This window comes from Nelumbo lutea, chromosome 2 (assembly GCF_056320005.1).
Source record: "Nelumbo lutea isolate HS-2025 chromosome 2, American lotus-T2T, whole genome shotgun sequence".
NCBI classification, from domain to species: Eukaryota; Viridiplantae; Streptophyta; class Magnoliopsida; order Proteales; family Nelumbonaceae; genus Nelumbo; species Nelumbo lutea.
In genome coordinates this window covers 88,360,705-88,504,883 of record NC_142685.1, presented here as the reverse complement: position 1 = coordinate 88,504,883, position 144,179 = coordinate 88,360,705, and the positions used below count along the sequence as shown (strand labels likewise).

At 38.0% G+C, this 144,179-nt stretch overlaps 2 protein-coding genes, 1 long non-coding RNA gene and 2 pseudogenes across 4 annotated transcripts; 3 read left to right on the top strand and 2 right to left on the bottom strand.

The window, feature by feature from the left end:
• Positions 1 to 23,118: 23,118 nt before the first annotated feature.
• Positions 23,119 to 24,840, bottom strand: LOC148871751 (uncharacterized). The gene has a single exon (XM_088970062.1). The coding sequence runs from the start codon at positions 24,727 to 24,729 to the stop codon at positions 23,119 to 23,121; it is 1,611 nt and encodes a 536-aa protein (XP_088826188.1). The 5' UTR covers positions 24,730 to 24,840.
• Positions 24,841 to 55,744: 30,904 nt separating this feature from the next.
• On the top strand, positions 55,745 to 56,575 carry LOC148871750 (uncharacterized). The gene is made up of 2 exons (XR_016107580.1): positions 55,745 to 56,066; positions 56,146 to 56,575. It is a non-coding gene; the product is annotated as an uncharacterized LOC148871750 (long non-coding RNA).
• Positions 56,576 to 72,047: 15,472 nt separating this feature from the next.
• Positions 72,048 to 73,708, top strand: LOC148871749 (F-box protein At5g46170 pseudogene; annotated as a pseudogene). Its single transcript, XR_016106991.1, has one exon. The product of XR_016106991.1 is annotated as an F-box protein At5g46170 pseudogene (transcript).
• Positions 73,709 to 76,126: 2,418 nt separating this feature from the next.
• Positions 76,127 to 125,964, bottom strand: RECQ4A (DNA helicase (RECQl4A)). The gene is made up of 26 exons (XM_088967965.1): positions 125,805 to 125,964; positions 116,895 to 116,978; positions 116,625 to 116,798; positions 114,442 to 114,499; positions 113,594 to 114,058; positions 113,340 to 113,507; positions 113,124 to 113,254; positions 112,602 to 112,974; positions 112,392 to 112,523; positions 108,573 to 108,659; positions 108,334 to 108,461; positions 99,538 to 99,658; positions 99,295 to 99,446; positions 99,095 to 99,230; positions 98,156 to 98,279; positions 98,012 to 98,082; positions 89,681 to 89,749; positions 89,474 to 89,602; positions 89,227 to 89,385; positions 89,039 to 89,119; positions 88,791 to 88,952; positions 88,592 to 88,647; positions 77,206 to 77,335; positions 77,030 to 77,124; positions 76,854 to 76,931; positions 76,127 to 76,777 (listed from the first exon to the last, which is right to left on the bottom strand). Exons 2-26 carry the CDS (start codon positions 116,915 to 116,917, stop codon positions 76,378 to 76,380), a joined length of 3,702 nt encoding a protein of 1,233 aa, XP_088824091.1. The 5' UTR covers positions 116,918 to 116,978; positions 125,805 to 125,964; the 3' UTR covers positions 76,127 to 76,377.
• A 1,051-nt stretch (positions 125,965 to 127,015) lies between these two features.
• On the top strand, positions 127,016 to 131,198 carry LOC148871747 (SNF1-related protein kinase regulatory subunit gamma-like PV42b; annotated as a pseudogene).
• The last annotated feature ends 12,981 nt before the right edge of the window (positions 131,199 to 144,179 follow it).

Here is a 144,179-nt window from a genome sequence, read left to right as displayed (position 1 = left end):
ATTGTTGAATTATAGTGACGGACAATTGAGTCATCATCACTAAATGTTGAATTATAGTGACGATCTATTGAATCATCGTCACTAAATGGTTAGCTATAATCTTACCCTTGACACTAGAAGCTATAATCCACTTTAATTCCACCTTGGTCACAAAATGGTTAATGCTAAGGTGTGGCTAGGTCACAAGTTAGAACCGGTCCTCAAGCAAACCCAATTCCTAATTAATGATAAGGTGGTTTAAGTTTATTCTTTAAAGCAAGATTTCTATATCTATATTAATTGTTGTTAATATTGCATCAGGTTTTAGACCAAGTGTATACCATTTTTAAACCATAGGGTGTTACCCGAATATTACTTTTATTACTCTTGATAAACCATAGGGTATCACCAACATTACTCTAAGTTCAGTTGATAGCAGAAATATAGTCTTGAATCTGAGCTCAGATCTGCTACCTACAAAGACACTATCCACAAGCTAAATAGCTAATTGACTGCTTGAACCACTAAACTAGTGGTCTTTCCAACCTTGCTTTCGGAAGTCCAAGGTTGGTTTTGTCTACTTTTTTTTTTTCGGATGGGGATTGGAGTTGGGAGGTGGCTACTGAAAATGAAGACAGAGATCTGATATATTTACTTTATAGGGTAAAAGACTTAAACCTCCCTTGAATAGTAACATAAATATTGAAACCTCCCATGTTAGGTGATGTCATCAAACAAAGACCTCCCTTTTGTTAGTAATGTGTTTAGATTTGATTATATGTGATGTTAAAATTTTTCAAAAACTCATTTTTGAAGAAAAAATATCAAAACAAATATGAAGCGTTTATTTTCTAATATTTTTTACCACTCTTATATTTCTCAAGGAAGTGACATAGCTAAACTTACCTTGCAATCACTATTTGAAATGTGAAAAACAAATAAATGAAAAATACTTTTATTGAAGGCATTACAAAGTGAAGATAGTTTTTTGGGTTAAAATGATGAGCATCTTTAGTCCATCTTCATTGATGGTAAAATCCACAATGTCTTAAACTAATCTCAAATCTGCTATCCACAAAGACAATACCCATAAGCTACCCACCAATGTCTTCAGCCGAGCTCATATCTGCTACCCACAGAGACACTCTCCATAAGCTAAATAGCTAATTGAGTGCTTGAACCACTAAACCGGTGATCTTTCTAACCTTGATGCTTGATGTCCAAGGTTGGTTTTAGAAACATTACTTAAATGTAATCCTCTCATCTTTAATAGCTTCAGACCTGTACCACACACCATAAATTTAGCTACACTTCCAAGAAGGTGTTGGTATTTGGTTCTATAGATGCTTAATGAATGTATGGGTTTTTTTCTCTTCTCAAATGGCTTTTAAATGTTTTAATACATGATTGCATTGCTTGCTTTTGTTGTGAAAGTTAAACCAAAGGCTGACAAATTTGTCACATTGTTGAAACAGGAAAAATCCAATTTAAATTTTTTTTGTATTCTTCAAAGTAGACATTTGAACTATCCTCCTACTTGCCACATTGTAGGTATGATTCTCTCTTTCTATATTACTACTTTGAATGGTTTTTCTAAGGCTTCTAACTCCAACATAAGTGCAGAGCTATCATGAGCCTGCCCCTTTGCACCCAAAATTGAAAATAGTTTTAGGTAACATGAGTGCAAACCTAACAAGACCTAAAATGAGCATGCCCCTTTACAATTGAAATCCTCATGAGTGCAGACCTTGCACTGCTTGTCTTCTATTCTAAAGAGGAAGAGTGATGACTTTGTCTTCTCAATCGCTTGGAACCATTCACTAGTCAAACAGAATTTAGCATACTCTGTCAAAACTACAGAGTTAGACATCTACATGTTCTAGCTCTGTTTCTTCCAAAGAATCTAGGAGTTCTAGCTCTATACAAAGTGTACAACTCCAATATGCACTAGATTCAGTCTAGCCAATGACAGCATATATCCACCCCAGAGATTAGGTGGTGTCGAAAATCAATTGACAGTTAGTGAGATCTGAAATTGAACAAACCCAAATTGGTTGTAATATATGAAAGAATATGGAGATTGGGTTTCTATTAGTGCAACTTTTAAATTTCAGGGTTTCTTTCTATTTGATTTTCTTGTTCATTTTTTCTTTTGTTTTTCCTTTGGATGGGAGTTGGAGTTGGGAGGTGGCTACTGGAAATGAAGACAAAGACCTGATATATGTACTTTATATTGTTTACTTACTTTTAAAGGATTAGTATATAACTTCTTTTTCTTTTATGTGATCAGATTTTCAGAGATCAGTTTATGGTATTAATATTGTGCTTAATTGTTTGAGGAAGATTGAACTTTAGTTTGCTTTCAACAATCACAATTAGAGTAAGATGTAAGAAATTACAAGTAAATGTATTTTCAATTTTTTATTTTCACTAATATTCTTTTACTTTAATGGTTATGCATTGGTTAGTTCAGGGTTATGAGAAAGAAAAGTAAGCGTCTACTTTTTACTGAGGCACAACCATAAAGAGTAAGTGTGCAAGAGAATTAGAATGCCAATGATCCTCCAAAAATTTTCCAAACCCAAGCACAAACACCAGTAAAAACAAGCATAATCCAGCCCCAAGTGCAAGCTTTGCAATTGCAAATTCAACCAAATTCATCAACTTCTCAACTAAATGAAGAAGACATTGAATCTGACCATCAACCCTATTCACCAAAACACAAAAAATGTCGTAGACCCACAACATATAATCGCACATACAATATGAAGGAGGGTGAACACAAGGTTATTGAATTGAACAAATATGTTCAACTGGTAATATAATCAAGAAAGGAAAACTCTCAGTTTTTGGGAACCATTGAAAAAACTTCTACATATTTTCTTATTGATATAAAGAATTGGCATGGCATTCCTGAATCACAAAAAGAAGCTGCATGGAGATTTATTTTGGTAATATACATGTTCTTTTGTTTTTTCTTATATTCTTTCCAATTATTTATATTGATATATGTGTTTGTTGTGTGCTTATTAGTCTAAATTTGATATTGATGATAAGGGAAAGATTGGACATTAAAAAATTTAAATATGAAATGTAAGCATTGGAAACATAAATTAAAGGTAAAATATTATAATCCTAAAATTCCAATTATTGAACAAATGGATTGCCTTGATAAAAGAGTTTCAAAAGAACAATGGGTTAATTTCTTACAACTAAAGGATTCTGAAAAGTCAAAGGTTAATTTATATATACCTTGCTCTATATTAATATATATTTTTTATTAAATTCTTGTATTAAATGAGTTTAGAGTGAAAAATTTTAGAGAAAAAGAGAGATTAATAAGGCCAATCGTGTAAAGAGAAATGGGACATTGCACAGGCACAAAAAGCTTTTCTAGGATTTGGCATGACGAGCTAAAAGCTTGCATTTTTGTTTCTTTTATTGTCATATGTATTATATTTAATTGGTATTATGTTATGACTCAATTTCTATTTTCTTTATTATATTTAAATCAAAGGAAAAAAAAATCAGGATCTCAAATAGACAGGGTCCAATTTTTTGTAAAGACACATACAAAGAAAGATGGAACTGTTGTTGATTCAGCTTCTATAGAAGTGATAGTATAGTATTGTTGCAATAATTGTTTTACTATTATTTATTTATTTATGCTTTCATTTAACGATTCATTATTTTGGTTAATATTATAGAATAAGTTGAAAGAATTAGCTTCACAACAATCAACAAATGGATCTGAAAGTAGTACATTTTTTAAGAATGATTTCTTCTCACAAGTGATGGATGAAGAAAGGCATGAGCATGTGCTTTTATTGGGGTTAGGTGCAACCCCAACAAATATTTGGGGACCCTCACCAGGCGTGCTTTTAATAGCAAATTAATTGAAGAAAAAATAATAAATTGTCTAAGAAAGTCAATGATATGGATGGTAAATATGCTGAAATACAAAATAAATACTCTCATCTTGAGGAATAATTTGCACAAATGAAAGAATTGCTATTGAAGAGACAGGTACAAGTTAAGACACATTCTTATTTTTTTAGATTATTTTAAGGTATTTTTTATTGTCTTATATTTTTTTAATGGTGTTTATTTTTATTTTTGCAAAGTTTTAAATGATATGGGTAGTCTCATCCTTTCCCCACACTTAATGCATTTTTCTGCTGCAAACCACATACTTGAAAATTCTTAAAGTGTAAAAAATTATAATTTTTACTTTGTCAAATTTTATTTTTCATAATTTTTATATATTATTAAGTTTTTTTTATTTAACGTGTATGCTTACAAGTTTCTTAATAATTAATAGAACCAATTACCAAGTTCGTATGGCTAGTCCTCCAACTATGTTTGCCCGTACATCTTATGTGAATGAAACAATACAATAAAAAAAGTATATTAAATAATCAAACTTAAATTTACAAGTTTTCTTATTCTTTACACATTGTTTATCTATTTTAATTTATTTTAATCAACTTTTGTACTTAGGGGTAGATTCAAGCAGATTTTGTTGGCTAGTCTAAAAATAAAACTTAAAGTTGGCTAGTCCTCCAACTTTGTTTCTATTTTAACTTATTTTAATCAACTTTTGTACTTCGGTATGGCTCGAGCTCAATTTTGAGAAAAAAATGTTTTATAAAAAAAATTATATATAAAAATATTTTTTATTTGATATTTAAAAAATTAAGAATTATAATATTTTTATTATATATATAATTTTCTATAATTATATATATATACATATATATATATATATATATATATATTCAAGCCAACTCGCGAGCCTCACAAGCCGAGCTCGAATAGCTCGTAAAGAGTTCAGCTCGCTGCCACCCCTATTTGTACTTACTATTTTAAAGTCATTTGTTTTTTTAGAAACAAGTTAAGTTGAAGTTTCCAATAGTTAATAGAATTGTAGCTTATGGTGTTTTATCAAGTGATGATCCTACTAAAATTGTATGTGGAGAGCCATTAGGAACTGGATGGGTAGAAGTGTAAATTAAATCTATACTTAACCCTTTAACATTATTAATGAAATCATATGGACACATTACAACCCTACAAGATGTTGTATAATTGAAAGTTTCTTGGGTAAAAAATTATGTAAGTATTTTTATTGCTATTCAAACACTTATATCTATTTATATGTTTTTTAGCTAATGCATATTATCTTTTTTTGTAAAGTTTGATTGTTATTAATTTTTATAATATATTTATCATTATGTTTTGTGAAATTAAATCATAAAGTTGTTGACTAATGAGGTGAATAATATTGTGATTATTATCAATTCATATAGGTCTTATTTATAAGTCAATGTGCAATAACATTGTTAATATTTAGGTGGATTATTATAGTGACAGTATTGTTTCCCACTATAGGTATCCTATTGATAGTGTTTTATTTAGAAAATCACAAATTGGGAAGAAAGCTGAAAGGAGCTTGCAGCATAGTCCCAGCACGATTTCAGCATGCAAGAAGTGGGCCCCATCAATCATAGTAGGATTCGGCTGAGTTGGAGGCATGAGTCACCAAGAGTTTTAATAGAGTCTATTTCTTGTTGTACTTCTAAAAAGAAAGAAAGTTAAAGTCCATCTTAGTTAAGAATTTCTATTTAGAGATAATGATAAGATTAGATATGAATTAAGCATTTTCCCATTAGGAAATTGGACTCTTATTTGAGAAAGAACTCCTAAGAGGTGTTGGAAACAGCCCCTCCCCCTAAGGCTATATAAAGGGAGGGTAGACTAGCAGTCGAAATCACTCAATCAAGGAGAAAAAAAGTGAAGGAAGGAAGTAGAATTCGTCCTCTCCATTTAAAAGTTACAATCTCTCCATGAAGTTTGATTAGCTTTTATTTTCTGGTTAAAGGTTAAGGAAGCTTTGGTTCTACAAAATTGTGAGATCTAATTGATTTTATTTCAGTTCAATGTTAATGAGTATTTATATATTTTTTGTGATTTCCTATTTAAGATTATTTTATTGATTGAGCAACAGGATCCATTGTTCAATCAATAAAATAACCTATTATTGATTAGATCATCAAATTCGTATATGTTTGTTAGATTTAATCTTTGTGGCAAATAACATAAACCAATTATGGACAAGTTTTCAGTTCATGTTATGAAAATATATAACCTGGTTTGAACGAATCGAGCTTGTGTGTTCGTTGACCAGAATTGGGTCTCTCAATTTCTTAATGTTGTTAATAGATTAAACTCTAAGAGCTTGTTTAGGGCTGTCTATTAATAAGAGAAGCAATCAAAGAGCTTGTTTTGATTGCCAAAATTACAAGTAGAGATTGACTATTAAAGCTTGTTAGTAGCTATAACCAATTTACTCATAAGCACTTGAATTCATCATTGTATCGATGATCAATTATAAAAATCAAGGCTGACTTACCCCTTCAACCGGATGCTGCCTTCTATCGAATTTACCTTTACTTTATTTTATTTTATTTTATTTTATTTTCCTTATCTTTATAACAATCCTCTATTTCGTTTTCTTGGAAATAAATCAATCCAATCCCTGTAGAGACGACATTGCTCATCACTATATACAAAAGTATTTAATTCGAGCAGGATTTTTATTTTTGGTTGGATTCAACACCCACCACCTATAATGATGAACAACACCATCAATATATTTACAAGTTGATTATATAGTGACAGAAATAATTGTCACTATATTATTTAATAGTGACAAATTTTAAAAATTTCATCACTATAAATAAAATTTATAGTGATGAAATATCTGTCATGATTTTCTTTTTATATGATAATAGTGACAAAAGTTTCTATTAATATAGGGTATCTATAGTAATGAACAACACTATCACTATATTATTTAATAGTGATAAATTTTAAAAATATCGTCATTATAAATTTATTTATAGTGATGGACAATCCATCAAAATTTTGTATTGTTATATGATAACAGTGACAAATGTGACCGTCACTATAGTATGTAATAGTGATAGATATTAAAAATTTCATTACCAAACATTTATTTATATTGATGACATATTTGTTACTATTTCATATTTTAGTAACGACAAAAAAAATGTTCGTCACTAAAAATATTACAATAGTGACAGACATATCTGTCATTATATATAAGTTTTAGTGATACACACAAAATATGTCACTAAAATTAATCATAATAATGACGAACTAAACTGTCACTATAAGATATTCGTTAGTGACAGATTTTTAAATATGTCACCATATGTTATAGTGATGCTTCCTATACTGATGGACACAATTCCGTTGATTGTTTGCAAATTTCAGAGCTACATTAAGAAAATCCGGTCAGAAATTATAAATCTTTTTAAAATGTTCTTTTACATAACTTTGTTTTTTAACCAAACAATTTTATTATAACTTACATATTACATATAAAAAAAGTAAAGATAATGGATAAACCCAATACAAGGATTAATTCCCCAATATTGCAATTAATCATTTTTGCTTCTTAGCTCCTACTAAGATTCCAACTGCATACTATAAAGAAAATAAAGAAAATAAGAAAATAAAAACCATGATACTAGCCTTCTTTTGTAATTCCTTCATTTCATGCTTTCTCTTAGCCTTCTTTTCTTTTGTGTTTCCTTCTCAGTCCATTTCTTTTCAACTTTCTTCGATACTTCCTTCTCAGCCTTCTCCTTTTTGTGTTCAGCCAAATCCCTAATAGTTTTAAACTTATTTTTATAGTTCTTACAACCATGAATGTAAAATGCATGCAAATTATAATAATGTTGCAATAAAGCACTTTCATATACAAATTCCCTAGTACATTAATGAATGCACTTGAACCTATTTGCAGGATTTGTATTTCCATGATATGAAAATCTGTTATAAATCTACAATAATAGTAAAGACTTTTCTATTAATATAATTAGAGTAAATTTATATAAATAGAGAAAGTGAGAAATAAGAGAAATCATATAATTGAGCGATGCATAAATGTAAATGTTGTGAATTCTTAGCATTAAGTGAATCATAATGATGCTACTTTTAAATTGATTCTATTACAAATTTTGTGTGATTGATTACTTGTCTCGCATGAAAATTTGAGAGGTAAATCATTTCTATAGGCGACGCCACTATAATTTATGGTGACGAATTTAAAAATCTGTCACCAATGAATATCTTATAGTGACGATTTAGTTCATCATTATTATGATTAATTTTAGTGACGGATATTTTGTGTACGCTATTAAAACTTATATATAATGATAGATATGTCCGTCATTATTGTAATATGTTTTAGTGACAATTACTTTTTTTGTCATTACTAAAATATGAAATAGTGATGACATATTTAATATCCGCCACTATTACATACTGTAGTGATTGTCACGTTTGTCACTATTATAATATAACAAACAAAATTATGGCAGATTGTCCATCACTATAAATAAATATATAGTGACAAAATTTTTAAAATTTGTCACTATTAAATAATATAGTGACAATTATTTCTATCACTATATAATCGACTTGTAGATATAGTGATAGTGTTATTCGTCACTATAGATATCCTACAGTGACAAATACTTTTGTCACTATTATCATATGAAAAGAAAATCATGATAGATAATCCGTCACTATAAATAAATGTATAGTAAAGAAATTTTTAAAATTTGTCACTATTAAATAATATAGTGACAATCATTTCTATCACTATATAATCAACTTGTAAATATAGTGACAGTGTTGTTCTTCATATAGTGAGAAAAACTATACCATCACTATAATAATCCACCTAAATATTAACAATGTTATTGCACGTTGACTTATAAATAAGACCTATATGAATTGATAATAATAATAATATTATTATTATTATTCGCCTCATTGATCTCCAACAATTTTATGATTTAATTTCACAAAACAAAATGATAAATATATTATAAAAAGTAATAACAATCAAATTTTTTTAAATATTCTTCACATGTCAATTCTGTAATAATTTATGAATTTTACAAAAATAAAGAATAATAAACTTTGATCTCCAACAACTTTATCAATAATCGATTTCTACACAATTCCAACCTGCATTTTACAAAAAAAGACAATAGGCATTTGTTAGACAGTTATGCCCTTAGCTCCAATCAGATTAATGTACCTTTTGATGTTTATTGTAAAAAAATAAAGTACATAATTGATTCATGTCATTGTGGTATGTTTCTGTGTAATACCCTTAAACTGGACACTTATGAGATTTGTGTTAATTTAAAATCTTCACAGTCGTTGGATAGATCTGAGGAGATTTATCTTAACAAGGCGGACACTGATGTACTGCCAAGTTGGTTGGGATGGCTTGTCTCAACTGCTAGGGTGAGACCTGAGGTACATGCAGTGTGGGTTTTCTTGAAACCCTGAACCGAACCAAAATTCCAGTATTGCCCGGGAATGTTACACCTGACCCCTAAACTCGATTATGGTACTGCACAAGGTGTTGGATTTGGCTGTCTTTGATATGCCAATCAGTGAGATCCATAGAGGGGTCAAAACCTGGTTATGTTGGGACGGTCTGAGAATTCATCTATGTGGGTGATCATAGTGATAGGATCACCCCCTTTGTTGATCAAAGTGAATGATCGGACATGCACTTTCTCTGATGGAAACCTAAACTGCTAGTAGTTGATTTCAATCGTTGAAATTCATTTTGCAAAATATATTTATATAAAGATATACATATATACATATATATATATATATATATATATATATATATATATTGTATTATGGTTTCAAAATGTTTGCAAAATGTTTTAATTCCCGAGATCCATGTGAGTAGAGAGTGCGGTACTGCACCTTGCAGCCAAGGGAGAGGTCCTCTCTTGTTGGGCAGTGTTTGATCATTATGGGCTGAGAGGTTAAGTGTAAGACCATTGAGGGTAATACCTGATGGGCTAATCTTGCATCTGCCCACAGTCCTTGGGTTTTCACAAGGTGGTTGGACCCAAGGACCATTTAGTATAAATGTTGGGCCAATTAAGAGCCCATGGTGATAGACTCAGGGGTTCACTATCTCCTATAGTGAATTCGGCCAGACCTTGTAATAAAGGCTAACTAAACTCATGTGGCTGATGTGTAGATCATTGTTTGGGTCCCACGCCATACAAGAATAGCCAACTGGGCAGCAAATTAAGAGGTTAAGTGAGCACATAGACTTAATGGGCCTAAAGCCCAATTCGAATTGGATTAATAAGATTAATTAAATAGGGGTGGTTCTGGGATTTGGATCAGCAGATAGGATAAGGGACTATCCCTATCCACTTAAAGAGTCCAAATCCAAATAAAGATTTGGATCAGGAAACTCCTAATTTAATTAGGAAGGCTGATCTTTATCTGCAGATAAGATAAATGATTATCCTTATCTCTTAAAGAGAGTCCAGATCCAAATAAAAGAGTTGGATTAGGAAACTCCTAATGGGATTAGGAGATCATCTCTTTAAGGCTATAAATAGGATAGCAGGGCGGACCTCCAACACACACTCACAGTCAACTGAATTAAGAGAGAAGACAACTAACAGTTTGATTGCTCCTGTCTTCTGCTTTTTTTTCTTCCTGTTCTTGCCGCCCCTACCCAGTTCGATCTCCACCTGTGAGAGTGATCAAGAATTGTTCTTGATATTGCTTCTTGGTAGAAGAGGCAATCTAAAGTCGTGCTCATCAGCCCTCTACTACATTCTTGCTAAAGAATTCAGTTTTTACTGAAGAGCCATCCTGCTGATTCTACTTCACCTCACACTGTGTCATCTTCAGTGGGAGCAGATTTTGCTCTTCTCCTTGGGTGTGAACACCTTCATTCGGAGTTACTATTATTCTGTATCAGGTATATCCCTCTTCTCCCTTTTGGTTTCAGATCTGGTTCAGTTTGTTTCAATATTGATCCTTAAAAATGCAGTTTTCTAAAATAGGGAATGCGATTCCCAGATGAGAGAGAGAAATTTTTGAAATTTTGCCCAACCTTCCTACAGGATTCAGCCATCCATATGATGGATATCTCATCCCTTCAGTGGTATTAGAGCCAGGTTCAAATCTTGAACATAATTAAACCAAATCCGGATCTATGTAAATGGGTAGAAGGCGTTCTACCCGATTTGTGCAGTTAAAGTTTTTCTAGGAAATTGGTTCCCAGTTTTGGGCGATTGATCTGAAATTAAATCTTTATTAATCTAATTAATATTTAGAACTATTCTATATATTTTTCTTGGCTTTTGGGTTGTTCGTATGGTGGAGATCGAATTCTTTAATGGCGCAAGAAATCTGCGCACCTATTGTTCTATTCATTCTTGGTCTGTAATTAATTATTTCTTTTTTTAATTTTAGACGGAATGTATAGGAATTTAAATCTGATGTAATATTAATAGAAAATAGGTTTTCTATTTTATTTCATTCGAAGATGAAGCAGAAAGCACAAAGGAGAATTTTTCACAAATTTGGGTTCAGCCATCTATGATTTGCAGTTTTGGAAACTACATACTGAGTGACGGAGAAGTGGCGCTCTACTTGGGGACTTCTACAACAATTGTAGCTACATCCATAGGAATTGTAGAATTAATTTTCAGAGAATGAACTATTGTACTTAAAGATTATCTTTTTGTACCCAATTTAAGAAGAAATTTGATTTCTGTCGCAAAATTGTGCATGGATGGTTATTCTATCCTATTCAATAATGTGATTGCTATTAGACAGAACAACAAATTCCTCGCATATGGAGAACTTGAGAATGGTCTCTATGTTCTCCATTTTTCTCTAGAAACAAACCTTACCAAAACTACTTCAGAAATAATCCCCAAGAAGAGGACTCGTGATACAGTTAATCCCATGTGCCTGTGGCATTACCGACTTGGACACATTAATGTAGATCGTATCACAAGGTTGGTAAATGACGGTCCTTTGGATTTTCTAACTGTAGAAGATCTTCCAACCTGTGAACCTTGCCTTCAAGGTAAGATAACAAAACGGTGGTTTACTGGTAAGCCTGAAAGATCTACAAGCACACTTGACCTTATACATACTGATGTATGTGGTCCCCTGAATCTTAGGACATGTAACCAGCATGTTTATTTCATAACCTTTACCGATGATTACTCACGATATGGTTACATGTACCTAATGAGACATAAGTCTGAATCTTTTGAAATGTTCAAAGAATTCAAACAAGAAGTCGAGAAACAGTTAGGAAGAGAAATTAAGACCCTTTGATCAGATTGAGGCAGCGAGTATCTCTCTGACAAATTCAGGGACTACTTAAAGGACAACAGGGTAGTATCACAACTAGCTCCTCCTATTACACAAAAATTAAATGGTGTGTCAGAAAGGGGGAACTGGACTTTATTGGATATGGTCTGATCACTTCTTGTACACTCGGAACTACCCACATCCTTTTGAGGTTATGCATTAGAGACTACGATATACATGCTGAACCGGGTTCCAACCAAATCCATTCTGAAGACTCCCTATGAGCTTTGGACCAGTAAGAAACCAAGTGTGAGACACTTAAAGATTTGGGGTTGTCTGGCACATGTTAAAAGAAATAGTGCTGACAAATTGGAATCCAATACCAGTCATTGCCTATTCATAAGCTACCCCAAAGGCTCTGTAGGTTACTTATTCTATGATCCAAAAGAGCAAAAGGTGTTTTGCAGTCGAAATGGCCACTTCTTAGATGAAGATTACATCCTAAATAATCGTCATCAGGAAGTTGTTCTTGATGAGGAGTGCCCAGGGGTAGTGGGAGGTGTCCCACCAACTCCAAAAAATAACCAACCTAGAAGATCTACCCGGGTTTCCAGGCCTCCAGTTTGTTATGGCTATGACCAAGAAAGTTACTTGGTGGAAGCCACGACCAGTGAGAAGGATCCCGTAACTTATTCGGAAGCTATGTTGGACATAGATTCCTTGAAGTTGATAGATTTTATGAGAGCTGAAATGGACTCAATGGAGACTAATGGAGTTTAGACTCTAGTAGAACCACCCCCTAGGGTAAAGGCAATTGGTTGCAAATGGATCTATAAGAGGAAGAAAGGCCCTGATGGTAAAGTTGAGACCTACAAGGCTCGTCTTGTGGTAAAAGGGTACACTCAGAAAGAGGGAATCGATTATGAGAAAACCTTCTCGCCTGTGGCTGTGTTTAAATCCATTAGGATCCTGCTAGCTATAGCAACATACCATGACTACGAGATTTGGCAAATGGATGCCAAAAATGTGTTCCTGAATGGAGATCTTACTGAAGATATCTATATGCAGCAACTGCAAGGTTTCATAACTGTAGGTCAGGAACACATGGTATGTAAACTTAGTCGAGAGTTAAGCAAGCTTCTAGGAGTTGGAACATCCGGTTTGACTCTACCGTCAAACAATTTGACTTTGAGCAAAATCCGGATGAGCCCTGTATTTATAGGAAGACCAGTGGCGATAAGGTTACGTTCTTGGTTCTGTATGTAGATGACATTCTACTCATTAGGAATGATGTAGGAATGTTAACTACGATGAAAGTTTGGCTTTCACAGTAATTCTCCATGAAAGATCTTCGGAGAAGCCTTCTACTTACTAGGTCTTTGACTCTATAGAGATAGATCGAAGAGGATAATAGGATTATCCCAGTCTGCTTACAATGATAAAATAGTCAAGAGATACAATATGGAGAACTCCAAGAAAGGAAATGTTCCTTTCAGGCATGAAGTCATTCTCTCCAAGGGTATGTCTCCCAAGACTCCCGAAGAGATTGAGGGCATGAAAGAGGTTCCCTATGCCTCAGTCATAGGAAGCATCATGTATGCCATGCTGTGCACTCGTCCTAACATTTCTCAGGTAGTGAGTGTGGTAAGCAGATACCAATCTAACCTAGTGTAGGAGCATTGGACCATTGTGAAAAACATACTAAAATACCTTTGAATGACAAAAGAGTTTTGTCTAGTATTCGATGGTATTTCACTACAGATCCAAGGGTATACTGATGCCGATTTCCAGTCAGGTCCAGATGGTAGAAAGTCTACATCTGGTTATATCTTCATGATAGAATCGTGTGTTGTTTGCTGGAAAAGAAGCAAACAGGGGTCCACCGCAGATTCCACAACTGAAGCCGAATACATTGCCGCAAGTGAAGCTGCCAAAGAAGTTGTTTGGATGAATAAGTTCATTCAAGAATTAGGAGTAGTTCCATCCAATAAGTAGAAACCACTATCTGCTAATTCGGTCAAGCTTCTTGTGAAAGGAAGAGGGGAAAGTTGTAGATTTCAGCAATAGGAAGAGAAAGAGGAAGAAAAGAAGAAGAAGGTCAACTAGGATTGTGTATCATAACCCTAGCCGCCAGCCCCTCATTCTATTTATATTTAACTTAAATATGATATATTACAGAGATGCCCTTAGTTGGGTGGCAACTCAAACTAAATAGTTACAACTCTTTTAAAAATAAAAACTAATGGGCCCAAGGCCTAACAACTTCTTAATTTAAAAGAAAAAAAAATAAACACAAATCGGCCCATTCAACACTCTCCCTCAAGTTGGGAGTAGATGTCATACATTCCCAACTTGCGTAGATCATGCTCCAGCTTATTCTTTGCAATGCCTTTAGTGAGAACATCAGCAAGTTACAGATCAGAAGAAATGTATGGAAGACAAACTTCTCCAGAAGTTACCCTTTCTCTTATAAAATGTCTATCTACTTCAATGTGCTTAGTTCGGTCATACTGGACTAGATTATAGGCAATATTAATTGTTGCCTGGTTATCACAGTATAGCATCATAGGTTCTTCTGCCTGTACACCGATTTCTTCTAACAGAGAACGGGTCCAGAGAAGTTCTGAAACTCCATGTGCCATGGCCCTATATTCGACTTCTGCACTTGATCTTGCCACAACTATTTTTTTTTTACTCTTCCATTAGACTATGTTACCCACAACTAGGGTGTACACTCCTGAAGTTGATCTTCTGTCATCAAGGCATCCTACCCAATCTGCATTTGTATAAGCCTCTAGCTTCAACTGTCCATGATCAACAAACAATATGCCTCTGCTGGGATGTCCCTTCAAATAAGCAAGGATCCAGTCAAGTGCCTTCCAGTGCTGGTTTCGTAGAGCATGCATGTATTGACTCACTACACTTGCTATATAGGAGATGTCTGGTCTTGTCATACACAAGTATAGTAGCCGACCCACAAGTTTTTGGTATCTCCCAAGGTCCTTTACTGGTTCACCTTCTAATGCACTGATTCTATGGTTATGATCAATGGGGGTGCTAGCTACCTTTGTTCCAAGCTTCCCTGTCTCTTGGAGAAGGTCCAAGACATACTTCCTTTGAGAGATAAAAATTTCATGTTTCGATCTCGCAACTTCGATGCCTAAGAAGTATCTCAGTTCTCCAAGATCCTTAATCTCAAATTCCTTATGCAGGTTCCTCTTCAGACTATCAATCTCACTCAGATCATTCTCAGTGACAACAATATCATCCACATAAACAATCAGGGTTAACACCAAAGATCCCCTACACTTCACAAACAAGGTGTGATCAGATTGAGTTTGAGTGTAGCCAAAAACAATCAGGGCCTTTCTGAATCTGTCAAACCATGCTTTGGGAGATTGTTTCAAGCCATATAGTGACTTCTTCAGCTTGCATACCTTTCCCTTTTCAGCGTTATCATAAAAACCAGGTGGAAGATCCATATACACCTCTTCTTGCAGATCCCCATTTAGGAAAGCATTCTTCACGTCCAATTGAAACAAGGAACAAGAGTATGAGGCAACAAGAGAAAGGAGTATCCGAACATAGGTCATCTTTGCAACTAGTGCAAATGTCTCTAGATAATTAATTCCATAGGTTTGTATGTACCCTTTGCAACAAGTCTTGCCTTGTACCTCTCTATACTTCCATCTGCCTTATACTTTACTATGTAAATCCATCTGCATCCAACTGTCTCCTTGCCTTCTGGTAGGTTCACAATCCCCCATGTTTTATTCTTAATCAAAACCTCCATCTCTTCCTGCATAGTTGTCTTCCACTTAGGTTTGGAGAGATCCTCACTAACACCCTTGGGTATAGACACTGAATCAAGAGAAGAGAGAAAAGCACGGTAGGAAGGAGAAAGTCCACTGTAGGATAAGTACTGTGAAATACAATGAGCAATGCACTTTCTCTTCCCTTTTCTAAGAGCAATAGGGAGATCAAGGTTATCTATAACAGCGTTAGTAGGACCAGTGGGAACTAAAGTAGTAGTGGGATCAAGAGGAATACCTGAATCCGTATCAGCCGAATCTGGAGTCTCCAAGGGATCGACAGGAAGTGGTGTGGGTTCTGTTGTAGTGGAATCAACCGCCTTATGAAGTCTCTATCGTGAGTAATGCTATGAGACGGAATGCAAAGGAGGTGGCAAGGTAGGTGATATCAGGTGGTGGTCAAGCACATGAGTAGACATAGGGACTGGAACTGGGAGAGGGATAGACTGATAACTTACTTCCCCAAAACACTCCCCTTGAGAAGGATTCCTTGAGAAGAAATACGTAGATTCAAAAAAGGTAATGTCCATAGTAACATACCGGTTCCTAGAGACAGGATCATAGCAGCGGTACCCTTTTTTATTCTCTACATATCCAAGGAAGATACATTTCTTTGCCTTGGGATCAAGCTTCGAACGGTAAGGACCAAGGATATGCGCAAAGCAGACACACCCAAACACACCCAAATACCCTTAGAGGAATATGAAATATCTCCCCCTGAGGAAAAAGAAGGCTGAATGGAGTGTTGAATCCAAGTATACAAGAAGGCACCCTGTTAATCAGATATACTGCCGTGGGAACTACATCACCCCAAAAACAAATTGGAACTGTAGCTGTGATCATCATGCTTCTTGTCGTCTCAACAATGTATCTATTCTTCCCCTCTACAACACCATTTTGCTGTGGACTGTAGGAGCATCTACTCTGATGGACAACACCATACTCCAACAGATATGAGGCAATGTCTCTCAAAATATTCCCTAGCATTGTCAGATCTGAACATCTTTATTCTCGTTCCAAACTGTGTTAGTACCATTTGGTGGAATTGTCTCACGAATGATGTTACTTCATCATGAGATTTCATCAAGTAAATCCAGGAATATCGAGAGAAATCATCCACAAATAGGAGAAAATAGCAATAGCCGCCCATAGAGGGAACATGATAAGGGCCCTATACATCTGAATGAATAACATCAAAAGGAGAAGAACATCTTTTATTACTAGATTTAAAAGAGTGTCTACAATGCTTTCCAAGTTCACAACCTTCACACTTCAAACTTGACAGACTCACAGACTAAAACAGTTTTGGAAACAAAGAACTCAAAGAAGAAAAAGACAAATGACCTAGACGATTATGCCAAAGCATAATCTGATTCACAGATTTTGACTCATTGTCCCTACAAACATGATTACTTTGGTGGAGAGAGAGCATCCAGGAGGTAGATTCCATTCATTTCACAACCACTCCCAATCGTCCTCCTTGAATCCAGATCCTACAAAATACAGCGTCCAAGATAAAAAATTACTAAGCAGTTCAAATTCTTAGTCAGACTACTAACAAATAATAAATTGGTGCTCAATCTAGGAACATGGAGGATAGATGGTAAACAAATGGAATCATTAATCTTACAGATCCCTTCCCAGCAATAGGAACATGGGATCCATCAGTTGTGTAGATCCTATCTCTGCCAAAATAGAACTGGTAAGAGGAGAAAATAGTGGAGCAATGGGTCATGTGCTCTGTGGCTCCAGAGTCTATAATCCAAGGAGATCTCTCCTTACCTAAAGCAGAAACATAGTTTATAGTGACATGTGAACTACCTGTATGGGCAAAGGAGGTAGAGTGAGCTCGACCTGTGCTACATGTACCTTGTTGTCCACTTGCGGCTGAACTGGAACTAGTTGTATCCCTCTGATTCAGAAGTAACCCAAACCTCTCAAGCTCGGCCCTTATTGCAGCAGCTGTAACGGCCTCCAAAGCAGCTGTAGTAGGGGGCCGGAGTGTCACCATTAACTGCCATGTGTGCATTTCCTTTCTTATTCTTCAATCTGGTCGACACAATATGTGGGTGAAGCTTCCAACAAGTATCTCTTATATGCTTAGGCTTCTTATAGTAGTTACAGACCAAGTCCCTTTTGTCTTCCTTCTTGTTTTCATTGCCATTCTGTTTAGATTTCACAGCACTTACCATAGTGGACTGATAAAAAATGAGATTCTTTATCATTACATCCCTCTTGCACTCCTCTCCTGACACAAAAGGCATATGCTTGGGAGAGAGTGACATTGTCCCTGGAAAGAAGATGTTGTCGTACAATGTCATACTCAGGGTTATGTTCAGCAAGAAATTCGAACACCCTATACTTCTCTATGTGTCTTTGATAGGTAGCTCCATCCTTGGTGGTTTCCCAAGAAAAAGTCTCAAGATGGTCGATCTCCCGCCACAGGGTCTTAAGGACTGAAAAATAGGCTGCAACAGATCTATCTCCCTGCCTTGTAGCAATAATCTGATTCCTTAGTTGATAAGCCCTAGCAACATTCTCCCTTTGTGAATATGTTTCTGCAACCCCATCCCATATCTCCTTAGCAGTATTTGCCCATAAAAAGTTTTTACTTATATGTGGCAACATGGAATTACACAACCATGTCATTACCATATAATTTTCCTACAGCCACCGAGAGTTGCCAGTTTTAGGTTTCACCTCTTCACCAGTAATATACCCCAATTTTCCACAAGCCCCAATGGCCATCTTTGCACATTGGGACCATTCCAAGTAGTTTGTACCATCCAACCTAACTGTAGTAATGATCCTAGATCTAAAGGGGTCTCTAGCACCTCCTTCCACAGGTCTTATTTCATTCTCGGGCTTATATTCAACTCTGTATCCCTCCATGCTTCTTCAAAAGTGTATAGAAACAAATAAAAAATGCAGCAAGAACAAACAAAATACCTTCTAGAACCAACGACACTCCTTTGGTGTCCTGGACTTTCTTTCCATGAAAGATTCCTTTTCTGCGGGATGGGAGAAGAGAGAGAAAAAGTAGTTGCCCTCACTAGGAGCCATCAAACCATGTGGGACTTGAATCACCCCTTATAAAAAACTCCAAGGAACCCTAAAAAAATAGAGCGCCACTACCTAGGTCAAAATTGAAGAGTCCAACAAAAACAAGACTCTTCCCCTTTCTCCATTTTTTCCTAATTATGATGAGAAACCCTAGACCAGTTACAGGGCATACAGATCCATCAAGAAAATCCAAAAACTAGGCTTACTTGAGAGCTTCGATCAGCCTCTTAAATCTCCATGCAGTCGGCCGATCTAGGGTTGCATGAGAGAATCACTTCTAGAACCTTCAACCTACTCTGATACCAAGTAGAAACCACTATCTGTTGATACGGTCAAGCTTCTTGTGAAAGGAAGAGGGGAAAGTTGTAGATTTCAGCAATAGGAAGAGAAAGAGGAAGAAAATGAGAAGAAGGTCAACTAGGATTGCATATCATAACCCTAGCCGCCAGCCCCTCATTCTATTTAGATTTAACTTAAATATGAGATATTAGAAAGATGCCCTTAGAAGGGCGGCAACTCAAACTAAATAGTTACAATTTTTTTTAAAAAATAAAAACTAATGGGCCCAAGGCCCAACAACTTCTTAATTTAAAAGAAAATAAACTAAACACAAATCGGCCCATTCAACACAGCACATCACCCATTCCATTGTTGTGTGACAACACTTGAGCCATTGCTCAGGCTAAGGAGCCACGAGCCCACTCGAAGTTGAAGCACATCGAGAGGAAGTACCATGTACTACAGGAGATAGTTGGAAGAGGGGACGACCTGATTCAGAAGGTAGCATCAGCGGAAAATGTAGCAGACCCATTAACTAAGCCATTAACACAAAAAGTGTTTCAAAAATACATGGAAAGTATGGGACTCCGGCTTGTACCCGATTGGACCTAAGTGCAAGTGGCAGCTATTAGGTAGTTATGCCCTTAGCTCCAATCAGATTGATGTACCTTTTGATAATTATTGTAAATGAATAAAGTACATAATTGATTAATGTCATTGTGGTATGTTTCTGTGTAATACCCTTAAACGGGACACTTATCAGACTCGTGTTAGTTTAGAATCTTCACAGCGGTTGCATAGATCTAGGGAGATTTATCCTGACACGGCTGACACTGATTTACTGCCAAGTTGGCTGGGGTGGCTTGTCTCAGTTGCTAGGGAGAGACATAAGGTACATGTACTGTGGGTTTTCTTGAAACCCTAAACCGGACCAAAATTTCAGTATTTCCCTGAACCTTGGAGATAGATGGGCAAAACTGGAATGTTACACCTGACCCCTAGACTCGATTATGGTACTACACTAGGTGTTGGATTGGGTTGTCTTTGATATGCCAATCAGTGAGATTCTTAGAGGGGGTCAAAACCTAGGTATGTTGGGACAGTCCAAGAATTCATCTGAGTGGGTGATCATAGTGACGGGATCAGCCCCTTTGTTGGACAAAGTGAATGATCGGGGATGCACTCTCTCGGATGGAAACCTAAACTGCTAATAGTTGATTTCAACCGTTGAAATTTGTTTTGCAATATATATATATATATATATATATATATATATATATATATATATTATGGTTTCAAAATGTTTGCAAAAGGTTTTAATTCCCAGGATCCATGTAAGTAGAGAGTGCGGCACTACACCTTACAGCCGAGGGAGAGGTCCTCTCTTGTCGGGCAGTTTTTGATCATTATGGGCTGAGAGGTTAAGTGTAAGACCATTGAGGGTAATACCTGATGGGCTAATCTTGCATCTGCCCACAGTCCTTGGGTTTTCATAAGGTGGCTGGACCCAAGGACCATTTAGTGTAAATGTTGGGCTCATTAAGAGCCCATGGTGATGGACTCAGGGGTTCACTATCTCCTACAGTAAATTTGACCAAGCCTTGTAACAAAGGTTGGGTTGAACCTATGTAACTGATGTGTAGATCAATGTTTGGGTCTTACGCCATACAAGAATGACCAACTGGGCAACAGATTAAGAGGTTAAGTGAGTACATTGACTTAATGGGCCTAAAGCCATATTCGAACCGGCTTAATAAGATTAATTAATAGGGGGTGGTTCTGGGATTTGGATCAGCCAATAGGATAAGGGATTATCCCTATCCACTTAAAGAGTCCAGATCCAAATAAAGATTTGGATCAGAAAACTCCTAATTTGATTAGGAAGGCCGATCTTTATCTACAAATAACATAAGGGATTATCCTTATATCTTAAAGAGAGTCCTGATCCAAATAAAAGATTTTGATTAGGAAACTCCTAAAGGGATTATGAGATCATCTCTTTAAGGCTATAAATAGGAGAGCAGGGTGGACCTCCAACAAACACTCATAGTCTACTGAATTAAGAGAGAAGACAACTCACAGTTTGACTGATCCTGTCTTCTGCTTTTTTTCTTCTTGTTCTTGCCGCCCCTACCCAGTTTGTCTCCACCTATGGGAGTGATCAAGAATCATTATTGATATTGCTTCTTGGTAGAAGAGGCAATCTAAAGTCGTGCTCACCAGCCCTCTACTACATTCTTGCTGAAGATTTCGATTTTTGCTGAAGAGCCATCCTATTGATCTTGCTTCACCTCACACTGTGTCATCTTCAATGGGAGCAGATTTTGGTCTTCTCCTTGGGCGTGAACACCTTCATTGGGAGTTACTATTACTCTATATCAGGTATATTCCTCTCCTTCCTTTTGGTTTCAGATCTAATCTGATTTGTTTCAAGATTGATCCTCGAAAATGCAGTTTTCTAAAATGGGGAATGCGATTCCCAGATGGGGGAGAGGGAAATTTTTGAAATTTCGCCCAACCTTCTTGCAGAATTCAGGCATCCATATGATGGATCTCTCATCCCTTCAGCATTAGTTAAAAATCATATAAATAGATATAAATGTTTGTATAGCTATAAAAATACTTACATATTCTTTTACCCAAAAAACCTCCAATTGTACGACATCTTGTAGAGTTGTAATGTGTCCATATGGTTCCATTAGTGAAGTTAAAGGGCTAAGTATAGATTTAATGTACACTTCTATCCATCCAATTTCTAATGGTTCTCTATATACAATTTTAGTAGAATCATCACTTGATAAAACACCATAAGCTACATTAACTCCTGAAAATTTCAACTTAACTTGTTTTTAGAAAAACAAGTGACTTTAAAATAGTAAGTACAAAAGTTGATTAAAATAAGTTAAAATAGATAAACAAAGTGTAAAATAATAAGAAAACTTGTAAATTTAAGTTTTATTATTTAATATACTTTTTTATTATATTGTTTTATTCACATAAGATGTACTAGAAAACAAGTTGGAAGACTAGCCATATGAACTTGGTTCTGTTAATTATTAAGAAACTTGTAAGTATATGCATTAAATAAACAAACTTAATAATATATAAAAATTATCAAAAAAATAAAATTTGACTAAGTAAAAATTCTAATTTCTTACACTTAAAGAATTTCAAGTATGTGCCTCCCAACAGAAAAAGGCATTAAGTGTGGGAAAAGGATGAGACTGCCTATATTATTTAAAACCTTGCAAAAATAAAAATAAATACTATTAGAAAAATATAAGTCAATAACAAAATACTTTAAAATAATCTAAAAAAATAAGAATGTGTTTTAACTTGTACCCATTTGTTCAATAGCAACTCTTTCATTTGTGCAAATTGTTCTTCAAGATGAGATTATTTATTTTGTATTTCAACATATTTACGATTCATATCATTAACTTTCTCAGACAATTTTTTTATTTTTCTTCAATTAATTTGCTATTGAAAGCACGCCAGGTGAGGGTCCCTAAATAATTGTTGGGGTTTGACCAAACCCTAATAAGCGCACACGCCCATGCCCTTCTTCACCCATCACTTATGAAAAGAGATCATTCTTAAGGGATGTACTACTTCTGGATTCATATAATGATTGTTGTAAAGCTACTTCCCTCAACTTATCCTATAATATTAACCCAAAAAATGAATCATTAAATGAAAGCATAAATAATAGTAAAAGAAATGATTGAAACAATACTATTCCATCACTTCTGTAGAAGCTGAATCAATAGCAATTCCATCAAAGAGAGGAAGGAATCAAACCAGACAACTTATTGTGAGAGAGATTTAGTTTTTCCAAAGATGTCAGGTGGCCAAGTTGTGAAGGTATTTCTCCTGTGATATTGTTTTCACTAAGATCCAATAAAATTTGGAGATGAACAAGATTACCAATTTGGAAAGGAATATTTTCACTGAATCTATTTCTCTTGAGATTCAGATATTCTAGTTCGACGCAGTTCCCTATTCGTTCAGGTATTGGACCACTCAAAAGGTTGTTTGATAGGTCAAGAAGTTGTAGGTTGAACAACATTCCAATTTGCACAGGTAACCTACCAGAGAGTTGATTATTTTCCAAACTCAAGTTGTTCAGAGATACCATCTTTCCTATTTCTTTTGGGATCTCTCCCTCTAGATGATTTGATGAAAGGTCAAGAATGCCCAAATGAGTTAACCTCCCAAACCCAGATGGTATCCTGCCAGTGATCTTATTTGCAGACATTCGTAGATCTGTTAAACTTGAGCAATCTCCCCAGTTTTGTGAGAGCTCACCATACAATTTGTTATGGTTTACGTCAATGTAGTCCAAATTTGGGTACACGCCAAAAGCCTCTGAAACATTTGAACTGAATTGGTTGTTTTCAAGTCGAACTCTGACCAAGCTTGTGCAATTTCTCAAGCTTTCTGGAATGGGTCCTCTAAAATGATTGGTATGTACTATAAATCTGCGAAGTAATCCACCCTTGCATATATGTGGCGGAAACTGACCAGAGAAATTGTTTAAATACAGATGTACTGAAACCAACTTTGTGAGATTGCCTAATTCATGAGGAACGGAACCTGATAGATGGTTATTTGACAGTTTTAGCCTAACAAGATTTTTCAAATTTCCTATTTGTTGAGGAATGGGACCAGATAGTTCATTTCTATTAAGGAATAGTTTCGTCAGGTTGCTTAAGCTACACATAAATGCTGGAATGGAACCTGATAATGAATTATTAGACAGATCCAAGCTGGTGAGCATGGTCAAGTTTTCCAAAGCTGAAGGAATGGACCCTGTTAGATGGTTAGTAGACAAATTGAGATCAGGAAGATTTGTCAAGTTTCCTATTTCTGGAGGAATAGGACCAGACAACTGATTTTGATACAGGTAAAGAACAGTCATATTACTCAAATTGCCCACTGATGCTGGGATGGAACCATTCAAGTGATTTTGGTGGAGATACAAAATTTGGAGAGTTTCAAGGAAGCTGATTTCTTGTGGGATACCTCCGGAAAACTGGTTCATAGACAAATCAAGGTAGGCGAGTTTGGGAAGCTCACTGATGTGGGAAGGAATAGTACCAAAGAGGCTATTATTGGAGAGATTAAGATGGGAAAGACCCAGGAAGGAAGAGAAGCTGAAGTTGAGTAGTGTACCTTTCAAACCCATGTTTGGTAGGCTTATTTTAGTGATGCTTCCATCCATGTTGCAAGCAATTCTTGTCCAATTGCATGGATTGAATAGAAAAGAAGAAATTGTGACATTGTAGTTACTAGGAACAGATTGTCCCCAAGAAGGGAGAATAGACTTGGCTTGGTTGGAGAGACTGGATTTCCATTCAAGGAGAGCTTTTGCTTGTTCTACCATCATACTAGTAGCAGAAGTGGTAGGAGAGGCATAAGAATGGAAAGAAGAAACGTTTAGCAATAGAAACACTAAGATAACTGCAAATGATTTCACAAAATGATTATGGGATTCAAGTTTTAGGAAGGACACACAAGGAGGGCTAGCCATGATCTTGCTTGTAATTGAGAAAAACAAAGAAAGTGTTTGTGCTGTATGCCAAAGGGAAGTGAGAGTTTTATAATGGTACATTTGGTTGTCGTGGCTGAGATTTTTAACAGGGTGGTAAATTATATCAAACTAACACGTACAAACATTAATAAATATCATGCACAAGTAGGTAAATTAACAGGGTGCATGGCAACGCATAACGGGCCCAACATAATATTTTCCACTCCTATCTTTTCTCTATGTCCTTGTGTAATACTTTTAACTATTAGATTACAAATGGCAATGCATAACAGGCCCAACACAAAGTAGATCCCGTGCATGAATTCTAATTAATGCACTCAACTACTTAGGAGGGGTTTTCTTTTTCAAATAAAACTATAAATTAAATGGGACTGATACACACTACTAGAACTGGATGGCAACATCTGAGCAAGCAGAACATCTGATACGAAATCAAGAAAGACGAATGGAGAAGAAGATAATTTCTCTTGATATATCCAATTCAATAGGCTACAGCTCTATTATAAATAGAGCTAATTATAATAGGGATACAATAGGGAGACAAGGTCAAGTAGGATATAATAAGGAAAGAAATAAAAGAAAAGAAGATAACATATGTACAGCTATATCTCTTATAAGGAAGGAGATAATGATACTAATTTTGATAGAATATGCTAACATCCCCCTCAAACTCAAGATGGTCATGTATCAGTCATCTGGAGTTTGCCAATGACAGCACGGAAGCGAAGAGGAGAGTGAGCTTTGGTGAATATATCTACAGACCGATCCTGGGAAGGGACAGGAATAAGGCAAACAATATCCTCGAGCACATGATGACGAATAAAGTGACAATCAGTCTCAATATGCTTAGTGCGCTCATGAAATACATCATTGTAGGAAATTTGTATGGCGCTACGATTGTCACAGTGAAGAGGGGTTGCAGATGAATAAGTGATTCCCATGTCACGGAGCAATTATTGTAACCATAATAGCTCGGAGGTAGAATCAGCAAGAGCTCGATATTCAACTTCAGTACTGGAACGAGAGACAACCGTTTGCTTCTTACTGAAAGTGATGGTATGATCCATCATATGGACGCCAAAACTGTTGCGGAATGGGTGGGCAAATTTCAAAAATTTCCTACCTTCCTTCCAACTGGGAATCGCATTCCCTGGTTTTAGAATCAAGATTCAAGGATCCTACTTGAACCAGAACCGAACCAGATCTGAACCAAAACAGAAGGGAGTGATTATACCTGATCCAGAGAAATAATATCTCCCAAAGTTGGTGTTCACACCCAAAGAAAACACCAAAATCTGCTCCTGCTGAAAATGACACAGCAACTGTGGAACAGAACCAGCAGAGTGCGTCCTACACACTGAATCCTTCACAAGAATCCTTTGGAAACAATGAGCACTGAACTGAATCAGCATTTCAGCAAAGACTGATATCAAGAACTCTTTCTTGATCTTTCCCTCACAGAGAAATCGAACTGCAGTAGATGGCGGCGGTTGCTGAAGGAGAAGGCTAGAGAAGAAGATGGCAAATTACTTTTTCTTCTCTAGGGTTTCTGAGATCCTATCTCAAAGCTGTAGAGTGTTCTATGAAATCCCTAGGATTCGAATTCTTGTAATCCGAATTAGGGTTTCCTCCACTTGCTTAATGATTAAGAAAACCTCCTAATCATAACAGGAGTTGCCCCTAATCCAAATCTGTAAGCTTTTGGGCTCATCCTAATCTCAGATCCGCCCCCTGTTAGTGACTGATCAAATCAGCCCAGTTTGAAATGGGCTTTAGGCCCAATAAGAATCAAGTGCTCAATAGTCTTCCAAACTGTTGCACAGTTGGGCTTCTTTGTATGGCGTTGGATCCAAGCATTGATCTACACATCAACCACATGGCTTCGGTCCAGCCTCTATTACAAAGCCTAGCCGAATTCACTAGAAAGCCCAGTGAACCCCTTGAGCCCATCACATGGACCCTATGGGCCCAACACTTACATTAAGTGGTCCTTGGGCCAAGCCATCTTATAAAAACCCAGGGACTATGTAAAGATGCAAGATTAGCCCATCAGGTATTACCTTAAATGGCCTTACACTTAACCTCTCAGCCCATAATGATCAAGCACTGTCCGACAAGAGAGGACCTCTCCCTCGGCTGCAAGGAACAGTGTTGCACTCTCTACTTACATGGATCCCAAGAATTAAAACCATTTGCAAATATTTTGAAACCATACTTAGGTATATATCATATATATAAATTTTGCAAAACAAAATTCCAATGATTGAAATCAACTGCCAGCAGTTTGGTTTCCATCAATGAGAGTGCATCCCCGGTCATTACCTTTGTCCAACAAAGGGGCTGATCCCGTCACTATGATCACTCACTCAGATGAATTCTCAGACTGTCCCAACATACCCAAGTTTTGACCTTCGCTAAGGATCTCACTGATTGGCATATCAAAGACAGCCCAATCCGACACCTAGTGCAGTACCATAATCGGGTCTAGGGGTTAGGTGTAACTTTCTAGTTTTGCCCATCAATCTCCAAGGTCCAAGGCAGTACTGGAAATCTGGTTCGGTTCAAGGGTTCAAGTAATCCTATACTGCGTGTGCCTTGGGTGTCACCCTGGCGGCTGAGACAAGCCACCCCAACAGTTGGCAGCACACCAGTGTCAGCCTTGGCAGGATAAATCTCCCTAGACTTATCCAACAACTGTGAACATTTAAAACCAACACAAGTCTCATTAAGTGTCCAGTTTTAGGGTCTTACATAGAAGTATACCACACAACATGAATCAAACATGTACTTCATTTATTTACATTAAATAACAAAAGTACATCAGAACTGATTGAAGCTAAGGGCATACAAAAACTGTCCAATAGCTCCCACTTAAATTTAGGTCCAATCTGGTACAAGCTGGAGTCCCATACTTTCCACGTGTTTCTCAAACTCCTTTTGTGTGAGTGGCTTAGTTAATGGGTCTGCCACATTATCCGCTGAAGCTACCTTCTGAATCAGGATGTCCCCTCTACCAACGATCTCCCGTAGTACATGGTACTTCCTCTCGATGTGCTTTGACTTCAACTGGGCCCGAGGCTCCTTAGCCTGGGCGATCGCTCCATTGTTGTCACACAACAACGGGATGGGTGATGTGCTAGACGGAACCACTCCTAATTCGTGAATGAACTTCTTCATCCACATAGCTTCCTTGGCAGCTTCACTTGCGGCAATGTACTCAGCTTCGGTTGTGTAGTCTATCGTAGACCCCTGTTTGCTGCTTTTCCAACAAACAGCACACGATCCTATCGTGAAAACATACCTAGATGTAGACTTTTTGTCATTTGGATCCGACTGGAAATCGGCATCAGTATGCCCCAGAATTTGCAGTGAACTACCATCGAATACCAGACAAAAATCTTTTGTCCTTCGAAGGTATTTGAGTATGTTCTTCACAGTTGTCCAATGCTCCTGCCCTAGGTTGGCCTGGAACCTACTTACGACACTCACTATTGAAGCAATGTCAGGGCGAGTGCACAGCATGGCATACATGATGCTCCCTACGGCTAAGGCATAGGGAACGTCTTTAATGCCCTCAATCTCCTCAGAAATCTTGGGAGACATCTTCTTGGAGAGAGTAACTCTGTGCCTGAAAGGAACGTTTCCTTTCTTGGAGTTCTCTATGTTGTACCTTTTGTCAATTTTGTCAATGTAAGCAGCCTGGGATAATCCAATTATCCGCTTCGACCTATCTCTATAGAGTCGAAGACCCAGTATATAGGAAGCTTCTCCAAGATCTTTCATGGAGAACTGCTACGAAAGCCACACCTTGACCGAAATCAACATTCCTACATCATTCCTAATGAATAGGATATCGTCCACATACAACACCAAGAAGGTGACCTTATCCCCACTAGACTTTCTGTAAACACAGGGCTCATCCGGATTCTGCTCAAAGTCAATCGATTTGATGGCAGAGTCAAAATGGATGTTCAAACTCCTAGAAGCTTGCTTAACTCCATATATGGATCTATTAAGTTTACATACCATGTGTTCCTGACCAGCAGCAATGAAGCCTTGCGGCTGCTGCATATAGATGTCTTCACTAAGATCTCCATTCAGGAATGCGGTTTTGACAACCATTTGCCAAATCCCGTAGTCATGGTATGCTGCTACAGCTAACAGGATCCTAATGGATTTAAGCATGGCCACGGGCGAAAAGGTTTCCTCATAGTCGATGCCTTCTTTCTGAGTATACCCTTTTGCCACCAAAAGAGTTTTGTAGGTCTCAATCTTGCCATTGGGGCCCTTCTTCCTCTTATAGATCCATTTGTAACCAATTGCTTTTATCTCGAAGGGCAGATCTACTAGAGTCTAGACCCCATTGCCCTCCATCGAGTCCATCTTAGCTCTCATGGCCTCCACCCACTTCTGGGAATCTATGTCCAACATAGCTTCCGCATAAGTCATGGGATCCTCCTCACTAGTCAAGGCTTCCACCAAGTAACTATCCTGGTCATAACCATTACGGACTGGTGGCCTAGATACCCGGGTGGATCTTCTAGGTTGGTCACTACCTAGAACTTGCGGGGCATCTCCCACTGCTCTTGAGCTCTCCTCATCAAGAACTATTTCCTGACGATGAGTGTCCAAGATATAATCCGTCTCTAAGAATATGGCATTTCGACTGCAGAACGCTTTCTGCTCACTTGGGTCATAGAAAAGATAACCCACCGAATCCTTTGGGTATCCTACAAATAGGCAACGGCTGGTCTTGAATTCCAACTTGTCCGCAATCGTTCTTTTAACGTGTGCAGGACAACCCCAAATCTTCAAGTGTCTGACACTTAGTTTCTTTTTGGTCCACAGTTCGTATGGAGTTTTTGGAATTGATTTGGTTGGAACCTGATTCAGCACGTAAATTGCGGTCTCTAACTTATATCCCTAAAAGGATGTGGGCAATTCCAAGCATGTGAGAAGTGACCAGACCATGTCTAGCAATGTCCTATTCCTCCTTTCTGAAACACCGTTAAGCTAGGGTGTTACAGGAGGATCCAACTGTGAGATAATCCTATTGACCTTCAAGTAGTCCCTGAATTCGTCAAAGAGATACTCACCACCTCGATCTTATCGAAGGACCTTAATTTCTCTCCCTAACTGTTTCTCGACCTCTTGTCTGAACTCTTTGAACTTTTCAAAGGATTCAGATTTATGTCTCATTAGGTACATGTAACCATATCGTGAGAAATCATCAGTAAAGGTGATGAAAATACACGTGTTGGTTGCGGGTTCTAACACTCAGGGGACCACATACATTAGTATGTATAAGGTCAAGTGTGCCTATACATCTTTCAGGCTTACCGTTAAATGACCTCTTTGTCATCTTGCCTCTGAGGCAAGGCTCACAAGTGGAAAGGTTTTCTATGGCTAGAAAACCTAAAGGACCATCCTTTACCAATCTTGTGATTCGGTCAATACCGATGTGGCCAAGTCGGTAATGCCACAGGCACGTGGGACTGACTATGTCACGAGTCCATTTCTTGGGGATTTCGACCGACGTAGTTTTGGTTAAGTTAGTTTATAGAGAAGGATGTAGAACATAGAGACCATTCTCCAGTTCCCCGCATGCGATGAATTTGTTGTTCCTTTTGATAGTAATCACATTACTAAAAGAGACAGTATATCCATCCACACACAGTTTAGAAACAGAAATCAAATTTTTTCTTAGATTTTGTACATAAAGACAGTCTTTCAATACAAGAATCCCTTCTCTAAAATTTAATTCTATGGTTCCTATCGCCATAGTTGCAACACTTGCAGAAGTCCACAAGTAAAGTGTCACCTCTCCTTCACCCAGCCTTCTGCTTACTTTGAACCCCTGTAGTGAGTTACATGCATGAGTTGAAGCCCCGGAGTCAATACACCAGGACATAGAAGTTACTAATAAATTAGTTTCCATGACACAAGTTTCGAAAGTACCTTTCTTAGATTCTAGGTAGGCAGGATAACTCCTCTTCCAGTGGTCGGCCGGCTTACAAAAGTGACAGGCATTGGATGCCTTGTCTTTCTTTTGTTTCTTAGATTTGGTGGTCTTCTTCTGAGGCTTTCTCTTTGCCTTCCTCTTCTTACCAGATTTTTCAGCTTCAATAAGCATGGATATTGCCTCATCCTTTCTTATTAATTCCTTAACTCTTTGCAACATATTGTTGAGCTCTTGGACGCTGACATTTAGCTTGTTCATATTATAATTCATAATGAACAGGTTGAAGGACGGAGGTAGAGAGTTGAGAATAGCATCGATCTGTGTGACCAGATCTAGCCCGGAACTAAAGGCCTCCAGCTTGTTTATGTAGCCCATCATCCGAAGACAATGGTCATGCACTCGCTGCCCCTTAGTCATCTGTGCAGTTATGAACTGTTTCAGGACCTTTTGTCGAGTAAAACGATTCTACTCTTCGTATATAGTCTTCAGACTATCCAATATGTCTTTAGCGAGTTCGATCTGATCGAACTACCTCTATATTGGATTGTCCAAAGAGGCTATGATATAGCAGCGGGCCAGGGAGTTTACATCCTCCCATTCTTGGTATTCTCTCCTTCGGGCCTCAGAAGCTCTATCCCTCGAACGATCCGGAGCAGGATTTTTAGCCACCTTATCCAGTTTTTCTGAAGCCAGGACCAGCATAAGGTTTCTGTACCAGTCGGCATAATTGGGTCCCTTAAGCTTGTTGTCATCAAGCAACTTAGCAAATTGTTCGTTTGCCATTTTATGGTAAAACAGCAAAACGTTAGTCCACAACCTTGGTTTGATTCATGTTACCCACATAGATATGGCTTTTAATCTATGTTCCATTTCCATTTGTTCATCTCTGAGATTTCCATCCTATCTCAGTGACGGAGATGACGAAATGTCTCTAGAAATGTGGAAAATCACATAGGGTGTATGGAGCCAACTATTTCAATTGCATAACCCCACCACCTTTCTACGACGGATCACATCCACTCATCATATGAGTTTCCCTTTGGCCTCTGTCAGACAAGGCTCTGAGCCATTTTTAGGTAAGCCTTTCTATCCAGTGAGTGCTCACCCATCATATTCAGGTTATGCTAAGCTACCGTGAGAGAGTTCCCATTTTTGGGTGAAGCCCCTCCCACATCGGTCTATGACAACCCTATCATCTTATGAAACACTCTGATAGACCCAACAACAAATTGATAGCCCAATTTTATGGTGTGTTTCATCATTACTGAAAGACCAATCATCGTGCTAATGATGGAAGGCCTTTAGAGAGTCCATCATATGGATCTCCCTATCACATGCACTCATATTACCGGAGGGAACAAAATTATGCCCTAGTTCTAATTTAGGTCAAACCAAAGTGGCTCCCATTGACTTTCATAAAGTCAGATTTTTGGTGGGCCTAAATCGGCTAGGGTTTCTGCACACGTCCCTTTTCAGGGTTGTAGGGCCCACCATGCAAGGAGGGGTCATCCAATGACCTTAGGGGACACCATGGCAATGATGTGCATTCAGCCATGGTGTGCGCAAGAGCCACTAACGAAACATCATGGGCCAAGTGCTTATGGCCCATGGTCGCAGCACATTAAACATCCACACATCACATGATATGGAAGAATTGATCCAATCAATCACTAGCTATAAAGCCTATTAATCAGCCCAACAAAAACACAATATTAACAATTAATATCATCTAGGTATATGGGCTGAATAGAAGTTAGCAGTTCAGCTCATATAGTTATTCTCACAAAAGTGGGCTTTTGTAGTTTTAACTCTTTAAAACTGGGCTTTACAGGTTAGGCCGAATTAATCCCTACAATTGAACATCAGATTTGGGCCTAAAAGTGTGAGAAATCTGGACTAAAAACAATCCATTTATGAACTCTAGATTCGGTTCAAACAGATTTGATCCAATCTTGTTCGAGATGGTCTGAAACTGATTTTCAATTCAAGAATTAACTCAGGAAAGATCTGAAATTAATATTTCTGATTTTAGACAATCATAAATCAGACATGGACTGTTTGCACCACCTGCAAAGCAGTGGTTAGTCACTAGGGTTGCAGTTTCATAAACTGCAAAACCTAGAATGCGATCCCTCCATCTGCAAATCTCCAGCGCTTCCGTCTTCTTCAATCAAGAAAATAAAATAAAATAGAAATCCTATTTCTATTAATTAATTACATCCTTGATTGAATCCTATACATTCAGTCCAGAAAAATAAAAAAAAATATTTTACAGACTAAATTGAATAGAAATTACAAAAAGAGAATGCGTAGACAATCTACGCCAAATCTGCACTTCGATCTCCAGGTACGAACAGTCCATTAAATTAAGAAATAAATAAAGAATAGTTCTAAATAAATTTCAGATTTAACAAAATTAATTTCAGATCAATTGCCCTCAACAAGAAACAGTTTCTTGAAACAAAACAGCAATCTACGCAATGCCCGGATAGAACAGCTTCTACCGAATTGCATAGGTTCAGATCCGATCTTTTGGTTCAAGATTTGAACCTGTGGCTCTAATACCACTAAAAGTGATGGTAGGATCCACCATATGGATGCCAAAACTGTAGCGGAATGGGTGGGTGAATTTTAAAAATTTCTTACCTTCCAACCGGGAATCACATTCCCTGATTTTAGAATCGAGATTCAAGGATCCTACTTGAACTAGAACCGAACCAGATCTGAACCAAAAGAGAAGGGAGTGATTATACCTGATCCAGAGAAATAATATCTCCCAAAGTTGGTGTTCACGCTGAAAGAAGATACCAAGATCTGCTCCTGCTGAAGATGACACAACAACTGTGGAACAGAACCAACAGAGTGCGTCATACATACTGAATCCTTCACAAGAATCCTTTGGAAACAATGAGCACCAAACTAAATCAGCCTTTCAGCAAAGACTGATATCAAGAACACTTTCTTGATCTTAACATCACAGAAAAATCGATCTTCAGTAGATGGCGGCAGCTGCTAAAGGAGAAGACTAGAGAAGAAGATGGCGAACTGCTTTTTCTTCTCTAGGGTTTCTGAGATCCTATCTCAAAGCTGTAGAGTGTTCTGCGAAATCCCTAGGATTCAAATTCTTGTAATTCGAATTAGGGTTTCCTTTACTTGCTTAATGATTAAGAAAACCTCCTAATCATATCAAGAGTTGCCCCTTATCCAAATCTGTAAGCTTTTGGGATCATCCTAATCTCAGATCAGCCCCCTGTTAATGACTGATCAAATCAGCCCAGTCCGAAATGGGCTTTAGGCCCAATAAGAATCAAGTGCTCAATAGTCTTCCAAACCGCTGCCCAGTTGGGCTTCTTTGTATGGCGTGGGACCCAAGCATTGATCTACACACCAGCCACATGGCTTCGGCCCAACCACTGTTACAAAGCCTAGCCGAATTCACTGAAAATTCCATTGAATCCCTTGAGCCCATCACATGGACCCTATGGGCCCAACACTTACACTAAGTGGTCCTTGAGCCAAGCCATCTTATAAAAATCTAGGGACTGTGTGCAGATGCAAGATTAGCCCATCAGGTATTATCCTAAATGTTCTTACACTTAACCTCTCAGCCCATAATGATCAAGCACTGCCCGACAAGAGAGGACCTCTCCCTTGGCTGCAAGGAACAGTGATGCACTCTCTACTTACATGGATCCCAGGAATTAAAACCATTTGCAAATATTTTGAAACCATACTTAGGTATATATCATATATATAAATTTTGCAAAACAAAATTCCAACGATTGAAATCAACTGCCAGCAGTTTGGTTTCCATCAAAGAGAGTGCATCCCCGATCATTACCTTTGTCCGACAAAGGGTCTGATCCCGTCACTATGATCACCCACTCAGATGAATTCTTAGACTGTCCCAACATACCCAAGTTTTGACCCCCACTAAGGATCTCACTAATTGTCATATCAAAGATAGCCCAATCCGACACCTAGTGCAATACCATAATCGGGTCTAGGGGTCAGGTGTAACTTTCCAGTTTTGCCCATCAATATCCAAGGTCTAGGGCAATACTGGAAAATCTGGTCTGGTTCAAGGGTTCAGGTAATCCTACACTGCATGTGCCTTGGGTCTCACCCTGGCGGCTGAGATAAGCCACCCCAACAGTTGGCAGCACACCAGTGTTAGCCTTGGCAGGATAAATCTCCCCAGACTTATCCAACGGCTGTGAACATTTAAAACCAACACAAGTCTCATTAAGTGTCCAGTTTTAGGGTCTTACATAGAAGTATACCACACAACATGAATCAAACATGTACTTCATTTATTTACATTAAATAACAAATGTACATCAGAACTGATTGAAGCTAAGGGCATACAAAAACTGTCCAACACTTACTATGCCACAACCCTGAGAGGCCTTTCGGATGAACAAGGCATGATCATAAGTGCTAGATTGAAAACCAAACTGACAAACAGTAGAGCTGAATTTGGAGAACCATGCTCGAGGCACCTGCTTAAGTCCATATAGAGCCTTACGGAGACGACAAACCTGATTAGGGAGATGATCATAACCATGAGGGGGCTGCATATAAATCTCTTCAGAAAGATCACCATTGAGAAAAGCATTCTTTACATCCATCAGAAATAACTACCAGTGCTTAGCTGCAGCAATCGCAATAAGACTGCGAACAGAAGTGAGATGGGCTACTGGGGCAAAAGTCTCATCATAATCAATGCCATACTCTTGTGTGAACCCTTTAGCTACCAATCTAGCTTTATACCTTTCAACTAAACCATCTGCCCAAGTCTTGATTTTGTAGACCCATTTGCAACCAATCACGGATTTATCTGGAGGCATGTAAACTAAATCCCAAGTATGAGTGCTTGTAAGAGCTTGAATTTTTTCTGCCATTGCTTTCTGCCATAGAGGGTCAGTACTAGCCTCGCGATAAGTACAAGGCTCATATAAAGATACAATGGTAGAATAACAATGAAAATCACGAAGAAGAATGGAAGGTTTAGTGACCCTACCAGAGTGACAGAGTGAAACATCAGAATGAGTAGGGTCGAATTCATCAGAAGGAATCAAGGGCTCAGAAGAAGGCAGAGCTGGAGGGTCCATAGCCAAGGTAGATGCATCAGGAGAGGTTGTAGGTTGTGCAGTACTGTTAGAGCTATCAGAGGAAGAAGTAGTCGGACCTGCAGGTAAATCATCAGAAAAAAATGAGATAGTAGGATCAGTAAAAAAATGTGAAGATGTCGTGGTAACTTGAAATGGGGAGAGACTGGAGAACATTTTGTGTTCCCAAAAGGTAACATGACAAGATATGCGAAGTCGTTGGGAAAGAGAATCCCAAAACCAATATCCTTTATGTTCAATATCATACCCAAGAAAACAACATAGACGTGCTTTTGGTTCCAATTTAGTATGTTCATGAGGTTGTAATAGAACAAAACAAGCACAACCAAATACACGAAGAGACTGGTAATCAGAGCAATGGCTATACAATCGTTCATAAGGAGAAATGTTACCAATAATAGGAAAAGGAATGTGATTATGGTATAAACAGCAGTGAGGACTGCTTTCCCCCAAAAATGTTCTGGACAAGAGGAAGAGATTAAAAGAGCTCGAACAATATCAAGAATATGCCTATGTTTTCATTCTGCACGCCCATTTTGTTGAGAGGTACCGGGACAAGATCTATGAATGATAGTTCCATTTTGTGAAAGGAATTGGATAAGGATAGAATCTCTATATTCTATGGCATTATCAGTGCAAAAAATCTTGATGATAGAGGAAAATTGAGTTTTGATCATGGTGGCAAATTGAATATAAATTGCAGGTAATTCAGATTTATTACGCCTGAGATAAATCCATGTATATTGAGAGAAATCATCAACGAATATCACAAAATAGCATGAACCACCTATGGTATTATGAGGCGAAGGGCCCCAAATATCAGAATGAATAAGATCAAAAGGTGCAAAAGAAACAAAATCACTTATATCAAAAGGCAAAGCATGATGTTTTGAAAGAGGACATGAAACACAATCAAAGTGTGTTGGTTTAACAGGACCCAAACATCCATTAGAAATTAAAGATCCTAATTTAGAGGTAGAAATGTGACCAAGGCGAGAATGCCAGACACTAGAGGTAACAGCAGCAGCAAGAGATGGTAATTGAAGAGATGATAGCTCAAATAGTCTCCCAACCTTATGGCCTATCCCAATGATCTTCCCTGTCCATGGATCCTGTACAGTACAACCACGACTTGAGAAATGTATTTCAAAACCAAATTCACATAATTGCCCAACAGATATAAGATTTAGAGATAATTGAGGTACCAAAAAGGTGTTAAGAAGTAACAAATGAGATGTTGAAATAGTGCCTATGCTTTTGATAGTTAAGGTGGAACTATCGGTAGTATGAACATTTGGTGCAATAGAAGGATGTGACTTGGAAGTGAACAGTGATGAATTGGATGTCATATGATTGCAACAGGAAGAATCAAAATACCATGATGAGGTAGTACCTGGAATGATAGACAAGACAGAATTAGAAGGCATACCAGAATCAAGTTGGAGCTGGTGAAGAAGAGCTTGAAGTTCTCTAAGAGAAAAATTTTGGAGAGGTGTTATCAGAAGAATTCTCTGTGGCAGCAGCTGCAGTAAAACTAGAAGCCTAAGAACCCATGGATGAGGACTTCTGTCCAGATGCCTTTTTGGCTTGCAAGCGGCAGCACTCAGAAATAGTGTGACTAGTCATCTTGCAGTAATTGCAAAAAGTCCATTTTGAAGATTTAGTTGAAGAAGTAGCAAACGTACCCGGAGTAGCAAGAATAACATCAGTAGATAATAAGGATCGCTCTTCTTGAAGTGTTTTTAGATGAGTTTCTTTAGAAAGCAAATCTTTGATCGCAACTTCAAGAGAAGGCAATGGGCTACGATGAAGTAGAGTACCACTAATAGGTTCATACTCATCCCTGAGAGTCATTAGAAGATGCCAAACACGTTGACGACCACAAAGCTTGGAATAAGTAGTAGCTGCAAAAGTACTATCCTACTCAGGTTCACACTGTGCTAACTGATCCCAAAGAACTTGTAATTTAGAGACATAACTGTGAATGGTCTATCCAGGTTGCCGCTTCATATGGTGAAGATGCCTATAAAGCTGAAATTGATGCACATCATCAGAAATAGAATAATGGGCTTGTAAGAAATCCCATACCTCTTTAGGAGAGTCATATATGCGGAATTCCAACTTGATGCTTGTATTACAAGTATTGCGAAACTAGGTCAATATTTGATGATTTTTCCCATCTCATTTTTCTATTCGTTCAGCAAATTTATCTTCTGTTTCATCAGCAATTTTAGTAGGTTTGGGAATCTCACCAGTCACATATCGCCATAGAAGGCATCCCTTGAAAAAACTGCACATCTCTTGGGACCATAAATCATAGTTTGAGCCATCGAAGGTAACAGTGATGGGATGAGAGATATGCTGAGCAGCTTCAGATGAATCCATGAGGAGAAACACAAATCTTTGGAGCAACATGAATCATGGGAAAATACTGACCTTAAAAAAAACTTCGCAGAATCCCTAATGTCTTCTTCGTTGGGGTAGCCTCAGTTCTGGTACACGCAGATGCTGACAAAGGTTCTGCACCTACGTAACCTTCCTTTCTAATTCGCAGACCACAAGATGTGAACCGTTGGTTTAAGCAGGGCTTGTCTGGCTTAAGCAGAAAAAAGGAACGCAGCACACCTAACGCAACACACCTACAAGCACATCGGGAAGTAGGTCTCATGCGCGAATGAGATCACCGGTTTGGTACTTCTTGAGGAAGCTCAAGAAGTTCTGACGAAGAGGAAATTCGACTACGTCAATCAACGAAATGACCGGATTTCTTCCAAGAGGAAATTTGACAACTATGGTTCTTTTGACGAAGATTTATGTGACTTAGTCTCCATAAGAATGAAGAGAGACGAAGCTGATGTCATCAATTCCTCCGGAGTAGAAAACGAGACTCGATTATCACCTAGTGGCAAAGTCGATGATGAATCTTCCAGTCTTACACGCCAACTCCGGGGATTCTATTGAATCTGTTCATGAACAAATTCGAAGGATAATCGGGATTTCGATCATCGAGCAGCGTTTGATTTACCGAGGGTAGCAGCTCCAGTGGGAGCAAACGCTCACCGAGTGCTCGATCCAGAACGACGTGGGGCTCCAGTTGGTTGGGCGAACAAAGGATAAACCTTAGGCCTCAACCATCGATTGACAGAGGAAGACATTGGACACTGCTGCAGGATGGAAGAAACGAGAGCGGACGGACGACAGTGAAAGTAGTGGATGACTTGTAACCAGGGGCCCTGTTGCGAACAAACTTCCTAAGAGTGTGCTCAGCATATTTCTCTCCTTCTGCAAAGTTCTCCAACACTCCTGCAGTTCTGGTTTCCTTGCTAACCCTGATTTCAGGGTTGATGCAGATATTGCACACCAACTGAAATCCGCAAATTCCTACAGCAACTCCAACTGTGATGAACAAAGGAGCAAAGGCCCTGATACCATGATACGAAACCAAGAAAGACGAATGGAGAAGAAAATAATTTCTCTTGATATATCCAATTCAATAGGCTACAGCTCTATTTATAATAGAGCTAATTATAATAGGGATACAAGGAGACAAGGTCGGCGACCTAAAGTAGTATACAATAAGAAAAGAAATAAGAGATAAGAAGATAAGATATGTATAGCTACATCTCCTAGAAGGAAGGAGATAATGATACTAATTTTGATAGAATACGCTAACAACATGCAAGTAAGAAAAAGTATAAAACAAAAGTCTATTTTTATTTAATGAAGTATCGTCGGTATGGGAGTCCAGGATCGATCTACTAAGGTATATCCTTGTGAGGCACTCAATAAATATTTTTACAGCTGTGTTATAAATTTGTTTGAATCATTTCAAGGGTCAATCAGAGGCTTTTATGAGATAAGTGTCAAGAAATTTATCCATCTACTTATTTAGTGTGTTCATAGAGTGTTCCTACTAAGATCTAAAGACTACCATAATGTATTGCTGTTTTTGAAGTTATGTAACTTACATTGACGAAAATGTTGGAATTGTACTATTTTTCAATCTCTTCTTTAGGTTGTTAAGGTGAGTTTTACATATAAAAGGTTTTCTTTGTACGTAAGGTTTAAAGGTGAGAAAGAAAATTTGTATTTTTTTTCTTGTAGAGGAATAAAAAAAGTTGAGAGAAAGTGGGTGCTCTTAGAGTGTATTCTTTTTTTTTTTATTTCTTGTTTTGTTATGAGTACTTAAGAGAAGAAAAAGCGAACAAGTGTACTAAGGGTTGTTTTTAGTTGCAAATCACAAAGTACTTACACTATTTCTCATCTTTCTTGCATAATGAAGAACAATTTTCGTCTCTCCCATGGATATATGACTGAATCACATAAGTCCTTTATATTCTTGGTAGTAGGGCCTTCATGAATCGGCAAACTTTCAAGGAAATTTTAGGACGAGTGATAGTCAACCCTAACCCTCAGGCCTCAACCTCAACTTTTCTCAGATGTTCAAATAGCAATCGATCGACCCACCTTGAGGTCCAGACTGCCACATCTATTTATAGCTCAATCTTGAATCTCAAATACACCCAGGGATATCAATGGACCAATTTTGGATTGGAGCCTATCCAAATCAAAATCAATTTGGAAGAATGGATGGAGCAATAAGACATATTGATTTGGACCAGTCCAGACTTAATGGATTTATATTGGATTGGGTCAGATTGAACAAATATCCTCTAGTCCATTGATAGAAAATAAGAAGACAGGTGTCAAATGTCATCATGCCCAACACCACAAAGCCCAACAAATATCCTCTAGTCCATTCTCAAACCTGCACGAAGCTAACCTTTACTATACCTTCTTCTGTAAACCCTTTTAAAACTTCTACAGAGCCCAACAGCACAAAGTTGAAATTGCAATCATGTTACTGGAGAAACAGAGGTTTGTGGTCATTTGAGGAAGCATGAATTGTTTGTTATCCTATAATTCTGAAGGATTGTTTCTCATAGAAGCTAGAGAAACAAAGGTTTTCCTGTGGAGAACTCTAAGGCTTGTTTGAGATATCTGCTTAGGTTCAGAACATGCAGACCTGGATCAGATTCAGATTTAATCCAAGTCTACTTTATATTTCTTTAAAACAACTAAAAAACTAAAATATGAAAAAAAAAGTTAATTGCTTTTTAACTTATACAAACATACATACATGTCTGCATGGCAATTACTTGGGTCATTCCAGTCCTATCAGTTTGACTAATCAGAACACCCCCAAGTGAATTTTGATGAATACTAGTTACTAATAAAAAAAAATGATGAATACCACATCTATAAGACCATTAGAAAGAGCAGTGCTAGTATCTGCTATTATACTGAGCTGTAAATGGTGTTTCACCTACATCATCCTCAAATTTCTTTTACTACAAAGAAACAGGTGACCGCCGGCACAAACTTCACAAACTTTACCGATTCAAGTGATTATGTATTTTGTTAGGTAATTTTTGAGTCCTGAATAGTTTAGTAAATAGATGTTGGTCTTGTTCAAGTAAAGCATGATTTCATATTTGGTTATGACCTAGATATAGATGAAATAAGTACTGTTTGGGAGGTAAGCAATAAGCTTCTCCTTGTTCCCTTTCTTTTCCCTTGTCATTTATCTGGTTATAAATTTCTATTTTGAAGGAGTTAAAAATTCATGAGGTGAAACTTCTTGTCAGGTCTTGGAGAAGCTTGACCGCCCTATCTTGTATTCTCTCTCTCCTAGAATTAGTGTAACACCTACCATGGCGAAGGATATAAGCGGTCTTGTGAACATGTACAGAATAACAGGGGATGATTGGGATTCATGGGGCAATGTGGCAGCTCACTTTAACATATCAAGGCAAACTTCTGTTCTTTAATTTAGTTTGATTATTATTTTTTTTTAAATTTGGGTTGAAATTTCCAACTTAAGCTCCATGTTTCAATGTTCCATCTCTCTCTCTATCAGCATCTTATATTTACTGTTTTAACAGGGACTTTGCTGCCACCAATATGGTAGGAGCAAATGGCTTGAAAGGGAAGTCTTGGCCAGACTTAGACATGCTACCACTAAGGTGGCTTATAGATCCATAGCTAGGAATGGTCAAAAAACCCGTAGCTAAAACATGGGATATAACCATGGACAATTTGATGTCCGTGGCAAAAAGTTGAACTTTAGCTACGGACAATTTTTCCGTGGTTAAAAGCTATTTTGTCCGTAGCTAAAAAATATTTGTAGCCACGGTTATAATGCATCTGTGGCTATAAGTTCCAAAAGTAGAAGTTGACTTTTAGCTATGGACAATTTGTTTGTGGTTAAAAGTTGAGCTTTAGCTACTGTTAATTTGTCCGTGGTTAAAAGTTAATATGTTTGTGGCTAAAAGATATTTATAACCACGGTTCTATTTATTTGTGGCTATAAGTTAAAAAAGCAGAAGTTGAGCTTTAACTATGGACAATTTGCCTGTGGTTAAAAGTTATTCTGCTCGTGGCTAAAAAATATTTATAACCACGGTTATAATGTATCTGTGGTTAAATTACAAAAGCAGAAGTTAAGCTTTAGCTACGGACAATTTGTCTTGGATTAAAAGTTATTTTGTCTGTGGCTAAAGAGCTATTTATCATTCTAGCCACGGATAACTAAAATTCCGTGGCTATAATTACAAAGTTAATCATCTTTAGATATAATCATTTGTTCTTAGCTCATAAATAATAATCATATAATATTCATTTAAAAATTTTATTATTTATTAATTACTTTCTATAGTAAATTAATAATTAAGAATTTATTAAAGTAAATGAATATAATTAATTAACAAATATTAGCTCACTACTATTGCATAACAATAATAACTAATGATTTTTATTTAATAATAATTAAACTAGAAAATAAATTATTAATAATTTCATAAGTACATTAATAAAAATAAAATAATTTCTAAAATAGAAATAAATAAGTATTAATTATTATTTGATTAATTAAAAACAATCATCAAAAATTAATTTAATTATTTAACTAAATTATTTGATTAATAGAAAATAATAAATTAAATATGAAAAGCACTAATAGTAAATTAATTAATTATCTATGAATGAAAATAATATTGACAATTAAGCCAAACTATTTAAATTCATAAATAAATTATTAATAAAGTAATAGCTATACAATATAGATAAATAATTATTAATTATTATTTTATAATTAAATAATAATAATAATTTATTTAATAAATTATTCCAATATAGATAAATAATTATTAATTATTATTTTATAATTAAATAATAATAATAATTTATTCATAAATAAATTATTAATAAAGTAATAGCTATACAATATAGATAAATAATTATTAATTATTATTTTATAATTAAATAATAATAATAATTTATTTAATAAATTATTCCAACCGCTTTACCATATTTCAAAAAAACATTGTTTATTCTATATACAATAAAACATATAACACTAACCAATGTTTAGAAAGTTGGACGAGAGTAGCGAGTCAGATTATTGTTAAACCACGACCCAACCCTTAACCAATTCGATCATACACCTAATGCTATTTACTCCCAAAAAAAAATAACAACCCAAAACCATCCACCAAACCGGTCCAACCCAAGAACTAATGAATTGGTCTTGGGTAACTTTTTTTGCTACCTATTTGTTTTAAAGTATTGAAGGCACCTTACCCTGCTATTTTTGCCATAAAACAAGGGTGATCATTTTAGCGAGTTGGAAAATTTCGCTCTTGGACCTAGATTTTGTATTTAAGCCCTAACCGAGGCCTGGGCCCTCATTAGAGTCCCGAATTTTAGGGTTGGGCATAGCCCTAATACTTTAAATCTGCCTTGGGCTTAACTTGACCCATATATATTTAACTATATGTATATTTTAGATAATATATGTTATTTTATATTACATAGAAATAGGGCATTCAATGGGTTAGGTTCGACCCGACGTGTTAGACAGTGTATGCCCTTAGCTCCAATTAAATGTACTTATGACATTTATTGTAAATGAATAAAGTACATATTTGATTATTGTTCTTGTTGTGTGTTTCTATGTAATACCCTTAAACTGGACACTTAATGAGACTCGTGTTAGTTTAGAATGTTCACAGCCATTGGATAAGTCTGGGGAGATTTATCCTACTAAGGCTGACACTAGTGTGCTGCCAAGTGTTGGGGTGGCCTGTCTCAACTACCAGGGTGAGAACCAAAGCACATGCAGTGTAGGATTACTCGAAACCTTGAACCAGACCAGATTTCCAGTATTGCCCTGGACCTTGGAGATTAGTAGGCAAAACTGGAAAGTTACACCTGACCCCTAGACTCGATTATGATACTGCACTAGGTGTCGGATTGGGCTGTCTTTGATATGCCAATCAGTGAGATCCTTACAAGGGGTCAAAACCTGGGTATGTTGGGACAGTCTGAGAATTCATCTGAGTGGGTGATCATATTGACAGGATCAGCCCCTTTGTCAAACAAAGGTAATGATCAGGGATGCACTCTTTCTGATGGAAACCAAGACTACTGGCAGCCGATTTCAATTGTTGAGATTTGTTTTGAAAAATATATTTTATATGAGATATAAAAGTATATATATGTTACGGTTTCAAATTGTTTTAATTCATGTGATCCATGTGAGCAGAGAGTGCAATACTTTTCCTTGTAGCCGAGGGAGAGGTCCTCTCTTGTCGGGCAGTGTATGATCATTATGGGCTGAGAGGTTAAGTGTAAAACCATTGAGGGTAATGCCTGATGGGCTAATCTTGCATCTGCCCACAGTCCCTGGGTGTTACAAGGTGGCTTGGCCCAGGGACCACTTACTGTAAGTGTTGGGCCCATGGAGTCCATGTGATGGGCTCAAGGGGTTCACTGGGCTTTCTAGTGAATTCGGCTAGGCCTTGTAACAAAGACTGAGTCAAACCCTTGTGGCTGATGTGTAGATCAATGCTTGGGTCCCACGCCATACAATGAAGCCCAACTGGGCAGCAATTTGGAAGGCTAAGTGAGCACATACTATTAATGAGCCTAAAGCCCATTTCAAACTGGGCTGATTTAATCAGTTAAAGAAGGGGCGAATCTGAGATTAGATTAGCAGATAGGATAGGGTCTTACCCTATCCACTCAGAGAGTCTAAATATAAATACAAATTCAGATCTGGAAACTTCCTAATCATATTAGGAGAGGGCTGATCTAATCTGCAGATAAGATAAGGATCTATCCTTATCTCTTAAAGGAAATTCAGATCCAAATATGATTTGGATCATCAACTCCTAATGGCATTAGGAGCTGATCCCTTTAAGGTTATAAATAAAGAAGGGAGTGGCAGCTATAGAAGAACAATCACATTCAAAATTCAGAGAGAGAACACAACACCCAGTGAGACTGAGCTGATTTCTCCTTGCCACAGCCATTACTGCCAGTTCGATTTCCTGTTTCTAGCAGGAGTGATCAAGATTGAAACTTGATATTAGTCTTTGGAGAAAGGCTGATTTGAAGGTGTACTCACTGCCTCCAATGAACTCTTGGGAAGGGTTCGGTTCTTTTGGAAGAACATTGCTGATTCTGCTCCATCCTACACTGCGTCATCTTCAATGGGAGCAGTCTTTGGTTCTACCTTGGACATAAACACCTCCATTGAGAGATACTGCTTCTCTGTATCAGGTATATCCCTCTCCTACTTCTGATTTCAAATCTAGTTTGGTTTATGGTTCAAGATTGATCATTGAAAATGCAAATTTTCTAAAGCAGGGAATGTGATTCCCAGATGAGGGGAGAGGAATTTTTTTTTTTTAAACTTCACCCAACCTTCCTGCAGGATTTGGCCATCCATATCATGAATCTCTAATCCCTTCACGATGAACCCAATGTTCATGAACTAATTAGGTTGGTTATGGTTCTAGGAATCAGAACCAATGAGTTGACTCTAGTTACGGATATATTGTCCCGATTATTAATGATTTGGAATTGGTTCCACCTAGTCATGAACCAATTCAACGCGACCCAATAGTCAAATTTCTTCTCTTCTCCCCTCTTAGTGAAACATTTTTGTGTTACAACATTATTTTATTCAGGTCATAGTGACCAAAATCTAATGTTCAATCTATAACACAGATGACCAACCATCCCCATTAACCTTTATTTACTAATGACAGAGAGACAACAAACACACTACAACCAAAGGCATGGGTCGTGGCATATTTGGTTTTTCATTTTTCATCTCAAAATGCAAATGTCATGCCACAAGCAATGAAAGCTAGGGGAAAGGTTCAAAATATCGATACGCTTGATACGCTGGTAGGAGCATATTGGGCAAATTGATACACATTTTTATTACTTTTTTTTATTTTTTTTGCAACTAGTTCAAGGGGGCCGGTTTAGGTATCTTCTACCCCCTGAACCGGCAAACCTGGGGTCCCGGAACTATACGTATTGGCTAATATGGGCCAATACGTGTTGATACTTTGAACCTTGGCTAGGGGTACTCAAATTTGGTTACTAAAATGAAAACCAAATCAAACCAAAGTAATAAGCAAATTTAGTTTGATTTATTTGATTCTTGGTTTGATGGTGGCTTAGTTGGTATGATCTCTAGTCGTTGTAGCAAAGACTTAGGATCAAATTCCATTGCTACCAGGGCTGGGGGATATGGTACCTCCCGTTGTGCAGCCTCTTGAAGCATATATATATGTCTTACAAGTTTATAAATAGCAATATATATTATTATATGTATTAATAATAATATACTATTCACGAGTTTATAAATACTAATATAAGTGAGTCCAAACCGAACCAAAAACTTAACCAAACTATATTAAATTCAGTTTGGTTATGAAATCTACTTTGGTTCAATCTGGTTCATAAGAATGGATAAATTGAAATACTAGTTAGGTTCTTAGTTTCTTTTTTTTTTTTTTTTTTTGAAGATGTTAGGTTCTTAGTTCTAACTGAATTGAATCGAACCAACTAAATGAAAACCACTAGAAATTTGTAGTTAAAAAAGTTTTTTTAAATAACTAGTAAAAATCATTAAATAATTAAAATTTTTAAAAATATATTTAAATAATTAATAAAATAATAAAAATAAAATGTTCAATGAAATTGTTAAATAAGTAAATAATAGAATGATCAAATAATTAAATAATTTACAAAAACTATTAATTATTGCTGAAATAATATAATAACCATGATAAATAATTAAGCAACTAATAAGACATTAATATAATTAAATGATTAAAACATTAGTGGCTTAGTGCAATTATATTAAATAAATTTAACTTTTTTTATAAATGGTTGAGATTGAATGAAAGTAAAAAATTTGAAAGACCACTCTCTCCAACGCACATGAAACCCTTTCTCTCTCTATTCAGCTTTTCTCATTTGCACCAAAAACCTTCTTTTCCCTCTTATTCCCTATCTACTATTGAGATCACCCTTCCAATCGAACAATTGAACAAAGAATAGGTATGGTTCTTCTCTTCTTCTTCTTCTTCTTCTTCTTCTTCTTCTTCTTCTTCTTCTTCTTCTTTTATAAAAGAAAAGGACAGGTATGCAACCGAGTTTTTCTCCCTCCCAATGAGAACCTTTCTCAGCAAGCCTCCTCATCTCTTAGCTTTTTTATTACCCCTCTGATGTAACCGTTTCTAGTTACGTACCAATTTTTTTTTTATTTTTTGCTAAGTACCTCGTCATTTGACCTGCTCCCAGGAGAGGATGGTGGAGCTCCCTGGTGGCGAACTGCATGGGGGAGAGCTATCCCGAGCTCCCTGATGGCAAACTGCCTGGGGGAGAGCTATGTTGAGCTCCCTAGTGGCAAACTGCCTGGGGGAGAGCTATGCCGAGCTCCCTGATGGCAAACTGCCATGGGGGAGAGCTATGCCAAGGTCTCTGATGGCAAACTGCCTGGGGGAAAGCTATGCCGATCTCCCTGGTGGTGAGCTACCTTGGTGGACTCGTCATTTGACCTACTCCTAGGCGGCCTGTGACTCAGAGAATGGTGGAGCTCCCTGGTGTAGCGCAACCCGACTGCCCTCTGCATGAGGTGATCTTCTCTCCTTTGTAGGCAGTGAGAGCTGAGGGACCTACGAGAACTCCATCTTTTCCTCCTCTTTGTAGGCGGCGGGAGCTGAGGGACCTGCGAGAACTGAACCAGGGAACCCGGGGGTATTTACCCGGCGGGGACTCTCCGATGCTTAAGTTAGCACTCTGATTGTAGAGAGCTTGAAGATGATATTAGAGAAATGAGAGAGCTAGAGAGCAGGGATTACCTCCATTTTTTCTTCTCCTCTTGTCTTTGGGGGTCAGAGTCCTTATATAGTGGTGTCCTATCAAATCAGACGTAACCGCCTCTGTCAAGTCAGGCATAACCGCCTCTGTCTATCTGCCACAGTCGTTACTGCCAGAGCTGAGGTGGCAGGTGCAGGTAGCTGTTGTAGAGTACGGCTCTGCTAGGCAAGGGACAACTCTTAGGGCTGGCAGGAACGGCACCGCCTGGTGAGAGACATGGGCGCAGGTCTCTGGATCTTTCAAGTACGGTTGTCAGGCAAATCTTCCTGCGATATGCTGACCTGCTCTTCTGCGAGATACCCTGTACCGAGCTACCCTGCAAGTGGCGAGCTGCCTATGGCGAGTTGCCTGGGGGAAAGCTATACCGAGCTGCTTGTGGTGAGCTCTGTCGAGCTGCCTATGGTGAACTCTGCCGAGCTGTTTGTGGAGTTGTGGCAAGCTCTGTCGAGCTGCCTGTGGCGAGCTATGCTGAGCTGTCTATAAGTGGCAAGCTGCCTGTGGTGAGCTATGGCAAACTCTGTAGAGCTGCCTGTGGTGAGCTATGCCGAGCTGTCTGTAAGTGGCAAGATCTGTTGGGCTGCCCAGTTGTCAAGAGGCTACACTTGGTTGGCATGAGGTGCCAGGTGTCACAATTCCACTAGAGGGCCAAATCCGCCCTCATCACCCTCCTTTGGTTTCCACAGGTGGTGGACACGGTGGCAATCCCAGGCTTTGGTTGGGTTCTCTAAAGCTTTACCCCTCCTTTCTCCCTCTCATGTTTTTGGCGGTTCGAGTTGACTCTACCTCCCTCTCCATCTACTTAGTTAGGGTTAGGAAGTACGGGCAGAGCTTCTGAGCTGCAATTATCAATGCATATGCTAGCTTTTCCATCTCTGGGTATCTCGTTTTTGCTCCCTACAATACTTTACTAACATAATAGATGGGTCATTGGACCCGATCTACTTCCTTTATTAGTACCGAACTGACCACCTCGTCGCTCGCCAAGCGGTAGAGTTATAAAACATCACCCTCATCGGGCCGGGTTAAGGTCAGCACGCTAGTAAGGTATTCTTTGAGCTCGTCGAAGGCGAGTTGGCAATCTTGGGTCCATTCAAACCCTTTGCTCTTTATTGCCTTAAAGAATGGCAGACAGTGGTCCACCAATTTAGACATGAAACGGCTTAGGGTGGCTATGCGGCCATTCAACCTCTGAACTTCCTTCAGCTTTCGGGGTGGTTTCATGTCCAAGATGGCCTTAACCTTATCCGGGTTGGCTTCAATGCCGCGCTGGTTAACGATGTATCCTAGGAACTTACCCGAGGTTACACCGAACACAAACTTGTTTGGATTCAATTTCATATTAAACTTACACAAAATTTCAAAAATAGAACACAAGTATTGTATTAATTCATGTGAGAATTGAGTTTTGATGACCATGTCATCCGCATAGCATTCTACTTTTCTGTCGATTAACGGTGCAAATAATTTATTTACAAGCCTCTGAAAGGTTGCCTCTGCGTTTTTCAACCTGAAGGGCATAACCTTGTAACAGTATAGGCCGAACTCCGTGATGAAGGCAGTCTTTTCTTTGTCTGTCGGGTCCATCTTGATCTAGTTATTGCCTAAATAGGCATCCAAGAAACTTAGCAACTCATGCCCTGAGGTCGCATCCACCAGACGGTCGATTTGGGGGAGCGAGAAGCAGTCTTTCGGGCAAGCCCAGTTCAGGTCGGTGTAGTCGACGCACATGCACCACTTGCCGTTAGCCTTCTTTACTAGGATGGGGTTGGCTACCCAGCTCGGGTATTGGACTTCTCTTATGAAGTCCACTACGAGGAGCTTCTCGACTTCCTCATCGACCGATTTCCACTATTCCAGGGCTAGGATGTGTTTCTTCTATCTAACGGGCCTAACTACAAGATCAGTGTTCAGCTTGTGAGTTATGAGTCCTAGGTCTATACCGAGTATTTTTGCCGCGGACCATGCAAAGATATCTAAATTTTGAAGTAAAAAACTTACCAGTTTGGATCGTAGGGGCTCCTAGACGGAAGCGCCGATCTAGAGCGTTCGAGCTAGGTCTGCTGTCGAGGTCTGGACCGCAAATGTTTCTTCCGTGGGTGCGGCTTGCTCTTTGCCTTGCTCCGTGGGTCGCTCCAGTTCAAGGTCATCGGCTACCTTGGTTTTCCCCTTTAGAGCGGCAACGTAGCACTTGTGGGACTCAAGTTGGTCGCCCCGCGCTACTCCCACCCCGAAGTCTGTTGGGAATTTCATAGCCAAATGGTAAGTGGAGACCACCACCCGTAGGACATGGGTGATCGGTCAACCTACTATGGCATTGTAGGGCGAGGGGATCGCTACCACTAGGAAGTTGTGCTCGAATCTGACCACACAAGGCCACGTGCCGACCACTACAGGTACTGTTATTTTCCCAAGGGGCCGAACTTCTTCTCCGCTGAAGCCTACCAAAGGAGTGTCCGCGGGCTTCAAGTCGCTTTTCTACAACTAGAGCTGGTCAAACGCAGCTTTGAAAAGTATGTTGGCCGAGCTACCTGAGTCAACGAGTACGCGCCTGACCTCGAAGTCGTTGATTCTCAACATTATCACGAGTGCGTCGTCGTAGGGGTAATGGACCCCTCGCGCATCGTCTTCTATGAAGAAAATTGACTCTTTTGTTCTTGGCCGCTTTGGGGGGTTCTGCTCCTCTCAGGTGACCTCATGAACCGATGTTCGAGCTGTCGCTGAAGTGCAACCCGCAACGATTGAACCTCCCACTATCATGTGGATGGTCCCCCGAACTGGCCTCTCCTCTAGAGGCTGCCTCTGTGATTGTTCAGCCGGCCAGCTACTAGACTTGGGAATGTCTTTACCGTGCTCCCCTTGCTGACCTGTTCTACTACTATTATTATTATTATTATTTTGTACAAAGTTTCTCAAATATCCGCGACGGATGAGCTCCTCTATCTCGTCGCGGAGGTTTTTACAACTCCCGGTACTGTGATCGTGGTCTTTGTGAAAGTTGCAATACAGATTCTTATTTCTATCATTGGGATCCACCCTCAGACGGGGTGGCCACTTCACGTACGGGGCGTCCTTGATCGCCATCAGAATTTTGGCCCGCTTCGCGTTCAGTGGAGTGTAATCAGCTCGGTCCGGAGCAGGAGCTCGGAACAACTGACCCGGCTTCACTTGCTTCCCTGTGGATACGACCCATTCTCACCCATTACTATGTTAGTAGTTGTTTGAGAAACGATAAAAATTATAAATGTTTAAACTGGTGTTCCGGAGTGATAAACAACGCGCTTCCGGACACACCACTTAATTCTTTACATATTTGACAGATTGGGAGCTGAATATGAATCTGTTTTGACTACAATTACTAATAGGTCCGATATAAAGGACCTTGATGTTGATGATGTTTTAGGCATTCTTCTTGGCCATGAGAGCTGGTTAGAACAAAATGCCACTCCTATCGATTCCAACCCCCCTCGCGGCTAATATTGCTAATTTCAAAAAATAAGAATTTGAGTAATAACATTCAATATATTGCTTCCAGGAACAACTGTGGCAGAGGCAGGAGCGTGGTTCTTTAGACAACCATACAAACAATGGAAGGAGGGGTGCGACAATTCCATTGTTTGTCAACTATGCAATAAACTAGGACATAGGGCTATAAAATGTCACCGGCAATATGACCCAAATTTTAATAATGAAGAGAAGGAACCAGTCACCTACAACAACAATACCACTTCCACCCCTTTTTTGTTCGACCCAACCTGGTATCTAGATATTAGTGCCATGCATCACATGATACCTGATATTGATAATTTGCAGATTTAGTCTAAGTATGGAGGAACCGATTAGGTTAAAGTGGGAAATGGTTCAAGTTTGGCAAAACATCATATTGGTTCATCAGTTATTAACATTGTTACTCATCAATTTGCTTTAAACAAAATTTTTCATGTGTCGGATTTGTCTAAAAATTTGTTATTTGTTCATAAATTTGCTCATGACAACAACTTATATTTTGAGTTTCATGGTGACTGTTTTCTTGTGAGGGATTATATGGGGAAAACATTGCTATGAGGACCCATTAGAGACAGTCTCTATCAATTTCCACGAAGCATGACTAGTATGAATAAGTCTTTAGCCTTAGTCGGTGAATGAGTTTCCATCAGTGGTTGGCACAAGTGACTTGGACATCTAGCTATGTGTATTGTGAGGCAAGTTATGTCACAGTTTGGGTTACCATATGAAGTTCAACTTAATTTCAGCTCCAATATAGTTTGTGAGTCTTGTCAAGTAAGCAAAAGTCATAGGTTATCAACCCTCTTTATCTATAGTTATTTCCGGTCCATTAGATTTGGTATTTTCCAACATATGGGGACCAACCCCAATTTTATCTAATGCAGTGTTTCGTTATTATGTAATTTTCATTTATGCTTATAGAAAATTTTCTTGATTGTTTCTATTACAAAGGAAGTCCGATGTTTTTGATGTATTTTTGTCATTTAAGCATTATGTTGAAGTTTTATTCAATACTAAAATCAAAGACTTGCAATCTAATTGGGGTGGAGAATGTTGGTAACTCACTTAATATTTGGACTATATTGGCATCACTCACTGGCTCGCTTTCCCTCACACACACGAACAAAACAAAAATTCTGAATGGAAACATCACCACATAATCGGAGCTACTTTATCTCTACTAGCCTCCTCGCCGCTCCCCTTTTCCTTATGGGTGGATGCTGCCCTTACAACAGTATATTTAATCAACCAACTTCTGACCAGCACTCTCTATAACAATTCTCCTATTGAGGTTCTTTTTGGGTCTCCTCCGAACTATCGGTTCCTTAAAATTTTTGGGTGTGCATGCTACCCGTTGCTTCGACCATACAACCAGCACAAGTTTGACTATCATTCGAAGCAATGCATCTTCCTCGGCTACAGTGACAAACATAAAGGATATCAGTGCGCTAGCATCCTTCTACTAGACGAGAATTAATTTCACACCATGTTGTTTTTGATGAACATAAATTCCCGAGCATACCTGTGGTTTCTACTTCAGATCCGGTTCATCTAACCGGAATTTATTTATAGTCTCCCATCTCATCCAGTGTTGCTCCCATCACACCTCCATCTTTGGTTCCATCATCACCACCATTGATTGGATCTACTTCAAATTCCGTGACTCCTGACAGCCCTATCAATACATCGGCACCTTCAAATGAGTCCATCTCCCCCGATGTTGGACCTCGTGGAACACATCCTCTTCAAGATATCCTTGATAATACCATTGTTATAGCTCCTCAGAACTCTACAACTTCTACTCACCAACACACTATGATTACTTGGTTTATGGACGGCTCTCTGCCTCTTCGCTCTCATCTAACTACCAAGTATCATTTACCTCAGTCGTTGCTGGCTCAATTACATGATGAGAATGTTGAACTATCCCTCTATTCCAAAGCTATAAAATCTGCTCATTGGCGTGAGGCTATGACAAAAGAGTTCAACGCTCTCGTCAATAACCGTACTTGGAGTCTTGTTCCATAGTCCTCCCACATGCAAGTGGTGGGCACCAAATGGATTTATAAAGTTAATGGAGGGCCGATGGCACCATTGACCGTTACAACGCCCGTTTAGTTGCATAAGGATTTACTCAAATTCCCAGTGTTGATTTCACTGCTACATTTAGCCCAATTATGAAACCGGTAACCATTTGTATCATTCTCTCTCTTGCAGTCTCTCAACACTGGTGCATTCATCAAATTGATTTTAATAACCCAAGGGTTTCGAAGATCCTCCAAACTAAATCGTGTATGCAAGTTACACAAAGCTTTATATGGTCTTCGATAAGCACCTCGGGCGTAGTACTCTCGTCTCACTTGTCAACTGATCAAGTTGGGTTTTCAGGCTTCTATGGCTGATACTTCCTTGATCAGTCGTGGATGATGTGCCACTTTTAGGAAACTCTAAGAATGCCATCAACAGCTGCATTATGGAAATCTTTCGTCATTTCTCTCTCAAGGATCTAGGGCCTGCAAATTTCTTCCTTAGCATTGAGTTCATTCAGCACCCTCATGGGATTATTCTTAGTCAGTGTCGATTATATCTTTGACTTACTTCAGCGTGCTCATATTGATTCTGCTAAACCCATGTCTTCTCCTATGGCGGTCAATACAAAACTCTCTCAATATAGTGGCCATCATCTCGATGATCCTACTGAGTATAGGAGCATCATAGGTGCCTTACAATATGTGGCCATCACTCGTCCAGACATCTCCTTTGTAGTAAGCAAAGCATCCCAGTTTCTTTAGTCTCCAATAGACGAACATTGGATATCAGTTAAGCTGATCTTACATTATCTTAAACACATTATCATGCATGGACTAAACTCGTCTCAAGATTCTTCTTCTTCTCTCTCTCTCTTCATGCATACTCTGGTGCAGATTGGGTTAGTTCAGGTCGATGCATTCATCATCCATCCTAAATATTCTATTCAATCTGTTATTCTTAACTATGGTGGATGTTTACTCTATGGCGCTCTTGCTATGAGAAGCATTTGGCACGCTCGCAATGCAAAACTTTTTGAAGCCACCCCATTGTGCAATTATTTGTAAAGCAAATAAATTACTCCTCACAACGGAACACTTTTCCTTTGCCGTCATTTGCATTACAGACACACCAGCATTTGTGGTGCAAACCAGACATATCTATGCTAAAGCTCAATATAGATGCGGCTTATAAAGACGTGCGGTGTGGGATCAGCAGGTTTGATTGATACTCAATGGTTTTATTTGGGCAAGAACAATTCTTGTTGAATGTGATAGAAATAGCTGAGGCTATCGTTACTTGAAGAAGGTCTTTCTATGCTCTCCGAGTTGAAATTGTCTCTATTGCGATAAGTGATATAATAGTGGAGTAGATCCCAATTCATACTTTGTATGAGAGGTGAGAGGAAAATCGCTGTTTCGCTTTCGGATGATCATGGCCGAGTTAGGTTTTTACAGGGTGTTACTGGCAGTAGGCCTGCTTGGGCCCAGCCCAGCGCTCATCCTGGGCCTTATAAATATGTCCAGGGTTGGTATCAGGCCCGGACATCTTGACTGCACCTAAGAACTGATAATATTTGTAACTTACAAAATTTAAATTTTAACTTAATTAATCATATAACAAAAATTACAGAAAATATATAAATTTATTGTCTGTATGATAAAAATTTAGTAAATATTGTATGTAGGATATTGTACCAAATATACAAGATATTATGCTATATATTCTATATATAATTTTTGGGCTGGGGCCGCTGGGCCTAGCCCACATAATGAGTGGCCTTGATGTGGTCCAGCCCAGAGAAAAATAGGCTAGCCTTGTTCGGAAATTTGCAGGCTGGGTCATAAATGATCGTCCTAGTGTTTTCCCGTTGACTTGCTTTTTTTCGTGCTTTGTTGCATTTTTTTTTTTTTTCCAAAGAACAAATTATTGTTAAAGGAAAACCACTTTTTTGAAGCAACTTTCTCGGCATAGATCCGGACACACCGGACTCATCCCCCTCACCATGATAAAGGCGGGATTTCATGGAATCGCATCTGCTCCCCCAAAAACGTCCCACAAAATCGGAACGCAACGCGTGTCATTACACATGTGTATTAAGCGAGTGTGCGGAACCCATTTTACGCCGTGAAATGCACCTCCGTTAATTTTTCTCTTGCCCAAAAGCGTTTTTTCTCCCATAATCCTCTATTCTACTTCGAACAGAAATTCTTGGCGTTGGCCCCTTTTCGTAACCCACTCACCGAACATTAACCCGGTCCAGTTCCACCGGTCGACGCTAACGGCCATGCCGGCAGGAGGTAAGTACTCTGTAAGTTTATCTCATTTGTTATATATATATATATATATATATTCTCATTCGTTTTCTAACATTCACAGATCTGAACCCGCCGGAGTGGGAGCCTCCTAACGCCGTTTCAAACCCTTGACACCCCCGGAATTCGAAAGCCCTCCAAAATTCGAAACTCTCCGGAATTTGAGTTTTGACTTGAGGCGCTTGGCCATGGCTGGGAGGAGTGGGAGTTGTGCAATGACGACGGCTTCGTTTACAAGAGAAAGAAAAGAAGACAAGATTATATTGCTGTTGTTGCATCATCAGTACCGGCTTCTGATCCAATGGTGGAGCAGAGGCAACGGAGGGAGCGGAAGAAGAGGACGCTGCTGAAGCTGAGAGATCAGTTGCGCCAAATGTAATGATTGTCATGTCTTCTCTCATGAAATATTAAAGGTTCTTTGTCAATATTTTGTCTCTCTTTATTAGTATCTACACTATAATACAAGACCTGGGATATTAAAGGTTTTTTGTCAATATTCGATCCCTCTCTCTCTCGGAAGAGGTAGTTGGTTTCAGCAATGGTAAAAATTTTTAAGTCTTAGGCTTCATTTGCCTTTCCTTATTTCAAGGACTTACCTCTTTTTTGGCGTTAGGGGCATTTTAAGTTTTAACCACAAAAAGGAGTCCTTAAAACAAAGAATGCCAAATGCAGCCTTAGACCAGGAAGCCATATCTGCAGAGATCAAGCAACAGCAATGGAAAGCATAGATTTAAAGGAGCATCAGTGGTGATGAGAGTATATATCTACTGAGTACTTGCTACACAACACTATGACTCCTGCTACTACAGATATACAGATAAATATACATTGCCTTGCTACAACAGAAGAAATGCTGCTGGTCTTTGGTTATTACCAAAATCCCTCTTCCAAACATAGCAGCTACCTAAATGCATACATGAGCAATAAACAAGGTGTTTCGAAGATATCACTGGATTTCTTTGGTACTTTTTCTGATAACCCGCTCAAGTTGCAGAGGGTTTTAGAAAATGGTTGAAAGGACCAATTGTTGAAAGAACTCAGACCTCTGGCTTCTCTCTTTATAATCCTGCTCCCGAACTTCATCTGACATAGATTGTTCCATGCTGCATCAACACAAATTGTCAGCCATATCCTCTTACAGTCAGTGTTGAAACACACCAACACTTCCTGGCATGGTAGTTATGTTTCCTTCAAAACTACTGTTTACCATTATGAATTTTAATTGCTTATGACCGGAGATATGAGATCTGCATTTGTTGCTGTTAAATTTTAATCTCATAAGAGATTAAATCCAATGGGTTTGATTGGTCAATTACATGAGAAATTGCACCTGTACACTTGTTTGAAAAAATCAATTTTTCTCTTACAAAAACCCAGTTTTGAACTTGTCCCACATTGGAAAATTATAAGTTTTGTTTTCAATATTTCAATAGGAGCTGATTTACACTCCTTAGAATTAGTAGAGGAGAGTATGGGGATTCAATACCGTGCAACGCACATTCACGCGTGTGAGTGGCGCAATGAGGCGCTTTAGAGGCGCACTTTGCTCGCACTTCGTGTGGCTTGCGATGGGCGGCTCTGGTTTTGGTACGTTGATGACCGCTTATCACCATTGATGAGATAAACGGCCACGATTCGATCGGGTGTGATCAAGAGGCACAATTCAAAGTTAACAGTCACTAACTGTTAACAACTTTTTAAACAGTCACAATGGTTGAAATTGTGACTGTTCAAGGTGCCTTCTCTAAACCAGCACCTACATTTTCCTCATACCTCTTCACAAGTTACTTAAGGAGCATGAATCAGACTCCAAAAACACAATTTCAAAATTCACTATCTCTCTCTCTCTCAGTCTGGTCTGCTACAGTCTCACAGAATGTTTCTTTGGAGACTCTTCAGCTTTGCTGGTTGTAGATTATCGCCCAAGGCTCTGTTGTATCCTGGGAACGAATTTTCCTGTAACCCAACAGCAAACTCAGTAAAACTGAGTGGGGGCAAATAACGTTCTAAAGACAGTGTCTTCAGATGTGCTTCAGAGCTTCTCCTCCTAAGTTATAGTGACCCCATTCTTCCCCAACAATTTTAGAAAGATATTCTGCAATGGAGACGGAAGCAAGCATGACTTCGATCAAGATGATGAACCAAGATCTTGTTCGACTAGACCAGTTCGATGGAGCAAATTTCAGCCGATGGCAAGACAAGATGATCTTCTTTCTAACCACACTGAAGCTATACTATCTGTTGGACCCGAATCTGCAATCACTTCCTGAACCCACTAACAAAGACTCTGAGAAAATAAAGAAGGAAAGAGCAAAACAGGAAGAAGACTCACTTCTGTGCCAAGGACACATACTGAATGCCTTATCAGACCAGCTCTACAACTTCTACAAGGAACTTACATCTCCAAAAGAAATCTGAAAGGCCCTGGAATTCAAATATAAGGTGCAAGAATCAGGTACGAATAACTATATTATTGCATAATACTTTGACTTCACCATGAACGACCATAAACCTATACTGGAGCAAGTTCATGAACTACAGGTGATAGTCAATAAAATTTGTTCCCTTAACATCATCCTTCCTGAATCTTCCCAAGTAGGAGCAATCATTGTCAAACTTCCACCCTCTTAGAAGGATTACAGGAAGAAGCTTCTACACAATGCTAAAAAACTTACTTTGGAGCAAATTTAGCAACACTTTCGTATTGAAGAAGAGTCTCGAATTAGAGATAGTAGGGATAAGACTCTGACCGGTATGCTGAACTCTAAGGTAAATTTTGTGAAAAACGGATCGAAGAAGACTAACCCTACATTACAAGTAAAGAAGAATGATGGAAACTTCAAAAAGAGCAACAATAAGAAAGGATCTTGTTATGTTTGTGGAAAGAAGGGGCATTATGCTCGAGCCTTCCAATATCGGAAAGGCGGAACCAAGTCTGCAAACATGGTAGAAGACAATCTCGTGGCCATGATTACTGAAGTCAACATGGCAGAATCATCTTCTGGATGGTGGATTGATTCAAGCACCACAGTCCATGTTTGTAAGGACAAGTCCTTATTCAAGACATATGAAAAAGTGACTGATGGCCAGGAGGTACAGATGGGAAACCAAACATGTGCCAAAGTTGCTGGAAGAGGCAACGTAGAGTTGAACTTCACCTCCAGAAAGACATTGACTCTCCTGAATGTTCTCCATGTTCCTGACATTAGAAAGAACTTGGTCTCAGTAAATCTTGTTTGTAAGAGGGGATTCAAAGTTGTCTTTGAATCCGACAAACTAATCATATCTAAGAATGGGATATTTGTTGGAAAGGGATATGGTTGTAATGGTATGTTCAAATTAAGTATCAATGAAGGAAAAGTTTCTGCTTATATTGTTGATTCTTTCTCTTTATGGCATGATAGATTAGCACACTTGAATTTTAAATCCATAAAGAACATGAGCAAACTAGGTATAATTGCTTACAGTAATGAATCAACTGGAAAATGTGAAATATGTGTAAAATCTAAAATGGCTAAAAACATTTCCCTAGTGTTGAGGGAAATTCTCAACTTCTAGAACTAATCCATTCTGACATCTGTGAACTCAATGGTGTATTAACAAGAGGAAGCAAGAGATACTTCATAACATTTATAGATGATTTTTCTAGGTACACCTATGTCTACCTTATGAGAACTAAGGATGAAGCCTTTGACATGTTTAAACTATATAAGACTGAAGTTGAAAATCAACTAGAAAAGAAAATTAAAATCCTCAGAAGTGATAGGGGTGCTGAATACTTTAAAAATGAGTTTAATTCTTTCTGTGAAGAATTTGGAATAATACGTCAGTGTTCTGCTCCCTACATCTCTCAGCAGAATGGCCTGACTGAAAGGAAAAATAGAACACTTACAGAAATGATAAACTGCATGTTATTAAAAGATAATGCACCCTTAAACCTGTGGAGGGGAAGCACTCCTAACAGCTTGTCATTTACATAACAGAATTGTTTTTATAGTTAATAACAAATGCCCATATGAATTATGGATAGGAAGAAAACCTAATTTAGCATATCTAAAACTGTGGGGGTGCTTAGCATATTATAGAGTTTCAGATCCTAAAAGAACCAAATTAGGACTCAGAGCTAAGAAAAGTATGTTTGCTGGATATGCAGAACATAGCAAGGCCTATAGGCGTCTAGACTTAGAGTCCAACATAATAATTGAAACTAGAGATGTTGAATTCTTTAAAAATAAACTGTGTTCTGAACCTGTAGAAAATGAATCCACGGGAAATGACAGAGAAACTCAAATCTCAATACCTATTGATAATAATGAGACTAAAAGAAGAAATGACACAATTATAACACCTACAATAGGACTTAGAAGAAGTCAAAGACAAAGAACAGAGAAACACTTAGGTTCAGATTTTATCTCTACTCAGTCAATTGTATTTTTGGTTGAAGCTGATAGATAGAAAATTTTAAATAAAATACCCATTGTCCTAAACATTGAGTGTTTAGAATAAAATACAACACTGATGGAATTATGCAAACTTTTAAGGCTGGATTGGTAACCAAAGGATTCAGTCAAAAGGAAGGGATTGATTACTTTGACACCTATGCATCAGTGGCTAAAACAACTTCTATTAGAACACTTATAGAATTAGCATCCATTTATCACTTATTTGTTCACCAAATGGATGTTAAAATTGCTTTCTTAAAAAGTAATTTAAATGAAAAGGTTTACATGGAACAACCAGAAGGATTTGTTCTTCCTAAAAACGAGAAGAAAGTCTGTAAACTGGTTAAATCACTATATGGATTAAAACAAGCACCTAAATAGTGGCATGAGAAATTTGATTCTTGCATTCTAACTTTTGGTTTTAAACATAATAGCGCTGATAGATGCATCTACTCAAAATTCACTAAAAATTATGGAGTAATTGTGTGTCTTTATGTGGATGATATGCTTATTGTGGGTACAAATATGGTTGGCATAAATGAAACTAAAAACTACTTATCCTCTGTTTTCAAGATGAAAGATTTAGGAGAAGTAGATACCATCTAGGGAATAAAAGTTAAAAGGCATAGTAGGGGCTATGCACTAAGCCAATCACATTATATTGAGAAAGTATTTGAGAAATTTAAGCATTTAGGTTTTAAAGAATATAGCACGCCATATGATTCTAGTATAAAACTAGTAGAAAATACTGGTAGAGAAATTGCACAACTTGAGTATGGTAGTGCAGTAGGGAGCTTGATGTATGCTATGCTTTGTACCAGGCCTGATATTGCATTTGCAGTAAGTAAACTCAGTCGGTTTACAAGTAACCCCGGTGCAGAGCACTAGAAGGCAATTGGGAGAGTTCTTGGGTATCTCAAGAGAACCTTGAAACTTGGCTTGTTTTATTGTGATTATCCAGCTGTACTAGAATGGTACACTGATGCAAGTTGGATTACCGGTAATGGAGATAACAAGTCCACATCTGGATGGATTTTTGTCCTTGGTGGGGGTGCGATCTCTTGGGCATCCAAGAGACAAACTTGTATATCTCACTCAACCATGGAATCCGAATTCATAGCCTTAACGGCTGCTGGAAAAGAGGCTGAATGGATTATGAATTTATTATTGGATATAAAACATTGGCCTAGTCCTATGCCTCTAACTTCCATTTACTGTGATAGTGAGGCAACTCTGTCAAGGGCCTACAGTGGTAACTACAATGGTAAGTCCAGACATATAAGTCTGAGACATGAATTTGTTAGGCAACTGATTCAAGATGGAGTCATCACTATAACCTATGTGAGGTCAAATAAAAACTTGGCTGATCCTCTTACCAAGGGTTTAGCCAGAGAATTGGTAAGAATGACAACCAAAGAGATGGGATTAAAACCCTTTACTTAGTCACCTGTAATGGTAACCCAACCTGAACTGAAAAGCCATCAGTACTGGGATTAATGGGTAACAACAAGTTACAGCAATGTGACTGTTAGCACTGACATTGAGAAATTTCCCATCACAACATAAACAGTGTTGTACGTTATGATGAAAGGTTGAGATAAACTCTTAATGAAGTTCTGAAATGTGTCAAATAACGGAGCACATAGTGGAACTTCACCTATGTGAACATAGAAGTGGTGCCGCTTCTCATGAGGGTTTGGGTTTGCTCTCGGGATTGTTCATGAAACTAGGAAAGAAGCACATGGCCATAACAGTGCTGAGCTAACTTTGAAACTCTTGCAGAGACTGAATATTTTTATATGTATAGGTGTCTCCGGTCTATCTTGAGAGTAGTTGCTTTAATGACTTACCACCAATAACTTTGACAAGGCTCTGAGATAACTATACTAACAAGAGGTTTAAGTTGATAAACACCTTTTGTATGCATAACTGTGTCATAGTAGTTTGGATTGAGAGAGAACTAAGTAATTGATCAATCAATGTGGGGGATTGTTGGATTTTAATCTCATAAGAGATTAAATCCAATGGGTTTGATTAGTCAATTACATGAGAAATTGCACCTGTACACTTGTTTGAAAAAAATTAGTTTTTCTCTTACAAAAACCCAGTTTTGAACTTGTCCCACATTGGAAAATTATAAGTTTTGTTTTCAATATTTCAATAGGAGCTGATTTACACTCCTTAGAATTAGTAGAGGAGAGTATGGGGATTCGATACCGCGCAACGCGCGTGCACGCGTGCGCGCGCGTGTGTGTGGTGCAATGAGGCGCTTTAGAGGCGCACTTTGCTCGCACTTCGCATGGCTTGCGATGGGTGGCTCTGGTTTTGGTACATTGATGACCGTTGATCACCATTGATGAGATCAACAGTCACAATTCGATCGGGTGTGATCAAGAGGCACAATTCAAAGTTAACAGTCACTAACTGTTAACAACTTTTTAAACAGTCACAATGGTTGAAATTGTGACTGTTCAAGGTGCCTTCTCTAAACCAGCACCTACCTTTTCCTCATGCCTCTTCACAAGTTATTTATGGAGCATGAATCAGACTCCAAAAACACAATTTTGAAATTCACTATCTCTCTCTCTCTGTCCGGTCTACTACAGTCTCACAGAAGGTTTCTTTGGAGACTCTTCAACTTTACTGGTTGCAGATTCTCACCCAAGGCTCTGTTGTATCCTTGGAACGAATTTGCCTGTAACCCAACAACAAACTTAGTAAAACTGAGTGGGGGCAAATAATGTTCTAAAGACAGTGTCTTCAGACGCGCTTCAGAGCTTCTCCTCCTAAGTTATAGTGACCCCGTTCTTCCCCAATAGTTGCCCCCACCTCGTCGTCGCCATTACCATTATTGCCACCGGTGAGTGCTGAATCTTCCTCCTCCTCTTCCTTCTTCTTCCTTTATTCCCTCCTTCCTTTCCTTCCATTTTCTCCTTTCTTTCTTTCCTTTCTTTCTTCATTTCTTTCTTAATTTCTTTTTTACTTTTTCTACAGTCTTTTCTCCATTCTCAAACTTTTATATGAAAAAATATTTACCTTAATAATGCAAACCGCCTGAACCATTTGACCTAGAAACCAATAACTAGTGCAGTTTTGTTTCCGGGTCGGCTTTAAAAACCTTGATGAAAACTAGTTTTATGATAAAGACAAAGCCAGATAAACCAACCAGCCCTTGAATTTGGTAAGTAAAGATTTTTACATGATATTTATTAATGTCTGTACGTGTTAGATCTAATTTTCTTAAACAGTAAGTTAATTTGTTTATGATAAGAATGGGAAAGAATGGATGAAAAACGATGATAAGAGAAAGGATTAGATGAAAAAGAAACCAAATATAGATGAAAAACGATGGAAAGAGAATAGGAAAGTTTGTTTTATCTTTTTGGCTTCTTATATATGTTTGCTTGAAACCAATCTTTTAAAGAACGAATTGGAACTGGAACATTCTGGCCATTGGTTTTTGGGTTAACGGTTCAACCATTTGATAAAAACGGATGGCCTATTCTGATAAAAGGTATTCACAAATTTAAAGAAAAATTACAATAAAAAAGACCAAAAATCATTAAATGGGTCAATAGTTCAATCACCAAAATCAACAAGTTATTGACCAATTTAATGGTTTTTTGTCAGAGATTGAATTTGAGGTAAAATGAAATCGATTGCTTGAATGGTTTTCAATCTGAATGGGCCGACTGTCAGGGTCAACCACGGTTAAAAAACCATGAAAAATATGATAGCAAGCACATAGCAGATGTGAGATGACGAAAAGAATACAACAAAAAGCACATAGTGGATTCATTTGAAAGCACGAATGGATAACCCAAACCCCAAACCCTACCCTACGACTACCTGAAATCTCACCACACTATATAAGGACCACTCCCCCTCTGAATCACACTCATCACCTAAAAATTATACTACACCAAAATCAGCCCACACAAGACACCCACTGCACCACATGAATCAGCCCTCTTCTCTTCATCGATTAGGGAAGGGCTTCTGAGAAACCACAATGACCAACCACGAACATCACAACTAGAGGCGTATAAACCTCCAAGGGAAGAGGGTGACCACTCCTTTTCAGCCATTTCCCTTATCTCCAACCGATGACAAAGAAACCAAGAGAAAACCCTAGACTGGGTGAACAAAAAACAGAAATCTGGGCAAATCCGAGTTGCTTAGTTGAGCTCCGGTACCATATTATAATTCAGTCTTCCCTTGAGTTATGTTAGTCTGAAAACAACCGAGAAGAGAGGAGAAGAAAGAATAAAGAAAGAGAGAGAGAGAAAGGAGAAGAAAAGTCTAGTTCGAATGAGAGAAAAATTACTTCTCCCATTCGGCCAGATATATTCTATATTACAAACATAATGGAAAAGACACATGTGCCCCTACTTAAGTGAGGGACACTAGTTCTAACATAATATTACACATCAACAACCTCAACATAAGTATAAAGATAAAAATACCCCTACATACTCGACCACTAACAAGAAATATAAGAAATACAAAAAATATAGAAAAAAAATTTGAAAAAAAATTGGACACATTTCTATTATTATATATTTGTCGTAATTTTATTAATGATGGACATCAAATATACAACTTAAAACCGATGGGAAATTAAACCATCTTCCTATATAGGGGGTGCGATAGTGGTTCACCTTTCATGTTAAATATGTTAACCCATGATGCATAATTAAAAATTTTGGGCACATCTATAATATTATAAATTAATAATATAAACAAAAATAAGTATGATAAATAATAATTTTTTATCAATGATATAAATGAAATGCAAAATTTAAAATCAGTTTGAAAATGAAACCATTTCCATATATTGATGGTAGGTAGGTCAATGATCTAGCATTCTGGGCCAAATGGGCCAATATATGATGTCATAACTAAGTAACGAATATTACCTACATAAATACATACATAAACTCAAAGAAAAATATAAGCATTATATAAAGAACTTTGATACAATTCTATTGTTATATATTCACCATATTAAACAAAAAAAATGTGAAAATAAGAATTACTTTTATCGATGATGAAAATGGAATACATGATTTAAAATCAACCAAAAATGTAAAATGGTTTTTCCATCCAAGTGATGAGTTAGTGGTTAAACTATCCATGTCAAATGGATGATATTATTAAATAATATAATACATAAAATTCTAGAAAATGTAGAAATTTGTCGATAATTTTGGATACATTATATAATATTATACTTTCATCATATAAAAAAAGTGTGATTAATGAAAATTGTTTTCATTAATGATAAAAATGGGATAAAGATTAGGATAAAAAATAAAGAGCATTAATGTCTAACACATGACATGACTAACTATGTCAAATGGTTCAATAATTTAATTAGTTAGGTCATCGTAAGCAAGTGGTTTAGTAGGGATGCAAGCAGATCAAATCAGATTTTAATTAAGGTATATTCAAATATGATCTAGTCCAAACATTCTATCAAATCTCATAAATATTAATTTGAATTTGAATCCAATCAAAATGTCAGATATTCAAATCTGATATGATCCAATTTAATATTTTTAAAAAGTAATGAATTATTAAAAGAAAAAGAAAAAATAACAATTAAAATATTGAATTGGTATTCTATAATATAGAGTATCTTCATCTACAAAAAGGGGATAGGAAAATGTGTTGGATTGTGGGGTCTAAATGGTAATGGATAGACTAGAACTAGAAGTTTGTATTTGGTAATGAGTTAGAGTTCACATCTCCGCCCCACAAGGGGCTGCCCCACAACACATCCCCATCGTGTATTGGGAACATCTCCCAATGATGATATCATCGGTTCTGGTACTATCATTGGGAGATGTTCCCAATACACAGTGGGGATGTGTTGTGGAGCATTGTGGGGTAGAGATGTGATCTCAATGGGCCGATATGGGCCTGCATACAAAACACAATAGCCAATGACTTGGCCTTGGCAAGTGAGTGATTCCATCCTTGTTCACATGGATTCATTGCCTATCAAGTAATGATTAAGCTTAATTAGTAATTGCATATATATTATTATACTAGCAGACACCCATGCAATGTACAGGCTTTGCTAAGTAAAAGCTAAACAATAGAAATACATAAAAGCATACAATTGTTTTATATTTTAAAATTTTAAATAATTAATAATTATTTATATTTTATATACTATTTTTTATAATCTTTTTTTACAATATAAAAATAGCGATAATTAATTTCAACTAAGATTGTTTATCAAATCGTTGAAACCGATCAACCCAACCCATTTTTTAGTCTTTTGAGCTTTTTCCACAGGCCAAAAAAACATGTCAAAACCACCAAAATTAATTGAGTTAGGTTAAGGGTAAATCCTTCACCAAATCTAAATATGGACCTTAACCTAAACCCGAGTTGATGCCCAAAAGCTAAATTTGTCAAATAAACATAATTTATTTGCCAATTAAAACCTAACGTGTTCTCAATTGTAAATATGGACCTTAGTATAAACCCAAATTGATGCCAAAAACCTAAATTTGCCTATCAAACCCCAGCTACCTAACTGTTAATATGGACCTTTTTTTCCTAAGGCTCCATTTGGAAGGGATACAAATATAAAACCTTATATTTTGTATTATTTTTGTTTGGATTTGTACTGTACACATTTGTATTTGTACTCCTTCCAAATCAAGTCTAAATACAAATCGATGCCAAAAACTAAAATTTGCTAACCAAAACCTTACTTCTATCCAATTCTAAATATGGACCGTAGCAAATTGAAGCCAAAAACTAAAATTGAAGCTCAATAACTAAAAAATAAAATAAAATTATTTTCTACTATTTTATATGTAAAGAACTATAAATAAATAAAACTATGGTGAATCACTATTACTTCATTTTCCTTTAAAAAATGCATTTTTGAACAATAGCTCACATGAACCACCCCATTCTCTTCTCATTTCTTACACATGCAGTTATTTATTTTTAAATTAAATGATAAAAAACATAAAAAATCAGAACTAAAAACCTTTTGAGTCTCGATTGTCTCTAATAAAGTCGAGCATTACTCTCTTCAATAAATAATTCTTAAAACTCTCTCTCTCTCTCTCTCTCTCTCTCTCTCTCTCTCTCTCTCTCTCTCTCTCTCTCTCTCAATTCTCTACCCTTTCAGCTCCCAATGAATTGAATGGATTGGGTCAGGTTAAGGGCCAATCCATGACCAATTCTAAATATGGACCTTAGCTTCAACCCAAATTGATGCCAAAGGAATAAACTTGCTCACCAAAACCTAACTTGTGCCCAACTCTAAATATGGACCTTAGCCTACTCCTCAATTGATGTTAAAAACCTAAATTTTCCAACCAAAACCTAACTTGTGCACAACTCTAAATATGGACCTTATCCTAAACCCAAATTAATGCTAATAATTGAAACTTGTCAACCAAAACCTAACTCCTATCTAATTCTAAATATGGACTTTATCCTAAACCCAAATTGATGTACGAAACCTAAATTTGAAAGTTAATAAAAATTTCATAATTTCTATTATTTTATATGTAAATAACTATAAATATATATAAAATTTGGTGAATCAATGTTACTTCATTTTTTCCTTAAAAATACATTTTTCAAACCCACAACAACTTACATGAACCTCCTTCACTCATTTCTCAAACATGTGGTTAAGGGCCAATCTATGACCACCTCTAAACATGAACCTTAGCCTAAACCCAAATTGATGACAAAAACCTAAATTTTCTAATCAAGCTAATTTCTACTCAACTCTAAATATGGACCTTAACCTAAACCCAAGTTCATGCAAAACCTAAATTTGCCAACTAAAACCTAGCTTCTGCCTAACCCTAAATATGGACTTTAGCCTATATCCAAATTGATGCCAAAAACTAAAATTTTCTAACCAAAACCTAACTTTTGCCCAACTCTAAATATGGGCTTTAGCCTAAACCCAAATTTATGCCAAAAATCTAAATTTTAAGCTCAATAACTAAAAAATGAATAGAAACTATTTTTTTCTACTATTTTATATGTAAAGAACTAGAAATATATAAAAACTTTGTTAAATCACTATTGTTTCATTTTTCCCTTAAAAATACATTTTTTTTTTTGAAGAGTAGCTCATATGAACCTCTTCCTCTCATCTTATGCATGTGACTATCTATTTTTAAATTAAATAATTAAAATATAAAAAGTTAAAAATAAAAACCCTCTTGAGTCTTAATTATCTCTAATAATATCGATAATTACTCTCTTCAATAAGATCATTCTTAAAACACACACATACACATTCTCTAGATCTCTCAATTGTCAACCACTTCTTGCTCTCAATAAGGCCATATTCATTTTTTGGATTTTGAAGAGGGGGGGAAGTTGGTTAATGGAATTGTGGTTCCTATTAACTGATTTTCCCATATTCTTTTTTACAAATTAATATAGGACCCATAAAAAAAACCACTTTCCTTGGGTATTACTTACTTGGGTAAGTGATAATGGATAACTTTCCCACTTGGGGAGAAAGTTTCCAACACACCATGGAATAATATTGTCCCTTATAATTCTATCTTTTTAAGGGTAAAATGCTTATTATCTCACTTGGGAAATAAAATAACACGAGTAAATGTGTTGGGTAAATGGCCAAAAGAAAAAGAAATGGAGTCTAAATTAAATGGATTGGATGAGGTTAAGGGCTAATATATCCATGACCAACTCTAAATATAGACCTTAGCCTAAACCCAAATTAACGCCAAAAACCTATATTTGCCAACCAAAACCGAATTTGTGCCCAATTCTAAATGTGGACCTTAGGGTAAATCCAAATTAATGCCAAAACCCCAAAATTTTCAACCAAAACCTAACTTATTTTGAACCCATGCATTGAATGGCTATAATACAAAGAATTTGAACATACATTAAGAAAAAATGAATTATTGTCTTAATCATAGTCCATTTTCCTAGTTAAATAGGTTAATGGTTCAACCAATAAGGTCCTTTGGTTATTGATTATTATCATCATCATCATTTAGTATTGCCACATGCAAAAATAAATGTGGAAATAACAATTACTTTTATTGATGATGGAAATGTTATACATGATTTAAAAATCAACCGAAAAAGAAAAAATAGTTTTTCCATCCTAGTGGTGGGGTCAGTGGTTCAACTATCCATGTCAAATGGATCAACACATGATGTTATTATTAAATAATAAAATACATAAAGTTCTAGGAAATATAGAAATTTGTAAATAATTTTGGGCACATTCTATAATATTATATATTCATAATATAAAAAAGTGTGATTAATGAGAATTATTTTCATTGATGATAGAAATGGGATAAAAATTAGGATAAAAAATAAAGAGAATTAATGTCAAACACATGACCTCACTAACCATGTCAAATGGTTCAATGATTTAATTAGCTAGGTCATTGTAGGCAAGTGGTTTGGTAGGGATGCAAATAGATCAAATCGGATTTGAATCAGGGTATATTTGAATTCGATTCTATCCAAAGATCTGATTGGATCTCGTAAATATTGATTCAAATCTGAATCTGATTAATATTTTGGATATCTGAATCTGATATGACCCGATTTAATTAAAAATAATAAATTATTAAAAGGAAAAGAAAATATAATAATTAAAACAAATAAAAACAAAAAAAATATAAGTATTTTTCAACTATTTTCATCACATAAGAAGTTTACAAGAAAGCAATATAAATAACATATTTATAAATAAATAATAAATAACATATATATTATATATAAATAATATATATAACTTATTTGACCACAATATTAAAAACCAATGTTCAAATATATTGGAATTTCATTTCCTCTTGGTAAATAAGTAATTTTTATTATCTCATAAATTAAATAATAAAAAATAAAAAAATAGATTTTTTATAAAATTTATAGAAAATTTTGAACATGCATTAATGTTATATATTCTTCATATTAAACAAAAATATGTTTGAAAAATAAAATTATTGTTAGTAAAGATAGAAATGACTAAAATACAAAGAAAAAAATGAATTAATATCTTAATCATAGTCCATTTTCCTGGTTAAATAGGTTAGTGGTTCAACTAGTAAGGTCATTTGGTTGCTGACTATTATCATCATCATCATTTGATATTGCCACGTGCAACACGCATACACTTTTACTAGTATATAAAAAAGCGGATCAAATGCAAATAAACTCTATTTGATCCATTTAATACTGGGTAAAAGACTTAAGCATACTCTAAGTTTTCATAAATTGACTTAAACAACATACCTTGAACTTTTTTAATAGACTTAAATATACCTTATGGTCATAAAAGACCTAATTTACCCTTCATCATTCTTTAAGTTTTCAAAAATTAACCAGAGAAACCTATGTATTGTTCATCATGTCCAAAACATCATCACTTGAATACCAAGCTCAGCTACCTCATCTTTCCCCATTCTCTTTCTCCCCTCCACCTTTTCCTTTCTTTCTTTCCCTTTCTATTCTCTCCTTTTCCTACCCCTTCACAGAGGTGGCAATGAAAACAATTCATCACCTCTCTCTCTCTCTCTCTCTCTCTCTCTTGTTTGTTCCTTCAACCTACAATTTGCACCTCACAACCCCATCCTACCGTGTATAGGGAACATCTCCCCATGAATAACAATACAAAGGATGGGATATTCCCAATACATGGTGAGATGAACTCATGAGGTCCGTGTGAGGTGCGCTCTGAGGAGCATATCCGGTCTCCAATTTGCCACCATCACCAAACTGCATTTGTATTGTTATCCTCAACCACCCGTCCCCTACTACACCATGGATCAACCACCGGCCCCCACTTAAAGTTTGATCTGCGCAAGCTTAATAGAAAGTTCTAGTCTCTACAACTTGAACCAACTTCCTACACCTGCAGGAAAAAGATTTAAGAGGTCTACCTTTGTTCCTTTGTGCTATATATTGTAAAGACTGTTGTACTTGTAGAAACAGAGTATATTGTTTTAAAATTGTCTTTTATTTTCAAAGGGCAAAAAATGTATTTTTAAAATATTAAAAGAGGTTTATGAAAAGAGAGAGAAAAATGAGAGTATGTTTAAGTCCAGTGGGGTCAACCCACAAGGTATATCTAAGTTTTTTTTGAAAAACTCAAGTATGTTTAAATCAATTAATGAAAACTCAAGGTATGTATAAGTCCTTTATCTTCAATATTTACTAAATATGCATGTGGCAATTTCAGATAAAATTAATAATTTCAATATCTTTATTAAAATCATTTAAAAAAATATAAATAATCAAAGCATGGTGAGCTGGTGGATGTAGATTTTTTATTTCATTCACTGTCAAAAAAATATTTCTTATTTATTATATTTATTTTTTGGATAAATTACAAAAACCCCTCCCTGTACTACGGGATTTGCTGTACTTTGTTTTGCGATAAAGACCCCTGTACTATGACCGTGAGACAAAGACCCCTTCCGTTAGCCTTCCGTCCAAAAAAACCATTACGATATTTTTAAACCCTTACTACCCTTGCGAGGAAAACATTGCAGGTGTTGAGTGGTGAAAATGGAAAATGCGAGAAACTTTGTTGGTTAACGAAGAACTAAACAACAGTTGCGCCAATGATAACAAGAAAAGAAATCTGAAGGAGACAACAAATAAGTGATCGAGGTAGCATCATCGACTACGGCCGTGGTGGTTCCGCCACCATTCATCGTCGGTCAGAGCCGATCTCAGGCTAGTACTAGAAGGGTAGCACCGGACTCTTTGCTTCTGGTTGTGTTCAACAAGATCGGAGATGTGAAGGCGTTGGGCTGCTGCTGCGTTGTGTCCCGTCGGTTCCATGGTCTGGTTCCTCAGGTGGATAACGTTGTTGTAAGGGTCGACTGCGTCATCTCTGACGAAAATGCTTCTTCGGGGGCTGCCGTTTTTTATAAGACGCGAGGCGTCTTCTCGAACCTCGTCCGTTTTGTTTTCGGTGGCATCGTTAAGCCTCTCCAGGCCCTTGGTCAATTTCTCGGCCCTAAGAAATCCTCGTCTACCTCGTCTCTAAACGGTGGTAGCAGTGGTGGTGGTGGGGGAGGCGGAGGTGTTGGTGATGACAAGGAAATGGAAGCAGGTGGCGATACCCACCACTCCCTGACCCAGGTGTTGAGGAACATCAATGAGATCCATCGCCTCCGAATCGAGCTTCCTGGAGGAGAATTAGGAATCGAGGATGGCGTTTTGCTTAAATGGAGGGCAGATTTCAGATCCACCCTTTGGCACCTGCGTCATACTCGGTGCTTCATCTGTCCTTTCTCCGGGAACCACCAAATCTTCATCCGTGCAGAAAAATGACGTTGGTAGCGATGGCTTGTGTGTTGGAAACGGAGATGACAATGGGAACATCCCTGAGTCGTTCTACACCAACAGGGGCCTAAAATTGAGAGTCGTCTGGACAATCAGTTCTCTGATAGCTGCATCAGCGAGACACTACCTGCTCTAGCCAATTATCGCTGAGCATCACACCTTGGAAAGCCTTGTCCTGACTGACGCCAACGAGCTGGGTGTTCCTTGTATGAAAGCCCGTCTGCTTCGACAGCTTCAAGACGAATGCTGGTGCCTGCGCTGAACATGAGACTCTGGTATGCTCCACACTTGGAGCTGCCCAACGGGATGGTGTTGAAGGGGGCGGCGTTGGTAGCCATTCGACCAAGTGTGCAAATTTATGAGGAATTTGTTTTTCCATCTAACCCAAAACAATGAGATGAGTTATTGGGTTGTAGCTCTTCGGAACTTCAAATGGTCATCCACCTAGATTTCCAACTAGAAACCTAACTGGTAGTTGGCTAGATGCCTAGAAATTCTAGATTTCCAATTAGAACGTCGGTGGCTACCATTATTGCAGGACTCGTGGATGACAAAGGAAGGATTAGCAGCGGCGACGGCTTCTTTAGGTCGGGACGTGATGCCGGCTCCGGCTCCGGCTCCGGCTCCCCAAGTATTGCAGGGAGGGGAAAAGAATTGAAGAAAGGAGAAAAAAAAAAAAAGGCAAAAAAAGGAAAATAGAAAAACTTTTAGTGGGATATTTTGGTAATTTAACATATTCCATCATTTGACTTAACGGTCAAGGGTATGGGGTCTTTGTAATTTATCCTTATTTTTTTATATGATAAAAATATAATATTAGATATGTGCACAAATTTTATAATAATTATGACATCATGTGCTGCTGGCCTATTTGACTTGAAAAAACAAAAACAATCTTATTTTTAGGAAAAATTAAATTTTTATTCTATTTATATAGTTAATTTTAAAAATAATACTTGTTTACCACACTTATTTTTGTTTGATATTTAGATATGTCAAATTTGTCTATAAATTTTATATATTTTTATTTATTTTTAAAATTTTTATTATTTAATTATGACATTAATAATACCATTATAGTGCAAATCTAATAGGTTAGGGGGCACAGCAGAACGAACCCCACACTTATACTTGTGGCTCCACCCCTTATTGAGAGTATAAGACTGGCTGCACGTCATAGACCACCTACTCAAAACAATAACAAGTTAACAATGACGGAATGTGAATATCCAACAAGTCTTATCTAAGTATCTTTTGATAGAATTTGATATCACTACTTTCGAAAGCTAATTAATGACAAACACAACGCCCACATGTTAATATCATGTATTATGGTTCGTTTCTCTTCTTCTTTCTCTCAAAGTAAATTCATTCATTTAAATAATAAAATTTATTAAAAGATTAGTGAAAATTAATAAAAAAATTAACTTTAAATTGATTTTTATTATTCTAGAGTTTTCTTTTAAAATCAATGATAACAATAAATAATTATTGAATAGGCTCTAGGAAATTGGCCACTAAGTGGAAATTCATGTTGAAAGCAATTAGACTAGTTATATTGCACCATATCAATGGATAGGGTTCAATCAAGGTTCAAAAAATCATTACGTATCAGAACCTTCCCAATATGCCCCTACAGGGATTATATCAGGTCAAGGCCTAGTTCAGAGGGTAGCTTGGACTTAAACCGGCCCCTCTAAACCAAAATAAAAAAAATAAATGAAACTAAAAAAATGGTTGATACTAGCCGAAATGCCCTACCGTATCGATACTTTGAACCTTGGGTCCAATGCGTACTGATATGAAAGTGTGTCGGTGGCTAGTTTGACAAAACTGTATATTGACCACCTTTCGATTGTTTTTGAACTTCAATAAAAAAAAATGAAAACTATAATTAAACTGAAATATAATTATAATTATAAAATCTAAAATAAATAATTTAAGATTTAATTTCCCCAAAAATTTAATAAGAATTGAAAGTTATAAAAATAAGTTATTTTATTTACCTTAAATGTTTATATGTTTTTCTTTACATACAAATTATATGTTAAAAACAAAAACATATTTATTATTTAAAAAAGTAATCATTATTTATATAAAAATACTACATAAATAAAATTTTCAATAAAAATTAAAATAACTAGGTTTTTCTACCTTAAATAATTTATATGTTTTATTTTACAATTATATGTAAAATAAAAAATATAGTTAAAAATGAAAACATATTTATTATTTAAAAAAGTAGAGTCATTATTTATATAAAAATACTAAAATAACTAGATTTTTCTACCTTTAATAATTTATATGTTTTATTTTACAATTATATGTAAAATAAAAATATATGTTGAAAATGAAAACATATTTATTATTTGAAAAAAATAGAGTTATTATTTATATAAAAATACTAAATAAATAAATTTTCTCAAAAGTAAATAAAATTTGTAAATAATAAGTGATTATTGTATAATATTTACATGTTTTAGATAACCTACTAAAGTGTACATTTCTCATGTGTTTATACCTTATTCACAAAAAAATCAGCTTTAGAGTCCCGATATTGTGTTTATAACATTTCCAAAGCATAACGGTATTCATATCCATATCTGAGTTGTCTAATACGATACACGATACTTTTATCCCTACTACAAATAATACCTTCCAATGATGCTAATTTGGTGAAATTGAAAAATACCCCATCATAACAGCCCCCCTCCCACCACTTCAGAGGAAAGAAAAGCATGAGGTCAAGTCCAAAATGTATTAGGGGTGCTCACGGTTCGTTAACCAACTTGTGGGCTTATTTTTTATATCAAACCGGGGTTACCGGTTTTAGGAAAACCATTAATCAAAACCAAACCAAAACCGATCGGTTAATCTGTTGACCAATTCGATTAACCATCAGTTCAATTCGTCGGTTTTTTATTATTAATAATATATTATAAAAATATATATAAATATATAATAAAACACTAAAAGTATATATAAAACATATAATATATATATAAATATACATAACAATATTTATAAATATATTTACCAATCGGTTCAGTTAATTGCCGATTTTCTATTTTAGTTAACCAAAACTACTTTCAGTTTTTTTAAACTATCAAATCGACCAGTTCGATTAATCGAAATTTCAGTTCAATTTCAGTCAGTTTTTTGGTCGATTCGGTTTTTCGGTTTTTCTTGCTCACCCCTAAAACGCATATTGCAGATAAAAGATGACCAATGGTTAAGTACAAAATGACAACTGCTTCTATCAGAACAAAAAGCACACATGTAAAATTTCAACCAGCAATGCTTTGGAAACTATACGTGTCATAATATATCTGTACTTCCTCAATTATCAATGTCAATGGAACAAAAACATGATTCCAACCACCAGAGGAATGACTGGCAAATGGAATATTGGGATTTACAAAAACTATACACTGAACAGAGCTCATCTTCCACAATGTGAAATCTTATACGCAATTCCTGGAACAATTAGGACCTCCATTGTGAACTTTGTTTCATGGTATCGCCCATGAGGGTAACACTCTGCCTTCACTATTTTGATCAGCCTTTTCGTATGAACCATTGTCTTTATCATTGTAATTGTACTCCAAATCTAGATCAGCGTCAAGGAATTGCTCATCATCATATCTTGGCAAACTGAAATCCTTTGGTCCTGTACCTTTTTTCCGCCCTTGCTTAGCAGGTCTTCCCTTTGACAGGTCACTTGCCACAGTAAAAGTAAAGTCATCATCCTCTTCTATTCTTGCATCAGAAATACCAGTTGAGTTTCTTCTTCTCTTGATTGTCTCAGTACTATCTTTATCACCACTGCTATCCTTCTCTAACTTGTAATGCTCCCTAATGGTAGATTCAATAGTTTCCAATAGGCGGTCTCCATACTTGTTTACTTTTGCCCTGAATCCAGACATTATATTCAACATAAAATTGATTGAGAAATCAAAATTCATAGCTAAGATGAACTAAATCTTACTTGCCAATGCCACTAATATCAAGGAGTTCTTCTTTTGTTCTAGGAATCCGCCTGCTGATCTGCTGCAATGTAGTATTTCTGAAGTCATGGAAGCAGGGAAATTTTTCAAGAGTTGAATCCAAGGGGTCAGAAAAGAATCTGACGTAACAGGGAAAAATTAAATGAAATAAACTCACAAAAATATGTGGTATGCCATGACCCCTTCTCCTGCTTCTCTAACAAGAGTAGTTCGAAGCATTCTCAGAGAAGAATAAAGTTTGGCTGAAAGATTCTGAAATCATGGCAAAAAAAAGAGTTTTAGAGTGAAATATAAAGGGCAAAAATCAATAGGAAGTAATTATATTCATATTACCAAATCTACTTCATTTTGTGGTTGGGCTGGAGTGTCATTTTGTGGGGAACCCATTCCTGACAGTAGTGGATCTTTCGCTGGTGCGGATCCAGATTTGCTCATCATACTTTTTCTAGTGGAGTCAGGGAACCTGCGACACAATCAGTCAGCAACACCATTTTATTTGTGTATAATGGTCTAGAAAGTTGGGGATGATATCCTACTCTGCATATGAACTATCTAGAAGAGAAGAATATTACAAACAACCACTAGGCAACATAGAAGACTAAATTTAGTAACTTCAATTTTCAGAATAGTGGTCACCATATAGGATCAACAGAAAAGAATATAGGGTAACCTTATCAAAATGAAAACCAAATCACACACAATGAGCGGTGGTGATGGTTGTGGAGAAACAAGCAGAGTGGGGAAGGGGAGGTCAATAAAATGCATAGATTGGAATTATTTTGGCAAATAACAAAAAATATATAAACCATAAACAAGAACTCTGATGCAGTACAGGATTCGTACCAACTGAGTAAACATTTACAAAATTGGTTTTAGAAGACCCATCTTAGTATGTATAGGGAGAGGATGATGCACTACAGAAGGAAGCTAATAAGCTCTATGCAAGTTGGGATGACTACAAGACATGTAAGAAGCAGAGGTGATGGCACCCACTCAACTTAGAGAATATTTACCAAGATGCTATCATTTCAGAATTTCTATCTTAGTTCGTTTTTACCAAGTTAACGCCATCACGGAATTTCTTAGTTCATATTTACCAAGTTAGCGTTACAGCGAGATTTCTGATTTTAAATTCAATTAGGACTTTCGTTTTTGAAGAGATTTAGTAGGGTTATAATAATGAGTGTTTTATTAGATTAGGAAACTTCTTTGTAGGAGGCATAAGGGTATAAGTCTATATAAAGAGTAGCTAGGGCAAAGCTAGGGGAGTTCTATATAAAGATTAGGTAACTTCCTGTTTATTTCAGCTTTTGCTCTTTGGATTATGGATCCATTTGGTATCAAAGTACACATTTGATCCTTCTTTGGATTATGGATCCATAAGAAGAAACAAGTGGCTCACATCATGGAGCAAGAACTCAACAATAAAACACAAGAAGAGGTGGCAGAGTTGAGAAGACAAGTCAATGGACTTGCTCAAGAGTTGAAATCGTTGCAAGGGGACAGCGACTCTGATGCAAGTGTTTCCACTTGTTTCTATTCATCAACAAGGCAAGCATCCAAGTCGGCTGTAGTTGCAGGTGGTGACAAAAAACAGAGGGAAATGGGTTTCAATATTGAGGTCCCAAAACTTCAAAGAGGTTTCTCTACTTGGCAAGCAACCAAACTGGTTGTAGTTGCAAATGGTGAACAAAAGCAATGTGAAACAGATCTCAATTTTGAATTCGAAAAAGTTTAATGGCAGTATAACCTCAAATGAATTCATGGACTAGAGTTCCATAGAGGAGTTAGCAATTTCAGAATCTAAAGGTAAAATCAAATCTTATGACTTTGTTGATTGTTTTAAAATTGTGGAAAATTGTAACGAAAATCTTGTGTGGCCATTCTCCTCAACAATATCTATTGAAGAGAAACTTATTGATTGGAACAAACCTCCAATCTATGATGAAAAGTCCATTGCTCAAGAAGAATATATTATCCTTCATCATGATATTCAAGAGAATGGAGAGAATATTTATCATACTAGAAACTTTGATAGCATTGTCTTACAAGTCTATGAGGATCCATATCGGCAAGCATTTTTGCAAAATTCAGAATGGTCAGTGAAGGAAGAATTAAATTATTTGAAGAAATGTGTTTCAAAAGTTAAGAGATGTAATGAAGACATTCCAATTCGTATTGGACAGTTACACCACCAGCTTTCTATCAAAAAGTTGGAAACAAAGGAGAACAACAAAAGCACAATACGAAATGTTGGAGGACGTTCACATGGTAGTATGAATTCGAGGGCAGATTCTCTCCAACCCGAGGAGGATGATGCAGTATGAGATTCACACCAACTGAGTAAACATTTACAAAGTTGGTTTTTGAAGACCCATCTTAGTACATATTGGGGGAGGATAACGCGGTATAGAAAGAAGCTAATAAGTTCTATGCAAGTTGGGACCACTACAAGACATGTAAAAATCAGAGGTGATGGCACCAACACAACTTAGTAAATATTTACTGAGATAGCATCACTGCGGAATTTCTATTTTAGTTCATTTTTACCAAGTTAGTACCATTGCAGGATTTCTAACTTAGTTCGTATTTACCAAGTTAGCATTACAGCGAGATTTCTAAATTTGTATTCAATTAGGACTTTCTTTTTTGAAGAGATTTAGTAGGATTATAATGAGTGTTTTATTATATTAGGAAACTTCCTTGTAAGAGGCATAAAGGTGTAAGTCTATATAAAGAGTAGATAGGGCAAAGCTAGAAAAGTTTTATGTTGATTTTCTCTAAATTATTCAATGAAAAATTATTTTTCCTATTTATTTCAGCTTTTGCTCTTTTCTTTGAAGCTTCTCTCAACGTGGTTTGTTTCCGTACTACGCCAAACTCTAATCTATGTTTCCGATACATGGATGAGTTTATGGGTCATATATTAAGTTATCAACATGAGCAAAGTAATATCAAGGCATTACAACTTTTACTACTGATAAATATCAAATCAACTAATGTGGAAGAGAATCATACCTTCATTGAATTCCATTCTTCATTGAAAACAGAAGGACATTACCCAATGCTGGTCCCAGTTAACTACAGTTATCTGGGAGGGGTGGACTAGATACACTCCTAACTTGTGCTAGGTATAACGAAGAAGGGCACAATAGGTTCACCTTGTCTAATGCCCCTAGAAGTAGGGTAGACACCCTTTACTACCCCATTCACCATGATTAAATAATGACAAGTACTTAGGTATCCCCAAAGTCATTTGTACCATTTATCCCCAAAGCCACTATTCCTCATGATCCCCACCAAAAAAGACCAATCCACTCAATCATAGGCCTTTTCCAAATCTAGCTTTCGTACGTCTACTTTTCTCCTTGATCTCCTTCATTCCTCCGCGCACTCATTGGCTATAAGAATTTTGTCAATTATTTGTCTACCTTATACATTAGAATTAATACACACTAGTGTGTGTGGGCCTATGAATACAAGGGCTAGGGGTGGTATTGAGTATTACATCACTTCCAAAATTACTACTCAAGATATGGGCACATCAAGACTGAAGCATTTGATAAAAGCATCAACTCTCCGTTGTAATAAGGGTTGAGAATCCCCAGACAATGAGTTCATAGGATATTTAAAAGAGAATAGCATTATATCTCAATGGGCAGAACCCAACACCCTTAAGCACAATGGAGTTCCAAAGAGAAGCAACCATACCCTGATATATATGGTTAGTTCTAAAATGAGCCATCATGGATTTCCTGTTGTTAGACAGTGTATGCTCTTAGCTCCAATCAGATTGATGTACATAAGCATTTATTTGTAAATGAATAAAGTACATTGTTGTTTCATGTTAATAATTGGTATGTCTCTATGTATTACCCCTTAAACCGGACACTTAAGAGACTCGTGTTAGTTTAAAATGTTCTCATCCATTGGATAGACCCCAAGTACAACCAGTGGGTGTTTATAGAAGCACTGAACCCGAACCGATTTCCATTTATGCCTAGGATTTTGGAGATAGATGGGAAAAACTAGAAAGTTGCACATAACCCCAAACTTGATTATGGTACTACACTGAGTGTTGCACTAGGCTGTCTTTGATATGCCAACCAGTGAGATCCATCAAGGGTCAAATACATAGGTATGTTAAGGTTGTCTAAAAATTCACCTGAGTGAGTGATCATAATTATAGGATCGGCTCCTTTGTCGAACAAAGTGAATATCAGGGTTTACACACTCTTTGATGGAAACCTAAACTACCGGAAGTTGATTTCACCTATGTCTGAAATCTAGTTTTGCAAAATGTATTTATATTATACACTACTATTTTATGAAAAATGTTTGCAAAAGGTTTTAATCCCGGGATCTATCCGACCAAAAAGTGTGACACTACACCTTGCATCCAGGGGAGAGGTCATTCCCTAGTATTGTTTTGATCATTATGGGCCAAGAGGTTAAGTGTAAGAGACCATTATAGGGTTGATTACCTAATAGACTTTGTCTTACATAAATCCATTATTCTTGAGTCTTCATAGGGTGGCTGAATCCAAAGATCATTTACGTGTACATGTTGGGCCCAAATTGAACCAATGTTGATTGGATCAAGGGCTCATTGCCCTAAGCAATGAATTCAGCCTAGCCCATTTCAGGGGTAGGGCCGAACCCATATGGACTTGTGTGAGATCATTGTGGGGTCCCATGCCATACAATATCAGGCCTAAAGTGACCATGCAACACCTAGGGTCGTGAGCCTTCGAAAAAATGGGCCAAAGGCCCAAAATTAATAATAAGATTAATTAAGCTATTACATGACAACTTAAATTGTCATGTGCTTTGGGTCGAATCTAGGTTTGGTATTGGGTATGAAGCACCTATCCTCTTAACAGGATAACGCTTATCTCTTAATAGAGTCCAGATCCAAATCAGATTTGGATAATCTCCTAATTAGATTAGGAGAGTGCTCAATAAGTAGATAAAAGTGAAGAGGGCGAACTAGGCTATGACCCCTCAATGTCTTGTTGTCCCTTCTTCTCTCCTCTTCCAAGAAACCCTAATTCGACCTAGGCTTTCAAGAACTGATTTTTAATCAACTTTTCTTCTAGTTTTGAAAGAAAAACGTTGAAGAACATCATGCTCACTTACCCCATTCAATCCAAGCAAGTTGGACAGCAATTCTGGAGAAAACAGTGTTGTTGAACCAGCTTCACCCATACATAGCACAATCTTCAGTGGAGGTTGGTTTTAGGACTGATTTGGGCGTGAACTTTCCACCTTGAGATCTGCGCTTGTGGTATCCGTATCAAGTACAACCTCCCCTTTTGATTTCGTTTGAAATCTGGTCCAATTCTGTTAAAAATCAATCTGGTAAAAATGTAATTTTTCAAAACACCGGGAAATTAGTTCCTAAAAGGGTTAGAAATTTTTGAAATTTCGCCCAGCCATCAAGCATGGTTTGGCCATCCATAAGATAGATTCTAACCCTTCCAACGGTGGTATCAGAACCAAAGGTTCAGTTCTTGAACCGAACCGAATCAGATTTGAGAGAAATATCAAATCTACCACTAGTCAACCTGATTTGACCTAGTTAGCATGAAAAACTAAGAATTTGGTTCTCGGAATTGGGGCCAATGATCTGAAAATTAATCTTTATATGTTCTGATATATTATAGAATAGTTTTATTCTGAATTCTTGAAATCTTGGACTGAAAGTGTGGTGGAGATCAAAATGTTTGATGGTGGCTAGATTCATGCACACTATTTGATTATTTGATTATTTGGTCTGTAATTAATTCCTTTTCTTTTCTAGAAAGAATGTATTAGGTTTTTTTCTAATGTAAGCATTAGAAATTAGGGTTTTTCTATTTTAGTTACATCGGAAGACTTGCCGGAGATCGTAGAGGAAGATGGAGAATCAGACCAATCTAGAGATAGCAGTTTTTTGGCATGTTGTTTTTTGTCTGGATTGGATTCAGACCATCACACTATCAGCCCTAGTTATTTAATTTGATAAATTGTTGTTTATTTGCTGATATGATTGTGAATCATAACTAAGAATTTTCATATCATAATCCATGTGGATTGTGGATTGATGTATGTTTTGGGCACCAAACCCTAGGCCGACTTGACCTAGATTTGGTCTAACTAACATGGGCCAAACCTATGGTTACTTGGGGACTGTTAACAGCCCCTTGGGTCACAATTTAAGTGATCAATTTTGGATCTAGGCTAGGGGTTTGATGGCCCATTACATGGACCAATTCGGCCCATGCTTGTAAAACCTAAGTTGACTTAAATTAAAACAAGAATAGCCCATTCCAGCATGGACAGCTATATGGGCCAAGCTGTCTTTTGCAGTTGGACTCATATACCAAGATAAATATTATTAGATAATTGGGTCCATTCATGGGATGATCATGCATTAATCTAAATGGATGTAGGTTTTACAAGATTTAATTTGATTTTGATCAAATTATGGGTGATTTGTTATGTGAATGTAATCCGTACATGGGCCATAAGTGCTTGGCCCAGAAAAGACTTGTGTGGCTCTCCACGCCCATCATGGCTGAATGCACATCATTGCCATGACATCCATGGTTCATTGTATTATCTCCCTTTAATGGGCCCTTCTCCTGTTTCTTCTCCAAAGAGGAACCCCGTGGAAACCCTAGTCCATTTAGGGCCCATTTGAATCTGACTTTATGAAAGTCAATGAGAGCCACTATGGCAAGACCTAAAGCTGACCTAGGGACTGATATACTTGTTCCCTCATGATTAATATTAGTGCAACGAGATAGGGACCATGCACAATCATATGAGGACCATGCACATGGTTTTGTCTTCTAATACTCGACTATAGTGGCTTTAGGTCCTAACACCATCCAATTGGGCCTGGCTTTTTTTTTGGGTTTGGGGTCCTAACATCTCCCCCTTACTCAAGCAAGGCCTTGTCCTCAAGGCCGAGGTGTGGGTATAATTCCAGCAATGGTTTGTATGGCTCCCAAGTGGCTTCCTCAGCTTGCAAACCAGTCCAAGAGGCGAGAGCTTCCTGAACCACCTCCTTTCCTGACTTTACCCAGCAATAATCAAGGATGCATTGCGGCTGAGTGACGGCATGGCCTTCTTCTGAAAATTCTGGCAACTTGCTGGTAACATTGCACTTAGGGCCTAGGCTCTTTTTGAGAAAAGAGACGTGGAAGACTACGTGTAGTTTAGAACTGGTAGGTAGTTCCAGCTTGTACGCCACCACTCCTATTCTTCCATGATCTTGAATGGCCCAAAGAATCTAGGTGAAAGTTTATGCCATGTTCTTTTTGCAAGGGATGCTTGTTTGTAGGGTTGAAGTTTAAGGTAGACAAATTCTCCCACTTGATACTCTACCTTCCTATGCTTCTTGTCATACGAGGACTTCATATGCTGTTAGGCCTTTCCCAAATGGAATTTCAATGTCTTAAGCAACTGATCTCTAGCTATGAGAGTTTCCTCAACTGAGGCAACTGAAGTGGACCCTACTTCAAACGGCAAGATGGGTGGTGGATCTCTCCCGTAGAGGGCCTTGAAGGGAGTGTGATACACATGGTTGCATGAAAGGAAGTATTATACCAGAACTCAGCCCATGGCAACCATCAGGCCCACTGAAGAAGCTTCTCACCTATGAAACATTGAAGATATGTTTCCAAACCTCGGTTGAGAACCTCAGTTTGACCGTCAAACTGAGGATGATAGCTGGTAGAGTGGTGAAGCCCGATACCTTGCAACCTGAAATATTCAGTCCAAAATTGGCTAAGAAAAATAGGATCCCAGTCAAAGATAATGGCCTTAGGAGTACCATGCAGTTTCACAACTTCTTTAACATAAGCCTCAGCTACTTGAGCTGCACTGTAGGGGTGCGATAGGGTATTGAAATGCCCATATTTAGTTAACCTGTCCACTACTACCATAATACCGGACTTACCTAGTGATGAGGGAAGCTCAGAAATGAAATCCATGGATACTCCATCTCACACCTAGGTTTGCACTCTATGACATAATTGTAGCCCATTAATTTGGCTAACCACTTCTATTGCTCAGTAATGTGGATAAGTTGTTCCAGCAAGTGCTTGAGGCTTCACAAGTCGGTTCGTATGATGAACTGTTGGCCCAGTAAATAAGCTCTCCATCTATGAACTGCATAGACAATTGCTACCAGCTCCTTTTCATAGACTGATTTAGCCTGAGCTCGGGGAGACAAGGCCTAGCTAAAGAAGGCCAAAGGGCTGACCCTATTGCATGAGGACAGCACCCAATCCATTCCCAGAAGCATCACACTCAATTAAAAACACCTTTGAGAAATCTGGTAAGACCAATGTCGGGCTTGTGAAGTCCACTCAGAGAAGTTCTCATGAAGTAATTTGGTAAGTGGGGCTGCTAACATCCCATACCCCTTTATGAATCTGCGATAGTAACCGGTAAGGCCCAAAAATCCTTGCATGCCTTTTTGTGTCTTGGGTGGGGGCCAATTTACCATGCAAGCCATCTTGGAGGGGTGTACTATTACCTTCCCATCAGTAATGATGTGGCTAGTGGTGGCCACGAGCCAAGCTCTTCACCAGCTACTTGAGCTCGGCTTGGCTCGGTTTCAACGGACTTCGAGTCGAGCTCGAGCCCAATTTACAGGCCCATTTATTAATCGAGCCGAGCTCGAGCCTAATAAAGCTTGGCTCCATCTATGAACTGCATAGACAATTGCTACCAGCTCCTTTTCATAGACTGATTTAGCCTGAGCTCGGGGAGACAAGGCCTAGCTAAAGAAGGCCAAAGGGCTGACCCTATTGCATGAGGACAGCACCCAATCCATTCCCAGAAGCATCACACTCAATTAAAAACACCTTTGAGAAATCTGGTAAGACCAATGTCGGGCTTGTGAAGTCCACTCAGAGAAGTTCTCGTGAAGTAATTTGGTAAGTGGGGCTGCTAACATCCCATACCCCTTTATGAATCTGCGATAGTAACCGGTAAGGCCCAAAAATCCTTGCATGCCTTTTTGTGTCTTGGGTGGGGGCCAATTTACCATGCAAGCCATCTTGGAGGGGTGTACTATTACCTTCCCATCAGTAATGATGTGGCTAGTGGTGGCCACGAGCCAAGCTCTTCACCAGCTACTTGAGCTCGGCTTGGCTCGGTTTCAACGGACTTCGAGTCGAGCTCGAGCCCAATTTACAGGCCCATTTATTAATCGAGCCGAGCTCGAGCCTAATAAAGCTTGGCTCGTGAGGCTCGCAGGCCAAGCGCAAATACATACATACATATAATAATAATAAATATAAAATTATAGAAAATAATATATATAATAAAAATATTATATATAATATTTTTATTTTTATATATAATAATAACTAATTACTATAATTCTTAATTTTTTAAATATTAAATAAAAAAATATTTTTATATATAATATTTTTATTTTTATAAAACATTTTTCTTATGTCAAGCTCAAGTCAAGCCAAGCTCTAGCTTATGTGAGCTCGAGCTCAAGGTTCTAGCTCGAATCGAGCTCAAGCTCGAACTCGAGCCTCATATTACCTTGGTGAGCTGAGCTCGAATAGCAAGCTATTCGGCTCAACTCGGCTCGAATCCACCCCTAGATGTGGCCCAAATAACCAATCCAGTTCTGTACAAAGCTACACTTGGATGCCTTAACAAAGAAGTTGTTGCCTCAGAAGGTCCAAGGCGATGGATAAATGCTAAAGGTGAGTGGGCCAATTTGAACTATATACCAATATATCATCAAAGAAGACAAGAATAAACTTCTAGAGGTAGGGCCTAAACACTTCATTCATCACGGCCTGAAATGTCGATGGAGCATTTGTCAGCCCAAAGGGCACGACAAGAAACTCATAATGAACATCGTGGGTCCGAAAGGCTGTTTTGGAAATATAATCAGGGTGGACCCTTATTTAGTGATATCCCGACCTCAGATCTGGCTTGGAGAACACCCTCACCCCCCTGAACTCATCTAGAAGTTCATCAACGATTGGGATGGGAAGGCAATCCTTGATGGTGATGTTGTTTAATGCCCTATAGTCTACACAAAATCTCCATGCTCCATCTTTCTTTTTGACCGAGAGGACAGGGGAGGAATAAGGGCTGTTGCTGGGCTAGATGTGTTGCTTGTCTAGGAGCTCAGAGACAATCTTCTCAATCTCCTCTTTTTGGATGGGGTATCTGTAAGGGTGTACATTAGCTAGATGGGATCCAGGGATAATTGGAACTCGGTGGTCCTGGGGTCGGATTGGGGGAAGGCATTTAGGCTCCTAGAACACATCAGAATACTGGGATAGGATCTGTTGTAATTGCTCAATGGGGCCAACATTGAGTTGATGACAAAACTGGGCTGATAGGGGTTGGGCCTAAATTCATCAATGTGGGCTGTTGAGACCTCAGCTCGGCCTTGAATAAGGACTGGAAGCTCTCAGCCCAAGGAGGTTCTGGTGTAATGCCTTGCAAGTGATGGTGTTCCCCTTGGATTGTAAAGTCCGTCATCATAGCTTCCAAATCACATATAACAGGTCCCAGTTGGTGCAGCCACTAGACCCCCAAAACTACATCTGCACTTGAGAACTGAAGGAGGTAGAGATCTACCATGAATGGGTGACCTTGTATCTTTAAGTTCAGGTCTGAGCACACCCCCTCACAGTAGATTCGTTGTTCGTTGGCCACACGAATAGCGAAGGGGGAGGCATGCTGAATGACCTGTCCTAATTGCTGAGCTAACAGTTGCCTCACAAAATTTAGGGTGCTGCCACTATCAATGAGCACCAATATGGGCCGACCAAGGAGCAGTCCAATTACCCGCATGGTCTGAGGAGTCTTTTGACCGATCAGGGCCTGTAGTGATATTTCAGGGGTCCCTATAACCATCAAGTCACTGGCGTCTTCCTTTTCTAATGGGTCTTGGGCACACAGTGGATTCTCTTCATTGTCTGAATCATCAGTGTGCAAGAGAAAGGCTTGTTGGGCCTTATAGGCATGCATCTCGGCACAAGTTAGTCGCTTGAAGAGAAGAGTTGTTGGGCCTTGAATCTTGGTGCAGGAAGAACTAGGGATTTTTGGTTTTGGGTCGGGATTCTTAAAAATGGGTCCGACCAATCGGCTTAGCCGCCTAACTCCATTCAGCTTTTCCTCCTATAGCCTCGCAAGGCCAGCTGCCGCCAGGACTATAGTGGGTCTCCAGGCCTTCACTTCTAATTTTTTCTCCTCCTTCAAGCCCCCACGAAGATCCCGATTAGAGCCTTGTCAATCCAACCGGTAACTCGGGTTTCTATTTTCTCAAACTCAACTTGGTATTCTCTTACTGAGCCAATTTGTCTGATTTTTGCAAGGGTCTCATCGAAGTCTTCATATGCAGTAGGGCCAAATTTGGCCAGACATGTTTTTATATTATTAATATAACGGAAAAGACACAAGTGCCCTTATTTAAGTAAGAGACACTAGCTCTAACATAATAATACAGATCAGCAACCTCAACAAGTATAAAGACAGAAATACCCCTACGCTAACATGAAGAATTGGCTACCCCCTGTTGTGTAGTCCAATTAACTTTACCAAAAAAGAACAAAAAAAAAAGCTGCCAACTGCCAAAAAAATTGGTCCAAACTTATTCCTTAAAGATAAGAGAAGGCCATAAATCCAAGCAACAAGCAGCAGACATAACTACAAGAAAACAGAGAAGAGAAGAACACCACACCTTAAAATAATTTTCCGTCCTCCAAAGCAGAGATTATATGCCTTTGATTCATTTACCTGAGGACCAAAAGTGAAGAAACACAATAAATAGCTTTACAATGTAAAACCAGGGCAACTTTTCTTTCTCCCCTGCAAAAATTACAGTTCATAAACCAAGCATGAAAATTAAATTTCATTACAATACTTGACACATAAGATACCTTTAAAATTGATGAAACAGATCCATAGATATCACTTTTCTTAACATCTTCAGTAAGTATATCTTCAATAACAAGGTGACGCAATATTCGAGAAGAAAATCCCTTAGGTAAACTCTTTCCAGCTCCATGAAGACTCAACCTATCATGTCTGTACTTCTTAACCTAAAATTAAAACAGACAAGAACATCTAGCCATAATAATCTAGGGAGAATAAAATACAGTTGAAATTCGTAATTGTAAGAACATACGTTTTGACACAAGGAACCCCTGTAGACTTCTAGTATATGTGATGATGAATGCTGCTGCCCTGTTGACTTCACCAATTCAACCTGTGTTGTATAGGAACAACTAAAAAAGGTCAAAACAAAGTAAACCTCCAATATAAACTGGGTAGCAAGGAAATGCATGAATTAACAAAAGAGGACCTAATCATTACCAAGTGCTTTGACATGTCAGTAACATCCTTATCAACATAATTTACAGCCTTGGAACAATTATCACAAGTTTTTCCACAGTTTGCAGGATCAAACTTTTCTCCAAAATGTACAAGTTGCAATAGACGTCGACAATCAACGTCATTTTCACAATAGCTGACCTGTTAAGAAAAAACAGATTAAGCACGTCAACAAATATTCTATTCAAATCATGGAGATGACCACAAGAAAGCAGCAAATGCAAAATACCATACGCAAAAGATTCTCAACATTTGTTTCTAATATCCTCCCAACATTTGTTCCAGAAATACGTCCTGATCCTAATGCCAGTGGACTTTGCTCTATGACTCCTTGACTGATCATGTGTTTAACTCGGATCTGGGAAGGCAACAAAAAATGCAGAAAATAAGGACAATGAAAAAGAAGATTACTTGATAGCAATAACCTGCAACTTACATAGTCACTGTAGCTGTAATACAATAAACAAGATGAAGGTTGACCATCTCTACCAGCACGACCACACTCCTGCAAAATCATGGAGTAATAAGCTTACCAAATTGTTATTTATAATTTTAGGTAATCCAATAACAGCCACCCTAACATATTTTTATCTAGTAACCTTCCTAACAAAATGCTCCTATCCTGGGAGGGATTTGTTTACCCCAAACTTCCTTCATTGGAAAAGATTGCCCCAAGCCATCAAAGGTCTGAACTAATGCCCTAAAGAACAAGGCACAAGAAAAGGCACCAAGGGAGACAAAGTATGAATCCGGTTATCCCCCCTTAAAGGATCTAAAACAACCCAATCCAAAACTTGAATTAAGACTGAAACATTGTTCAATTCAGAATCTTTGAGACCCCTTCTAAAACCCAGACCCCGCTCAAACCCATAAATTGAGTTAAAAGGAACTAGGAAAGTAGAACCTAGCTCATTTTTATCTCTTGAGAAGGAAAACAAGGATGGGAATTGTTCTTTCAAAGGTGAGTCCCCCACTCATACATGCTCCCAGTAGTTCACAAGGTTACGACAGCATAATTCATACCTAAGGAAAGGCAAAAAAAAGGCAAAAGAATGGCAAGAACATGTTAGATAGTCTTTGTATGCCCTTAGCTTCAATCAGAATGTACTTTTGACGTTTATTGTAAATGAACAAAGTGCATATTTGATTCATGTTCTTGTGGTTTGTTTCTGTGTTATACCCTTAAACTGGACACATAATGAGACTCGTGTTAGTTTAGAATGTTCACAGCCGGTGGGTCGGTGTGGGGAGACTTATCTTGATAAGACTGACATTGATGTGCCACCAAGTCGGTTGGGGTGGCCTGTCTTGTTAGACAGTTTTGTATGCCCTTAGCTTCAATCCGATTTGATGTACTTTTGATATTTAATGTAAATAAATAAAGTGCATGTTTGACTTATGTTGTTTGGTATAATTCTGTGTAAGACCCTAAAACTGGACACTTATTGAGACTCGTGTTAGTTTTAAATGGTCACAACCATTGGATAAGTCTGGGGAGATTTATCCTGCCAAGGCTGATACTGGTGTGCCACCAAGTGTTGGGATGGCCTGTCTCGGCCACCAGGGTAAGACCCAAGGCACATGCAGTATGGGATTACTTGAATCCTTGAACCGGACCAGATTTTCAGTATTGCCCAGGACCTTGGAGACAGATGGGCAAAACTGGAAAGTTACACCTGACCCCTAGACTCGATTATGACACTTCACTAGGTGTCGGATCGGTGAGATCCTTAGCGGGGATCAAAACCTGGGTATGTTGGGACAGTCTGAGAATTCATCTAAGTGGGTGATCATAGTGACAGGATCAGCCCCTTTGTCGGACAAAGGTAATGATCGGGAATGCACTCTCTCTGATGGAAACCAAACTGCAGACAGTTGATTTCAATCGTTGGAATTTTGTTTTGCAAAATTTATATATGATATATAAATGTACGGTTTCAAAAAGGTTTGCAAATGGTTTTAATTCCCGGGATCCATGTGAGTAGAGAGTGTGGCACTGTTCCTTGCAGCCGAGGGAGAGGTCCTCTCTTGTCGGGCAGTGCTTGATCATTAAGGGCTGAGAGGTTAAGTGTAAGACCATTTAGGATAGTACCTGATGGCCTAATCTTGCACCTGCCCACAGTCCCTGGGTTTTTATAAGATGGCTTGGCCCAGAGACCACTTAATGTAAGTTTTGGGCCCATAAGGTCCATGCGATGGGCTCAAGGGTTCACTGAGCTTTTCAGTGAAATCGGCTGGGCCTTGTGATAAAGGCTAGGCCGAACCCATGTGGCTGGTATGTAGATCAATGCTTGGGTCCCACGCCATACAAAGAAGCCCAACTGGGCAACAGATTGGAAACTAGTTAAGCACTGAACACTTAAGGGGCCAAAAGCCCATTTCGAGCTGGGCTGATATGATCACCCATCTATGGGGCGGATCTGGGATTAAAGTTAGCAAAAGGATTGGGCCTTTTACCTTATCCACTCTGGGAGACCAAATTCAAATCAGATTTGAATCTGGTAACCTCTTGATAAGATCAGGAGTAAGCTAACTTAATCTGCAGATAGGATTAAGATCATCCCCTATCCAAATACTGATTTGGATTGGGATAACTCCTAATTAGGAGGTCTCTTAATCAAGAAGAAAAGAGGAGAAACCCTAAGTGAACAAAATCAGATCTCGAACCTAAGGTGTGTGTGCAAGAAAGCATCCTGCGATTTGAGATTGGATCTCATACACACTCTCGAGAGAAGAGAAGCAATTCAGCCATCTTCGTCTCAAGAGTTCTCCTCCAGCCGCCGCCATTCTTTCTTACAAGATTCGATCTTTGAAGAAGAAAGAAATCAAGAAATCAGTTCTTGACATCAGTTTTGCATAAAAGACTGAAAAAGATTTGGTGCTCAGAGTTTCCAGAGGATTCTTACAAAGGATCCAGTGTGTAGGACGCACTCTGCTGGTTTCATTCCACATACAGCTGTGTCATCTTCAGCAGGAGCGGATCTTGGTGTCCTCTTTGGGCGTGAACACCAACTTTGGGAGATACTGCTTCTCTGGATCAGGTATAATTCCTCCCTTCCCTTTTGGTTCAAGATCTGGAAAAAGGTAGGAAAATTTTTGGAAATCGCCCACCCATTCCGCAATCTTTTTTGGCGTCCATTAGATGGATCCTACCATTCTTTCATATCTCAGCCGCCAGGGTGAGACCCAAGGCACATGCAGTGTAGGATTAATTGAATCTTTGAATCAGACCAGATTTCCAGTATTGCCCTGGACCTTGGAGATTAATGGGCAAAACTGGAAAGTTACACCTGACCCTTAGACTCGATTATGATACTACACTAGGTGTCGGATTAGGCTGTCTTTGATGTACCAAACAGTGAGATCCTTAGCAGGGGTCAAAACCTGGGTATGTTGGGACAGTCTGAGAATTCATCTGAGTGGGTGATCATAGTGATAGGATCAACCCTTTTGTCGGACAAAGGTAATGATCGAGGATGCACTCTCTCTAATGGAAACCAAGACTGCCGGCAACCAATTTCAATCGTTGATATTTGTTTTGCAAAATATATTTTATATGAGATATAAAAGTATATGTATTACGGTTTCTAAAATGTTTGCAAAAGGTTTTAATTCCCAGGATCCATATAAGTAGAGAGTGCAACACTGTTCCTTGCAGCCGAGGGAGAGGTCCTCTCTTGTCGGGCAGTGTTTGATCATTATGAGCTGAGAAGTTAAGTGTAAGGCCACTGAGGGTAATACCTGATGGGCTAATCTTGCATCTGCCCACAGTCCCTGGGTTTTTATAAGGTGGCTTGGCCCAGGGACAACTTCATGTAAGTGTTGGGCCCAATAGAAGCCCATGTGATGGGTTTCAGGGGGTGCACTATCCACAACAGTGTATTCGGCCAGGCCTTGTAACAAAAGTTGGGTCGAACCCATGTGGTTGATGTGTAGATCAATGTTTGGGTCCCACGCCATACGAAGAAGCCCAACTGGGCAGCAGTTTGGAAGCAGTTTTGAATACACAAACTTATTAGGCCTGAAGCCCATTTCGAACTGGCCTAATTTGATTAGTTAAGTAGATGGGGCGGATTTGGGATTAAATCAGCAGATAGGATAGAGTCCTACCCTATCCACTCAGAGAGATCAGATCTGAATTCAGATCTAGAAACCTCCTGATAAGATCAGGAGAAGGTTGATCTAATCTGTAGATAAGATAAGGGTCTTATCCTTATCACTTAAAGAGAGTCCAAATTCAGATAATGACCTGAATTAGGAAACTCCTGATAAGATCAGAAGCTGATCTCTTTAAGCCTAAAGCAGGAGGGGGGCGAACCATCCAAATCATCCCAGAAGTTCCAGAGATACTAGATCTCGAATTACAGAGAGAAGAATACACAGTGTAACTGCGCCTTCTCCCTGTGATCCCTTCCTGACGCCACCATACTACCAGTTCGTTCTCCAACATTGTAGGAGTGGTCAAGATTGGATCTTGATATCAATCTTTACTGAAAGGCTGATAGGAAGTTGTGCTCACTGCCTCCATTGGATTCTTGTTGAAGAATTCGGTTCATGGGACGGACCCTGCTGATTCTGCTCCTCCATCCACTGTGTCATCTTCAGTGGGAGCAGTTTTTGGTGATCTTCTTTGTGCGTGAACACCTCCATTGAGAGATACTATTTCTCTGTATCAGGTATATCCCTCTCCCACTGTTTCGTTTCAATCTGGTTCGGTTTATAGTTCAAGATTGATCCTTAAAAAATATGATTTTTTCTAGAATAGGGAATACGATTCCCAGTTGAAGGGAGAGAAATTTTTGAAATTCGCCCACCCTATTCCGCACCTTTTGGGCGTCCATGTGATAGATCTCACATCCCTTCAGAACAAATTTCCAAGGAGAAGCCCTTGTAGCCCTGGCAAATACTCCCACGTCCAAACCATCAACCGCTTACCCATGAATTGCTTAAAATTACCTTAACCCACAACTTATCCTTCTCCATTGTCAGTCTCCACAACCATTTTCGCAATAAAGCATCATTTTTTTTGGATATTTCCAAATACTAACCCACCAACACTCTTCTAGAAACCACCTCCCAATTGACTCTATGATCTCTTCTCTCTTCCCCTGGTTCCTACAAAAAGTCCTTCATTAGCTTTACCAAGCATCCACTCACCCCCTAGTATTTTAAACATTAACAAGAGATAAACTAGCAAACTGGCCAAGGTAGACTTGATCAATGTAATCCCACCCCCCAAAGATGGGTAGTTCTTCAGCTCTTCCATGGAGCTAACCTCTTTGTGGATATGTCAACCACCAGACTCCGAAAGATGCTCTTACTTGGATTATCCCCTAAGGACAGTCCTAGATGATCCAATGCCACTAAGAGATCGTACACCCCAATATGTTTGCCCTTTCTGCCACCTCATTGTTAGTCATATTAATTCCAAATACACAACTCTTATCAAAATTGACTTAATGTTGACATTTGCTGAAATAAGTTAACCACCATCTTCAAATTCCTAACCCATCTAACCTCATCTCCTTCACAATACAAGATACTATCATCTGCAAACTGTAAATGGGTGATTGGAAATTTGGAACCCTATCCCTTCCAACTCTCCACCCCCTAACCAAGTTTCTAGAATCTGCCATCTCCAATAGTCTACCCAAAACTGCAAAAACTAAAGTAAAGAGGAAAGGAGATAGCAGATCCCTTGTCTAATTCCTCTAGTTGCAAGAAAGTGATCCACCAAAATGCCATTCACCAAAATACAATAGTGGCAAGTCCTAATGCAACCCTACACCCATTTACACCACCTCTCCCCAAACCCAAAACTAAGTAGAGCTTCCAATAAGAAGGAACAATCAACCAAAATCATAAGCATTTTCCAAATCCAACTTGCAAATCAAATCCTTTTTTCTAACTCTTTTCAAGTCCTCCACACTTCCAAGATGCTTAACAAAAGCACCTTGATTGAGGAAACTAAATGGTGGGGAGTACTTCTCTAATCCTTAGAGATAGCACCTTGGCAATGATTTTATATAAACTATTTACCAAGCTGATAGGTCTAAAATCTCTTGGGTGACCTGCTCCATTCTTTTTTTGGGACCAAAGCAATGATGGTATTTTGTAATAAACAAAAAAGAAAAAAAATATATATTAATAAAAGGAAGGGTAGATCAACCAGGGTGATGAGGAATCACTACAACTTAGACTCTATAAACAATTCACAATGTGTATACAGCAAAGAAAAAACAAAAATACAAAATTAACTGTTTGAAATCCACCTCAAGAATAAGACCAAAAACCACCACTAAGATCCTCCCTTGAAATCCCTTCAAACTTTGGAATTATAAACACCCAAATGATTATCCTTTTCTCACATAAAAGAGTGAGTTTATCTTTTCTTCGATGAATGATTTCAGAAATCCCTTTTGTTTCTTTCATTCCACGCTTCCCAACATATGACAAAAGGAACACAGCTCCAGACCATCTTTGCCTTAAGAATTCCTTTCATTGTAGGCCAACAAGCAAGACGGTCTCCAAGAGCCCTTGGATTCACCATATTAGATATCTGAAACAGCCCGAAGACACCCCCAAATGAGCTTTGAGAAAGAGCAACCAAAACACAAATGTAGCACATTCTCCTGCACAGCTTCACACAAGAAACACCTTCTTGGTAGTTAGATATCACTTGAGAACCTTAAAAAATAAATAAATAAACCAAATAAACTTGGTGCCGAAGCAACACAGACTCTCATTTGACAAATACCAAGAATGCCCACCCAACAAAAAATCACCCCAAACAGGAAACTAAACTATCACTAATCATATAAAGGCCTTTTAGCACTCATGGTTTCCCCTCCTAAAATCAATAAGCACATCTTTTTACCCACTTTAAGACCAGTTTCCATCACCTTTTCCACATCCACATTTTGCGTAATTTTTCAATCGCTATCCAATTCCACTCCTTCCTCTTCCTCTTCATCTTCATTAACTTCTTTATCCAAATCATCCTCTTCTCTCGACAACACCGTTTCTTTTACCAAAACCTCTTCGGTGAACTCTACTGATTTATCTCCCTTTTCACCACCAACTGGACAACAGTTCGATATATTCTTAGAAAAAATGCCACTGATCAAACAAGTTTTTTCTTTCAGTTTTTTCCTTCTATACACTATAAAATTTGCTACTTGGACCTACACTTATGAGTCCACCTTTCTGCCTGGAAAATACCTTGGTACTGTGAATTAGATGCCCAGTGTTAGTGCTCCTTGCCTTCTTTGGGCTTACTGATGATTTTGAAAAGGAGGTATGCTGTTTCATTAACCCAAGTTTCCTTGGTCCCTGCTTCTTCCTACCAAGATCTCTACCTAAGTTGCCCACCATGATTTCTAAGACCTGGCCATTATCTTTACTTATCCTCCCTCCCTTTGAGTTCTGCCCCTCCTGATTAAATAGCAAATCTGCACTCATGTATGGTTCTTCAGGCTAATCTTCCCACCTCACCATCAAGATTCAGGGCTATGAACTTGCCCTCGTCCACAGTCAATACAAGTGCATCCCCCTACCTTCTTTAGTTGTGTGCTTTAATCCTTTTCTTCATTAAACTTAGCAAGCAGAAAGGGTCAACATAGTCTATTTTCATTGTTGAGCAATTGTGTTCCAAAGCACTACAGCTGAAATACATGTCATCAAGTAGCTCATTCTCCGCACCTAAGAGCAGAACCAAGTCTTCCTCAGACTTATCAAGACAAGAAGACATTGTTGCACTACCCAAATCTCCGCAAGCCCTAGGCCCTTCACAAGTTTGCTCCAATGTTGATTGAGCGCAACAACTTTCTTGGACTTTACCTTGTCTGTTCTCTGAAGAATCCCCTCTTGCATAAGAATATTTTGTCATGAAACACTTAAGCTCACCCCCACAAGAAGTCATATCACCTCTCCATCGACAACCTCTAAGCTTTCTATTCTTTTGCTCGAGACAGGAGTACCTCTGCTTCCCCTCTAGCATAAGAGCATTTCGTCACAAAACACTTAAACTCGACCAAAAAAATCGGGATTCCCTAGAAGTCGTATCACCACTACATCGGCACCCTCTAAGCTTTTTACTCTTTTGTTCAAGACAGGAGTACCTATGCTTAGAAAAGAAGAACTGGGTCACTGCTGGGTCGAACCAACCACTGGATCAGCCCGACTTGGTCCATTATGTTTCTTAACACTTAGGCCAGCGCCACTTGGGTCGATAATTAGACTACAATAAGTGCTGTTCACAATCCTACTCAAAATGATAGGATTAAGCTCATCGAAGTGGATTTACATTTCATCAAAGAAAAGGTTACACCCTTTATGAAGTTTGAACACCAACTAGCTAATGTATTTCACTGAGGCTGTGGTCAAATCAAAATTTAGTGGACACTTAGTCAAGCTGGGCTTGAGGGGGATTATCGATGCATTGTACTTCTATACATGTAGGTACTTTTTTCACTCTAGTGAGAATAGGATGTAAAAGGGAATATTCTCTGCCCAGTGTTCCCTTTTTCCCTTTTCTCTCTCTCTTCTTTTGTTCCTTCTCTTCTTCCTAGTTCTCCTTTCTTCAAACATTAATCAATCCAGTTCAAGATAAATGATATTAAAACACTGATCAAAAATAAATAAATAAATGATATTAAAATATTAGGGAATATGTTGAAGCATATCCCAATGACATGTCGATATCCATGGAAAACTAAGAAATATGTCATTTTTTTTAAAGTATAACTATGAAAATTAAATTTAGTACCTGATGATAGCCTTCAATAGATTTTGGAAGAGAATGATGTATAACAAATCGGACATCAGGTTTATTTATGCCTGAAATACCCAGGTTAATACAGGATACGAATAGCAATGGTAGGAAAACAACCAAGATGGCAATTAATAGTACCCATTCCAAAGGCCACTGTAGCACATATTATATTGATCTCATCCTTGCTCCACTGCTTTTGAACAAAAGTTCGTTGCTGAGAATCCATGCTCCCATGGTAAAATGCTGCTTTATGGCCAAATTCCTGAACAATTAAACAACTTTCATCGTCAAACTAACAAGTAAAGAGTGACAAGCTTATTACTCATTTAAAATTGGATACAAACAACTAAAAAAGGCAAAAGGGTGTCATCACTTGTGTACTTGTCCAAACTGACCCTTGATTGTTAACAATTTTAGGACTATATACTGATAATGTTATGTCCCATGCTTAATAGTTCTGAACCACTAGCCTAGCATCATCCTAAGATATAGTCCACAGGCATATTACAGAATATTTTACAATGATACCATCAAGCCAAGCAGTGACCTCTAGAATGTTACAGCCAGAGTTACCATACAAGATTCTAGAAATCACTATTGGGGTTTGATAAATTAGTCTAGTAAGGGTTTGCCAAAAACAGTCATAAGCTTTGATCAACTAAATCGGAGTGATAACAAAAGTGTTTATAAAAATAGCATAGAAAAGTTGACACTAAAATAAGAAACACCAAACTGCTCTGGACAACGACTTTATGTAAAAACCTTAAACAGCTATAAACCTAATAATTGACAAAGGAAATATAACACAAACCCCACTCATGGAATACAAACAGAATAAAGAGTGAATAACAAAGTCAACTGCCCATAATTAAAGAAAATTAGAAATCCAAAATCAACATATAGATGATCTCTAGCCAAAATTTGAGTCCATTTCAATACACCATACTATTTAGACCCCATTCTACAACATTTTAACTATATATATATATATATATATATATATATATATATATATTTAAGAAACTTTGCAATATCAAGGATAAAAGCAACCATTTGTTTCAAAAGAAAGAGATGAACCTGTAACTTGTCAGCAACTTTCTCACAGTCCATTCGTGAAAGACAATAAATAATACCACATTCATCAAAATGGTTTTCTTTAATGAATTTGTCAATGTCTTCCAAACACCTTTTTGTCTTTGGGATTACTGAATACCTGCAATCTTAACAGTAATTAGCCATTAAAATAAAGAAAGTAATGCATCTAATTTAACACTAACCGCAAATTTTGGCGATTGAAACTTTGTCGGAAAACAACACAATTAACAAGGCCAAGAGCTTGCACAACATCTTCCTTCACACTTGCTGTTGCGGTGGCAGTTAAAGCCAAGACAGGAGTATTTGGGAACTTCTGCTTCAAGATACCAAGACCCTGAAAGGTATAAAAAGAGTAAAAGGTTCACCAGACCATAGACAAAAGGAACTCTAAAATCCAAAAGCAATAAAGTTTGGAATGCTAAAACCTGATAATCCGGTCTAAAATCATGCCCCCACTGGCTAACACAATGAGCTTCATCAACAACAATCCTAGCAAGTAAACTACGAGCATGCAAACTCTCCAAATGTCTTAACAGAACATCACTCCTGCAATCAAAGGGATGTGTTAATTTGAAGGGTTTTATAATAAAATATATGGTGCCTATAACTGAAAAATGTTTTAGAGGGAAAAAAGTACCAAACATGGCCCAGGAATATTTTAATCTTCAAAACCCATGTTAGCACAGTCCTTTTGTTTTTCCCATGTTGCAGAGCTTATTATATACTTACACAATAAAATACCATTGAAATTAATAATTGATGAGGCAAAAAAAAAAGAAGAAAAAAGGGAAAAAAAAGAAATGTTTGAATAAATTATGTTTTTCACGTATTTTTTAGTGGGATCCCAAATTGTTGTCTTTGGGTAGCTTTGTAGACAGTTTGGGACCAGGGATATTTTCGTCATTTTATAAGTTAGGTTTTTGGTCAGGTGCAGTTGGGTGCATTTCTGTTGGGTTTTGGTCTCTTGAGTCTTTTTGTAACAAAAGTTATCTTTTAGGTGTTCATTTGAAGTTAGTTTTGTTCCTAAGGAGTTGTTGGTGAGAGGGAAACATTCTAGGGGCTTATGTGTAAATATTTTAACTAGCTTGTCCAACAAACCAATGAGTCTTATAAAAGAGAAGGGGGCTGTTTCTGTAGTTTTTTTTTTTTTAGTTCTTTCTCTCTTGTTTGAACTGTAGCTCAGCCCCAGCTAGGGTTTTCAAGCATTGGGAGCTTGGGTTTTGAGAAGCCGACCCATTTTGGCACCTTCCAATCCCTCCATCGCTGTGTGTCCGCACGGGAGGCCAGCTTGCTGCCATTGTTACCGTGGCGGAACTGTTCCAGGAGGAGTTTTACTTCAGGTTCAGGTCTGAAATCCCTAAAAATCTAACTTATTTTGTTGTTTTCAACTTGGTATTTCTTGTGCTTACTGCTGTATACTTGACGTACTGCATGTAACTTGTCTTTCTATCCACATCAAGTGGTATCAAAGAAAGTTCTTTCCTTGGGTCTGCTTCAAAGTTCATCTTCTTCTTGTGTTTTCTATATTATCATGGCTGCAAGGGGTGGACGTGGTAGGGGTGGTAGAAGACCACAATATGTCACTGTAGAGATTTTCCAATAGGCTATAAGAGGACTGCAAGAACAGATTGAACATCTTGCTCAACTTGTAGCTCAAAATGCTGCCAGGGATGGTGACATAGAAAATGATTTGGGGCTAGGAAGAAGAAGACAAGCTCCTAGAGTTGATGAACAACTCACTGACATTATTAGTGAAGAATCAAGTGAAGACATTGAGCAACCTGAACGTGATCAGCATGGAAGGAATAACAATCAGTGGTGGGAATACCAAATAGTGCAAGCTTTACAATCCAATCAAGGTCATGGTGTTCAACATCATATTTTTTATTTTGATGGTGAGTTGGAACCTGAAGAGTTTCTAGACTGGTTGGACAGCATTGAAAATTATTTTGATTGGAAAGAAATGAATGAAGAAAGAAAAGTGAAGCTTGTAACAGCAAAGATGCATGGGACAGCCTTAGATTGGTGGAAAAATTACCAAAGGGACAGAGAACGGAAGGGGAAAAAAAAGGTTAGTTCCTGGGGAAGAATGAAAGAGAATCTGAAATCCCAATTTTTACCACCAGACTACAAGCAAACTCTTTACCAAAGGGTGCAGAATTTAAGGCAACGGGAAAAAAGTGTGAAGGAGTACACAAAAGAGTTTAATAGATTAACTCTTCAGAGTAATATCTCAGAAACTGAACAGCAAAAAGTTAGTAGATATATCGATGGTTTGAGGTTGCCAATACAAGATCAAGTCAGCCTACATTGCCTGTATAAGATAAAGGATGCATATCAGCTAGATCTAAAGGTTGAAGCTCAACTAAGACGGAGCTAAGGGCAGAGGCTAAGTGCTGTCCAAGGTACATCTTCATCAGTAGGTCGAAGTGTTGAGGCTGGTAGGGGTCGTGTAATCAACCAAACATGACCTACAGTCCAAGCGACTTCAAATGCAACAAAAAGCAATCAAGGGCAGCCTACTATTAGATGTTTCAGGTGTATGGAGTTGGGACATCGTTCAAATGAATGTCCTAAGAGAATGATTGAAGGGAAAACACATTTGGTTGATGAAGTCACTGATGAACAACAAGGTGATATAAGCCATGTTGAGGATGAGCAAGTGGCTGAAACTACTGAAGCTAATGCTTTAGAGGAAGAAAACTTGGATGGGGATATTGAAGGTGAAGCTCTAGTGATACGACACTCTATGGTTGCACCTCAAGAACCACTACCAGGGGACTGGTTGAGAAAGAATGTCTTTAGAACATGTTGTACAGCTGGTGGGAAGTTGTGTAACCTGATTAATGACAGTGGGAGTAGTGAGAATCTTGTTTCTTAAGAGATGGTGGATAAATTACAGCTCAAGACTGTTCAACACCCCCGACCATATCGTATTTTGTGGTTCAACAAAGGAAATGAGGTAAGAGTTTCTTCTAAATGCCTAGTTAATTTTTTTATTGGTAATACATTTAAAGAATCGATATGGTGTGACGTTGTCCCAATGAATGCATGCCATATTCTCTTGGGTCGCCCATGGCAATATGACCGTAAGACCATTCATTATGGGGACAAGAACACATACAGCTTTGTGAAAGACAATAAGAAGATAACTCTTAAACCATTGCAACTTGATTCATTTCCAAAGAAGGAAACAAAGCCAACCACTACTCTCTTCACCTCAAATAAATTGGCTCAAGATGGGAATTTGGATGTTGTTTACGTGTTGGTTACAAAAGAAGTTAGCAAAGAAACAGTTGTTACAGAGTTGGTGAAGAAACTACTTCATGACTATGCTGATGCGATGCCTAAAGAACTACCCGATGGCCTTCCACCCCTAAGAGATGTACAACATCATATAGATTTAATACCGGGAGAAGCATTGCCTAACCTACCCCACTATAGAATAAGCCCTAAGGAGAATGAGGAGCTCCAAAGACAAGTAACGAAGTTGTTGAAGAAGGGGCTAATCCGTGAGAGCTTAAGCCCATGTGCTGTACCAGCTTTGCTCACACCAAAGAAAGATGGAAGTTGGTGTATGTGTGTTGGCAGCCATGCCATTAACAAGATTACAGTTAAATACAGGTTTCCCATACCCCGCCTTGATGACATGTTAGACACATTGGCTGGTTCACAAGTCTTTTCAAAGATAGATATGAAGAGTGGATACCTCAAATTCGTATCCGGGAGAGGGATGAGTGGAAAACTGCATTCAAGACTAAGAAAGGTCTTTATGAATGGCTGGTTATGCCATTTGGGTTGTCTAATGCTCCTAGCACCTTTATGAGGTTCATGAGCCAAGTTTTAAGGCTGTTCATGGAGAAGTTTGTGGCAGTTTATTTTGATGGCATACTCATCTACAACAAAGATCATGACAGCCACTTAGGACACTTGAGAGCAATCCTAGAAATCTTGAGACAAAATCAACTATACATAAATTTGAAGAAGTGTAATTTTATGACAAATCGGTTGGTGTTTTGGGGGTATGTTGTTTCATCCAAGGGGATTGAGGTGGATCAAGAAAAAGTTCAAGCTATTCAAGAGTGGCCATCACCGAAGACCTTGACTGAAATTCGTAGTTTTCATGGGCTAGCAACTTTTTATCATCATCGGTTTATAAAGAATTTCAGCACTATTGTGGCACCCATTACTGAATGCTTGAAAGGAGGTGAGTTTACTTGGACTCTCGCAGCTGAGAAAAGCTTCCAAGAGCTAATGATGAGGATGACAAAGGCTCCGATATTGGCTTTACCTGATTTTAACAAGCTCTTTGAAGTTGAATGTGATGCTTCCCATGTTGGGATTGGAGCTCTCCTTAGCCAAGAAGGCCATCCAGTTGCTTACTTTAGTGAGAAACTCAATGATGCTAGAAGGAGGTATTCCACTTATAATGTTGAGTTTTATGCCATTGTGCAAGCATTGAAGTTTTGGAGGCATTATCTTATCCAATGGGAGTTTGTGTTATATTCAGACCATGAAGCATTGAAACACCTTAACTCCCAACAGAAGATAAGGGGAAGATATGCTAAATGGGTTGACTTTCTACAAGAATATAATTTTGTTTTGAAGCATAAGGCTGGATAGCAAAACCGGGTAGCTGATGCTCTTAGTAGGACAGTTCACTTGGTGTCAACAATGTCTACTAATGTTGTGGGATTCAGCTCCATCAAAAACCAATACCAATATGACCCTGATTTTGGCCCTATTTGTAGAAGCTATACAACAGGCAACAAGGATATTTGAGCCAAGTTTGTGTGGAATGATGGTTACTTATTCATGGGCAATAGGTTGTGTATTCCATCAGGATCCTTGAGGGAATTACTCATTGCTGATTTGCATTACAAGGGACACTTTGGTTGCAAGAAGACTCTTGAAATGGTCTCCTAAAGGTACTTTTGGCCAAGGCTACAAAAGGATGTGTTTTATTATGTTGCTAGATGTCACAATTGCCAAACATCTAAGGGGCAGCATCAAAATACAGGTTTGTATCTTCTCTTACCCATACTAGAAGCACCGTGGACTGATATTACTATGGATTTTGTGTTGAGGTTGCCAAGAACAGCTAGGGGTAATGACTCTATTTTTGTTGTGGTTGATCATTTCTCTAAAATGGCCCACTTTATCGGTTGCCAAAAGACTTCTGATGCTTCTCATGTAGCTAACTTGTTTTTCAAAGAAGTTGTTCGGTTGCATGGATTGCCAAGATCTATCACATCAAATCATGACACAAGATTCCTTAGCCGCTTCTAAAGAACTTTATGGAAGCGTATGGGTACTACCCTAAAATATAGCAGTACATTTCACCCACAAACAGATGGACAAACTGAAGTGATTAACCGAAGCATAGGCAACTTGTTGAGAAGCCTAGTTAGAGACTACTTAAAAAAATGGGATCTTATCCTACCACAAGCTGAACTTGCCTTCAACAATTCAGTTAATAGGTCTATAAATTATGGTTGTGTGCATTATCATGCTGTGAGGAACCATAATCAGCCAAATTTCAAGAGCAAGGCTGTAGATGGTTTTTCCCCTCACGCATAGGCTAGTAGGTTGTAAGGAACCAAAATCAGCCAAGTTTCATGAACAAGGCTGTAGATGGTTGTGTCTCCTTACATGTATTTCAATATGAAACAAGGAAAAATAAAAATAAAAGGAAGAAAGAAAGGAGTGAAAGGAATTGATAGAATATGGGCTTCCATCTCATGTGAGAAGCACAAGGAGTATCAGATTGAAGAGGTGTAGGAAGAACACAAGATTCCCTACCTTCTTCTTCCTTTTTCTTTTATGCTCTCCACACCAATCCTCTTCTCTTTTCTCTTCCCACTTGTTTTTTAATGCTAGAAATCCTGCAAATCAATTAGTAATAGCCAACAAAAAAGGCATTAGCCTCTTCTCCTTGTAGGAGAGGGGTTTATATAGAGGAGGGAGGTGGTTAAGTAGCTCCCCACTCCCCTCTTCTTAGAGTGCCAAGTGTCACCCCGCTTAAAATGGGTTAAGGAGGGAAAAGAAAACTTTTCCTTCCTAAGGTGACAAGTTTCCCCCTACTGCAAGTGGTTAAAGGAGGGAAAATAACTCCTTCCTAGGGTGACATGTGTCCCTAGGACAAGTGGCATCCCCTTATAAATAAGTGGGACACCTCACAAGAAATTAAGTAAAATGGATTTATTCTTCTAGGGCCTGCTGTTCCACTAAATGGGCTCTATTGCGGGCCCATTAAATGCTTATTGCATTATAAATAAGCCCAAATAACTTGGGGCCTGTTGTTCACTAAACTAGACTGCAGGCCCCTTTTATTAAAATGTTTCAGCCCACCAATAAGACTGATTGGGCTTATAAGACAGCCCTTTTCTCTTCTTTATTATTATTTTTTTTAAGCTGTGACTGGGAGTATCTTAATAACCTGCTCCTACTTCAGCAAATTTAAGGACTTAACAAGCAGGGACCTTGTTTTCATATCAAAAAGGGGAAAACATGGGTTAGAGTCATTCAAGCATAGAAACCTGATGAATGGAACAGAAAGACGTGGCAGATCCCCTGTTTCACCAAGGAAAAACAAAAGCTTCAAGCTTCAATTAATTGATTAGTGAATAGGGTTGGCAATCCCGTGTCAATTAGAATTTGTGGAGAATAACATAAATGTCCCTTACTAATAAAAGAAATTTTGAAAGTGGAATGATTAAAAATATTTTCAGCTTAAAATTAATATTTAGCATTTGCAAATCATATAATTTTGAAAACAATGTTAACATGTATAAAAAAAAAAGATATTCTCTATGGCATTTACACTAAACAAATAATATGAAATTTAATTACTTTTTTTATCAATAACAGAATCGTACTCATTAATTTAAAGAGAATAAAATACACATCTAGAAAAACTCTCTTAACTCTCCTGAAAAAAGTACAAATTACAAACAAGCACAAAATAGACCATCTCTTTCCACCCCTAGGTTTGCCAAAGAATCAGCATTTCTTTCCGCCCATTGTAGAGTAGCATCCATTCCTTGTAGCAGCCACCTGATTCTTCTCTTCTCATGTATATATCCCCACAATGGCACATCCCCTTCTGCAACCAACTAATCACCAACTTAGAAATCTCCCTCAATTGAAAGCTTGTGAATATTCAATTCCTTTGCTTTTTGAATTCCTTCCATAACAACCAATATTTCAGCTCTTAAGGCATCACCCCACCCCCCCCCTATTGGACCAAAGAACAAAGCAACAATTTTCCCTTCCTCATTTCTGAATACTCCTCCAATACCTGAGGGACCTGGATTACCTTCATTGCTACCATCAAAATTCAGCTTTATAAAGCCTCTTGTAGGTGGGGATCAGTCTTGTCTACAGATCACCTTGTAAGGAGCAGAATCAGCAACTTCCTTCCACTTCCTCATCAACTCACCAGGTGGAATGTCCTCAAACAGCTCCAAGGTCTTCACCCAATGAACCACTCGGATAGATATAGCTTCAATTATTGCCTCTCGACTCCTTTTTTCTAAGAATATTTTTTGATTTCTTTCTTCCCAAAGTGTCCATCAAGCAGCCGCCCTCCATAAGATTCTACCTCTCTTCTTCAGCCATCTAACAAAAGTAGAGGAGAATAGGCTTTGAACAGTAGGCAAGGAGCTCCATCTACACCCAAACAGAGAGAAACCATTCCCAAATTAGGGAAACAAGAGGGCAGGAGATTAATAAGTGATGGCAACACTCACCATTGGCCTTACAAAGAGGGCACCAAATAAGGGGAAAGACACCAGCTAGGTCTTTTTCTTTGCAAGAAATCACAGGTGTTAATTCTTTCCAAATACACTTCCCGTCAAAAATCACCAATCCTAGACGAAATAAGTGTGGTCCAAACCTCTTTAATAGGAAAATGCACTCCCACACCAACACTCGGTTGTACCAATTGCAAAAAGAAAGAAGCACAAGTAGAAGAACCAAAGGGTGAAAGGGTTCATATTCAACTATCCCTTTTAAAAGATCCAACACAACTCTTTCAAAGCAAATTTGAGACACTACAAATTCTGTTCTCTCGGAGACCTCTTCTAAAGCCCAAATCCCAGTCAAAACCAAAAACTAGAATTAGAGGGAGCCAAGAAAGAAGAAATGAGCTCCTCCCTACAACCAGAAAGGGCATAAACAGAGGGAAACCATTCCTTTAAAGGTGAGTTGCCCAACCAAATATGCTCCCAAAACTTGACCCAACCTCCAAAGCCAGGATTATACCTGATGAATGGTATGAAGAAAGGAAAGATGGCATGAATGGATTTCCAAAGTGGAGCTCTCAAGTCTCTAGCCAGAATTCCAAAGCCTCACTCATTTGCCGCAAGCCCTGAATTCAAATTACTACCTTTGCCCACAACTTATCTTTGTCTAAAGGCAACCTCCACAGCCATTTCCCTAACAAAGCAATGCTCCTTTCCTGAATGTTCCCAAGGCCTAATCCTCCAAACTTCTTACTTCTACACACTACTTCCCAATAAACTCTATGGTCCTTCTCCTCCCCTGGTTCCCACAAAAAAATCCCTCATCAGCTTCTCAACCCTTCTACTTAACCCCATTGGAATCCGAAACACAAACAAAAAATACATAGGCAAATAAGCTTATGTGGACATTATTAAAGTAATCCTACATTCCTACCACCCAGAGGCAGATAGCTCTTCTTCCAAGAAGCCAATCTTTTCATAAATAATTCAATTACAAGGCTCCAAAAATTGCTCCCTCTCAAATTCTCCCCCAAAGGTAATCCCAGCCTCCCAGGTAAGTCATTGGCCATTAGGAAACCTTACAACCCAGAATTTCTGCTCCCTCTAAGAGATCTCTCTCCATATTTAGACCCACACTACAGCTTTATCAAGGTTGATCTTCATATTAGACATTTGTTCAAAAGTTTTCACAATCCATTTTAAATTTAGTTAAATTTGGCAAGATATAAGTCTTGAAAAATAACATTTAGCTTCAAAAACTAGATATAAATACATGATATGCTCATATCCATATTTGTTTCCCGGATTTTAGGAAATGGAGTGTCTTACTCATTTCCCATATATGTGGCCATGTCTGTATCTATATCTGGGTGTCATAGCTAATCCTTGAAAATCATCTAGCATCCAACTAGTAAAGTTTTTCTCATAATTATTCTGAGCAACAAAATCCCCAAATTAAGTAAAAACAACACTCACTTTGCAATTTTCTCGGGTGTGACATATAACAACTTATATCTAGAGCAATCTGAATTAAGTTCTCTAAGGATCTCTTGCTGTTCGGCCCACTCCATATTAGCACTTAAATAAGCTGCAGGGATGTTTGCCTACACATTAAGTTTAAAAGAAAAAGGCATAAGTTGCTAGTGGAGAAATTAATAAGACAACCAAAAGAGTGCAAAACCACCAAATTAACTTGCTAATATAGAGAGGATTACCTGTACTAAATGCATAATCTGATCTTGAATAAGTGAGACAAGAGGCGAAACCACTAATGTTATTCCTGGACATATAAGAGCAGGAAGCTGCAAAATAGGACTCAATCTATGTAAACAGTAGAAAGTGCAATAAATCTGATCTGATTTGAAATCTGTTATAAAAAATAGAAAAAGAAAAGTTTGTGCAAAGAAGAGAAGAAGAGTAAGATTGAAGAAAATGTGGAGAAGCAAAAAAAAAAAGTAACCCGGCCACCCTTTCACTATCTTATGTACTCAATTAAAAATGAATACAATGACAAAGTATACCCTTAGTAAGTCGGCTATTACTAAAAACTTAAGTAAACAATCTTAACTAAAACTAATAGGCCTTAGGCCCAATAACTCTAGCTGAACATAGAAATAAAAAACAAATATTATCAACCCAATCTCAACACTCCCCCTTCAAGTTTGGGAATAGATGTCACACAATGACCAAATCCTACAAAACACAATGACCAAGAGAAAAAATCACTAAACAACTCAAATTCCTTGTCAAACTACTAACAGATAGGAGATTAGTGCCTAGTCTAGGGACATAAAGTACAGAAGGTAGTGCAATGGTATTAGTTATCTTGACAGACCCTTTCCCAACAATGGGAACATGTGATACATCAGTTGTGGAAACTCTGTCTCTACCAGAGTAGAGGTGGTATGAGGAGAAGATAGTGGAAACATTGGTCATATGTTATGAGTCTCTTGAGTCTATAATCGAGGGAGGTCCCCCCTTACCTATAGTGGATGCATAATTTGCAGTGGCATGTGAACTACTTGTATGTGCAAACGAGGTAGAATGACTACCTCTTGAATCCACCTGCACCTTGATGTCCACCTGATGATAAACTTAAATTGGTTGCATCCCTCTGACTCAAAAACTACCTGTATCTCTCCAACTCGACCCTAACTACAACTACTGCAACAGACTCTAGAGAAGTTGTAATAGGTGGTCCCAATAAATCACTAGTCACTGCCATATTAACATTTCCTTTCTTGTTTCTAAGTCGACTCAATATAAAGTGTGGGTAAAGTTTCCAACAAGTATCTCTAGTATGCTTAGGTTTTTTACAGTAGTCATAGATCAAGTCCTTCTTGTCCTCCTTCCTAGATTCATTGCCAACCTTATCCCGACTAGGCTTAGACTTCATTGTGCTAACCATAGCCGATTGCTCAATACCTGGGTTTCTCATCATCACATTCCTCCTACTTTCCTCTCCAGACACAAAGGCATATGCCCGAGAGAGAGTTACACTGTTTCGAGAAAGAATATGCCATTGTCCAATGTCATATTCAGGGTTGAGTCCTACTAGAAACTCAAATACCCTATTTTTCTCTACTAGCTTCTGATAAGTTGTTGCATCTTTGCTACTCTCCCAAACCACAGTCTCCAAATGATCTATCTCTTATCATAAGGTTCTAAGGGCTAAAAAATAAATTGCAACAAACTTATCTCTCTGCCTAGTAGCAATAACCTAATTTCTCAACCAATAAGCTCTAGCAGCATTCTCACTCTGTGAATAAGTTTCTGCTACTCCATCCCAAATCTCCTTAGTTGTGTTAGCCCATAGAATATTCTTACTTATATGGGGTAACATAGAATTGCACAGCCAGGTCATCACCGTGTAGTTCTCCTGTACCCACTGGGAGTAGTTAGTCCAGGTTTCTTCTCTTCATTGGTGACATATTCCAATTTTCCATGAGCTATAATGGTTGTCTTTGCCTATCGTAACCATTCTAAGTAGTTTGTACTACCAACTTGACTGTCGTGATGGTCCCTACCCCGAAGGGGTCACTAGCACCCCCTCCACCTAGTCCCATCTCACTTGTAGATTTATATTCAACTCCACAACCTTCCATAACTCCAAGACAGATTAGGAAATCAATTGGAGATGAAAAAAAAAATTATCCCCTTTAGAAACCTCAAACACCTTCCTAGTACCTCCAAAAGCTCCTTCCACTAAGATTCCCTTCTCCATGGGACTTGAACCGCCTTCTTCAAAAAACATCTAGAAACCTAAAAAAAACCAGTGCACCACTTCCAAGGTCAAAAATGAAGAGTCCACTGCAATCAGGATTCTTCCCCTTTCTCCAGTTCATCCTGATTTTGGTGATAAACCCTAAACCTGCTACAAGGGATTGAAGATCCACCAAAACCTGGCACTCTTGAAGTCCTTGATCAGCTCTTTAACTCATGCAATCGGCTGGTCTAGGGCTGCATGATGGAACAGCTTAAAAATACCTAAAGTTGCTTTGATACCAAGTTGAAAGTGCAATAAATCTGATCTGATTTGACATCTGTGATAAAAAGAAGAAAAAGAAAAGTTTGTGCAAAGAAGAGAAAAAGAGATTGAAGAGATGAGGAGAAGCCAAAAAAAAGTAGTCTAGCCGCCCCTTTCACTATCTTATATACTCATAATTAAAAATGAATACAATCACAAGTATGCCGCCTTAGTAAGTCGGCTATTACTAAAAACACAAGTAAACACTCTTAACTAAGCATAAACTAATGGGCCTTAGGCCCAATAAATAGTTAAAAATATTTAAAAATTTTAGAATGAAATATTTTAATTATTTAAAAAATGTTTAAAAATATTAAAAATGTGCAAATCAAACTTATGACTTACATTAATTCAAAATTTGATTATTGTTGAATTGCATTGATTTATGATTTCTTCTATTATTTTTTACTCGAGACAAATAATGTAAGGTTTATATTTCTCTTAATCCCTTGTCATCATATTGGATATTGGGTTTTCCCATGCATCACAAGGGGCCCTCGCTAGTAATAGATAAGGCAGGGCCTTCATTCTAATACTTGAGCAATGTAGGACAAGGAACAACAACACACTAGTGAGTGCATGAGTTGAAGCCCTTGTCTCACATTGCTCTAGTATTAGAATGAAGGCCTTGCCTTCATCTATATAAAGGAAAACACTCATGTGTTGAGGCCCATAGTTTTTGTCATAGGCCCAAAGACAAGCCAAACTTGGCCTAGCTTGGGCCCATACAATATCTGTTTTCATATCATATAACATATATGATATATTACATATAACTAAACACTGATCGTAAAAAAAAAACTTATATATAAATAAATTTTATTATTTGGTGTAATAGGACCAATTCCGAGCTTGGGCCTGAGCTTATATTTTAGGCCCAGGGTCCACTCTCGGGCTACTACTCTTAGCATAAGTGCTAAGCCCAGCCCAACCAATGATCTCTCCTAGCGTTCAAATGTCAAAAAAAAAAAAAAAAAAAACAGAAAATCACAAATGTCCACAGTACTTTTGTCAAAACATACGCCATATGTCAATGCAACTGAACAGCACCTTAACCATACTTTTCACTACTTCTAACAAAAGGACAGGTAAAATTACAACAGTACCCTTCTGGTAAAGAACATAAAACAAAACAATTAACAAGATTGCTTTGGATGTACGATATTTGGTACACCAAAGAAAAAAAAATCACTACTTTGTACAAAAGCAATAAATGCCAGCAAAAACAGTTCAAGCCTTTCTCAACCACCACTCTATTAGTTGGACCAGCAACACCACCTTGTACAAGGATGTTAAATAGTCTTTGGGACTGAGTCTAGAATAAGTGAGCCTTAACCTTTAATAAAGGGACTCTGAAGCAAGAGTATTTCTTTAGAATGACAACAAAGTATTTAACCTTGATAATAAAAAAACCAAAAAAAAGCATTTAGCCTTAATAATAAAAAAACAAAAAAAAAGTATTTAGCCCTGTTTAGCATACAGAGGAAAAAAAATATATCCTCTATACCTGGTACGTCAGACTCTTTCCACCACCAGTTGGCATCAAAACAAAAACATCACATCCACTCATTGTTGCATTGATCACCTCTCTTTGATTTGGACGAAAGGAGTGGTTTCCAAACACTTTCTTGTTATTTTCCTGAAACATGAAACAAAGTACACCATCAGAAGAAGCTGTCACATGTACTTGAAGATACATGTTAATGAAGATAAGTACCTCCAGTTTCCTGGTCCATGAGAAATCTCTGCTACTCCACCTCTTATCATTCGATCCTTCAATGTAATTAACTTCAATAATCTTAGGAACATATGCTTCCCTTTCAACAGGACCTAAGGAAGCACCAAACCCATCTATAGAAGAGAATGATATCAATGATGATATCCCTTTACCGAAGCCCCCTGGTTCACTGCTTGTATTGATCCTAGCATCAAATCCTGAATGATTCATTGTATATGCACCAGGTGGAGGAGTTTCATATTGGAGACCTCTGGTTGTGGAAGCAGAGAAATTAGATTTCTGTCGTTCTTCATCCCTTTCTTTGAAATAAAGATATTTGTCCAGCTGCTGAATTTTTTTATTCAGCTGCAACCTGTCTATGGATGCACAACATGAATAAGAACAGAAAGAGAGAAAGAGAGAGAGAGAGAGAGAGAGAGTATTGTTTTAATTAAAAAGATCCTTTGAAAAAATGCAGTACAAAAAAAATATAACAAAATAAAAACCAAAAGGTGGACCTACCTATCTTGACGAAGGCTCTCTATTTGCACAGGACTGAGAAAACTAATGTTGTCAAGAAGTTCATTTGATATTTCAATTAGTGTATCCTTCATCTCCTGCAAATGACTTGCAGCTTCTGGGCAAATTCCTACCTGGATCAATTTCAGGAATCAGTTGTGTCAAGTTGAAGAAGAAATGAGGAGTAGCAAATTCAAAACCAAAATTACAGACACATACCTTAAAACCATGATTACATATTGTGCATAATTCTGGTGGCAAGTATGACTCATCAGGCACTGTATTATTATTATTGCTTAGAAATGTAGTGGATGGAAGCTTAGAAGTTGATGATTGAGGTGTGCAAGTTGCTTGATATTGAAGAACTATTTGGTCCACATCAATATTCTGAAACATAAGGATTAGAAATGTGATATCTGCATTCAAATCATAATTTCTAAATTTTTCACATGAGAATATATGACAAAAAGTACCTCGAGTACGTCATCATCACCAATATCATCAGCAAAATGATCCCCAAACTCTTTTTCAGAGTTATCTTGCTTATGCAGAGTATGAATGCCAGAAGATCCATCCCTGATGTTTGCATGAGAACCATTAATTGGTGATGCTTCCTTATCTTCTGACAATCTTACACCTACACCAGTGTCCGAAGCACTATTTCGACTTTCTAGCAGAGAATCCCCAGATTCACCAACCCTCACACCACAGTAATTCAAGTTTTGGTGTGGTTGCAAATTTTGAAATGTTGATCTCTCAGAAAATTTGCAAGTGATGTCAGATGACCTCCACAAAGTAGTTGCTTTACTGTTATTCTTAGAATCTGACCTTTTTAATGGCAAGTGATCTGTGCCAATATTCTGAACTATAGGTACAGCTATCCCAGGTTTTAAATAGTTCCTACAAGCCATGTTAACACTAGAAAGAGCTTCCCAAGCCTGTCAATAGTTTGCAAATTCAATGGATATCTAGAAGTTAGAACCAAGTGTATCATGCATATTTTGCATGCACATAGTACAAGGAAAACAAGTATCATCTATGTGCCTCAACAATGAAGACTGAATTTTTTTACAACTTGCATTGGTTCATATTTTCAAATCTTATCATACATGAATCTAATTAGAATAATAGTCCATGCCTTATGAAGCATATTGATAAACTTAAAGAGCAGGAAAGAAAACAGTCTACAAAGAAATTAACTTTAATGTATAAACCCTTTTTTCTTCTTTGATTGTCTGTTTTCCATCAATACTAGATAACAACTCACATTTAGGAGATGTCTCATTCACATTCAAAATGGTAGACAATGATTGAAGCCTACCTTTTGTATATGTGAACTCTGCAGCCTTTGAATATTTTGAATTTGAAATGCCATTGACCTAAGAGACAACCATGGGGAAGGTATATGAGATAAGCATATTCCACGCCCAAATAAAGTCATTGTGCTAGTCAATTAAACATACAATTTACTGCAATCAAGGAAACTATGTTTATTGCATGAGAAAAGGTCATACATTTTTATAAATAATGGGCACATAATTTAATAAAATGAAAGCAAATAAGTATGAGATTTGTAGAACAGATTTCCATAGAAGAATCAGTCTTCAAGAGAGATGCATTCAAAAAATTCAGGAGAATCTAAGCTATATAAGTTTAAACCACACCCTTTAAGAAGCTCGTGAATTTCAAAGGACCTGAGCAAAGAACTGTAAAACTAATGCAGGTATTGAAGCATGGTTTAAAATGTCAATGTAATTCCTAGCCCGAGCCAAGCCCAAGCGTACTAAATTTAGGCTCAGGCTGGACCTATGTTTTGGTACTTCGAGCTTTACCCCGGGCTCAGTCCTCAGTTGTAAGAGATAGGGTTAGGCCAAGGCTAACATTAAACCCAGCCCAGCCCACCTAACTTACACCTAGGGATGGCAATTTCGCAGAAATTTTCGGGTATCCAATCTGTTCCGACCCTAATAGGAGCCGTTTATCAAAACCCTATAGGGTTTGGGATGGGTTTGGGATTTTAGATTAAAACCCTATAGGGTTTGAGACAGATTTGAGTTTTGACTTTAGGGTATCCAATACCCGATACCTGGGATGCATAAATATAAACCTATTATATTATATATCATGCACAAATTTATAAGTTTTAAGTACTAAGATAATTATTCTATTATTAATAATTTATTTGTATAAATTTCTTGAGATTAAAGTAATCATTTGATGTAAATTTGGATTTGATAGATTGTTTATTTCATTTAGTTATAAAATGTTAATTTAAATATTATTCCTTTTAATTTTTAGTTAGAATTGTTTATCATATATATGTACTGATTGTTTTGATGAACACAAAAGTTAATAAAATCTATTTTATTTCATTAGATAACACAAAAGGTGAGATGGCTTAGTGGCTTAAAGTAGTGCTAAGAGATTTGGTGCTATCATTAATTGATCCGGATTCAAGTCACACTATAAGCATTAAGAAACTTTTTTTAGTAGAAAACGTTTGGCCAAGGGGTTTAATGAGTGGGACAGGTTTGGGAAATTGAGAGGAAAAGTTAGACAGGTTTGGAATCAAGGATACATAGGCAGGTTTGGGAATGGGTAGGGCAATTTGCACGGGTACCCTACCCGTTGCCATTCTTACTTGCACCCCTAATAGACAGGAGATCCACCTCGGGTTACTGTTCACTGGTCTGTGAAAATTTAGTCACATGGTGCAGTAAGAAATAGTTTGCAGTTGCTATATCAAGAGTGATAGAGGCTGAATTCAGAACTATGGCACATGGTGTTTGTCAACTACTGTGGCTTAGAGCTTTACTTGGAGAGTTAGGATCCACTATTGATGGACCAATGAGCTTAATCTCTAATAATACAGATGACATTAGTATAGCCCACAACCCTGCCCAACACAACCATACCACACATATTGAGGTAGATCGCCACTTCATTAGAGAAAAACTTCTTGCTGGGTAGATTTGCAGACCATATAGCTACAATTAACTGATGTCCTTGCTAAAAGAGTCAACAAGGCCCAATTACATGAGGAGAAGTGTTTAGTTACATTATGCAAGGGTAAAGTTGGCATTTGTATAATCTAATTCTATTCAGACATTTATCTTTGTAAAAGGGTATAAGAGTCTTTTTCCCCCATGATTATTCTTATAATAAATTAAGTGGATGGCAAAAACAAACTAGACTGAATCCACAATGGAGTGTTGTAACACGGTTATTTATGCTGCAAGGACATTTTGTCTTTTTATCTTTAATTATGTCACTCTCATGCCACCCTAATATAAATAAAGTGGACATCACCAGGCACACAACACTCTAACACTCTCAATTTCTCTCCTCTTCTCCATTCTCACTTTAATCTGCACAAGTTTACAAATAAAATTTTATTATCCAAATAAAGAGATGGTTCAGAAGATAGAAGTGTAAAAACTATTCTAATTAGATGAAAAAGAGGACAGGACATTATAACTAACACATGTCACATGGCATACATACCCAGCACACAGGGCCTCTTCAGCATGAGATTTTTGTGTTGGCAAGGAGAAAAGGAAATTTGAGCTCAAAAACTGATTTTGGCATGAGAAATTATGGTGTGCATTAGCATGATGTGACCAATTGACTTGAGGAAGCTTAGCATCTAATTTAAAATCTTTACTTGAATTGTTTCCACTGCATGACCAATGAAACAATGAGAACAAAGAAGCCAGAGAGAAATGAAATATTATGCTCAAAGGCAAATGAAAGGTATGCAATTTTAATGCTTACCTTGAAAACTTTCCAGTAGTCATCACTTAACATAATTGAAAAATAATTAAACTCCTGGACCAAACCCCAAATCTAAACACAAACCTGCAAAGCAATATCCTATACTTTAATTGGTCATATATGAAACTAGAGTAAATACAAATAACAGATAAAAAGCACACTAACTAACTATGACAAGTACAGATAGGGATTCAAAGATTCTTTGAGTTATATGTAGCATACATGCATGATGCACATTGAATTGGTTGTGGTTGGTGGACCGTTTTAGTTGAAGAGTTGGGTTCTTGGGTTTCTGTGTCTTCTTGTTTTGTTGGATCTTGTTTTGGTTGTTAGACAGTTTTGTATGCCCTTAGCTTCAATCCGATTTGATGTACTTTTATTATTTAGTAGAAATAAATAAAGTGCATGTTTGATTCATATTGTTTGGTATAATTCTGTGTAAGACCCTAAAACTGGACACTTATAGGGACTCGTGTTACTTTTAAATGTTCACAGCCATTGGATAAGTCTAAGGAGATTTATCCTACCAAGGCTGATACTGGTGTGCCACCAAGTATTGGGATGGCCTGTCTCGGCCACCAGGGTAAGACCCAAGGCACATGTAGTATGGGATTACTTGAATCCTTGAACCGGATCAAATTTCCAGTATTGCCCTGAACCTTGGAGACAGATGGGCAAAACTGGAAAGTTACACCTGACCCCTAGACTCGATTATGACACTTCACTAGGTGTCGGATTGGGCTGTCTTTGATATGCCAATCAGTGAGATCCTTAACGGGGATCAAAACCTGGATATGTTGGGATAGTTTGAGAATTCATCTGAGTGGGTGATCATAGTGACAGGATCAGCCCCTTTGTCGGACAAAGGTAATGATCGAGAATGCACTCTCTCTGATGGAAACCAAACTGCCGACAGTTGATTTCAATCGTTGGAATTTTGTTTTGCAAAATTTATATATGATATATATATGTACGGTTTCAAAAATGTTTGCAAATGGTTTTAATTCCCGGGATCCATGTGAGTAGAGAGTGCGGCACTGTTCCTTGCAGCCAAGGGAGAGGTCCTCTCTTGTCGGGCAATGCTTGATTATTAAGGGCTGAGAGGTTAAGTGTAAGACCATTTAGGATAATACCTGATGGGCTAATCTTGCACTTGCCCACAATCCCTGGGTTTTTATAAGATGGCTTGGTCCAGGGACCACTTAATGTAAGTGTTGGGCCCATAGGGTCCATGTGATGGGCTCAGAGGTTCATTGAACTTTTCAATGAATTCGGCTGGGCCTTGTAATAAAGGCTAAGCCGAACCCATGTGGCTAGTGTGTAAATCAATGTTTGGGTCCCACGCCATACAAAGAAGCCCAACTGGGCAACAGATTGGAAACTAGTTAAGCACTGAACACTTAATGGGCCAAAAGCCCATTTCGAGCTGGGCTGATATAATCACCCATCTATGGGGCGAATCTGAGATTAATGTTAGTAAAAGGATTGGGCCTTTAACCTTATCCACTCTGGGAGACCAAATTCAAATCAGATTTGAATCTAGTAACCTCCCGATAAGATCAGGAATAAGCTAACTTAACCTGCAGATAGGTTTAAAATAATCCCCATCCAAATACTAATTTAGATTGAGATAACTCCTAATTAGAAGGTTTCTTGATCAAGAAGAAAGGAGGAGAAACCCCAAGAGTGAAAAAAAAAATCATTAGATTTCGAATGGGGGTTTTGTGAAAAAAAAAAAAAAGCTTCCTGCGAATTGAGATAGGATCTCATACACACTCCAGAGAGAAGAGAAGCAATTCAGCCATCTTCATCCTTGGAGTTCTCCTCCAGCCGCCGCCATTCCTTCTTGCAAGATTTGATCTTTGCAGAAGAAAGAAATCAAGAAATCAATTCTTGACATCAGTCTTGCAGAAAAGACTGAAAAAGACTTGGTGCTCAGAGTTTCCAGAGGGTTCTTGAGAAGGATCCAGTGTGTAGGACGCACTCTGCTGGTTCCGTTCCACCTACAGCTGTGTCATCTTCAGCAGGAGCGGATCTTGGTGTCCTCTTTGGGCGTGAACACCATCTTTGGGAGATACTGCTTCTCCGGATCAGGTATAATCCTCCATTTTCCTTTTGGTTCAGATCTGGTTCGATTATGGTTCAAGTAGGATCCTTGAATATTGTATTCTTAATTTAGGAAATATGATTCCCAGTTGGAAGAAGGTAGGAAAATTTTTGAAATTTGCCCATCCATTCCGCAACCTTCATGGCGTCCATTAGATGAATCCTACCATTCTTTCATTGGTTTGGTGGTTTCAGTGGGGTTTGAAGTTGTTTCTTTTTTTTTTCCCTTTCTCAAGTGATTTCTGGTAACTCTCATAATTTACTTTTTTCTTTTAATAAACTTTTATTTTATAACCAAAAAAAATGTAGATGGTATTCTTTGAATACATTATTCCATTACAATTTAAAAACTAAGAGTGGTGTTGATAATTGCTGAAATAGGTGCTGAAAACAAAATGTGGAAAAAGATTCCAAACTTAAATTTGCAATTAATTTAATCACCTCAATATCCATGCTTCATCATTCAGCATACAAGTAGCAAATAACCAAAATGTTGTATGGAGAATTCTTAAATTTAGAATCTTTTCTAGATAGCATAGGATAAGCCCAAGTATATCTAGAGTAGCATCAATCAAAGTAATGAAATACTTACATCCAGTCTCAGAAAAAAGAGTAACAGGGCCCCAAACATCATAATAGACAATATGAAACGGAAATTCAGATCTTTTATTTCTTAAAGAAAAATAACTTCTACAATGTTTGCTTAATTGACATGTCTGACACTGTAACTCACTAACTGACAAAGACTTAAATAACTTTGAAAAAATAAGTTTGAATGACTCAAAAGAAAGATGACCAAGACAACTGTCATAAGTAGGCGTGACTCTCACTAAATGAACTTAAAGACTCTGTAGCATAATTGTCAAGGCGACGCCTAGGCGACAAGGCGCCCTTGGAGCTCACTTCGCCCAACCGCCAAGCAAATTTGTATATTGTCTTATAAAATACTTTTATATTGTTGCTTTTTTGAGATTATAACTATAAAATAGACATTATTAAACAAAAATATTCATTTTTTGTGTTTATAAACTAATTTATTTTTATTATTTTCTTATTTGTCAGGGTTTAATCAACACAAACATCACTAACAGCTGCATTGAACCCTCAAAGACTTCAAAATCTAAACCAATAAGCAAGGGAAAAACGTAAAGTTTTGTTTAATCAACACATTTCTTCCTCCACCTTTTCTTTTCTTCTTTTCCTATAACAAAAATAGGGTTCAGTCCCCATATTTTTTTATTTTCTTTTCTTTCTTCTTTTTCTTCTCATAAATATGTTGATTTTCTAAACTTAAATATGAAGTTTATAATTTTCTTATGAAAATTATGGATAGTTATAAAAGAAAGATGGTTATGGAACCTAGGGGACTACCCTAGGATATGTATTTTTTTACTTCAAAAATCCAACGCCTAGGCGACCAGGCGACAAGCGCCCCCTATCGCCTAGCCTCGCCTTGGTGCCTTGGAAACTATGCTCTGTAGCCACAAGACTAGCTTTATTCTCCAACACATAGAAACCATCTACTGTGCTTCCTCTACCAATCGTCTTCCCTAAGGCCAAATCTTGAAAAACACACGAAGAAGGAAAGAAGGTAACTAGACAATTAAAGGAGTGAGTAATACTACTAATGGAAAGTAAATTGATAGGTAATTAAGGAACATGCAACACATTAGAGAGTGTAAGACCGAGTGGAAGAGATGGATCCTTGGCCAACTATGGTGGAGAATGTATCCATCAGCCAGTCTCACCTTATCTCTCCCAGAGAGGAGGTTGTATGCCTAAAATGAAGTTGACTTACCAGTCATGTGGTTTGAGGCTCCAAAGTCAATTATCCAGAGGGAATCATAAGTATGTAAACGCAAAGGAGGTAGGAGTAGGGCCAAAATCCATCTGGCAAAGTGTCCTAACATATAATTCCAAATGATCACGAAAAGAGTTGATAATCTCTTCCTTGGGGTTAGAACTAGGGGCCCACTCCTGAGGTGCCATGGGACTAGTCTCTTGAGATATTTGTTGAGTTATATTTCTTCTAATTCTGTTGGGTTGGCTTCTTAATCTAATCAGATGCTGATTTCTCACTCAATTCCTAAGCCCATTTAGGCTTCCCATGGAGGTCCCAACATGTGTCTCTAGTGTGTTTGGTCTTCTGATAGTGAGTGCACCAAAGTTTGTCTTTGTCATCCACTATTTTTTGTGAATCACCCTTCTTAAAAGAGCCTCTGACATTTGAGTTGTACCTCCTCGGACAACTAGAGCAATCGGCTCCTCCTCTACACAATTCATCACACTTCTTTTACTCTCTTTAGACTGAATTAAGGCATAAACTTCCTAAACTGAAGGTAAGTCTTTACTTCCCAAGATCTGTACCCTAATAGACTCATATGTAGGATTCAGCCTCGAAAGAAAAGCAAACACTCGTTACTGGGAAACAAGTGACCTGTAGGCCCTTGCATCTTCATCACACTTCCAATTCACACTTTAGTAATAATCCAATTCCTTCCATATGGATGTCAGATCTGAATAGTACACTAAGAGACTTCTCTTCCCCTACTTGCAAGTGGAGGATTCATCTTGCAGTTGATATATCTTGGCAAAGTGCCTCTACTCGGAGTAGGTAGATTTCACTTGTTCCCATATTTCACAAGTTGTTTCAGCCTGCATGAATATTTTCCTTACTTTTGGCAGCATGGAAACCAAGAACCATGACATCACCATACTATTTTCTTGGTTCCACCTATCATATTCAGCATTTCCAGTCTTAGGTTCCTTCACTTTACCATTAATATATCCTATTTTTCCCCTAGCAGTAATGCAGAATTTATTTCCCCTAGACCATTCAAGGTAGTTCAGTCCATCAAAGGGGAATTACAGCCATAGGAAAACTCATATCCAACCCCCCCCACTCATTCTGTTTTGACCTCCTGAAACCCCAAAAGTTGTAGAATTCTCAAAGGACAGGTTAAGGACACTATTTAGTTTCAACACATGACTTGGATCCCTCCTAACACCAAAATACAAATCCTAAAAGCACCCCAAATAAGCAGTCCACATGCACAGTTCAGTTTGGACACAAACTAAACACAGACCAGCACCAATTCTCCAAAAAAAAAAAGGTTTAGATTGATTTCAGACCTGTACGGAATTAGCAGTCCAGCCTACCAAGCTTCCAAGAGTGTCTAAGTGCATTAACCACCGGAAAGATCCTTAGAATATTGTTGTCACACCAAAAACTGGAAATAACAGGTCATCCGTGACCTACAGGCATCCCTTTCACAGGTACAGATTCACACGATCTAAGAAAAGAGGTCTAAACCTCACAATTTTTTCTGACAGCATTCAGCAGACCAGCTTCATCGAGTTTTTAGGAGAAGACTTGTATCAGTCATAGGTCAGTTATTTTGTTCTCAGTCTAAAGAAGACAGCAAGATGAAGGGGAAGACCTTGTTCGATCTGCTCTCAAATCCAGTAGAATTGCTTTGATACCATCTTAACAGTGGACGAACAGCAATAAACAAAAGAAGAGGGGAAGGGAGAGAAAAGGGAGAAGGTAGAAGAGAAGAAAGAAGATTGGTGAACTCAAACTTCAATCAAGCAGTGCCATATTACATTAATATTTATAGGGCGACCATAATTAAAAGGGAAAAGACCCTTGTGCCCCTGCTAAGATTAAAGTACAAGAATAATAATAAAAGAACTACTTTAAACAGACCCTAACTAAGCAGAATAAGAATATAAATATAAAATAAACTATTTCAACAAAGACAAACAATCAAACAGTAATTTTGAACTCGAACTTGGATGAAGAATGAGACCCCAAATCACTCGAACTCAAAACAGGAAGGATATTGCTATGAAGATAGAGTCTTCCCAAACAGCTGCAGTTTGAATCGATCAAGTTGATGCTTCCCAACTAGATGGAATCAATGCTTCTTGAAGTCGTTTGAATGGATGGAGTCAATGCTTCCAGCCAGCCACAATTTGAATGGACGAAGTCAAACTTAAACTTGGAGATGCTTCCAACCAGCCGCAATTTGAATGGATGGAGTCAGATGAATGAAACATGAATGTTCTATGGATTCAGTGGATTCTGTTTTTAACAAAAGGGTGATTTTGTCCTAAAAACTTCATATTTCCCCCCACTCACTCAATTATGTATTATTTTTAAAGCATAACTTTAGTTGTCAAATGACCAAACTTGGTCAATTTTTTTTGCTAAAAGTCCTTTTATTAATCCAGACAATGAGTTACAGGCGACCCAAGGAAAGGCACGAGATGTGACCTTTCCTTTAAGATTGATTACAGCATTACAAGATCAGACGAACATGATTACAAGGTAGCCCAAAATAAAGTCCCGAGAAACCCCCTGTTTAGCAAGTGAATCAGCCATAGAGTTTGTTGATCTGCCTACCCAATGGACTCTGACTGTTATATTTCTTGTTAGCCATTTGCTTTTTTAAAGAGGTCTCTATAGCCCCAAATCACAGAGTCCGGATTCAGCAGCCATCCTACCACCACTTGAAAGTCCCCTTCAATAAGCAAGTGTTCTATCCCTAACTGGTTTGCAAGCTAGATACCTTGTACCGCAGCAAGTAATTCAGCCCTTATACAATCTCCCAGACCCACAGGCCCTGAATATAAGGATATGATCATACTGTCTTTATTTCTCATAACTCCTCCAGTACCCGAGGGTCCAGGGTTACTTCTACTACTCCCATCAAAATTCAGCTTAACAAACTCCTCCCCAAGTGGCTCCCATTGTACTAAAAGTCTGTTATTCCTAGTAGAAGTATTGGCTACTGCTAACCAATTCCTCCACAGGTCATCGAGGGAATAACTATCAAACAGGTTTAATGTTTCCAACCACTGAATTGCCCTTGTCAAAATACAGTCCTTAACTTTTGACACGCTCCTTTTCAGAAAAAATCCGGTGTTTCTTTCTTCCCAGACAGTCCACAAGATTACTGCTCTAATACCCTTCCACATAATTCTCCCTCTCTTTGTCTGCCACTCAAAAGTAGACGGACTAAACAACAAACTAATATCAGATGGTAGGTTCAATCTACTCTCAAACATCCCAAAAATCCAATCCCAAAGAGCTGCAACGAAGGAACAAGAGATCAATAAGTGGTAACAGTCCTCACTTTGAGCTTCACAAAGGACACACCAATTCGGAGATAAGCACCAATTTGGTCTCTATACACTATAGTTGATTGTAAGTCCAACATTTTTTTGAGGGAGTTATGACCATTTTAGTGGTGGAATTTTGGGTCTACTTCCTAGTTGAATTTGGGGTATAAAAAGAGAAATAGAAGTCATTATGTCAAATCTACAAATAGTCATTGTAATTAGAATTTTATACATGAATTAATGAAATAAAAGTTTTCTTAAGAGACTGATCTTTCTCTCACTCTTCCCCCTTTTCTCTCTTTTTTATCTCCAAATGCACTATACTTCTTCTCTTTCTCTCCTCTGTTTAGATGTGAATCTTTTCCTCCTATAATTTTTTTTTCTTTTTGATCAGTAATATTTTCCTCCTATAATCTAGATCCTTAATTTCCATTTTGTACCACTACATGAAGATTGTAAGACTTCTCTCCTTCCCATCTTACATCAGCATCTCTACTACACATTTTTCAGAAATGTTGTTCCTTAATTGCCCAATACCCTACTCAATACAGCAATGCTATCCTTGTAGCCATTTTATAAATTCTTTTTGATGGATAACAGTGAAAATATTACAACTTCTGGTTGTACCCTTTTTGAGTGGTATTCTATGATCATGCAACACTCCAAATGCATACCTCTATTTCACCCATCCCACTATAGTTCTATTGGTAATATCCACCTAAATCTCCCCCTCTCATAAGCTATTGAACCAAGGTAAGAAAGGAGGTCCCATCTCATAGCTTCAATCCTTACCGTAGCCTGTTCTAAGTCGTGTTATAATTAAGTTTACATTGCATATATTCCTTTTTTATAAATATTGCATATATTCCATTTTAGTCCTACCCATCCTAAAACCCCTTAAATGGATCTCTTTGTAACTACAATTATGCATTTGATTCCACTCTGGTTTCATCAATCAATACTATGTCATCAGAAAACAGCATACTCCATAAGATCTCCTAAAAGTGCTTACCAACTTATGCATAATTAATGCAAACAAGTAAGGGCTAAGCACCTAGCCTTATGAACATGGATCCTGAATCTGATAACTATTTCTTAGTTTCCTATTCCTTGCTACTTTCCAATTATTGTTTTTAAACTGTTGAAATATCCTTTTTGTCCACTAGAAAAGTGTTTACTTATTTAAATGCAATTTCTTATCTGCCATGGCTTCCCATCTTACTTATTTGTGCATTTTTTCTTCCTTTTTTAATTGCAGAAGAGTAGATTTTGATACCTAAATGATGGCAAGACTATAAATACAATACCTCATAACTCAATGCAGAAACAACCATTCTGAGTCTACCGCATAGCATAGCCTCCAAAGCAAATACGAATAGCTAAGTTGTTAACTGGGAGCATTGTGAACCCTAAAACTGGTTCAGAGAGAAGAAAAATAACATTCAACCCGCTACATTACATTCTGCGAGGAGCCCAGGAATTTGTTTTATGGGGTTATGACCAGAACCATAGATTAACACAGTGAAGGTACAAGCAATGAGAAATCCCACAATTCGATAGGAAGAAAACAATAGGTGCATATGCAGAAATGAACGTAGAAATAATTAGAAATTTCATGTAAGGAACAAAGAATATAAATAAAGGGGTTAAAGAGACAAAAGATGGACTAAAACTAACCTTGATAGTAAGTTTTCTCGTTGAATGAATAAACCAGTCGAACAAAGGAGGGAACATCTCTTGGAGGGATGGCGGGTGGGGTAGAGGTTTTTAAATTAGCGCGGGACATGGTGGCGCGAGGTTTTTCCTAGTTTTCTCGACTTTGTGAGAATCATGCGACATAAGGGAGGTCAGAATTAACGAAACAGAAGAAACGCCTTGTGCATGGGTTAGGGCTAGAGATGCAATGGGTCGGGTCTGAACCGATGGACCAAGCCGATTGTTTTGATTATGGTTACAAAATTTAGATCGATGGTCACATTTCTGTTAGTTACTACAAATATTAGGAAGTTGATGATTTGTCTATAGTAATCGATGGACCAAGCCGGTTGAGACACTATTGGACCTCACCATACTAGTAATCCAAATAATACAAAATGGGATCAAGAAAAAAAGTAATTCTCTTAAACTATTCGCAAGGTTTAGGAAATTGATTAATTGTATCCTTACTAATAAAATTAAGAACATGTATTGCGTGTGAGAAATTTTTCTTCATATTAATTATTTGAATTTTAGATATGTCATAGTTAAGATAGAAATTGAAAATTAGCAAAAGTAAAATATGATTAAAAATAAAATTAAATGCCTATAGCAAATACTTATTTGCTATAGCAAATTAAATTCTTATTTTCCAATCATCCAGCATTAAAGGGCAATTTTAGTATAAGATTTTTGTTATTAGATTAAGAGTCCCATTTTGGCAATAGCCATATAAACCTCCAATGACATTACATGAATTTTTATAATTTGAAATGTAAAGTTGGTTGTCAAAGTTTTGTTGATTTCTAGACAAACTTGTTGCCTAATTTTAAAGTATGACCGATTCTGACTATAATTTTTCTTAATTTAAAACTAATTCGAAAGCAAAGCTATTTTCTTATCTAGATGTTGGGTCAATGATCCAACTTTTCTAAGAAATTCATAATGTTATAATTGAATAATAAATATTTAAAAAAGATAGAACACCAAAAATGAAAATATACAAAATTTTTGTCAAAAACATTTGAGAACATTTCTAACATATGTATTCATCATAATAAATAAAAATAAGGGTAAATTTCTTAAACTATTAACTAATTAATTAAGTAACTCTACCTTTATTATTTGAAAATTGACTAAGTGTACCCTTACTGTTTCTGATAATTGACTAAGTGTACCCTTAACCGTTAAACATGGATGAAAAAAGTAAAATGCCCGTTATACCCCTATGCAAAATTACATTTTTATCCCTCTTTTTAACACAATCCCTCTAAGACACTCGCCCCATTTGTCTAAGCGCCATCCATCGATGGCTCGACGCTGCTATCGCCGTCACCATCGCCACCGACGGCGATCGTTGCAAATACCGAACGACAGAAGTCCGACGGAGGTCGGTGAGTTTTTTTCTCCTCTACTCGCCCATCTTCGTTCTGCAACAGTGGGAGTTGTAGATCTGGGAGGGGGTGAAGGAAGAAGAGGAAAATAGGGAGAACGAAGAGGAGAGAGAGAGAGGCATTGCTGAAGAGGTCCCCCACTGCTGCAACAGGGATGAGAGGGAGAAAGAGAGAATGAACAGGACGGGGAGAGAGAGAGTTGCAGAGAAGTTCAGACTTTGAATGTGAACGAACTTTGAACGACTGAACGAAGTCTCAGAGAGAGAGATTAGATACAGAGGTTCGATTCCAAGAAGAATCTTCGAGCTGTAGAATCTAAAAAATCTGCTGCTACTGTCGAACAATACAAAGGTCCTATTCCGCCAGAAATCATGAAGCTGTGCAATTTGAGTTTATTGGATCTCAGTTTGAATAGTTTGCGGGGTCATACTGTTGGAGATATCTAGTTGCCAGAACCTAAGTCAAGGAGTTGATAGAAGGAAAGATGAATCCAAATCTTGGATCGCTAACGTCGCTTAGCAAAAAAATTATCCTTCGAAAGAACCAATTTTCAGGTTCAATCCCGTCACAACTCGGCTCGTGTACGAAACTGAAGGGATAGGAAATCCATCATATGGACGCCCAAGATTGCGGAATAAAGTGGGCGAATTTAAAAAATTTTTCTTTCCCTTCAACTGGGAATCGAATTCCCTATTTAGAAAATCATATTTTCAAAGATCATTCTTGAACCATAAACTGAACCAGATCTGAACCAAAAGGAGGAGAGAGAGATAATACCTGATACAAAGAAACAATATCTCTCAATGGAGGTGTTCATGCCCAAGGTAGAAACCAAAATCTACTCCCACTGAAAATGGCGTAGTGCAAGGTGGAGCAGAATCAGCAGTGTCCTTCCTAAGAACTTGATTCTTCCCAAGAATCACCTGGACGACTTGTGAATACAACTCCTACCAATCTTTTCTCCAAAAGATTGATTTCTCCCAAGCAATGGAGATCGAGCTGCTATAGGCGGCAGCTGCAGGAAGGAGGCGGCTAGAGAGTATTTACAGGGTGCAAAATTCTCTCTTCTGTGATCTCAGCTCTGAAGATAAGACTGTTGCTGGTGAGTCCGTTGGATGTCTAAAGGCTGCTGCCCCCTCTTCCTTTTATACACTTAAAGGGATCAGCTCCTAATCCCATTAGGAGTTGCTAACCCAAATCACATCTGGATTAGAAGTCCCTTTAAGATAAGGGATAATCCTTATCTTATCTGTAGATTAGATCAGCCAGTTCCTAATCTAATTAGGAAGTTTCCAACTCTAAATCCCATTTAGATCTTGGACTCTCTGAGTGGATAGGGTGTGGGCCCAATCCTATCAGCTGATCTTATCTCAGAATTCGCCCCTTAAAAACTAATCAAATTAGCCCAGTTCGAAATGGGCTTAAGGCCCATTTAGGGTTATGTATTCATTAAGCCTTCCAAACTGTTGCCCATTTGGGCTTCCTTGTATGGTGTGGGACCCAAACATTGATCTACACATCAGCCACATGGGTTCAGCCCAGCCTTTGTTACAAGGCCTGGCCGAATACACTGTTATGGACAGTGCACCCCCTGAAACCCATCAGATGGGCTCTGGGCCCAACACTTACCCTGGTCCTTGGGCCAAGTCACCTTGTAACACCCAGGGACTGTGGGCAGATGCAAAATTAGCCCACCAGGTATTATCCTTAATGGTCTTACACTTAACCTTTTAGCCCATAATGATCATATACTGCCCGACAAGAGAGGACCTCTCCCTCGGCTGCAAGGAACAGTGTTGCACTCTCTCAAGTATGGATCCCGGGAATTAAAACCTTTTGCAAACATTTCAAAACCATAATATATATACTTTTATATCTCATATCAAATATATTTTGCAAAACAAATCTCTACGATTGAAATCGGTTGCCAACAGTCTTGGTTTCCATCAGTGAGAGTGCATCCCCGATCATTACCTTTGTCCAACAAAGGGGCTGATCCTGTCACTATGATCACCCACTCAGATGAATTCTCAGACTGTCCCAACATACCCAGGTTTTGACCCCCGCTAAGGATCTCACTGAATGGTACATCAAAGATAGCCCAATCTGACACCTAGTGCAGTATCATAATCGAGTCTAGGGGTCGGGTGTAACTTTCCAGTTTTGCCCATCAATCTCCAAGGTCCAGGGCAATACTGGAAATCTGGTCCAGTTCAAATATTCAATTAATCCCACACTGTATGTGCCTAGGGTCTCACCCTGATAGCTGAGACAAGCCACCCCAACCGACTTGGTGGCACCACAGTGTCAACCTTGTCAGAATAGGTCTCCCCAGACCGACTCACTGGCTGTGAACATTCTAAACTAACACGAGTCTCATTAAGTGTCCAGTTTAAGGGTATTACACAGAAACATACCAAGGGAACATGAATCAAATATGCATTTTTATTCATTTACAATAAATTCATAAAGTACATCATTTTGATTGAAGCTAAGGGCATACAAAACTGTCTAATAGAAACTATAGCTCCTTGACTTGGGTAGAAACCAATTCATAGGAGAGATTTCACCGAGCCTGGGCAAAATTCCAGCGCTAGAGATAACTTTAAATCGTAGCTGGAATGAGCTTTTTGGCAAGATCCCAGAGAAGCTCTCCGGATTAGATAAGCTCGGAATCCACCGTGCTTTGGTTCCAATGGAGGGTCATTCAAAGAACATTTCCGGAGCAGAGCTGAAAGAATCAGCATGTAGCTATTGGATGCTTACCCAAATGGATGTTTTGAGTTTTTTGAGGATGCACAACTCTAAGATGGGGAATATCTTATCACGCAATGTTGGGGAATTGAAGGTCATTGCTGAAAATGTTTTTGCTTTAACAAACCGGGCAAAAGTCATAGAAGATATTAAATGCATGAAGACTGCCTCCCTTAATGCTGTTCCAATTGTTGAAGCTTCAGATGCTACTGAAGAAGATCACACCCAGCTTATCGATGTATGTCTTCTAAAGCTACTTCTTATATTAAGTTCTGCTTCACGCTGTTCTACTTCTCTAGCACCGACTTGCCATTTGCCTGTATAACTGTATTGCAAGGAAAAGGTAGGAAACTTATAGGAACGTTCTCTCCAAGTGATCTGAGGGGATGCCCAATTGCTTTACTGCTAGGAATGGCAATGGGGCGGGTTTGGGAGGGGGCACCCCCTCCCCGTCCCATCCCCGAAGTCAGATACCTTGCCCCGTACCCACCCCATCCCCGGTGGCAGGGCGGGTTTGGGGTGGGGCATCCATTTCCCATCCGGGATGGGGAATCCCTGAATTTTCTCCGCTCTAAGGCAATTACTTAAAAATTATCTATTTTATGGACAATTTATACATAGGATATAGGAATTTGGGGGTATTTTAGAATTGAATTATAATACTTTAGGGGTAATTCAAAAATAAAATTATGGGACCCTAGGATTTTAAAAATTTAGGGAAAAAATAGATATATTTTAAATATCAATATTAAACTTAGAGATATTTTACTAATTTACCTTCGGATTCGGGGCAGGTTTGGGGAATTATATACAAAACCCGTCCCCGCCCCATACACGATTTTGGGAAAAATTATTTCCTCGTCCCCTCCCCATCCTTGTTTAGAGTTGGGGAAAACCCGCCCTGTTCGATGCAGGGCCCCGATTTTACGGGGAAATTGCTTTTCCTATATTACTACAGTCATGGCTGTCTATTGGTGTTGTAGAGTTCATAGAGCATATATCAATAGCCCCCGGTAATCTTGTGGGTGATTTAAGCCATTTAGCAAGAAAACTGGTAACTTGCTATGCCAATTCAAGCCTTTCTGAAGTCATTAACAAGGTTGTTGGTGCACATGTGCACCGAGTGTGGGTTGTAGACCAACAGGGTTTGCTTACATGAGTTGTATCACTAACAGACATGATTCGAGTGATAAGGGAGTCATTATTGTCCGAATTTGGAGCGACATGAGTGTCTGTACATGTACATACCGACTCCTAAGTAGGTTGTGAGTTGTTTGGAATTTCATGTTTCTCAGGCAAGTCTGGAAGTAAGGAATGCAGCACAGTGAAAATTTTTAGAGTTATAAAATGGGACGATGTTCGGTTGTAGTATTTTGAAGTTAAAATCAAACTCTTCATCTTCCACCTACTGCACATTTTAACATGTATGGATTCCAGCTTAAACCTCCAACTGCTCCAAATAGAAAATTGGTCTAATTGCCTAGCATAAGCTAGACCCAAATTCTAATTGGACAGTCTTGATTCCCACATGCATGGGATTTGGTCTTGATTTATTGTCTGGGTTCTCATGCTTGATTTATTATCTGGGTTCTCTTGATTTCAACTTCTAGACCACCCTTTGCTTGCCTTTAGTCTCAAAACAAACTACAACTACAACAACAAGAACACAGAAATAAAGAAAGAACTATAGAAAGGGAATTTGGACTTTGACATTTTCACGATTATAATCAAAGAATCTAATTCCATTTATTTTAGGAAAGGAGGAAAATAAAAGAAAAAAGTTGGCTAAGTGATCCCAATCAGGACGAAGACTGGCGAGCAGAGGAGAAAAAACTCACCGACCTTCATCAGACTTCCGCTGTTCAGTATTTTCAGTGATTGCCGTCGGTGGCGATGGCAACGCCGAGCCGTCGATGGATGGCACTCCTCTCTTCTCTTTCGACAGATGGGTCAAGTGTCAAAGGGATTGAGTTAAGTTAAAAGCAGGGATAAAAATGTAATTTTGTATAGGGGTATAACGGGCATTTTGCCTTTTTTGTCCATGTTTAACGATTAAGGGTACACTTAGTCAATTGTCAGAAACAGTAAGAGTAGAGTTAGTCAATTAGCTAAACCATAAGGGTAGTTTAAGAAATTTACCCTAAAAATAACTATTAAAATAAAAGCTATTTTTATTTATGATATAAATGGAACACAAATTTTAATAATAATAATAATAATAATAATAATAATAATAATAATAATAATAATAATAATAATAATAATAACATTAATAATAATAATAACAATGATAATGATAATGATAATAATAATAATGATAATGATAATGATAATGATAATGATAATAATAAAATATTATTATTATTTTATTTTTAATGATATTGTTACTTTTGTTAATTTTAAATTTTTATCTTAACTATATATCTAAAATTCAAGTAATTAATATGAAGAAAAAACTATCACGTGCAATGCATGTGCTTAATTACTAGTAATATAAATTAGAAATACAAAAAATGCTTTTATTTATCTTCATTAAATTCCATTAATAAATATATACACAATAATTATTAATATAATGAAATTTTATATTGTAAAATAAACCTAGATGTGAAATCATCAATTTCAAGATGTCATAAATAAATAATATAAATTTTAAAATATAAATAATATAGAAAAAAAGAAATTTTGAAAAAAAAAAATTGGACACATTTATATCATTATATACTTGAAATGTTAAAAAATAACTATGATAAAATAGACAGAATTTTATTAATGATGGACATCAAATATACAACTTAAAACCAAAGGAAAATTAAACTGAGGTATATATATGTATATATTTAGAAATATAAAAATGCTTTTGTTTATCTTGATTAAATTCCATTAATAAATCTATACACAATAATTAGAATGAAATATTATATTTTTAAAATAAACCTAGATGCGAAATCATCAATTTCATGATGTCATAAATAAATAATACAAATTTTAAAATATAAATAATATAGAAAAAAGAAATTTTGAAAAAAAAATTGGACACATTTCTATTATTATATATTTGACATGTTAAAAAATAACTATGATAAAATAGACATAATTTTATTAATGATGGACATCAAATGTACAACTTGAAATCAAAGGAAAATTAAACTGAGGTATATATATATATATATATATTTAGAAATATAAAAAATGCTTTTGTTTATCTTCATTAAATTCCCTTAATAAATCTATACACAATAATTATTAATATAATGAAATTTTATATTTTTAAAATAAACCTAGATGCAAAATCATCAATTTCATGATGTCATAAATAAATAATACAAATTTTAAAATATAAAAAATATAGAAAAAAATAAAATTTGAAAAACAAATTGGACACATTTCTATTATTATATATTTGACATGTTAAAAAATAACTATGATAAAATAGACATAATTTTATTAATGATGGTCATCAAATATACAACTTAAAACCAATGGAAAATTAAACTGAGGTGTGTGTGTATATATATATATATATATATATATATATATATATATATATATATATATATATATATATATATATATATATTGGTTTTTCAATCCAAATGGTGGGTTAGTGGTTAAACTATCCATGTCAAATGGAACTTATTATTAAATAATAAAATACATAAAATTCTAGAAAATGTAGAAAATTATCGATAATTTTGGGTACATTCTATAATATTATATATTCATCATATAAAAAAGTGTGATTAATGAAAATTATTTTCATTAATGATAGAAATGGGATAAAAATTAGGATAAAAAAACAAAGAGCATTAATATCAAATACATGACCCAACTAACCATGTCAAATGGTTCAATAATTTAATTAGCTAGGTCATTGTAGGTAAGTGGCTTGGTAGGGATGAAATAGATCATATTGGATTTGAATTAGAGTATATTCAAATTTGATTTAATTCAAAGATTCAACCGGGTCTCATAAATATTGCTTTGAATCCAAATCTGATCATGATGCTGAATATTTGAATCCGATATGATCCGATCTAGTTTTTTTAAAAAAAGTAATAAATTATTAAAAGAAAAAAATATTATAGTTGAAATAAAAAACAAAAAATATAAGTATTTTTTCAACAATTTCTATCATATAAAAAGTTTACAAAAATGCAATATAAATGACATATTTATTAATAAGTAATAAATAACATATATATTATATATATAAATAATTGATTTGACCACAATATTAAAAACCAATATTCAAACAATATATTGGAATTGCATTTCCTCTTGGTAAATAAGTAATATTTATTATCTCATAAATTAAATAATAAGAAATAAAAATATAGAATTTTTTATAAATTTTTGCAAATAAATTTGAACATATATACATTAATATTATATATTCTTCATATTAAAAAAAATTATTTGAAAAAATGAGAATTATTATTATTGAAGATAGAAACTAGTAAAATATAAAGAGAAAAATGAATTAATGTCTTAGTCATAGTCCATTTTCCTGGTTAAATAAGTTAATGGTTTAACCAATAAGGTCCTTTGGTTACTGGTTATTATCATCATCATCATTTGATACTGCCACATGCAAAAATAATGCGAAAATAAGATTTACTTTTATTGACGATGAAAATGAAATACATGATTTAGAATAAATTGAAAAAGAAAAAAATGGTTTTTCCATCCAAGTGGTGGGTTAGTGGTTCAGCTATCCATGTCAAATGGATCAACACATGATGTTATTATTAAATAATAAAATACATAAAATTCTAGAAAATATAAAAATTTGTAGATAATATTGGATACATTCTATAATATCATATATTCATCATATAAAAAAGTGTAATTAGTGAGATTTATTTTCACTAATGATAGAAATGGGATAAGAATTAGGATAAAAAATAAAGAACATTAATGTCTAACACATGACCCCACTAACCATGTCAAATGGTTCAATGATTTAATTAGCTAGGTCATTGTACGCAAGTGGTTTGTTAGGGGTGCAAACAGATTGGATCGGATTTGAATCAGGGTATATTTGAATTCGATTCAATCCAAAGATCTAATCAAGATGTTGGATATTCGAATCTGATACGATCCGATTTAATTTAAAAAAATAATAAATTATTAAAAGGAAAAGAAAATATAATAGTTGAAATTAAAAAATATATATATAAGTATTTTTTCAACTATTTTCATCATATAAGAAGTTTACAAAAATGCAATATAAATAACATATTTATAAATAAATAATAAATAACATATATATTATATATAAATGATATATATATATATATATATATATATATATCTATATATATAATTGATTTAACCATAATATTAAAAACCAATATTCAAACAATATATTGGAATTGAATTTCCTCTTGGTAAATAAGTAATTTTTATCATCTCATAAATTAAATAAAAAAATAGATTTTTTTATAAATTTTGTAGAAAAATTTGAACATGCATTAACATTATATATTATTCATATTAAACAAAAATATGTTTGAAAAATAAGAATTATTGTTAGTAAAGATAAAAATGGCTAAAATACAAAAAAAAAAGTTAATTAATGTCTTAATCATAGTCCATTTTCCTGGTTAAATAGGTTAATGGGTCAACCAGTAAGGTCATTTGGTTGCTGATTATTATCATCATCATCATTTGATATTGCCACATGCAACGCCCATACACTTTTACTAGTACCTCTAAGTGGAGATTGTTTGTTAAGGGTCATTGATTAGCTTAAGCAAACGATGCATTGGACTCACTTCCTAAGTACCTTCACTATTGAAATCATGGGAGCATGAAGATGAATGCTAGCAGATTGTGGAGAAACAACTTTTGCCTTAATTGCATCGCTATTTGACTCTACACTCCAAGTTGGTGTCTATTTTTTATCTAATCAATGTATGGTTTGAGAATGTATGCCGAAGTGTTTCATAGTCAGTTAGGTATGGATCTAATGGGAGGCATCCGGTTGTAATGCATAAATCAACGAGGCAAAAGGCTTGTCTATTGGTTGATGATGTAGCATTTTGGTATTTTTTGTGGCTCCTATTTGGGAAATGAAGGGAAGAATTATCATTGGCATCATCCACATCACATCTTGAGGCATGTCTGTCTATAATGACAGATCATACAACAAAATTATGCCCTCTTAAATTAGAGGTTAGGGTGAGAGGATGCCATGTTGGCTTTTATATGCCTAGTTCAGGAAATTTAACATTCGGTTAAGGAGTTCAAACTTTGCTTCTATGTGGCTGCCAATAGGAGTATGTTCACAGGCCTTCTTAGGAAGATCAGATATCTGAGGAAACCTATGGGTGTTTAATATACCTCTCGACTCTTTAGCTAGACCAACATTACTTGAAATGGGGAGATCAACCATCCCAGATTCCATTTCATTGGAGTAGTCCCAACTACAATAGAATGCTTGAGGAAACTCATCGTATTTGGTACTATTGCCGGTCAAAATGGGCTGAGGGTAACAATATCAATTTGCTCCCAAGTTGAGATGTGGTTGAGTAGTTCGAGGCCTAGAGTAGTCAAGGGCATGGTCATCCGAGGTTGTCAAGTGTGTCTGTGCCATTGGTTCTGGAATGCACATTGAGCTTTGTTCCACATGCACCCTTATCAGGTCTGCCCTAAGTTCAATCGTCTAACATGTGCAGACCCGCTAATGGTCAAGGCCATAAGCGCCTACATCATTTGCCCCCCACTTTCGAGGCCGTGGTGGAGGTATGAGTTGAGGACCTTGGCTTCGGCCGAAGAGAGTGTGTTAACACACCTTGGCTTGGGAGAAAATTGATAGTGTTGCCCATAGCCCATTTTGACCGGCAATAATTGGTGTCATCTATGAGAACGTTGCTAAGGCTCCCTTAACACACTCTAAGAAACTCAAGCAGTACTCCTAAGCTTCAGATGACATGGCAAGAAGCACTAGGAACACTCAAAACTTGGACACCATGGACCAACTCTAAGTGGTCCTCGACCAGCTGGACAACCTCGCCCAACGGATTGACGAGGTGCACCCCCAGATAGGAGGCTGCCCCCGGGGCGACTGACCCGCCGGGAGCTCTGAGTACCATGGCGAACGCGCGTTAGCAGATCCATTAGCCATTGATCCAATCGACTCCCACCGAGCCGATCCCTCAAAGTCCGATAATGGTCGACGAGCCAGCCAACCGCCGAGGGCCTCCCGACCCCTCAGTTGAAGAGGGGAAGAGTCAACATAGTTTTGTGACCATTGCCGAGACTAAAAGCATCACCACCGCTGCCGACGAGAGAACTCCTGGGACAAAGGCAGGCAATCAGGCCACCACAGCCCCCTTCAAGGGTTGAGGGCCGACGTTGTGCCTCTCCCTCATGCGTTTCAGACCTCTGAGACCTCCTGAACAATAGGCAGGCCAAAAGGAATGGACACGGGCCCGCATCAGAATATTCGAGGAATCAGGTCGACCCCTACCAAGTCCGAGAGGACCAGGACGGGCCCAAGCCTCCTTGACCAAAAAATTGTTGACTTGAAAGCGCAACTTTTTGCTGTCAAGGATGAGCTCCACCAAGTCAGAGAAAGCTGAGCTGAAGCCTCGACCAACCAGAACCCTCAGTCCAGGAAAATGGATGCCTTCATCGTGGGCATCATCTTCGAACCTCTCACACCGCACTTTAAAGTGCCCACACTTGAGATGTACAATGGGGCAACAAACCTAGACGGCCACCTGGAAAGTTTCAAGGCACTCATTTTCCTTTATGGATATTTTGACCCTCTGATGTGCTAAACTTTCCAGGCGACCTTCAAGGGGGCAGCCTACTGATGGTTCTCAAGGCTCCCCCCTCGATCCATCAACTCATGGGAACCAACCTCTTCCTCGTCCACTTCATCAGTAGCAAGTGATGCCAGAAGAGAGTCGTCTCTCTTATGGCTGTCCGATAGAAGCGAGGTGATGGTCTGCAGTCCTACATCGACTGCTTTAAGAAGGAAGAACTGAAGGTCTGGGATCTCGATCCCATGGTCTCTATAAACACAACTATCAATGGCTTACTGATAGGCTCGGCCCTCAAGTGCTTGGTGGCCAAGACATTGCCGAAGTCTAAGGCAGAATTCATGAAGAAGGCCCAGAAGTACACCGCCGCCGAGGAGGCCTCGGCTGGCGACCACCACGAAGGAGAGGCCGACCATGCCACCACAGAGGCCTGAAGAAAAAGAAAAGAAATGGAGACAACCACAGCAACAACTGCAAAGACAACAAGAAGCCACCAGGCTCGCCCATGGCTTACAGCAAGTATACACCACTCAACTCCACCCGGACGTAGATCCTCATGCAAGTAGGGAAGGAGGAGTACCACTGCAGCACCAACCACGACACTGAGGACTGCTATGAGTTAAAAAATGAAATAGAGTCCCTCATCCGCTACAACCACCTGAAGCAGTACGTAGGAGGTGAGGCTGGGGCCTTGACCTCGCAGCAGCAGATAGCCGGTGTCATAGATGTCATTATCGAGGTTACAACCTTAGGAGGAGCCTAAACATCGGCCCGCAAGGCCTACACCAAGCATTTGAACATCCAAGAGTCAGCCCCCAAGAAGCAGAAGTAGAAGCAGAAGCAGAGCGAAGCCCTCGTGTTCACAGATGAGGACTTGTGGGGGATCTCAGTCCCCCATGACAACGTGCTCATGGTATCCGCCATTGTTGCAAACTTTATGGTGAAGAGGATACTAGTGGATAGTGGCTCCTCAGTCAATATCCTCTTCTATGATGCATTTGAGAGAATGAAGATAGCGCTCGGTTGCCTGCAGCCTACTGACGTGTCGTTCATCGGCTTCTCTAGTAACATAGCCAGGTTGGAGGGAAGAATAACCCTACCAGTCATGGTAGGGATGGAGCCTCAGCAAGTGATGAGGATGAACGAGTTCCTGGTCGTGAGGATCAACTCCTCCTACAACGCCATCATCGGGAGGCCGACCCTCCACGCACTCAAGGCAGCCATCTCCTCCTACCACCTCGCCCTCAAATTCCCCGCGTCGGGTCCAACCTTCCCCCAGAAGGCCTATCTGAACTGGTAAGTTTCCTCAGAACTAATGCTGACGTCTTTGCTTGGTCTTCTGCTGACATGCCCGGAATTAACACTTCGGTCATTACTCATAGGCTGACGTGCACCCGATCTCTAGGCCAGTTTGGCAAAGAAATAGGAACTTTGCACCGGAGCGATGAAAGGCTATAGGAGAGGAAGTTGACAAGCTACTCGACGCCGACTTCATCTGAGAGGTACGTTACCTTAACTGGTTGTCAAATGTGGTTATGGTAAAGAAAGCTAATGGGAAATGGTGGATCTATATTGACTTCATAGACCTCAACCAAGCTTGCCCCAAAGACAGTTTTCCTTTGCCAAGGGTAGACCACCTCGTCGATGCCTCTACAAGGTATAAGCTACTTAGCTTCATGGGTGCCTTCTCTAAATACAACTAGATCAAGATCATGCCCTTCGGCTTCAAGAATGTTGGGGTCACCTATTAACTCCTTGTAAACACAGTTTTCAAGCATCATATGGGGAGAAATGTAGAAGCTTACGTGGATGATATGATGGTGAAAAGCCTAGAAGCTGGCCAACACACCTTGGACCTAGCTAAGACCTTCAACACCTTGCAGAGATACAACATGAAGGTCAACCCCAGCAAGTGTGCCTTCAGCATCACATCGGGAAAATTCGTAGGCTTTGTCATAACACAACGACGTATAGAGGCCAACCCAAAGAAGATTTGAGCTATCTTGGATATGGCACCACCTTGGTCGATCAAGGAAACCCAAAGACTTACCGGCCGAGTGGATGCACTGGGTTGTTTCATGTCGAAGTCGGCCGACCGTTGTATGCCCTTCTTTTGGGCCATCAAGAAATTGGAGAACTTTTAATGGACGGAAGAGTTCCAGCACGCTTTTGAAGAATTGGAGTCCTACCTTGCCTCGCCTCCCCTCCTCACTTGGCCACTCCCAAGAGACGTACTGTACCTATATCTCTCAGTTGGGGACAAGGCCATCAGCTCGGTACTAATAAGAGAAGATGGAGTATAGAGACCAATCTACTATTTCAACAAAGTTCTCTATGATGTCGAGACCCGATATCCCGAGGTGGAGAAGCTGGCCTTCACCTTTGTGGTCTTGGATAGGAAGCTCAGGCCGTATTTTCAAGCCCACACCGTCACGGTCCTAACCAATCAACCCCTTAAAGTCGTCCTTTCCAAGCTTGATGCCTTAGGACGACTAACCAAGTGGGCCATCAAGCTGTCTGAGTTCGATCTCCAGTACTAGCCAAGACCTACAATCAAAGAACAAGCCTTGGCTGACTTCGTGGTAGAATGCACCTTCAACTGAGCCCACCGCTGAGCCCCTGAAGAAGAACAAGATGAAAGACATTAGCCGACTGAAGGAGCTTGGCCCACTTGGAAACTATTTGTTGATAAATCATCTAACTTCAAGGGAAGTGGAGCCGACCCCATACTCCTCACCCCGGATAACATTGAAGTAGAATATGTGTTGAGGTTTGACTTCTCGGCCTCCAACAATGAAGCCGTGTATGAAGCCCTTCTCGCCAGATTACAGGTCACGAAAGATCTTGGCTCCCAAGACATTGAGCTCTTCAGCGTCTCCCAATTGGTGGTGAACCAAGTCAACAGTGAGTGGAAGCTAGGGAACGGAGCATGGCCAAATACCTAGTTAAGGTTCAAGAGCTCGCCCGCCACTTCTAGCACTTCTCCCTATGGCAGGTTCCATGATCCGAGAGCATGAGAGCCATTGCTTTATCAAAGTTGGCAAGCACTTCCGGCGTGGCCCTTGGCTGCACCGTTTGCGTGGAGAAGCTAGCTCGCCCCCTCATCGAAGAAGTTCAAGTCCTCCTAGTGTAGGCCGATCCATCCTGTATGGATCCCATCATGACCTTCCTCTTGACCAAGCAACAGATTGACGATAGAAACCAGGCTAGATGAATCCAATGACAGACTATCCACTACACCTTGCTTGAAGGGAAGTTGTACCAAAGATCCCTTACCTTGCCCCACCTTCGATGCCTCCGCCAGGAGGAGGGTGAGTACGTGGTATGAGAGATTCACAATGGCATCTGCGCTAACCACCTTGGAGGTAGAGCTCTGGCCCAAAAATCAGTAAGGCAAGGGTATTTTTGGTCGATAGTATAGAAGGATGTAGCCGTGCTGGTGTGGAAGTGCGACTGGTGCCAGAGACACTCCAACATCTCCCACTAGCAAGCCACAACCCTGTCATTCCTCTGAAACCCCTAGCCCTTCACCAAGTGGGGCATGGACCTCCTTGGTCCCTTCCCTCAAGCCATAGGAAACAAAAAGTACCTCGTCGTCACCATTGTCTACTTTACCAAATGGGTCGAAGCCGAGCCCTTGGTTACCATCACAGCTAAAGTGATACAAAGTTTCTTCTGGAAGAACATCATCTGTCGCTTCAAACTCCCCCACATGCTAGTCATTGACAACGGGAAGCAGTTTGATGATACGAGGTTCCGAGAGTGGTGTGCCTCCCTCGACATTAAGCAGTAGTACACCTTGGTAGGCTACCCTCAAACTAACGACCTAGCTAAGGTCACCAATTGGATTATCCTAGAAGAACTGAAGACCAGACACAACATAGACAATGAAACTAAACCTAGCAGTACAACATACACAACATAGCTAAGGTGACCTAGCTAAGGTCACCTACAAATCCCAGACTTAGACCTAGCAGTACAACTCACCGCAGACAAGAACGACAGACATCACCTCGACCTACGTTGGGAAATGAAACTAAACCCCCCAACTACCATGGAAAAATTTCTTGCAGTAGTAGATAAATTCATAAAAATAAAAGAAGCCTTGGGGTCACAGTCAAAATTGTTCGGAAAGAGAAAATGAGCAGAAGAAGAAGTAGGAAGCAGTAAGTCAAAGCGGGGAAGCAAGTCAGCAAAGAGAAGTCGGTCACTGAGAAGCCAGCGAAGCAGCTTGCCAAAAAGAAGAGAAAGCTTCCTCATTGGAGTTCTGGTTTAGGCTGACGATCCGGAACTCCCCCTTTGTACAATAAAACATATACCGCCCTGAATGCTAAAAGGGCTGAAATATTAATGCAAATAAAATCGATAGAATATGTAAAGTGGCCACCCAGGATGAAGGGCGACCCAGCTAATAGGAACCCTAACAAATACTGCCACTTCCATCGTGATGTTGGTCACAACACAAAGAACTATTGGAACCTAAAGAATGAAATTGAGGAACTAATCCACCGCGGGTACCTTAAACAGTTAGTGAAGAGAGAAGAAGAAGGCCTACCTGCCGAGCAACGCAAGGAGGCACCTCAGACGAGTAGGGAACAAGAAAGAGACCCAACTCCCAGAAACCAATACAATATCCACATGATGATGCCTTGGTAGTGAGGCTGACAATCAACAACTTTGAAGTAAAGAGAATCCTAGTCAACCCGGGGAGCTTGGCTGACATTATTTTCCAGGAGGTGCTCAAGCACATGAAGCTCGGTTAAAAAGATCTACAACCAACCGATGTACCTTGGTCGGCTTCAGTGGTGAAGTAGTCCGAACCCTTGGTCGGGTGAGGGTACTAGTTGTGGCGGGCTCACCCCCAATATAGTACAGTTTGATCATGATTTGCTTATGGTTACCATGCCCTCCCCATACAATGCTATCCTAGGCCGACCTAACCTACATGCCCTCCAGGCAGTTGTATCAACATACCATCTGGCTGTAAAGTTCCCCATTGTTGGAGGTATTGGAGTTTTGCGAGGCAACTGACTAGAGTCTCGCAAATGTTTTGTAACAACCCTGAAGGCAAAAGGCAAGATTGTTGTCGACATAGACTTGGAGCCCCCACCTGAGAACATAGACGAGCAAGCTCAACCCATGGAAGACACCGTCCTAGTGCCAGTCTGAAAGACCAATTCGGAGAAAATGGTACATGTAGGGGCTCGCCTAACCAAACCGGTGTGCTCCAACTTGGTAAGCTTTTTAGTTAATAACTTAGATTTTTTTCGCTTGGTTGGCAGCAAAAGTGCTGGCATAGACCCTAAAATAATAACTCACAAGTTAAATGTTGACCCTTTAGTCAGACCAGTCTGACAAAGGAAAAGGAACCTTGCCCCGAAAAGATGGAAAGTAGTGGGCAAGGAAGTAGGGAAGCTGCTCATAGTGGACTTCATGAGAGAAGTCCAATACCTGAGCTGGATTGCAAATCTAGTACTTGTAAGGAAGGCCAATGACAAGTGGCGAATGTGTGTTGACTATACTGACCTGAACCGAGTCTGCTCAAAAGATAGCTTCCCTCTCCAGCGAATCCACCGCCTGGTAGATGTGACCTCAGGGTTTGAGCTGTTGAGTTTCATGGATGCATATTCTGGCTACTACCAGATTTCTATGGACCCTACTAATGAAGAAAAGACTACGTTCATAACCGAGATGGGCTTGTACTGTTACAAGGTCATGCCTTTTGGCCTTAAAAAACACTAGAGCGACCTTCTAGCGACTTGTAAACCATGTTTTTTTGGATTTGACTGGAAATAAAATAGAATGCTATGCAGATGATATGGTTATCAAAACTAAGTTTTCAAACTCTTTGTTTTCCAACATGGAATGTGCTTTCAACATTTCAAGAAAATACAACATGAAACTCAACCCAAACAAATGTGTCTTCGTTGTGATGTCAGGAAAGTTCCTTGAATACATAGTTAGCCGACATGGCATCGAGAAGAACCCAAAAAAAATCTAGGCAATACTAGATATGCGACCTCCTAGATCGATTAAAGAAGTACAAAACCTAACTGGCCAAATAGTAGCCTTGAACTAATTTATGTCTAAGTCGGATGTGCAATGCTTACCATTTTTTAAAGCAATCAAAAAAGAACCAGGACTTTGAGGGGACCGAAGAGTGTCAGCTCACCTTTGACGAGCTGAAAAAGTACGTAAGTTCACCACCTTTATTGACCAAACCTGAGACTAGGGACGAGCTCAAGCTCTACCACTCCGTGAGTGATGAGGTAGTCAGCTCGGTCCTAATTAGAGAAGTAGAAAAAGTTTAGCGACCAGTTTACTATGTAACTGAAGTGCTACATGTTGTTGAGACTAGATACCTAGACATCGATGTCCGAAAGCCCGAAAGCTAAGACCTTACTTCCAGGCTCACACTATCGTGGTTTTGATCG

Bases quoted from the DNA above. Each gene is read 5' to 3' on its own strand.
- LOC148871751 (XM_088970062.1), bottom strand. From the start codon at position 24,729: ATGATGGTAGAACAAGCAAAAGCTCTCCTTGAATGGAAATCCAGTCTC.
- RECQ4A (XM_088967965.1), bottom strand. From the start codon at position 116,917: ATGACTACTGGAAAGTTTTCAAG. The intron at 108,660-112,391 runs GTATAGAGGATA...CCTATTTTGCAG, and splicing joins GAAAGAGTCTGACGTACCAG to CTTCCTGCTCTTATATGTCC. The intron at 98,280-99,094 runs GTTCATCTCTTT...TTAATTGTTCAG, and splicing joins AAGTTGCTGACAAGTTACAG to GAATTTGGCCATAAAGCAGC.